This window comes from Arachis hypogaea, chromosome 1 (genome assembly GCF_003086295.3).
Source record: "Arachis hypogaea cultivar Tifrunner chromosome 1, arahy.Tifrunner.gnm2.J5K5, whole genome shotgun sequence".
NCBI lineage: Eukaryota > Viridiplantae > Streptophyta > Magnoliopsida > Fabales > Fabaceae > Arachis > Arachis hypogaea.
The window spans coordinates 11,225,059-11,338,115 of record NC_092036.1 but is presented as its reverse complement, the minus strand read 5'-3'; the positions used below and the strand labels follow the sequence as shown (position 1 = coordinate 11,338,115).

Sequence of the window (113,057 nt, the reverse complement as noted above, 5' to 3'; positions counted from 1 at the left end):
GGAGACTGGATGTAGGCTGCATTGCACTTTGCAGCTAAATTAGGATATATCTTGGTATAATTTTCTCTCTCTTCTACTCCATTTTTGATTCTGTTGCACAGGAGATAAAATTGAAAAATATCTCCTAGCTGGTCACGAGACAAAACGAAAAAATCTTGTGGCTAGGCACGAGACAAAAATAAGAAATATCTCCTCAAGTGTTCTAAAGAACAGCAAGAATTACTAAGCAAAAAGGGATTAAGATTCAACTCCCTTCTCTTAGCCACTGATAAATCATCACATATCAAAATCTATTACTTAAGATAATCAACCAATAATACAATAGATTTTCTATGCACATGGACATGAGCAATAAGAAATTAATTAACAAGGAATTTTTCTGTTATTAATGGTTGTTCCCATTAATATAGTCCTTGAAGATTACAATTGCATTACAAGTTTACAAGATATAGTTGCATTTCTTATGATTAAGCATAATATATATACATACATACTATAGCTAGTGAGAACAATGAAAGTAGTTAACATGGATATTGATACAGCAAATATCAAAACCATTATTCAGATGAAACTAATGGAATTATGATTCTATTATTGATTAGATATCATTTTTCACTTTTGGTGCTTTCACTGGAAATTCATTCTTTATCCAGTCCAAATAACCTCCTCCCATGTTATTCACATCCTTATAACCCTGCCAAATTAAATTTGACAACAAAATCCAATCAATATAAACAAGTTAATTAATTTCCTCATCCACATTGGTTGGTTGTTGATACAATATGACAAAGCTAAGAGAATAAAAGAAAAATAAAGAAAAGCCAGAAACTACTTTTACTTTGATCTTTTAAGCATTATTCATGTTATTGATAGAGGACATCAACAAGGTCCTTAATTCATCATTTTTCTAAAAACTACCCTTTTAGAGATTTAAGTCGGATTGAGTCCAATTAATCGAGTTTCTAGTAATAAAATTAAGATATCTAAAAAATATTAAACGAACAAATCGTAAAAGTTTAAACAAAGTCGATATATAAAATTCGTTTGGATTTTCAATTTCATAATCTCAATTCAAAGAACTACTTTTCATCTAATTAAGCCTTCTTAATAATATTATTATATGAGATAAAATCACCTTAATTAGGCCTTTATCTCTATCTATTGTCCATTCAGATAAATAATTATGCATATATTAAAAAATACAAGATGAATTTTTATTTTTTTTTTATATTTTTTATTTAGAATTTTGATTGAAGAATGTGTTGAAGTAATTGTTGACATGAACTTTCAAGTTACCTCAGCAAGAAGATCAGCAGTTGCATAAAGAGACCTCACCCCACTCTGGCAACCCTAAAAAAAAGAAGAAACAAACACACATAGAATATCATAGCAATATGTATTAAGAAACCAAAAAAAAAAAAAAGAAAAACTATTGACAATGAAAATATATTTCAAATAAATTTACCACAATGATGTGTTCTTCTTTCTTACAAGCAAATGAAACCTCCTTCAGAAACTCCAGGTTCTTCACCCTTCCTGTCCTCAAAGTCACATTACTTAAAACATTCTAACCATAACAAGCACGAAAAATAGTTATTTTTACTAACGTATTATGATCTTTGACTGTTTTTCGAATTTTGTTATCAAGAATTTGACTAATTCGACTTGAAGAACTATGACAATCTCTCTTAACACAAAACGGAAGATTAATTACTGCAGATTTTAATGTTATTAGTTATTTTTATTAACGTGACAGTATATGATTAGATTTATCACATCATTGAAAAATACTTTTAGATTGATAGTGTTTAAGTATAATTTAAAATAAAAAATTCAGCATACCCTGTGGTGTATTAAACATGTATGGAATGTTGATAATCTTCTCTGCATCCACATGTCCTTTCTGGAACTCTTCCACAGTCCTAACAATTTGCAATATCAAAGAAATACCATCATGAAATCTTAAAATAAATCCAAAAAATTCAAAGAGACCCAGAGATATAAAGAAAAATATAAATCTTACCTAACATCTAGATAAACATGGCCATTCTGGATAAGACCCCTAGTTGAAATTACATCAACTGTGGCTACCTCAACTTTTGGGCTAAAATCAAGAACAATAGCTAAGAATAATCAGCAACTCAAGTACTCAACCAAATGAAATTATTTCAGAAAAAACTATTGGAATAATGATGAATTTATAAGCTAATTAAGCAAATATATGTTACCCTTCGGTTCCAATTGAACCCATAGTAGAGATAAGCAATATCTATCTACAACATAGAAAGAAAAACTGGTGAATGAAGATATATATAATATAAGAATTTAATTTTGATGTACTATCAGTGTAATTTTATACGTATATCGAATTACACGATGTTACATCAATAAAAATAACTATCTTTTAACCGTATGATTCAAAAAAACGGATATGATTACACAATTGTATAAACACTATCAGTGTATTTAGATTAAACTCATAATATAATATATAAATCCAATTAATATATGTTACACATCTCATCATCCAATGATAGAAAAAAGTGAATTGATTCGGTATATAAATTACTTGGAACATAAATGATAAACGGAAAGAGAGATTATGCTTATGCTTATGCACCTAGACGGGTTAATTGCAAAAGAGTGTGCTTGAGTGTGAGATTGGAATTGAGAAAGGATCCATTATTTGTGGAAAGGTTAGTTAAGTGGGGTGTGATTACACAAATATGATAAGAAAAAAAAAAGCCAATGATTTGGTAGTGAAAATGAAATAAAATAAAATAAAATAAAATGTAGAGATGAATAGATTGGTAGATAAAGAAATGAAATAATAAATGGCAATTGAATTGCGTGACGCGTCAGCTTGATTTGTTGCGGAGTGTGTGTAGGATTCCAGTTAAGTTGGTGATTCTTGCATGGAAGGGAATCACACAAAGAGATATTGCTAGATTCTCTTCTTCTTCTCCCTTTTCTTTAATGTAGTTATTAGTATAAACGAAGGTATAAATTGAAAAATAATACATATAGGGACACAAAAAATAAATCATCGAATAAGTTATAAGGTAGCATTTGAAAGAGAGATCCAGACGGAGAGATTGAGATTAAGAAAAGAGAATAAAATAAATCTTAGTATTGTATTTGGTATAAAGTGTGAGTAAGATAAAAACTGAAATAAGAATGAAGTTATAATTTAATTTGCACAAATAATAAAGTTGAAATTAATTAATTGAAATTAAAGTATTTTAGGTATAAAATGTTATTAAAGTTTCAGTTTCTTTTCTCAAAAATTTTAGTCTCCTATGGAGGTATTGAAATTTTGATATAGAAACTGAAATTTTAGTACCAATCTCTATACTAATAAATATGATACTTATTCCCAATATCTCAATCTCTGTCACAATACTTCAAAACAAACGTTACCTAATGTATTTATGTATAAATATATATTGTTTAATTCATTTTTAATGTATATTTTATAGAATAATATTACATATCTAAATTTTTTTAACCAAGTCCAATTAAGTTGGTTATTGTCTATCGTTGGCCTCTATGGTAGAATCAGTCGGGCCTGAGAGGCGGTGGTTTATCCTATGGCAGATGTCAGTGGTTCGAGTCCGCTTATCTCCAACTCGTGAACTTAGTCGATACAAAGCTATGCTATATGATAGCACCTAATTTTTCCGATTCGGCAGTTTGATCTTCGTATCTTAATGCATGTATTTAATTTATTCGGAGCTATTAGAGCGGGATCCACTTTTTGGGAAATATGAGTCGAAGCAATAACAAGAATATTTCTAGTGGAACATCTTTCACAATCCCTGGAGAGATAGTTCACTAAGGTAGTGTTTGTTTTACAGTACTGGGACAGAGACTGAGACGACTAAGAGACTGAGACACAGTATCATGTTTGTTGGCTCAGAGACTGGTACTAAAGTTTCTGTCTCTGTCCCCAAAATTTCAGTATTTCAGTGCCTCCAAAATGTAGGGACACAGGGGACTGATATTTTTAGAAACAAAGACCGAAACTTTAATAACATTTTATACCTAAAATATTCTCATTTTAATTAATTAATTCCAATTTTATCCTTTGTGTAAATTAAATTAGAATTTTATTCTTGTTTCAATTTTTGTCTCTCACTTGGCACCAAACAGAATACTAAAACTTATTTCAGTCTCTGTCTCTTAGTCTCTGTCTCTCAGTCACAGTCTTTCAGTATCTGTCTCTCCACCAAACGCTACCTTAGGATAAGTAATTCGACTCATTCACATCCAGATCATGAATGTTTGGAATCCATATTATGCAAGGAGACATTGCTTTTGCTAATTCAATATAAAAAAAATTAATTATGACTAATATTATTCAAAATCTTATTATTTAACTTGGTTAGATTTGATTCGTAAAAAAAATTGAATGCGTAATATTACTCTAATATATATTTTATATGAATTACTGATTTAGTAATTATTTTTTAATGTACAGTTAGAATAATTAAACTTTATACTCTTTGACATTAACTGTTATACCCACAAAGGAAAAAAAAAGAAACAGAAGCGCATAGTCACGTGGGGGCACATGCCCCACTTAAACCCCTTCCCCCTTCTTATTCTCTCGAGCCTTCTGTGATACCTTCCTCTCTCTTTTATTTTCATTTTCTTCGTACAAATCAAAACCAAACCCTCTCTTCTCCTTCATCTCCTCTTCCATTCCATCTTCTTTATTTCAAAATCTTCATTCAACCACACACACACCAGATTTTATTTTACCATTTTATTTTATCTCTATATTAATATATCATCTATATCCAGAGTAAATTTCTATTTTTCACAATCCCAAATCAAGAAGTTCATACCAATGAGTAAAGGGAGCATTCAACTTCTGAGTTTCTATTATTATTGAGGTTTCAAGGTAACTCTTTGACTCAATAATTAGTCATATCTCCAATTTTTGTCATCTCTATATTTATGGGTATATATAAATCCGAATTAGGGTTGTTAGGGGTTAGAAAATTTGGGACTTTTGTCAAGGTGAGTAAGACTATATTAATTGACAATATTAGTAGCTGACAAATATCATTATTGTCATATTTCTAGAGTTGTAGAATTATTGGACATCATTTGGTAGCTCGTTGATGCGCTCAGAGTTGCTTCCGGTTCTTTGGAATCAAGTTGGGAGTGGATATTATATCTATAATTGTTTTTAAATATATTATTATCAATATCTATGTTGAATAATTAATTTTGGAGTTTGAAAATATTTTATTATTTTGATTTCTAAATTTTTGAAAATAAATATTAATTTGTGAAACTTACAATTTTATAAAAATACACACGAGACGATATTTATATATTTTGTAAAGTATAAATGTTTTCTTATTTGACCTTATTTAAATTTTAATTAAATTTTAGTATGCAATCCTATATATATTTATTTGCTATGGAATTTAGTAGTATGTTACAAGCACTAGAGATTTTTATAAGTGATTTGGTTTGGATTGGTTTGGGAGACTCTGACTAGAAAACCGTAGTTAACGGCAGTTATGACGTTAACCTAGATGCATCTGGCTCAGACCTCAGCTAGCAGGGGCGTTGCTAGCCTAACGTGTAGGCCACACGTTGGATCTGTTATACCGTACGGGCACACTAGAGGAAAGGGCTACCCTTAGAGGTGGAGCCGCCCTAAGTGTGTAATATTTGATTTGATTTGACTTTTGGAATGAGAACTCCCATTTCAGTTCACCCGCTTAACTAATTATCTATTGTTTGTATAATTAATTAATATGAATTTCTCATCTCTGAAAAGAAATATAATTTTCAAGGTAAACTCTGTATTGTCTCGTGTGGGTTATAGATGTAATGTTTGTTCACTAAGTTACAAAATTCACCCTATTATATTCCCATATTTTTCAGATACAGGAGTCATTCCAGGTTCCATTCCACCAGCCCTCAGTAGATCTTAGTCATTTTGGTGAGCCCTTCTTCTTTCCAAGGGCTAAGTAATTATGTAATGGAACCTTTGCTCAAAATCTAGATTATGTCAATGCTCCATATGTCACAGGCAGGATCCTCATGTGGGTTATGTTATTTTGAATCTTAAACTGTTTAGGTAGTGATTATAATTTGGTTATGTAAGACTTATGGTTTTAACTATATACTCTAGTTATCAACTTGATATATATATATGATGCGTATTTTGGATATATTTGGTTGTAGATATAATTTGGAGTACGTTGTTGTTGTTGTCTTTGAAAATGGAGGTTTATTATTAATACAGGGAGTTAATATTTATGTTGGTAAGGTCTTAGAAACAGAAGATATTCTGTCCGTTTTTTTCTAAAAATTTAATCGTTTGGCTTGCTGAGGGACTTGTCCCTTAAGTGCCAGTCATAGCTTGGTTCGGGTCATGACATTAACTAAAATGAATTTCTACTATTAGTAAAGTTATAAAAATGTTTTATGTATTTTAAAAATCAATCATTGATGAGCAAGTATTTACCTATATTTATAGACGTATTAGTTCATATTTTTTAAATTAAATAATTAATTAATCATAAAAATAATTTTTCTTAATAGAATAATTAAATTTGTAATAGACTAATAATAATCAAATTTATTTAAATAAAAATGTTTCATATAATACTAAATATATAATTTTATACGTGAAGATTTATTAGTGGTTGATTTTGAATTTAAGAGTAAAATGATTGGTAAAACTAATATACCAAGATGGCATTCCAATATTCATAAGCAGCGAGAAAGTGAAAAATTAAAAACAAAATTTAAATTCAATGCTTATTTTTTATTTTGTTTTTATAACTCCCAAAGCTACCTTAATCACAATACATAAGTGTAAGTAGTACTACTTATTTCCTTGTGGAAATAAGAATTGAGACAAAAAGTCTATTTCAATGGCTATGAATACATCAACAAGGATGGGCAAAAGATCACTTTTGAATTGTGAGAATAATCTTTCATCATCATAGAAAATTAAATATGGATGGAGATGAGGTATGGAACAAATTAAACAATGGGAAAACTATTCATTGTCTACCTCACTACCCATTATATTATTCTTATCACTTTATCATGCATAATTTTAAACTTTTTTAAATAATCTTCATTTACTTTTTTATTGTTATGTTTTTTGTTTTTATGAACATCACATTAAATAATGAGTGCATTGAAAATCACTTTTTCTTTTGGGGATTATATGCTTCTGTTTCTTAAAATTACTTATTGTGTAATTAAAAGTAATAAAAGAGAAATATTATTGTCTCTCTATCCTTGAAAGTTGAAACAAAATTTTTCCTTTATCTTCAATTACTATCTAAATAGAAACTAATAAAAATATAGGTAAATGAATCTTATTTAAAAATATCTATAAATTTTATTTTATCTTAGAATTTTTATTTGCTTCAAATACATCTTTAATAACTAAATTTTCAAAAAATTTATAATTAATCTAACAATAATACTTAATAACTAAGAGCTAATAATAATAAAATTTTTTGTTTGACATACTTATGTTAAAGATTATCCTTATAAAATTATTGTTAAATTGGTTATAAATTTTTTTCATAATTTAGTTGATAGGGATATATTTGTTGCAAATTAAAATTTTTGCGATAAAACTAAAATAAAATTAAATTTAAAAATATTTTTTAAATAACAATGCTACATGACCAACAAATATTATTACTTCAACCAATATTTGGCTAGAAATAATTTTTACCTTTATTTATTAGAATGTATACACATGAATCAAACTTCAAGGATAAAAGATATATTTTATCACATATATATATATATATATATATATATATATATATATATATATATATATATATATAACTTAATATGTAAATAAATTTTACTAATTTCACTAAAATTGTTTTGAAAAAAATTATAAAACTTTATTTCATTTTAGATTATAATATAATTATTTTACATATACATATTTCAAATATATATTGTTTCTTACTCTGTTGGTTCCTATAGTTTCGCAAAATTTTCAATTAGGTTCCTATACTTTTTTCTCTTTTAATTGGGTCTCTACACCAATTTTTTTCAATTAGGTCACTATTGACAGTAAATGTTACAAAAAAACATTAAGAATGTTAATTTGACTATTATACCCCTCGTCTACCCCTTACAAATCATTGAGAATCAGTAGGGTTTTGAGTTCTCACTCTCTTTGTCTCTTCCTCAAACTTCTCCTCCTCTATTTGTTTCTCTCACTATGTGAATACTTATGGATCAAAGTCACTTATCTTCAGGAGTCTCTAGTTCGAAAACCCTCGTCAAAAAGAGATATCTTTGTTTTGTGGTGAGACAGTTGTCGTTTAATGTCTTCTTCGACAGTAGCAAGCCATGGAAGAAGGTATGTTGGTTGCGGGAGAATGATAAAATGCAAGTTCTTCGAGTGGATTGATGATGAAGAAGATGAGAAGAGTGGACGGTTGAAGCAAAAGGAAAGGAGGGTTCGTTACTTTTGTGGAGACACTCTGATTCTTCGGAGTTCAAGTACATCAAAAAATCCAAACAGAAGGTTCATTTCTTACACTAACAGGAGATGCAAGGATTTTTAGTAGGTTGATGAAAAAGAAAAAAAATATCTGAGGAAGATGGAGTAATCGATTCACAGCAAGAATTTGGAAGGGTTAGAGAATTGGAGGCACAAAAAAGGAAGATAGATAGATTAAGTGTGGATCTAGAGAGATTAATTACAGAGGTTGGAGAAATAGATGCTCGTGTAGAAAGGTTGTGTGGTGAGCTGAGTTCAGTCGAAGAGCAATTTGCTAAAATGAAAAATACTATGAAAAAGCAAAACAAGATGCTAATTATGCTGATTTTGATATTTGGTGTTTTGATTATTGCAATGTTATATGTAAAGATGTAAAAAGTATGGCTGTGATGATAATGTAATAGTCTATATAAGTCAAAAGTGTACTGTTTGTTTTAAATGCAATGAATATATATGAAATGTTGTTTAAGTTTTCTAAATGAAAGTTGTTCCTTTACTATTTAATATGTATAGAAATGTGATATAGAGAAAAAAAGTAGCTAAAAAAAAAGATGCATTGAATTAAAATAGACACCATTGGTTTTTGCATTATATATTGTAGGACACCTAGATAGCCACAAAATAAATGTTTCACCCTCTCATAACAGTTTTTTACCCACATAATAAAAGTGGTTCACACCATATAATAAAAGTGGTCCAAACCATAAAAAAAGCAGAGTCATAGGTGAACACTAAAAATCTTACATAACACAATACATATCAAAAGGAAATCCTAAAGAGTTTTCAACCTCAATCAAGTGTGAGGTCAACATGTTCAGGTGGCTGACTTGTTGCCTTCCTTACTCTTATCTTGAGTCTTTCACTTTTTCTCACACCAAAGACTTTGGTCTTAGACAAAGATTGAGATGCTGGTGCAGTGGGCAGTAATGCTGGTATAGGCAAGGTGGTGGACAGTGATGTTGGTGTCGGCAAGGTGGCCGGCTATGATGGTGGTGCAGGGGTGTTTGGAGGTTGTGATAGTGGTGCAGTCATAGGTGCAGCCTTCCCTCTACCCCTTCCTCTGCCCATCTCTACTGCTACTCTTCCTCTACCTCTCCCTCTAATCACTCTGGATCTAGCAGTAGTAGCAGTTTCAGATCCATTTGCTTCAACAGCGACACCAGGTTCATTAGCAGCAGCATCACCTCCTCCAGTTCCAATAGTAGCATCAGATCCTTGTGTGCCTTCAAAAGCTACAACATGAAATAGCAATTAGTAATAGTTCTTCAACACATGAACAAAATAAAGGAGCAACCAATACCTGTCACTATAGGGTTTGGATAGTGTCTCTTGTTGTGTCCATATTGGCCACAATTGTTGTAGGTAATAGAAGTTCCAGTTTTTCTATATTTTGTTTGTGTTTTATTTTCATCGGGTTCCCTTATCCTAACCATCCTTGGCCTTCTTGGTTTAACTCTAAAAATTAATGGGACGATGGTATCACATTTTATATTTGACCACATGTTTTCTCCATTGATTGGTGATATTGACTGTCCATATGTAGCAAGGTATGCTACCTTGATGTAGTAGTTACTACAATAGTCTTTCGGATTGTCACCCTTCTCAAAAATAGCACAGTAAGCATGTGGACATGGCATACCACACAAGCCCCAAAACCTACAACTACACTTTTCAGCCATCAAATCGACAACAAATCTTTCCATGATCATCCTGTTCTTATGGTGCACTTCAAACTTGAGGTCTCCTGCCCATTTAGCTTGCCACTCTATAACTCTAACCACAATGACATTTAGCTGTTTCTTGGGTTTTGGCAAAACAGAGCCCTCATACCTCTCTTCCTTCTTCTTTTTTTCTGCAAAACTTGTCATTAAGTAGCACCTACTCCATTCAAACATAGTAAGAATTGGCTTGTCTCTTGCCTCTAGAATTCTTCCATTGAATACCTCTGAGATATTGTTTATCAACATGTCACTCTTAGCCAAGAATGTGAAGTGACTCTTTGTCTACAATTTTGGATCCAGTGCAAACAACTTATCATAACAATTTCTGTTGAACTCCTTAAGTTGATTCATCCTTCTTTTCCATTTTTCCACATAGGTAGCTTTGACAATAGATAGAATTAGGTCCCTTAGTACAGTACCACCCCTATATGCCTTTTTACAGTTGGCATATAAATGTCTCTAACAAAAGCCTATGCTCCATTGTTGGCAATAACTCTTGAAACACTTGTATCAACCCCTGATTTATAGTTTAAGTGCAGAACACGATAAATTCATACAGCAAATTAATAGAACATCTAAACATAGCAGATTTATGTTCACAAACATAGCAAATTCATATAGCAGATTAATATTCACAAACATAGAATTGCAAACAATATTTAAGTTCAACCATATATTTAATTGCAAACAATGTTTAATTGCAAATATAACAAATTATTTATTATAGTTCGTAACCATATTTAAGTGCAAACAAATTAATTAATATATTTGTTATACCTTTTGTTGGTTACTCATGAAAACCCAATTTTTTGATTCTCCAATGTCATTTAACAGCATCTCCAGGAACCACCCACAGTTGTCCTTAGTCTCTGCCTTTACTACAGCCACGGCAATCGGAAAGTAATTGTCATTCGGATCTCTGCCAACAGCAACTACTAGCTGCTGTCCATGGTCACCCTTCAAGTGACAACCATCCACGCCAATAATAGGTCTATAACCTGCCAAAAAGCCTTTCTTGACTGCATCAATGCACATAGACATTCTCATAAATCGGAGCTGGTGCGTAAGAGAAGGCCTATTAACCAATATGCTCACACTAGATCCTGGATTTGCCCTAAGTATTCCTGCACAGTAATCCCTTAGCTTAGCATACTGTTGGATTGTCCGCCCATGTACCTCTTCTCTTGCCTTCCTCGTTGCCCAATAAGCCTTACCAACAGTGATATTCGCCATATATTTGTCTTGGATGGTCTGAATAACTGTCGCAAGCTTCATTTCCTCGCCTCTGCTGATGTTGTTGACAATCTTCTTTGAGATCTAACTGCTTGATGCAAGTCTTCCGCTATAGTTCCTTCCACAAGTATGCTTTCCATTCAAAGTCTTGATCCTGAAATAGTCAGAACCACCAACTTTACTTTCAAAATAAACCCACTTGCACTTTTCTTTTCTTCCTTTGCAAACAACTCTGCACCTCACCTTATCTTTTTTTCGAAACCTAATGTCCCGACCGTTCAATAGGGCATGCTCCTTAATAGCATCTTTAAATTGATTTAGTGATTTAAATTCCAGCCCCACCTGAAATTCATACTCTCTGTTCATCTCTACCTCATTGTGTTTGGGAAACCTCCTCTTTTTTATCATGTCATCAGAGTCTCCCTCATAACTGTCTATATCTTCAGTCTCATATCCATCAAATATGCCCCCAACTTGCTCATCACCCTCCGTTAAACCTTTATCACCTTGAGCTATTCCAGCTGCTGCAGGTCCCTCATCATTCAGTGGGCTAGTGAATCCCCCAAACGCATTTGATTATGGATTATTGTCCTCCACCTCAAACCCAAAGTGATCCTCATGGTCACCATCATCAGCACTGTCATTAAATACCTCTTCATCAGTAGAAGGCTCTAACTCAGCATCCACTTCAACCTCTATCAACCCAGAGCCACTGTCTACACCTTCCTCTGGCACATAATCAACATCACTAGAAGTGATTTCAATCATTCTCTGACTCCATCGACAACGTATACGTTGCAATGTTTGTAGGAACTTGACACCAGTAACCTAGCCATTCTCATCGCATCCCCATTGGACTTCATATCTCTAAGACCTGATTTCAAATCCATCCCAAGTTCCTTGTACCATATCCTAGCATATTCCTTATACCCTAGTTGTTTTAGCTCACTCACAATCTCTTGCAATGACCATTCATCAACGTCAAAATGTAAATCCTCCATAACCATTCCTCCTAAATACTCTAATGCGTGTCTACTGTCAACAAATTTGCCACCATGGTGGACCTCAATGGTGAAATCTGAATCACCCATAACTGCATACCAAAAATAAGAAAATACAATACCATGAATCCGTATTCAACAATTTTCAGAAACAAAAGGAAGCTCTAATAAACAATGTGGCAGATTTTTTCAGGAGAAAAAAAGAAAAACCTTTCAATGACTGACAAGGTTAAGCATTGTCTTACCTAGAAGCAGCAACAACGCCTACAACGACAGCGGTGACACCGGAGAAGCGAAACCCTCCAGCAATGTTCCAGTGGAGTTAACTTGGCAGATGACAGAGTGTGCAACCAACGAACGAAGAAGGGGAAGAACGTGAAGAGATTTTTCTCTAAGTTTTGGAGAATGAACAGTTTTCGTTTAAATCTGGGAGGGTTATTTTGGTCTTTAAGGAAATAAGAGTGAAAGAGAATTAGGGATTTAGAAAAAATTAGAGAATCATTAATTTAGGAACTGAATATTCTGTTAAATCAAACTGTTTGGTCACGGTAGGGACCTAATTGAAAAAAAAAATTGGTGCAGGAACCAATTAAAAGGAAAAAAAATATAGAAACATTATTAAAAGTTTTGCGAAACTATATGGACAATAAAGTAATTAAACCTATTCTCTTACTAATAATTTTAACTTTTGATTTTAGAATTCAACTAATATGTACCTTTAACTTATTATTGGTAAAAATATTTAAATTTTTTATTTAATAAATATAAAATAAATACATTAGAATTTAATTTTTTTAATTTTTAATATATTTTTTTAATTTTTAATTTAACATGTGCCTAACAACATGGTTAAACCCTTGATTTTATTATACTAACTACTAATTAATATTTACCCGCCACTTTTACATGTCGTTTACTCCATAGACGACAAAACCTAACAAGCGTTCGCTCTCGTCGAGCTTCCATGGAAGAAGACGCTCCAACGCTGCCATTGCCAGAACCTTTCCTTCAATTCCTCGAAGCCAATGACCTCGACCCTTCGATTTACACTGCAATCGATTCCACCCCCCGATTCATTCGGTAATCCCAATTTTCCCTTTCTTTCACATTGTTTTTTCAATTTTGCTACTTTCTATTAAAAACAATTGTAACTTTTGGGTTGGAAAGGTTGAAACCCGGATTTGATGCTTGTGTTGAAGAGGTTGAAAAAGAGGTGAAGTGCAAACTTGAGAAAGTGCAATGGTTGCAAGGGTTTTACTCTCTTCCACCGCATGTTCAAATTGCTGGTTCTAGGGCATATCAAGAAGGGAAAGTAAGTGAAGAACGATTTTATTTAATACTGTTTAAACTCTTTGTCTTTATATTCAAAATTTTGCAATTTTTGTTGTTAACTTTTTGTATAGTTTATTACTTTATTTGTAGCTTGAGCCATTTTCGGAGCTTTTTTCTATAATGTTATTTTTATCTTTAGGGAATGAATTGGTATTTTTTTATTATTTGTTTTTCTAGATATATGGAATTGATGCATCTTCAGGAGCTGCTGTTATGGCTTTGAATGTATCACCTGGGGATCATGTCCTTGATCTATGTGCTGCTCCTGGTAAAAATTTTCTTCCTCTTAAACTGTGCTAAGTCTTCACTTTCATTTATTTATATAATGTTAAAATCTTAGAAAAAGTACTATAAAAAGATTGTAAAAAGAAATATTATATGAGGGGGAACTTTTAAATGTGATTTAGTAATTTGCCAGATAAAATTATGATGGTACTCCTTCAAAATTGATTTTTTTTAGGGGCTAAACTTTGTATGATACTTGACCTGCTTGGGGACCTGGGCTCTGTGACCGGTGTAGATGTTGCAAGGCATCGTTTGGCTGCATGTAGAACAATGCTGCAGAAATATGCATTGGGTGATCGATGTCGGCTTTTTGTTGCTGATGGAACAACATTTTCAGTTATTCCTGTGGGATCTCGTTCTGATTGCAAATCATGTAATTGAAATTTAAGTTGGAATAGAGATAGTCAATATTGGAATACTACTATGCTACAAATTTAGTATCATATTCTTTCTCATTATCATACGTTCCTGAAATGTTTTCATTCTGTCTAGTATCAAACAGTTGAATCTGGATTGGAAGAGAAAGATGATGTGTTCAAGGAGTGGACCTCAAGAAGACCATGGAAAGAGAGGAGAAAAGCAAATAGAAGTGGTATTCCACAGTCACTGTCGAAGTCTCAGCCTCCTGAGCTCATATATTATGGTCGGCATTCGGGAGTAATTGGTCTTGCTAAAGGAGAGCTATATAAGACTGTATCTGATGTTGAGATGGGAAGTCATGGATATGACAAGGTAACTGGTACTTCATTCGAGTTAATGTTTCTTAGTTATTTGCTTTATTCTACCACGATAATATGTTGGATTTGGTGTAGGTCCTTGTGGATGCAGAGTGTACTCATGACGGCTCAGTTAAACATATTCAGAAGTTTGAAAATTGGGGATGGGGGACTTTTCAACGTCGGGTACTAGATGCAGAGAGGACTGATAACTTGCATGTTCTGCAGGCAAATGATTCATCCTTATTCCCTTGATCCATAATGCATCTTTTCTATTGTAGAACGTTTTACTGGAATCGTTAACCTTGATTTCTTTTAATTGCTCACTAGTTATGACAGATTATATCATGATTGATAGCCCTCTATGCTCTATTAAGTTAATCACGGTGGAACTTATCATTGCTGAACTGAGGCTCCTTCACTTGAATATCTGACCCTAAATGATCAAGCATTGAGCTTAAGCTTCCAAGCTAACTCTTTTAACATTTCCAGACTTCATAAAATAATGTAACAGAGATAACATGGGATTTTACACATGGTGACTAACATATATTACCATTAAAACTCACATACCTTTTCGTTCCTTTCTGCAGTTGAATCTTCTTCGTAATGGTTTCAGACTACTAAAAGTTGGAGGCTCACTTGTTTACAGCACTTGCAGGTACCTTGTAAATTTTTAAATTCTTTGGTATTTCGAATGAAGTAAAAAATACATGATAGAAACACACACTATCATGCAATTTATTCTCACAAATACCTTCTTTGTTTATTAGCTTAACATTGACTCAGAATGAAGATGTGGTGGAACATTTCTTGAAGGAAAATGTAAATGCTGGTAGGATTCTCATGCCTCTATGTGTGAAGCATCAGCCATATATTACTAATAATCTAATGATATTTTTAGCAGCTTTAACATGCTTTTTGTTTTTGTTATTTGGTCTAGTGTTATAAACATGGTTTATGATACTATACTATATTGTCGTCCCAATCAAACCAACTCCAAAGGAGAGTGCTTGGAGTTGGTGGTGGTTCTTCACTTATGCTATATATAATATATTTGCTTTCATGTCTTTCAAAAATCAAAATAGTTATCACACCACATACATATTGTTGAGGTTTTTCTTTTCTGTTGTTTGACAAATTATTATGCAGAGTTGGCAGAGATAGATGGTGCCAGAAATTGGCCTTGCAAAAGTGGTGGGATACCAAAGACATGGCGATTTGATCCCTTAACATCTCAAACTAGTGGACTTTTTGTTGCCAAGTTCACAAAAGTAGCCATTTGATCTCTTCAGCCGTCCCCAAAGAATTTTATCTATTTTGAGTTGGCAAATAGTTTTAATATGCACCAGATGCATTAGAAAGATTCATTCGGAAAAGTTTTTGTTTGAGTATTATCAAGATCTAGTCAATTTATTTAAAGGAATTTAAAAATATTGTTATTCAATCGAATGTTTGTGCTTTTAAAATTATTAATAGAGTGAAAAGTTGAATTAAAGACTTTTGGTGTTGATATGATAAAAACATATTTGCATGTGAAAATTCTTATACTTTTGGTGTATACAGATTAAGTCAAAATAGGTTTTAATCATTATGATGGGAAAGAAAACTGTTGCACAAGTATAGAAGAGTCTCTCCATGAAGACAAACCAACCTAGCAATTCAGCTGAGTCTCACTGGAATGATTGGATTATGAATGTTGGGCCACTTGCAAGTTGCAAAATTTAAAATTGAAATTCGATCAAACTACTTTGCTCTAAAATGTTTGAACTAGTTTATGCATATAAAATCACATTTATACAAACTCAACAAAATAAAAATCTAGTAACAGGAATACAATTGAAAAAATAAAAATAAAAAAGAATAGGGTAAACCACAAAAAATGTACCCGAATAACTTTGTGGTTGGCAAAATTATACTAAAATTTTGTTATCTGACAAAAATACGCTCAAATAATTTAAAAAGGAGACAAAAATGCCCAACATTAATTATGTATGATAAAAAATACTTTAGTGATTGAATTTTGATACAATTTTTTGCAAACATGATTAAAAAAATGAGATATTTTTATCTTTAAAATTTGGTGATTTTTCACTATATATATATATATATATATATATATATATATATATATATATATATATATGGTGATTTTTTATCAACAATCAATAATACATTTAAAAAATCACAAAAGAATATATACTCAGCGAAAAAATATCAAATTTTAAAAATAAAAATATCTCATTTTTTTAATTATGCTTGCAAAAAATTGTATCAAAATTTAATTTCTAAAATAATTTTTAAGAAATACATATTTAATGTTGAATATTTTTGTTGTATTTTTAAATTATTTGAAGATATTTTTGTAAATAATAAAATTCAGTTACTTTTTGCCAGCTACAAAATTATTCAAATGTATTTTTGATATTTTGATCATACAAGGCATGGATTTGCAAGGGGGGCGACTAAGTTGAAAGTTACCAAGGATAGTCGAATTGTATGAGTGGAATGTGAGCAATCTTGGGCCACTCTTTCCCTTTCTTTCTCTCACAACTTGCTTTTAACATTGGGCATCTCCAAATATGTAGACGTGAAATTGAGGAAGGCAGCCCTTCTGTTGGCAATGACTTGAGCTTGTCACATTCACTCAACTCGATATCTTCAAGAGAGGTGAGATGCTGAAGCCACTTGCCATCCAAATGTTGTATTTCACGTGCTCCTTCTATATCCAGCATCCCAAGAGAATTGGGCAACAGGGGCACTTGTATTTCCATCAGCTTCTTAACCAGATACTCACCTTTAATCCACAAACGTGAAAGAGAAGTGAGTCGGTCCAAGCCCCACTTGGTGATAGCTGTATTGCTGTAAACCCCTTCTTCATTGCCGACACCTAGTGTCGTTAAATTGATAGGCAAACCCTCTTCTGCAATGGATTCCAAATTTGGAACATCACAAATATATAATGAATGTAGGCCAGTGAGATTATTAATAGGTTCTGGTAATGAAGTAATCTTGTCGCAATTCTTTACCGAAAAATAACTCAGGTTAGGAGTGGACGAAATCGACTCCAGTTCAGGACATCCATATACTTCGAGATGTTCAAGAAACATGAGAGACTGGATTGCTGCTGCTTCTTCCAAAATTGAAATTGATTTCAATTTTTTACAACCCCAAAGCTTAAGACTCTTGAGCACAGGGAGAGAACCTAAGGGAAATGACGTCAGCGAGCAACAGCTACTCGATATGTAGAGATCCTCAAGTGCCTTGCAACTATGAAGGAACTCATGAGTTGGGAATTCAAGGCTCTCACAATATTCGATAGAAAGTGTCTTTAACGCTTTAGGCAAACCATTGTTGGGGAAGGACATCAGAAAAGGAATATGATAGAGAGATAATTGTTGAAGAGAGTTAAAATTGAATACATTCAATGGTCTCATTATGTTTCTGTTATCCACTTCTCCTGAAAACTCTGATTCAAGTACACAACAATCCTTTACATCAAGTGTAACCAAGCAAGGAAGATTGCTGGGTAAATTTCCTTTCAGCTTCGGACACCTTCTCAGAGATAGCTTTGATAGACGGGGAAACTCAGTAATTATACCATCTATCATGTTCCATTCCTCCCATTCTTCCATCGACCCAAAACTCAAAGTCTCCAAGGAGGGAAACGGTTGGAATGAAGGGGAATTACCTCCGTAAAATTCAGACCCAATAGTCTTCACTGATCTCGTACCCGAAATGAAGAGTTCTTTTAGACTATGTAGTCTTCCAAGAGGTGGCAATGAAGAACAATGATGACATTCTTCAATCCTCAAACTTACAATGTTGCCAAATGAGGAATCACCCAGCCAACTTGGGAAAGTAGATCCACCGTAGCATTCAACACTCAGTTTCTTCACATTTGTTGAGGGCTGCAGATGTTCAAGTACAACTTGATGGGAGTCGTCTTCCAAAATGGAATAACTCCATTCCAATGATAACTCCTCAATTTGGTTTTTCTCCTTCAAATTGGCTTGACAAGCATCAGACGGATCAATAACATTTTCTAGTTTTGAGATGCAGAGTTGACCTTGTAAATGGGGAAATTTTCTCATTTCTGCAAGCTTCAGTCCATGTTGTTGTTTGCTGACAATAAAATCACTCAGAGTTTGCAGATTTTCTAGTTTGGCTATTTCTACGGACATCTCCTGCAATTTAGTACCTTCAATATCAAGGCAGCGTAGATTCACCAATTTTCCCATCTCTTCAGGCAACTTAGTAAGAGCCCAACAATAATCAATAGCAAGGTGGCGTAGATTCACCAATTTTCCCATCTCCTCAGGCAACTCAGTAAGATCTTTACAACAAGTTAACAACAAGGTCTGTAGATTGTAGAGCTTGCATATTGCAGAAGGCAACCTTTCAATTCGAGTGCAAGATAGATCTAGGTATCGCAAATGCTTTAAATCGCCAATAGAATTCGGCAAAACAGTGATATTCCTGTAGTCTTACAGTGATAACACCCGCAACTGTTTCAATGCTACTAACAACTCATGCAATACTCCATTTGCTAAGTGATGGCCCCATACCAGTAAGTTAAATTCAAACGGTAATGCTGTGAGTGTACGGAAGCCTTTCAATCCATGAAGGGAATCAAGTTCGCCAAAATGGTTAAACATACTTTTATCATAAGATAAATGACGAATTTTGTTTAGATTTCTGAGTTGCATTTCATTGTCATGCCTCTTACAATATGGGGAAGAAACCATGGTTGCCAAATCGTTGATGAGGTCATGCATTTCAAAGTGTTCCCCACCCGCAGAACGTAGTATCAATGACCTTGCCACTAGTTCATCAAAGTATTCACCGCCTACTTCTTCAATGCTTTTCTCATTTTGGGACACAAAAACAAATCCCTGTGCCATCCATAGCTGAACTAACTTCTCTTTTTGCAGCTTCGAGTTCTTTGGGAAAATTGCACAATAAGCAAAGCATTGTTTCAAAGAAGCTGGAAGGAAATGATAGCTCAATAAAAGAGCTGGTTGCACCTCGTCCCCTGTCAGATGCCAAATGTTGCTGTTTAACACTTTGCTCCACTGCTCGGTTGATAACTTTGTGCTAAGAAGACTCCCCACAGCAACCGCAGCTAATGGCAAGCCACCACACTTTTGGGCAATTTTTCTACCAATTTCTTCAAGGTTGGATGACAGTTCAGTGCATTTGGGTGTTCTAAATGCATGTTTGGAAAGTAAAGTCCAACAATCTTCATTTGCCAGTGGTTCCAGATTGCAAGTCCGCATAGCTTTTACAATATCCACAATATTCTGATGTCGTGTTGTAACAATGATTTTGCTTCCCATTTGACCAACATTAAAAATGTGCATCAAATTGGTCCAATCAACATACCGTGCATTCCATATATCATCCAACACAAGCAGAAATCTTTTATCCGACAACTTCTTTTGCAATTCTGCTCGCAAGGTATCGAAGTTATCCAAAGTTGTTGCTGCAGATGTGACAGATTCAAGAAGAGATTTTGCCAACTTGACAACATCAAAATCTTTTGAGACAGATGCCCACGCTTTCACATCAAACTTTTCATTAACTTGAGCATCATTGTATAAGAGTTTAGCCAGGGTCGTTTTCCCGAGCCCTCCCATGCCAACAATGGCAAGCACTCCTATTTTATTGCCACCATCATCAGCGGCATCTTCTGATATTAAATACTCTTTAAGATTCTGTTTTTCATCATTTCTTCCACAAATAGCAGAATCATCAAAAGCAGAATTTGTAGGTGTTGCACGCCAAACATTGCCAGAAACACCTTTTTCCAATGGAAGGTTGTGTGCTCTCTGTGCAAAATGCTCTAGTCTTTCAAACAACTTCTGCATCTTGGAATTAATCTCTCGGTAAGGCCACTTGAAAGGAGAGGAGAGGACCTTTCGCACCTAAATCGCACAAAAATATGATATTGAATATCATGCATTAATTTTATCATAGAAGACTTTGTTGAATAACATTTTGTGAATTCTACCCAACCTGTCTAAAATAACATGTAAGATATCCTTCATGATATATCGCAATTTAACTGGTCATTATATTAATCATAGCTGAGTTATTTTGTAATTTATTATTTGAGATGGGTAATGATGTAATTTCTTAAAATATTTCGCTGACGGCAAAATTACGGACAGCGGAAATTCAGCGATGTCGTTAAGGGATGATACACTCAAGAAAGAGAAATTGCGTGAGAGGACAATAGATGACGACAATGTCGGCGTTTCTTGTCATGACGGCAACGGCTATATTTGGAAGGATCCAAGCTATATAACGAAAATAGAATAGAGGAGTGGAAATGTACTTCAATTAACGGGAGTGGAATTTTGATATTTTATGAAATTATATCATTACCATCTCAAATAATAAATTACAAAATAACTCAATTATGATTAAGATAATAACCAATTAAATTATGACACATTATGAAGAATAATTTAAATGTTATTTTAGAGGAGTTGAGTAGAATTCATCATTTATTTATTATATTACTCTTATTACATTGAATGAATTTCTTTTCTTGTAGCGTATAAGTCGTACCTTAGAACTGACAGTTTGATGATAGCGGGCTTCCACTTTGCGACGGAGAGCTTCGGTGGCGATGTCATCGATCAAGTCATCGGCGTCGAAAAGAGCTTGAGTGAGTTCATCAAGCCATGCCTTCACGGAAGCAATCTTGATCTGCTTTTCCTCAGCATCATCCAGAAAAGCATGAAGACTAAGCAGCGTCAATTTAAGCTTCTCAAGCAGCGATTCATCAAGTTTCTTGCTCTGATAGAACTCCGAAATCTCAGTCGAGATCTTGCCAACTAAAGCTTCCACAGCAGCTGAGAGCAACGCTTCTCCCACAATTGCAGCAGCCATTTCTCTTTCCTTAGCTTAGATTCGATTCAGCTTCAGCTCACACTCGAATTGAGGATGGAAGTTAGCAACAAAAGCAGCGTGGTAGAGGAGCTGTATTATATATGGTAGTCTTTACGATCAACTGTTAACTACTCAACTATGGTTAAATTATGAAGTGGAAGTCTATTTTGGAAGTCTATTTTGGACGGCGGTAGTGCTAGATAACAAAAAACAATCAGTTTAAATTTGTGGCCAAAAGTTTTTTATCTGGACTTTTTTTGGTGGAATTATGCTTTAGAAATTAGAATGGGACCGAATGAAGATATACCTTGATGTTGAGGTTGAGAAATGAGAATTTTATTTTTGTTTTTTTTTTTTAAATAAAAGAAACTCGCTTATAACAAGAAGGTTTTATTTTATTTTATTTTTAATTTTATTATTTATTAAAATGTATCTTGTAAAGAGCGAAAAAAGTTTTTTTTTTTTTTTCTAAAAGTTACATCTTGGGAAAGAGCGAAAAGAGTTACTATTTTTTATTGAAAAAATTAAATTCGTAACATGCCAAAAATTAAAACAAACATTTTTTCTATTTTAATCATCAATACTCAGGAGGATTCAAACTTTTGAGGTGAAGAAAAAATTTATATTTGAAATTTCAATTCCCAGTAAGTTATTGTTCAAACTTCAAAGATACTGTAGATTGTAGAGCTTGCATATTGCACAAGGTAGCGTTTTAATTCTAGTGAAAGATAGATGGAGATGTCGCAAATTCTTTAAATTGCTACAGTCGAATCATCTTCTAACTAATGGTTTTAAACTACTGAAAGGTGGAGAGACACTTGCTTACAGCACTTGCAGCTACCTTACCATTTTTAAGCTTCTTGTGAAAACTAAATCACAAAAACACACACTATAACATATATATATATATATATATATATATATATATATATATATATATATATATGTGTGTGTGTGTGATTTATTCTCACAAAGACCTTATTTCTTGAATAGCTTGACTCTGGCTCAGAATGAAAATGTGGTGTAACATTTCTTGAAGAAAAATTTATCTGCTGGTAAGATTCTCATGCTTCTATTTTTTTTTGCAGCAGAAAAGTTATGTCTGAAGCATCAACCATATATTATATTACCAATCATCTTTAATATATATGATGCATATTTATTTTTTGAACACTTGATCTTTTTTTTTTTTTTTCCTTTTCTGTTGTTTGACAAATTATTGTTTATTATGCAGAGTTGGCAGAGATAGATGGTGCCAGAAATTGGCCTTGCAAAAGTGGTGGGATACCAAAAACATGGAGATTTGATCCCTTAACATCTCAAACTAGTGGACTTTTTGTTGCCAAGTTCACAAAAGTAGCCATTTGATCTCTTCGGCTGTCCCCAAAGAAGTTTTAAATATGCACCAGATGCATTAGAAAGAGTGATTCAAAAAAGTTTTAGTTTGAGTATTATCAAGATCTAGCCAATTTAGTTAAAGGAATTTAAAAATATTGTTATTCAATCGGATGTTTGTGCTTTTAAAATTATTTATAGAGTGAAAAGTTGAATTAAACACCTTTGGTGTTGATATGATAAGAACATATTTGAATGTGAAACTTCTTATACTTATGGTGTATACAGATTAAGTCAAAATAGCTTTTAATTATTATGATGCGAAAAGAAAGCGTTACACAAGTATAGAAGAGACTCTTCATGAAGACAAACCAAACTAGCAATTCTACTCAGTCTCATAGAGTGGCAATGTCATTCCAAACTCGTTGAATAATTGGATTATGAATGTTGGGCCACTTGCAAGTTGCAACATAAGTGTGTAGCAGGAATCAGATTAAACTGAAACCTTTCTCATCCAAATCAAATTTAAAAGTGAAATCAGATCAAACTACTTTGCTAAAAAATGTTTGAACTAGTTTATGCAGGGTCAGTCTAAAATCAGCACAGGTTATTTGGGCTTATTTGATGCGCTATTGAATTTGAAGCATTAGATCAGATTGACAAATAATCCAACGGCCTATATTTAATTTATAAATAACTTATTAAAAATTATAATAAAAGTAACAAATGTTTTAATATTTTAAAATTGCCCCATTATAAAATAAAAGAGAATCAGCAATGAAGCCCTCCTTTTAGTGGGAGATTGCCGCTGGAAGGCTTTCCCAGCAAAGAAACCCTTCGACAACGATAGAGAAGATCTCCGGCAACGATTCTTCCTCTCTCGTCCTTGCTTGTATGATTGTCGACGACGAAGAAATCGATTAGTCAGTACCTATTAGCTTCTTCTCTCATTTTCTTCCGCTCCTTCCACTTCCTCTCTCAAATTCCATGATTTTTCATTTTCTTTTTGGTTAAATTATGATTATGATGGCTCTGTAATCTAGAAAGATGAACAATTTCGGATTACTATACCAGGTTTTTTGTTTCAAGCACTTGCTCAAGTGTTTCATCAAAATAAAGAGGCCCCTATTCATGATACAGGATTTTTAGTTTTTCAAACCTTTCCCCAATGCCCCATCCTTTTGTTTTTCAATTCATAATTTACTGGCTTTTGTTCATCCTTTTTTAACTTATCAAGGTTTGAGATTTGAGTGAACTGAAAACACAGTCTCTAGAAAAATGATATTTTCTATTTTTGTTTTTTTATGTAACTATATGATTGTAGCTTTCAAATGCAAATTTGACTTCTTCTTTGGCCTCCAATTTTTACCGGTGAGATTTAACTATAGTGAATGCATGATTGTTGAGTTGCGATAGATATGAACAAAGCGAGTGACTTTTATTTATAATTAGAAGTAATACACCTTAGCATACATGTATCTATTTCTTCCATTGCGGTGGTTGTTCACTGTGATTGGATTGGACAATTGGGGTTGGAAGTATAGTTATTGAAGTTGTGGGGATAATTTAAGAATGATGAGACGAGTATGGATCTGAATTTTTTATTTTAGTTTGGCAATTTTACTATTCAAACATCTAAAGGTTAGTTTCATTGGTATAGCATTACTGAATGATCTTGAGAAAAAGTTTATGTGACAATATATTTCCTGCATATATATATATATATATTTGAATGCTTTTTAAATCTAAAAGTTCTTACAAATTTTTGTGATTGGAATGTGATAACTGATTTTTTATGTTGGTGAACAGGTTAGTTGAAGCCTATATATTCTCTTTTGTTGTTGGAAGATCATTTACATCAGATATAGAAAAGCTAAAAGTCAGCAGGAGAAAAAGATCTCTAGATATTACTCCAAGTTTTTAAAGATGAAGACAATTTGAAATCAAATTCTTTGAATTAATGGCTTGAGATCAATCGATCATGCATAGAATATGCATCACTGGATATAATTCTATTTGAAGGTCTCTTGACATTTCCAATGATTAGTTCTCAATTTTGCATAATCATCACGCATTCAAGAAGCCGGTAAAAGCCTTAAACAGTTGCTTACTGGTTATTGAATCTCATTCCCTTAGGTTCTCATCTTGTTGGTGATTCCTTTGTATTTTAGTATATAAGATTTTGGATTTGGCTGTGTATAGAAGTTATAGGGATTACTCAGATGTCTTCCATGTCTGTTTCTATTCTGGCTCTCTATTGGCTTTCCTTGGAGAGACTAGAAAGTTAGGATTTTGTATATGCTTTTGCAGGGTCTTCCATGTAATTTAATTTCATGACTGGTTTTAATTTTCAATAGAAGCATATTATTGATTTCACTTTAATAGTAATATTAGTTTGCTCTCAGTTGGGTTCTCATCTACACGTTGCTGTTTTAGTATTTTTAGTGGTGGTGTTTATTATTGGAAAAATTGTTATAAAAAACTTGTCAAAATATTTAATTATTAAAAAGAAAATTTAATAAAAATAAAATTCAAAAATCTTTAATATTAACAAGGACTGACTGCCTACAATTACAAATCAATAAAACCAAATTCCAAGGAGTGGCTACAACAAATATAGGATCACACTGATGCTCTAAGAACATCAGAATTGGACATGAAGAATATGACATGAAGAATATCTATCTATAGGATCACACGGATACTCTAAGAACATCATAATTAGACATGAAGAATATCTATCTGTCAATCAGTATCATACAAATGTTCAAGAGAACTAATATTTTCAATGGATTGATCCCTTTAGAAGGCAATGCCGCAGTCGTCTACTCAGAGCCTCTAACTTCTCAAACCTGTCACCCTTTCCCTTTTTGTCAGCTGTCTCGCCTTTCTTCTTTTTCTTCTTCTTGATCTTGTTCTTGTTCTTCTTGAGCTTCTGTTCATCTTCTTTTGGCTCTGAACACTTTTCTTTCATGCTTCTCAAAGATGTTGCAAATACATCTACTATAGTCTGAAAGTGTTAACATCAATGATATTATTACGTACTCAAACTTTACAAATAAGCATGAGAAGCAACTACAACAGACCACATTGATATATACTAACATTCAAATTAGAATCTCATTTTACTTACACATCATTTTCAATATCACCCTTTAGTTTAATCAATAAAACCAAGAACAAGAGAAACATATAAACATTGTGAGTGCATGCACGTGTGCACATGTCTGTATGCAATATACGTATACCTGAGGGAGGTTATCGACCCTTAAATCTGCACAAGGTCTTCATCATTGCCTCCTAAAGAAGAACATTTACCCCAACTTTCTCTGTTTGAGCTTGTACATGAGAAACAATCTTCAATTTGATTATTTATCTTATCCTGTAAAATCATAAAGTATGGGGATATAAGAGTCGCATTTCTTAGCAAAACTGCTAAAAACATCATCACACCCATAATTATGATCTCTGCATCATAAAATTATGTCCTACATGGAGTGTTTTTAAAAAACATGAATAAACATATGAGTGTTTCCATCACACCCATAATGTAGCTGAATGACTGAATCATACTAGCGTATAAATATAACTATATAAGATCCTAAAAGCTAATCACCTCATTCTGGAACCATAAAAACAGAATTCAAAATTTTTTAAACCTCATAAACAGAACCAAAAAAAATTGAACAAACACGTAAACAGAACAAAAAAACAATTGAATGAAAGCAATGAAGTGAATTCATACAAAAAAAAAATGAACAAAAACATAAATAGAACAAAAAATTGAATGAAATCAATGAAGCAAATTCATACCTGAGGCTGAGGCTCTATTGAAACTCTAGAAGTGCAGCGATGAAGGGATGACACGATGCTGAACGACGACGCTGACTCGCTGAGAATGACGATGCTAAACGAAATGACGCGGGTGCCACGACGACAGCAGAGAGAACGATGGCGCTCTGAGGCGAATGACGCGAAGAGAGAAGAGAGATACTGAGAATAAACGAGGGATGGAGAGAGGCTAAGAATGACGCCGGGAGATGCGCTGAGACCGGCAGCAAGGGCTGGGCTGGACGGCAACGGCAGAGACCAGATAAGACAGAAGAGTGGAGAAGGGGGTCGTGGTTCTGACTTCTGTGGATAGAACGCAGAGTGCAGTGAGTTTACAGGGTAAAGAAATTAGGGTTACACTAGATGAATTTTAAAAATATTTGTGGTAAATATAAAAACTTAATTATTATTATTAACCCCTATATGGGTTATATTTGTAAATTATTGATTGAGCACATCTGAAAAGCTTAAAAGACTTAGCTTATTAAAGACAGATATAAAATCACATTTATACAAAAACTCAACAAAATATAAATCTAGTAACAGGAATACAATTGAAAAAATAAAAATAAAAAAAGAATATCATAGGGCATGGATTTGCAAGGGGCAGGTTATGTTGAAAGTTACCAATCAGTGATGGTTATGAGTGGGATGTGAGCAATCTTTGGCCACTCTTTCCCTTTCTTTCTCTCACAACTTGCTTTTAACATTGGGCATCTCCAAATGTCTAGACGTGAAATTGAGGAAGGCAGCCCTTCTTTTGGCAATGACTTGAGCTTTTCACATTCATACAACGCGAGATTTTTGAGAGAAGTGAGATGCTGAAGCCACTTCCCATTCAAATGTTGTATTTCACGTGCACTCCATATGATTAGGATCTTGAGAGAATTGGGCAACAGAGGCACTTGTATTTCCATCAGCTTCTTAACCTGATACTCACCTTTAATACTCAAATATGAAAGAGAAGTGAGTCGGTCCAAGCCCCACTTGGTGATAGCTGTATTGCTGCAAACCCCTTCTTCATTGCCGACACCAAGTGTCCTTAAATTGATAGGCAAACCCTCTTCGGCAATGGATTCCAAATTCGGAACATCATAAAGATATAATGTTTGGAGGCCAGTGAGATTATTAATTGGTTCTGGTAATGAATTAATCTTGTCGCATCTCACTACTGCAAAATAACTCAGGTTAGGAGTGGACAAATCGAGTAGGGAAATCGACTCCACTTCAGGACACTCTTCTACTTGGAGATGTTCAAGAAACTTGAGAGATTGGCTTGCTGCTTCTTCTTCCAAAATTGAAATTGATTTCAAATTTTTACAGTCCCGAAGCTTAAGATGCTTGAGCAGAGGGAGAGAACCTAAGGGAAATGACGTCAGCGAGCAACAGCTACGCATTATATCCAGATCCTCAAGTGCCTTGCAACTCTGAAGGAACTCATGACTTTGGAATTCAAGGTTCTCACAATTTGTGATAAAAAGTGTCTTTAACGCTTTGGGCAGACCGTTGCTCGGGAAGGACGTCAGAGAAGGAATATCAAAGAGATATAATTGTCGAAGAGAGTTAAAATTGAATACATTCATTGGTCTCATTATGTTTCTATTATCTACTTCTCCTGAAAACTCTGATTCAAGTAGACAACAATCTTCTACAACAAGTGTAACCAAGCAAGGAAGATTGCTGGGTAAATTTCCTTTCAGCTTCGGACACCTACTCAGAGATAGCTTTGATAGACGGGGAAACTCACTAGTTATACCATCTATCATGTTCCATTCCTCCCACTCTGCCATCGAAGCAAAAATCAAAGTCTCCAGGGAGGGAAACGGTTGGAATGAAGGGGAATTACTTCCGTAAAATTCAGACCCAATACGCTTCACTGATCTCATACCTGAAATGAATAGTTCTTTTAGACTTTGTAGTCGTCCAAGAGGTGGCAATGAAGAACAATGACGACAATCTTCAATACTCAAACTCACTATGTTGCCAAACGAGGAATCACCCAACCAGCTTGGGAAAGTAGATCCACCGTAGCATTTAACACTCAGATTCTTCAGACTAGTTGAGGGCTGCAGATGTTCAAGTACAACTTGATGGGAGTCTTCCAAAATGGAATCACTCCATTCCAATGATAACTCCTCAATTTTCTTTTTCTCCTTCAAATTGGCTTGACAAGCATCAGACGGATCAATAACATTTTCGAGTTTTGATATGCAGAGTTTACCTTGTAAATGGGGAAATTTTCTCATTTCTGCAAGCTTCAGTCCATGTTGTTGTTTGCTGACAATAAAACCACTCAGACTTTGCAGATTTTCTAGTATGGCTATTTCTACGGGCATCTCCTGCAAATTACTACCATCAATATCAAGGCAGCGTAGATTCACCAATTTTCCCATCCCCTCAGGCAACTTAGTAAGAGCCCCACAATTATCAATAGCAAGGTGGCGTAGATTCACAAATTTTCCCATCTCCTCAGGCAACTCAGTAAGATACCTACAATCAGATAACAACAAGGTCTGTAGATTGTAGAGCTTGCATATTGCAGGAGGCAACCTTTCAATTCCAGTGCAAGATAGATCTAGATGTCGCAAGTGCTTTAAATCGCCAATAGAATTCGGCAAAAGAGTGATACTCCTGTAGTTTGACAGGGATAACACCCGCAACTGTTTCAATGCTAGCAACTCCTGCAATACCCCGTTCGCTAGGTAATGGCTCCGGTACGGAGCATAAAATGGTAATGCTATGAGTGTACGTAAGCCTTTCAATCCATGAAAGGAATCAAGTTCGCCAAAGTGGTTAAACATATCTTTATCATAAGATAAATGGCGAATTTTGTTTAGATTTCCAAGTTGCATTTCATTGTCATGCCTCTTACAATATGGGGAAGAAACCATGGTTGCCAAATCGTTGATGAGGTCATGCATTTCAAAGTGTTGCCCTTCCACAGAAGGTTGTATCAAAGACCTTGCTACTAGTTCATCAAAGTATTCACCTCCTACTTCTTCAATGCTCTTCTCATTTTGGGACACACAAACAAAGCCTTGCGCCATCCATAGCCGAACTAATGCCTCTTTTTGCAGCTTCGAGTTTTTTGAGAAAATTGCACAATAAGCAAAGCATTGTTTCAAAGAAGCTGGAAGGAAATGATAGCTCAAAAGCAGAGCTGGCTGCACGTCTTTCACTGTAAGATTCCAAATGTTGCTGTTTAAGACTTTAGTCCAGTGCTCGGTTGATACCTTTGTGCCAAGAAGACCTCCCACAGCCACCGCAGCTAATGGCAAGCCACCACAATTTTCGGCAATTTTTCTTCCAATTTCTTCAAGGTTGGATGACAGTTCATTGCATTTGTGTGCTCCAAATGCATGTTTGGAAAGTAAACCCCAACAATCATCATTGGCAAGTGGTTTCAGAAAACAGATCTGCGAAGCTTTAACAACAGCCACAACACTTTGATGTCGTGTTGTAACAATGATTTTGCTTCCCATTTGTCCAACATTAAAAATGGGCATCAAATTGGTCCAAGCAACATACCCTGCATTCCATATATCATCCAACACAAGCAGAAATCTTTTACCCGACAAGTTCTTTTGCAATTCTGCTCGCAACGCATCGAAGTTATCCAAATTTGTTGCTGCAGATGTGACAGATTCAAGAAGAGATTTTGCCAACTTGACAACATCAAAATCTTTGGAGACAGATGTCCATGCTTTCACATCAAACTTTCCTTTAACGTGAGGATCATTGTATAGGAGTTTAGCAAGAGTTGTTTTTCCGAGGCCTCCCATGCCAACAATGGCAAGCACTCCTATTTTACCGCCACCATCAGCAACAGCATCTTCTGACAGCAAATACTCTTTCAGATTCTTTCTTTCATCATCTCTCCCACAAATGGCAGAATCATCCACCGCAGAATTTGTAGGTGTTGTGCGCCAATCACTACCAGAGACACCTTTCTCTAGTGGAAGCATGTGTGCTCTTTCTGCAAAGCCATTTAATCTTTCAATTAATTTCTGCATCTGAGAATTGATCTCTCCATAAGGCCGCTTAAATGGATAGCAAAGGACCTTCCTCACCTAAATTACAAGAACATGGATATTGAATAAGATACAACAATAATGTGTTTTGCAAAAAGAGCACACATGCTTATTATATACGAATGATTATTTTTAATAGATTATCTAAAGATTATAAAAACTGATACTTGCAAATTAATACCTTCAATTAGTCATCATCCGAAAGCAAGTATATTATCTATGTCAGTATTTACTTTTTATTTATTTTTTAAAATAAATTTTATGTAATATGTAAACCTGATAAATTAGTAGATAATTAGTTAATAAATTAGTTTTTAATAAAAGAGATTAGAAATGTGAATATTATATTAAATTAGGATAGAACTCATCGAAACGAAAATTTTGACACTAATTTTAAAGAAATCAGTCCAAGATTAGACCGAACAAATCAAATCGGTTAAACTGGACCCAAATCGGGCTGTGGACCCAACCGGGCCAACCTTTAAATAAACCCAAGGCCCATCTTTTCCCCATTTTTGGCTGAAGTAGCGTAGCAAGCGTACAGGGAGAAGAAGGAAGACCCCCCCCCAAATGCTTATGGTGATTTTAATCCCGTAACTCTTCCGTCCGAGTTCCGATCGCCACACTGTTTGTGGTCACGCGTCCATTGCATCGAGCTCTACATTTCTACCGGAACAATTTCATAGGTAAGCCCTTAAATATTCTCAGCCCCTTTTCCCCCAATTTTTGAATTATGAATAGGAGGGTGAATTTCTTTGATTTCTGATGTTTTAGGATCCAATTAATTTGAAGAAAACGTTCACTCTTACTTATGTGAAGCTTGGGTAAGGTGATGATATGATAATTCTATTTTAATTTTATTGAATTTGAGTTTTGAGTATTAAATTGGATATATATGTGTTATAAATATGTATTAGGTTGTGAATAAATAATTGGAGCTTAAAATTGTGAATACTGGAACTTGGAGGAAGCTGATTAGTTAAGGTTTTGAGGGCTGTGTTCTTTAGGAACATTGTCTTGGAATAATACTTGGGAATCGGCTAAGGTATGATTTAGGTTTCTTGCATTTAATATATAATGTTCTGTGAAAACTTAGACTAGATGACTATAGGATAAGTTGGAATGCAGGTGTATATTTAATGTTTAGTAATGGGTTGATGAATATGCTTGATTTGGTTTGGTGATTTGTTTGTTAGATGATATTGGTTACTAGTTGGATCTTTGAAAGGATATGTGATTGAATTGTTGATTATATGGCTATATTTTGGTTTAGTTGAATGATGATTGATTAAAAAAGATATGGAGCTTGTTGAGGATTATTGTTGGCAATTTGGATTGGTGATAATAGGTTTGAAAATAATTGGAATGAAAATTTCGAATGAAAAATGAGGTATTTTGTGTTAAAAGCCTAGGACTTGTGAACTATGATTCTTAGTTGAATTTTGATCGTTGAATTTGAATATTGTATGAGTATAATTGTTGATGTGAGGTAGATTTATTGTGGTGATTGTTATGATGATGAGGAAGGGTATGTTGAATTGAAAAGAATGCAGGTTTGGACCCGAAAAAGGGTGGCAAAATCCGAGTTTTAGAGGAGATGCTGACGAAATTTTATAAAAGTTAGAGATTTTGTTTATATGATTATTTAAAAAGATTTAGATTTAAATGTTATATGATTTGATTTTGAGTTATTAAGAAAATGAGCATGTTTTAAGTTTGATTCATTTAGAAAATAATGAATTATGTTTTGAATTGGAACTATTGATGGACAGAATGGGAGGTGTGATAATGAAGGGTAAGGATTGAATATGATTGATGTATGATGATGAATGAGATGCGATTGAGAATGATGTGGATGTTGATGAATTATAATTGAATTATTTATATGGCTTATGAATTTGAATAATTTGAGATACAAGATTCCCTGGATAAAGTGCCGTGGCTTGCCACCACCTGTACCAGGTTGAAAACTCGATATTCTGTTGACCCTACGATGTAAGTGTGACTGGACACTATATAAATTCCCGAGAATGTTACCCCTATTGAGCAATATTGATTATTTGAGAAAAAACTATGCATAGACTCTTGGGGATGCACGTCGAGGGACAGTCTAAGGACAATTTAGACTTGTCAGGTTGGCTGGATAACCAACAGATGAGTCTTATCAGCGATAAAACAAGCATGCATCATATGCATATTACTTGAATTACTTGCTTGTGCTTTAATTGGGTGTGTCTAAATGTACTTGCCATGTTAAATGTGTATTTGTTACCTGCAGTATTTGTAACCTTCTTGTACTTGCCTTTATCTGTTTATCTGTCTGTGAAATGCATGATGGAGTTGGAGGTATGGAAGAATGGCAGAATAAGATTTAGATTTAAGGTTAAGTTAAGTTAGGTTTAAATATCCTTAGAAAACCACCTTTTATGGCTCTTGTTTAATACTTTAATCTCTATAATCTGAGTGTCAGCGTTCTAGGATTGCCTTTGGCATTCCCAAGACCTTATATATTATGTGTGTGGGACCTTTACCATACTGAGAACCTCCGATTCTCATTACATACTATGTTGTTGTTTTTCAGATGCAGGTCGAGAGGCATCTCGTTAGGCGTCTGGACTCTTGAAGTGGAGTGGTTACAGGGTTATTTTGTTATGCTATGATATATATATATATATATATATATATATATATATATATATATATATATATATATATATATATATATATATATATTCGGTTTTCTCTCCGCATAAATTGTTCTTTTGATCCTCTTAGAGGTTTATGGAGAGGTAGGATTGTGTAGATGTACTTTTGGGTTTTGGATATGTATGTATATATGTGTAAATATTTTCCGGCCAATCTTGACTTCGCAGACTAAGTTAGGAGCTTGTTATTTTGTATCTTTGGCACTCTACTCCTATTTCTGTCATCTTATGTTTAGTAGTTATAGTTTTCTTAGTACGCAAGTTAACTCGTTCCTTGAGCGTTGCGTTTTTATTTCGCGATTTTTATTTTCTCTATTTTTCTAGACTCCTAGCATATTATAATTCTTCTGCTATTATATATACTCATTTTATTTTAGAAGTCGTAATACTACACCACTTCCGTTTTACGACTTAAGTGTAAAACTTTGTGTGGTAGGGTGTTACATAATATACTAAAAAGCCATTATTATTAATTATGAAATGAATAAAATGTCTTTTTGACCAATTTCATAAAAAAAAACTAATTTTGATAAAAAAAATTCAGTTCATTTTATAAAAGTATAAAAATACTCTCAATTAATTTTTCTTTTAAAATAATATTATTTAATTAGATTGTAAATTATAAATTTAATTTTAAAATAACTAATATACCTTTCAGTTAATTATAAGACTAAAATACCTCCTTTAAACATTAAGTTTAAAAAGACTGAAATACCTTTTTAAGGATTAACTTAAAAACTAAAATAACTTTTTAGAATTAATTTTGTTTATTTTTATTATAAATAGATTTTATTTTGATTTTGAAAAGACTAATATATTTTTTTTGTTAATTTAAAAAGACTAAAATTTCTCTTTTAAGATTAATATTCTTTAATTGTATTAAAAATTAAAATTTGATTGCAAAAATACTAAAATAACCTCTTTTTATTTTAAAAAGATAAAAAAATTCTTAGTATTAATTATAAAAAGATTAAAACACTCTTTTAGAATTAATATTATTTAACAATTAAAACGAGTGTAACAGCAATAAATTCATATTTACTTTTATAATCTCTATGTTTTTTCCCCTTTAATTTTCAAAGAATATATTTGGATTTAATCCTTGCAAATTTTTTCTTAGCAAATTAAGTGGTATAAATCACATTATGATGATATCAAATGGAACTCCTGATACAATATTTCGATTAGAGTGATCTGCTATATCGTGATTATATTATGTCTACACAAAAAATTAATTATTAAATAAATTATTTATAAAAATATATATTAAAATATAAAATATATATTAAAAAAAATTAAAAATATATTTATATATAAATATAAATATAGAATAGTTGATTTTTAACATACATATAATATTTTTGACTAAAATACTATCACAATTTTAATTTTTCATTGATATTTAATGTATAAAAAAATCATAAGTTTAAAAATATTGTGTTTTATATATATATTCTTGCAAAATTCTTATTTTACAGTAAAAATACTACATGCAGCTTAAAAAATTAGTGAATAAATTAATTATTATATATTTATATATAAATATAATTATTATTTAATTTATTTTTAAATTGTATATACTTAGATCTAATTCTTGCATATCTTTTCTTAGTAAATTAAGGGGTATAAATCACATTATAATGATATCAAATGAAACTACTAATACAATATTTCAATTAGAGTAATCTGCTATAATATGATTATATTATGTCTATACAAAAAATTAACTACTAAATAAGTTATTCATAAAAAAATATATATTAAAATATAAAATATATATATATTAAAAATGAGTTAAACAAAATATATATATATATATATATATATATATATATATATAAAATAACTGATTCTTGGTATATATGAAATAATTTTTTACTAAAATGTTATCATAGTTTTAATTTTTTTTCATATTTACTGTATAAGAAATCATAAATTTAAAAATATTATGTGTTTTATATATATTCTTGCAAAATCCTTAATCTTATAATAAAATACTACATGTAACATAAAAAAAATCAATCAATAAATTTATTATAATATTTATATATAGATACAAATATTATTTAATTTATTTTAATTTATATTTTAATATATATATATATATTTTATATAAATAATTAATTTAACAATTAATATTTTATGTGCACATAGTATAATATAATTAATTTATAGTACACAAAAATCATCATCAAATGAATCGATTGCGATCAAGCAAGTAGAATAAAAGAGTGTTAGGGACAGTAAATTTTATAATTTATAGATATTAATTAACTATTATTAATGTTTTTAATGGTGTGAGATTATATTTTGAATAATATAAACAACCATTAATCAAATAAAAATACACTATACTTTAATTTAATGCTACTAATTAAATTTATTCTTTTAATCTTATTAATTTATATTATTTATACATTGTTCAAAATTTTGTTGGTTATTTATACTTTTCTTTTTTAATTAAGTGTGGGTTAGATTTTAATAAAAGTGGTTGTATCTGAACTTTCTCGTGTAAGATATGCGGTAAAAATGAGTTATTTGCGCACGCACCTTCACGGCAAGGGAACGGCGGGGAACATAGCGGGCTTCCACTTTGCGACGGAGAGCCTCGGTGGCAACGTCGTCGAGCAAGTCGTCAGCATCAAAGAGAGCTTGAGTGAGGTCATCAAGCCATGCCTTCACAGCAGCGTTCTTGATCTGCTTTTCCTCAGCATCACTCAGAAAAGCTTGAAGAATTCGCATCGTCGATTCCAGCTTCTCCAGCAGTGACTCATCCAGATTCTTGCTGCGATAGAACTCCGATATCTCAGTTGTGATCTTCCCAATCATTGCTTCCACAGCAGCCGAGAGCAACGCTTCTCCCACAGCAGCAGCAGCCATGTTTTTCTCCTTAGCTTCGAATTCCGATTCAACTCACAGTATTTGGAAACAAATGCAATGTGGGAACGTAGCAAAGAGAATGTGATTTTTTTATCGTTAGATTAGAAGCTTTATTCCGTTAAAAGTAAGCATGGAATCCCCAACCAATAACTAACTTCGCCACTGGTTTTATTCTTGAAGTAACATTTTTTTTGAAGATGAAGTTCTTATATTCTTTCTTTTATCTTCATACACCTTAAATTCAGGTGCACTCAACTTGTGAAATTGTTGGCGACTTGGCGTATATAATAAGAAGAAGAAAGAAAAAAGTTCGGAGATCATTTCTTTGGCAAAGCATTTTGTAAGATTATTGGCGTAGAATAAGAGTTAAGAAGAAAAGTTCGGAGCATAACATTCTTTGTTAAAGTGGGCAACCTGCGAATTCGTTGAGAAAAAGAAAATCTTCATTTAGTCACAAAAGACCTTATAACTGATGGTAGGATTCTCTGCTAAAATGTATTTTTGCTGCACAAAAATAATGTCCCAATGGAATCATCAACCATATGATTTTGCCACAAAAAACAAGGCTCAAGAATAACAATCTGTGCCGCCCTCTGAAATAAGATGCGATAATGTTTGTCCCACTTCACATGGTGCTTATTTTCACTCTGCATGCAAATGACTCATCATTTTTCCCTTCATCCATAATTGTGTCTTCTCTGCTATACAACATTGACAACAGATTATGCCTTGATTTTGGTCTACAGCTATAAAATTGGTTTATGATCCGATACAGTATTGTCAACCCAATCATGTGGTTGTGTTTTTAAAATTACTAATGTAGTGAATAATTTTGGGATTTTAGTTGAATGTGAAAATTTTTATACTGATGAAGTGTATCTAGCATTTTGGGAAGACCATTGTTGGGGAAGGAAGTTAGAGAAGGAAATTTGTGATCTCATGGTGTTTCTGCCATCCACTTCACCTGAAATTTGTGATCCCAGTAGTGAACAATCAATTACCACAAGTCTAATAAAAAAAGATTGCTGGGTAAATTTCCTTCTCAGACATAGGCCTCATAGACCAATCAGAGAATATGAATGGGATATGAGGAATGTTAGAGTTGAACATCAAACCAATCTAATTGTCGTCAAATTAAAATATGTCTCCTGTAATTTGTATACAAGTAATAGTTTTTATTCATTAAATTGAAATCACATCAAACTACTTTACTCTACAATGTTTTCAACTAAGTTATGAATATATAAAATCAAATTTCTCCAGGACTTAATAGTTGGTAATATATAGAATCTAGTAACAAGAACATAATAAAAAGAACAAAAATCTTGAAGGCATGGATATGCAAGGGGAAGGGTATGTTGAAACCAGAAAGTTAATTTTCTTCATAAATTATTCTTGAGATGTGAGAAATCTTAAGCTACTCTTTGCCTCTATTTCTCTGACAACTTTGTTTCAAAATCTTAAGGGAAATGATGTCAGGGAAAGACAGCTACTCAATATTCCCAATTCCTCAAGTGCATTGCAACTCTGATGGAACTCATGAGTTGGGAATTCAAGGTTCTCACACTGTCTGAGATAAAGTGTCTTTAACGCTTTGGGAAGATCATTGCTTGGGAAGGACGTTAAAGAAGGAATTCTAGTTATATATAGTTGTTGAAGATAGTTAAAATGAAGAATAAATTCAATGATGTCATCATGTTTCTTCCATTCACTTCACTTGAAAAATGTGATTCCAGTAGTAAGATGTTCAAGAATGACTTGTCGGGAGTCTTCTCCATTCCAATGATAACTCTTCAATTTGCTCTTTCTCCTTCAAATTGGCTTGACATGCATCAAAGGGATCAATAACATTTTTCCAATCTTGAGATGCAGAGTTTCCCTTGTAAATAGGGAAATTTTCTCATTTCTGCAAGCTTCAGTCCATTGTGCTGTTTGCTAACAATAAAGAGAATTATGTTTTATGTTTTTTTTTTAAATTATTTACATGAAGTTGTTTTAACTGAATAGTTTCTCACCTAATGTATGTAAGTATTTGTCCATCAAAGTATAGTACCTTAGCGGTGACAGTATTTCTTATTAGGAAGTAAGACAATATTAGAGCCAGTTATGTTAGTTAAGCTTTATTTGTTAGATGATTGGTTAGTAGTCAGTTGGATGGTGAATTAGTGCTCTCTTGTGTATATAAAAGCTGCACTAAGTGCAGAATCAGATTGATTCCATGCAAGTCACAATTCATTTTCACTCGTACTCTTTCTCATCTCCTCTGGTCTCTCCTTCTTAATGCTCCCTAGAGAGAGAGGTTTGCAATAAAGCTCAATGCTGTGCTTCTCTTTCTTTCTTCATTGCTTCCTTTTGATGATGATGGTTTATCAGTGGCTAAGAAAATGAGGGGTTGAATCTTAGCCCATTTCACTTAGTAACCCTTGCTGTCCTTTAGAACACTTGAGGAGATATTTCTTGTTTTTGTCTCGTGCCCAGTCAAGAGACTTTTTCGTTTTGTCTCGTGACCAGCCACGAGATATTTTTCGGTTTTATCTCCTAGGCAGCAGAAGCAGAAATGGAGTAGAAGAGAGAGAGAAATTACACCAAGATATATCCTGGTTCAGCTGCTAAGTGCAGTGCAGCCTACATCCAGTCTCCATCACAACAATGATGAAATTTCACTATAATCATCTTTGATTACAAACACCGATTCTCCCTAGGAACTACCCTTCCTATCTGGGACAAGTCCAGAATCTAAAACTCAATCCTGAACTTGACTTGGTTACTGCCAAGCTTTCAACTGCTAAGTGCTAACCCAACTTGTAAGGGGATTCCCACAGAATCATGAAACACAACACAGATATACAAAGGACCTCTAAGGACATCTATGACTTTTTCTTTTAATTTTGTGCACTCTGCCTTTTTTCGCTCTATGGCTTTTTCTTACAAACCTCACTATTTGCCTTTTTTCCATGAGACTCAAGACAGACAAAATTAAACAGAAAAATTACAAAATGAAAACATTGAAGGAGAAGAACTTCTGTTAGCTTGGGTAGCTATAGGAACACTCTGCTTTCACTCTTTTCCTTACTTCAAGCCCTGACTGTTCTCCCTTATATAGAGGGGGAAGCCTCCACAGTTGAAACCAAATGAACCAAGCTAAACTTCTTCTTCTTCATGCAAAACCGGTTCGGCCAGAGAGAGAGGAGAGAAAACCGAATGATAAAACCAACATGCAATTACCTCTGAGTCTTCCTTTTACACCAAGCTTGATCAATCCGAGCCATCCATCTTGACTTGCACTCCAAGAGGATTCCTAGCCCTTGATGCTTCTTGCTGCATGACAGCTCTTCCTGCTCCACTTTTGCTTCCTCCTTCACGTAGCCACCCTAGCTACCTTCTGTGATGAGTGAACATATAAAACTTCTAATTGGTTGATACAATTAATTTTGCAAGTTTCCTTCTTCCTCATTTTTCAATTTGGATCAAGTTAGTGGATCTCTTCTTCAAAATGATTTGGGCTAATGATGGTTAAGTCAATAATAATTCAGCCACAATAATAAAAAAATTCTGTATCTATGCTGAAAAAATTTTAATGAACTTGTAGTATATTTCTTTTTCTTTTCGCCTCAATCAAAACCTGTGTAGCAAAATCATTTTACTCAACATATATGAATTGAAATTAAATTAATAATTTTGTAATTAATCACATTAATAATGTTTGATCATCATTAATTTAAATTAGAGTTTCTAAACTCGTCACATGATTATTTTCAGCTATGGCTATCAGCAATTGCATTAAAAAATTATTAACTATAACTGCGGTTTTTACACTATGGTTATCAAATAGACTATGGTTTTGTTTAGTGCTTTCTTTATAATGCAGTGCTTCTGTATTATTGCCAACTTACTCACCAATTATACATATTTTAAGACTTGATAATTAAAATTTTAGAATTTTAATTTATTCCTTAAAATAATATACATCTCGAAAATATATCCAAATTATTGTATCAACCAATTAGAAGTTTTATTGAAAAGAGATTCTAATTTCCTTAAAAACTGTATTTCGATTCAGTCAATTGTAGTTAATTAAGTTTATGATAAAAAAAAAATTAAATAACAAAATATTATATAAACATATCAGAAATAATTTTGCCTCTTCTCTGTCTTCTTAATTTTCTTCATTTGCTCTGTGTTTCGCTTTTTGTTTCTTTTAGTTTGTTAGCACCAAAAAAAAGTGCATTTTCTGCAGACAAATGGCTCATCATTGTTCCCTTCATCCATAAAAAGTTAACTGGCATTTTTAACTTTGACTTCTAGTTATGATTGCTGACCTGAGGCTCCCTTTGAATTTTCACAAAGTTTATTGCCTGTAAATTTTTGAATATATGAGCTTGAATGATCAAGCATTGAGCTTAAGCTTACAAGCTAACTCTTTTTACATTTCCAGATTATATAAAGAATGTAATAGAAATAACAAGGAATGACTAGGAGGGAACTGGGAAGACTTTAATTTAAATTAAAGCTGTTCAGTTGAATTTCTACTGTGTTTCCGGTAGTATATATTATGTTTTCAACTTCTCATTCTATGGTTAAGTGGTTTGGCCTTGTAATTTTCAAGTTCTTTGTTGTTTCAAATGAATTGAAACTCATGCACACAAACACACACTATCACGCGATTCATTCTCACAAGTACCTTCTTTGTTTATTAGCCTAACATTTCTTTGTTTATTGGCGATTCATTCAGTACCTTCAGAATGAGGATGTTGTGGAACATTTCTTCAAGGAAAATGTAAATGCTGGAAGGATACCAAAAAACATGGCGATTTGACCCCTTAAAAATCACAAGGACTTTTTGTTGCCAAGTTCACAAAAGTAGTTATTTGATCTCTTGGGCTGTCCCCAGAGAATTTTATTTATTTTGAGTTGCCAAATAGTTTTACATATGCACCAGATGTATTACAAAGATTCATTAACAAAAGTTTTCGTTTGAGTATTATCAAGATTTAGCCAATTTAATTAAAGGAATTTAAAAATCTTGTTAGTCATTTGGATGTTTGTGCTCTTAAAATTATTAATAGAGTGAAAAGTTGAATCAAACACTTTTGTTGTTGATATGATAAAAACATATTTGAATATGAAAATTCTAGTACTTATGGTATATACAGATTAAGTCAAAATAGGTTTTAATTATTATGACGAAAAATAAAGCGTTACACAAGTATAGAAGAGTTTCTCAATGAAGACAAACCAAACTAGCAATTCAGCTCAGTTTTGTAAACTGGCAATGTCATTCCAAACTCGTTGGAATAATTGGATTATGAATGTTGGGCCACTTGCAAGTTGCAACAGAAGTGTACAGCAGGAATCAGATCAAACTAAAACCTTTCTCATCCTCATCAAATTTAAAATTGAAATCAGATCGAACTACTTTGCTCTAAAATGTTTGGACTAGTTTATGCATATAAAATCACATTTATACAAACTCAACAAAATAAAAATCTAGTAACAGGAATACAATTGAAAAAAGAAAATAAAAAAGAATATATTAAGGCATGGATTTGCAAGGGGCAAGGCAAAGTTGAAAGTTATCAATCAAATATTATGAGTGGGATGTGAGCAATGTTGGGCCACTCTTTCCCTTTCTTTCTCTCATAACTTGCTTTTAACATTGGGCATCCACTCATTTGTAGACGTGAAATTGAGGAAGGCAGCCCTTCTCTTGGCAATGACTTGAGCTTGTCACATGCTACCAACTCAAGAGTTTTGAGAGAGGTGAGATGCTGAAGCCACTTCCCATCCAAATCTTGTATTCCACGTGCACCTTGTATTTCCATCATCACAAGAGAATTGGGCAACAAGGGCAATTGTATTTCCATCAGCTTCTTAACCAGATAGTCCCCTTTAATACTCAATTTTGAAAGAGAAGTGAGTCGGTCCAAGCCCCACTTGGTGATATCTGTATTGCTGTAAACCCCTTCATTGCCGACACCAAGTGTCCTTAAATTGATAGGCAATCCCTCTTCTGCAATGGATTCCAAATTCGGAACATCACGAATCCATAATGTTTGGAGGCCAGTAAGATTATTAATTGGTTCTGGTAATGAATTAATCTTGTCGCATCTCCTTACCCAAAAAGAACTCAGGTTAGGAGTGCACAAATCGGGTAGGGAAATCGACTCCAGTTCAGGACATCTATGTATACTGAGACGTTCAAGAAACATGAGAGACTGGCTTGCTGCTGCTTCTTCCAAAATTGAAATTGATTTCAATTTTTTACAACCTGAAAGCTCAAGACGCTTGAGCACAGGGAGAGAACCTAAGGGAAATAACGTCAGCGACCAACAGCTAAACCATATCTTCAGTTCCTCAAGTTCCTTGCAACTATGCAGGAACTCATGACTTGGGAATTCAAGGTTCTCACAAAATCGGATAGAAAGTGTCTTTAACGTTTTGGGCAGACCATTGCTCGGGAAGGACATCAGAGAAGGAATTCCAAAGAAAGATAATTGTTGAAGAGAGTTAAAATTGAATAGATTCAATGGTCTCATTATGTTTCTGTTATCCACTTCTCCTGAAAACTCTGATTCCAGTAGACAACAATCCTCTACATCAAGTGTAACCAAGCAAGGAAGATTGCTGGGTAAATTTCCTTTCAGCTTCGGACACCTTCTCAGAGATAGCTTTGATAGACAGGGAAACTCAGTAGTTATACCATCTATCATGTTCCATTCCTCCCACTCTTCCATCCACTCAAAACTCAAAGTCTCCAAGGAGGGAAACGGTTGGAATGAAGGGGAATTACCTCCGTAAAATTCAGATCCAACACTCTTCACTGATCTCGTACCTGAAATGAATAGTTCTTTTAGACTTTGTAGTTGTCCAAGAGGTGGCAATGAAGAACAATGATGACAATCTTCAATCCTCAAACTTACAATGTTGACAAATGAGGAATCACCCAACCAACTTGGGAAAGTAGATCCACCGTAGTATTTAACACTCAGTTTCTTCAGACTAGTTGAGGGCTGCAGATGTTCAAGTACAACTTGTTGGGAGTCTTCCAAAATGGAATCACTCCATTCCAACAATATCTCTTCAATTTGGTTTTTCTCCTTCAAATTGGCTTGACAAGCATCAGACGGATCAAAAACATTTTCTAGTTTTGAGATGCAGAGTTTACCTTGTAAATTGGGAAATTTTCTCATTTCTGCAAGCTTCAGTCCATGTTGTTGTTTGCTGACAATAAAACGAGTCAGACTTTGCAGATATTCTAGTTTGGCTATTTCTACGGGCATCTCCTGCAAATTAGTACCATCAATATCAAGGCGCCGTAGATTCACCAATTTTCCCATCCCCTCCGGCAACTCAGTAAGACCTCTACAATCAGACAACAACAAGGTCTGTAGATTGTAGAGCTTGCATATTGCAGGAGGCAACCTTTCAATTCCAGTGCAAGATAGATCTAGGTATCGCAAATGCTTTAAATCGCCAATAGAATTTGGCAAAACAGTGATATTCCTGTAGTCTGACAGGGATAACACCCGCAACTGTTTCAATGCTACCAACAACTCATGCAATACCCCATTCGCTAGGTAATGGCCGCGGATCCAGAACTCAAATTCAAACGGTAATGCTGTGAGTGTACGTAAGCATTTCAATCCATGAAGGGAATCAAGTTCGCCAAAATGGTTAAACATACTTTTATCATAAGATAAATGACGAATTTTGTTTAGATTTCCGAGTTGCATTTCATTGTCATGCCTCTTACAATATGGGGAAGAAACCATGGTTGCCAAATCGTTGATGAGGTCATGCATTTCAAAGTGTTGCCCATCAACAGATCGTCGTATCAACGACCTTGCTACTAGTTCATCAAAGTATTCACCGCCTTCTTCTTCAATGCTCTTCTCATTTTGGGACACATTGACAAAGCCTTGCGCCATCCATAGCTCAACTAACGCCTCTTTTTGCAGCTTCGAGTTTTTTGAGAAAATTGCACAGTAAGCAAAGCATTGTTTCAAAGAAGCTGGGAGGAAATGATAGCTCAATAGAAGAGCTGGTTGCACGTCTTTCACTGTAAGATGCCAAATGTTGCTGTTTAACACCTTAGTCCAGTCCTCGCTTGATAACTTTGTGCCAAGAAGACCCCCCAATGCAACCGCAGCTAATGGCAAGCCACCACACTTTTCGGCAATTTTTCTACCAATTTCTTCAAGGTTGGATGACAGTTCATTGCATTTGTGTGCTCCAAATGCATGTTTGGAAAGTAAACTCCAACAATCTTCATTGGCCAATGGTTCCAGACGGCAGGTCCGCATAGCTTTTACAATATCCACAACATCTTGATGTCGTGTTGTAACAATGATTTTGCTCCCCATTTGCCCAACATTAAAAATGTGCATTAAATTGGTCCAATCAACATATCCTGCATTCCATATATCATCCAACACAAGCAGGAATCTTTTACCAGACAAGTTCTTTTGCAATTCTGCTCGCAAAGCATCGAAGTTATCCAAATTTGTTGCTGCAGATGTGATAGATTCAAGAAGAGATTTTGCCAGCTTGAAAACATCAAAATCTTTGGAAACAGATGCCCATGCTTTCACATCAAACTTTTCTTTAACTTGAGCATCATTGTATAGGAGTTTAGCAAGGGTTGTTTTTCCAAGTCCTCCCATGCCAACAATGGCAAGCACTCCTATTTTACTGCCACCATCAGTAACAGCGTCTTCTGACAGTAAATACTCTTTCAGATTCTTTCTTTCATCATCTCTCCCACAAATAGCAGAATCATCCACCGCAGAATTTGTAGGTGTTGTGCGCCAATCACTACCAGAAACACCTTTTTTCAATGGAAGGTTGTGTGCTCTCTCTGCAAAGTGCTCTAATTCTTCAAACAATTTCTGCATCTTAGAATTAATCTCTCGGTAAGACCACTTGAAAGCAGAGGAGAGGACCTTCCGCACCTAAGTTGCACAAAAACATGATCATTTAAAATAATTGATATACAGTGAAAGAATGTAAAAAAAAAAAAGTATCTTTTAATTTATATTAAATAAGTGAAATGTACACTTAATGATATATTAAAGAGTGGTACAAATATAATTTCTCATCATAACTCATTTAGTCGCTATAATCCTTGATAAACAAATTCATGGAAGAACTCATATCTATCAAACCAAACCAATATAATATAATATTGATGAATAACAGTGTCTGAAAACTATCAGTCTATGAGATCAATTCAACCTAGAGAACTGAATACTATAACGTGTGTACAAAACTTTTTGAGGGAGTATACGGAGCCAATACATGTGCCGTACAATATATATAATGGGATTAATTTCAAATTAAAATTAAAGTATCTAATGTTTATTTAAATTTGTTCACATATACCTATTTTAGAATAGTAAAGATGTATTTGTGTGATCAGTTTTAAGTATTTTAAATTTGTGTTTGATAAATTAGTAGTATTTGACCCTAGATGTTTATCTTTTAATTCATATTGGGCCAAATAAACAGCCCATTATACACGTTATACAGATAATCTATTGGCTTCCTAGCGGGATTCAAACTCTTTTATCCACACCAAATTTCAAAAATGTTGTTTATGATACCAAAAGAAATTTCTCACCTTTTTTCTTTTAAAGTCTTTGTAAACAAATGTCTCATTCAAATACAAAAATAAAAAATTTTAATTATATTTACAATTTATTTGATGCACTAATAATATAATTTACATATTAGTCCAATACTCCAATTTCATCTATTTTTTAGATAATCATTCATATAATTAATATAAAAAGTAGTTATTTTTACTTACATGACCTTATGTAATTAGATACATATATAATAGTATTTTATAGTAACAGTGCCTCAAAATTAACTTTTATATTTGATAAAAAAATTAAGGGAAATAGATAAGTCACCATCAAATTGATAAAACTATCCCTTCTTATTTACACTTTCATATCTTATCCAAAATTATCCTCAAGGCTTATTTTCTTATTTAAATATATAAAAAAAAACTAATGGTTTAAAAGTTTGAGGACTAACCAAATCAAAGTTACACTTTTTCTTTTTTTTCTTTTTCTATGATAAGATCACTACACATCACTAAAGAAAACTATATATCAAAATCTAGTGCCATAAGCATATGTATTTTATACTAGAAGTTTGTGTTATGATACATGAGAGTAGTTTTAGAAAAAGGAATGAATCTTTTTAATCTGTTTTATGAAGTATGATTTTTTACTCTACCACGTATTTTTTTTATACGACTATGCTACATCTACACTATAGTCTACACTAAAATCAGTCACCAAAGATACGCACTAGTATAAAATATATGTTAGAAAATAAATATACATTGAAAATAAATTGAATCACACATATATTTATACACAAATACATTGGTAGCTGATTTTAGTAACTAATTTTTATGTATCGATAGTATTTTTGTTAGTCTCTCTCAAAAATATATGATGAGAAATAACATTTTATAACATCAACTAAAAAAATTAAAATGATCGATTTTTGTTTTAGAAGAAGATATATGTAACTTGATATGGTCATTATTATCTCCTAATAATGGTCGTCATTATTATACATTATAACTTGGCCCCATAACCATTAGCAACATATGATGTACCTCGTCGTTTTCCGTTACTATTCGGAATTATGAGCTATAACTCGGCGAGGTTAATGTTTCCATCATAACCGACGTTCCAACGACAAAATAAGGTCGGTTACGATATCACTTACTCAAACGTTAGTGCCGAAAATGTAACAGCTGAGGAACTCATCACATATAAAAGGGAAGTAGAACATCTCTAAAGACCTAAGTTTTTAAAAGTAAGCTAGAATACACACTGACTTAAGCTTCGGAGTGCCTTTACAGGTACATTCCACCCTCTTTTTATTGCTCGTGCTCTCATACCAACAACGAACACAAGAAACTCGGATTCTAAGAGACGGACGTTCAACCTTGCAGCGCATAGCTCGGCTGATCTCGAGGAGTTGAAGCCGATCTATTTCCCAGGCAAGATCAATTGGCGCCCACCGTGGGGCCGAGAAAATCATATTTTTTCTTTTGGTCCCATCACCTCCATCTGCATCTATGACTGACGTACCGCCTCCTTCACTGTCCGAACTCATGCGAATGGTAGCTGAGTTACAACAAGCCAATCAACGAATGGCCGACGAGAACCAAATAATGGCTGCCCAAATTGCTGAACTAAATCATGCTTGGATTGAGCACAACGATGCTCATCACCAGCAAGCAGAAGACGAGGAACATCAGTCCCAACCCTCTCATGTTTCGGAGATCGCTCGAGGCGAAGAGCAGCAGCCCGAAGATAAAAAAGAAGAGTCCGACGACCTTGTAGGTCCCTTCACAGAAGAAGTGATGAACTTCGAACTGCCGAAAAGGTTTACTCTGCCGCTAACCCTCACGCCTTATGATGGACTCGGAGTCCCAAGGAAGTTTCTAAAGAAGTTCCGATCAATAATGATCGTCAATGGTGCATCAGATACAGTTTTATGTCGTTGTTTTCTGAATTATTTAGAGGCCCTGCACTTGATTGGTTGTGTGCTTTGCCTGTAGGTTCCATTTCGCAGTTTCACCAGTTGGCAAAGCTATTTGAAGAGCATTTCGCCGGATCTGCAATATACTTGCACGATTCCGATTACTTGAACACTATCAAGCAAGCACCAAACGAAAGCTTAAAGGACTACATGACCCGCTTCACCAAGGTCGCGATCAGCATACCAGACCTCCACCTCGAGGTCTATCTACACGTAATTAAAAGCGGTCTCCGACCCGGAAAGTTCCAGGAGACAATCGCAGTAGCCAAGCCGAAGACTCTAGCAGAATTTCGGAAGAAGGCAAAAGGACAAATTGATATCGAGGAGCTCAGACAAGCTCGGAAGTCCGACAAGTCACACTTCCGCGAAGATGATAAGAGCTCAACCATTAAGAAAAATTTTAAACTAACACCTCGATTTGATTCTTACACGCAGTTTAACACTAAGAGAGAAGACATAATCAAAGAGATCTTGAACTCAAAACTAATCAAGCCACCGAGAAAGGCCGGTACCTACCAAGATGCAAAGAACGTGGACAAATCAAAGTATTGTGCTTTCCACTAGAAACACGGCCACAATACTGATGACTGCGTGGTCGCCAAAGACCTTTTAGAACGACTAGCAAGGCAAGAACACCTCGACAAATACATTGGTGGTCACATCCAAAAGCGCGGCCCTAGCTCCACAACAAGCGACCTCTCTGAACAAAACCGAGGAAAAGAGAAGGCATCTTCAAGTCAATATGAAAGACCACGAGGTATAATCAACTGTATTTCAGGAGAATACGCCAGTGGCGGACACTCAAATTCGGCAAGGAAAAGATCGTTTAGAGCAATATGCTCGGTAAACGGACCACAGCAAGATATAGCAATCACTAATCCACAACCAGAAGTCACTTTCACACACGCTGACTTCAACTCCAGTATACAAAATTTGGACGACCCCGTGGTAGTCACCCTTCAGCTAGGGGATCTGTTAGTAAAAAAAGTGCTCTTGGATCCCGGGAGCAGTGCCGATGTTCTGTTCTACTCCACCTTTCAAAAGATGAAGCTAAGCGACAACATGCTACAATCCACAGGAGGAGACTTGGTCGGCTTCTCAGAAGAACGAGTTCCAATACTCGGATCAGTGTGGTTACAAACCACACTGGGTGAGCATCCTCTTTCAAAAACTAATGATATTCAATATTTAGTAGTTGATTGTTTCAGTCCATATAACCTCATTCTTGGCCGACCTTTTTTGAACAAGTTCAGCGCCATTGTCTCTACCGTTCATCTCTGTGTAAAGTTTCCACTGCAGGACGATCAGGTTGTAACAATCCATGGAGATCATAAAGAGGCACGACAATGTTACAACATCAGCATGAAATTCCAAAACCGCTCAACACAACAAGTCAACAATGTCGACCTCAAACAAAAGGAACACACACTGGCCGACCTTGACCCAAGAGCTGATTTCCTCGAGCGCCCAAAACCATCCGATGACCTACAAAAAGTATATTTTAATAATGACCCTAACAAATTTACTTATGTAGGAACATCAATCAACACATCTGAGTTACAGGCCATAATGACCTTCCTGCAAGAACACGCCGACCTTTTTGCATGGACACCTTCAGACATGCCCGGCATCGACCCACAAATTATCAGTCATAAACTAGCGATAAACTGGCAGTCCAACCAGTGCAGCAGAAGAAACGAAAACTCGGAGAAGAGAAAAAGAGAGCATCACTAGAAGAAACCCAAAAGCTCATCAACACCGAATTTATCAAAGAAATCAGATTTACTACCTGGTTAGCCAATGTGGTAATGGTAAGAAAACAAAACGGTAAGTGGCGCATGTGCGTCGACTTCACTGATTTAAACAAAGCATGCCCAAAGGATTCTTACCCTCTACCATCCATAGACTCTCTAGTAGACAAGGCATCAGGTTACGCTACTTTAAGTTTTATGGATGCGTATTCAGGGTATAATCAAATACTCATGCACCCCTCCGATCAAAATAAAACAGCTTTTATCACTGATTTCGGTAACTATTGTTATAAAGTTATGCCATTTGGATTAAAGAACGCAGGTGCAACTTACCAACGCCTTATGGACAAAGTGTTCGCCAAACAGATCGGCAGAAACATCAAGGTCTACGTCGATGATATGGTCGCCAAAACACAAATCGGACATGATCACATCAGCGACCTTACAGAAATATTCGGCCAGATCCGCCAGTACAACATGCGCCTCAACCCCGAGAAATGTGCATTCGCAGTTCAAGGGGGTAAGTTTTTAGGGTTTCTACTAACATGCAGGGGAATAGAGGCAAATCCAGAAAAATGCCGAGCAGTGCTGGACATGGCCAGCCCTAAAACAGTCAAAGAAGTTTAGCGACTCACAGGACGACTTGCCGCACTTTCCAGATTTTTTCCTTGCCTAGCATCAACTTCTATTCCTTTTTTCCAAACAATAAAAAAGAAAAACAGATTTGAGTGGAACGACGATTGTGAGAAAGCCTTTTCAAAATTAAAAACAACTCTCTCACAACCGCCGATTTTACAAAAGCCCCTACAAGGGGAGGATTTATTTCTATATCTGTCAGTTACTGATTGGGCGATAAGTTCGGCCCTTGTTACAGAGAGAAACAAGGTTCAGCATCCGATATATTTTGTCAGTAAGACTCTCCAGCAGGCCGAGCTCAATTACCCAAGGATTGAGAAGCTCGCACTAGCACTAGTATTCTCGGCCCGGCGCCTCCGACCTTACTTCCAAAGTCACGTTATACACGTCAGAAGCGATCACCTACTAGGACAAGTGTTACACAAACCAGAAATCGCAGGACGACTTATAAAATGGGCAGTCGAATTATCTGAGTTCGACATCAGATACCAATCAAGGGGACCGATCAAGTCTCAATTTCTGGCAGATTTCATCTCCGACCTTACAATGCCATCAAAAGAAGATCATACAAAACAATGGACCTTATATGTCGACGGATCTTCAAATAATGGGGGCTGTGGAGCAGGAATCCGTCTGGAGGCCGACGACGGATTCATACTGGAACATTCAATACACCTAGCTTTCAAAGCCAGCAACAACCAATCCGAATACGAAGCACTGATCGCCGGACTCCGACTTTGTCTAGATCCCAAAATCTCGGCAATCAAGGTATATTGTGATTCACTATTAGTGGTACAGCAGGTAAATGACCTTTTCCAGGTAAAAGATGCTCTCCTCTCTAAATATCTACTATTAGTAAAGAAACTATCAACAAAATTTGCCAAATTTGATATACAACATATACCACGCGAACAAAATCAAAGAGCCGACATCTTATCCAAACTTGGCAGTACACAGTCCAAGTTATCTACACTACAACAGTTTATCATAACATCACCCACTGTTACTCTGACAAATGTGTTAAGTGTTACACAGGGAAAAGATTGGAGAGACGACTTTATACATTATCTACAAACAGGTGATATACCAGAAGGGGTTGAGAACAATAAGAAGTTCCGACGACAAGCATCGTCCTTCACCATATTCAATGAAACGCTATATCGACGAGGTTATACTCGCCCTCTACTCAAATGCCTTAACAAGCCAGAAGCTGATATAGCATTGGCCGAGGCACATGAAGGAATCTGTGGCACACATACAGGAGCTCGGAGCTTAGCATCCAAGATCCTCCAAGCTGGATTCTTCCGGCCTACTTTGAGACAGGACAGCCAACAGAAAATTCGGTCCTGCAACAATTGCCAAAGACACACACCACTGATACACATACCAGCCGAGCAACTGCATCATTCAGACATCAGTTGGCCTTTTAACCAATGGGGTTTAGATATACTCAGTCCGTTCCCCACGGCACCGGGTCAGGTAAAATTTCTCATTGTCGGCATTGATTATTTCTCCAAATGGGTGGAAGCCCAACCTTTGGCAAAAATAACATCGCAGCAAATGATTTCATTCGTTTAGAAAAACATTATCTGCCATTTCGGCATCCCTCAACATATCATAACTGACAATGGTCGCCAGTTCGCCGATCAGAAATTTCAATCTTTTTTGCAGAATCTAAAAATAAAGCAACATTTCGCCTCTGTCGAGCATCCTCAAACAAACGGACTAGCTGAGGCCGCAAATAAGGTAATTCTACATGCACTAAAGAAGAAGCTAGACGACGCCAAAGGACTCTGGGCCGAGCTAATACCTGAAGTCCTCTGGGGGTACAACACTACCCCACAAACATCAACAAAAGAAACACCATTCAGGCTAGTATATGGCTCGGAAGCTATGGTACCACTGGAAATATCACAAAGCTCATTCAGAACACAACTCGGCACTCAGGACGAAGCTCGGAGGGCCGAGCTCGATACCATAGAAGAAATACGAGACCTTGCTACACTACGTCAAAGAGCGGCACAACACGCACTAGCTCGCCAATTCAACAGGACGGTCAAACACAGATCATTTTCAAAAGGAGACTTGATACTTCGAAAAACAGAAACTGCTCGGAAACCACCAGCACATGGAAAGCTCGCAGCTAACTGGGACGGTCCATACCGAGTATCAGAAGTACTCGGCCAAGGAGCATACAAGCTAGAATCACTAGATGGTAAACTCTTACCTAATACATGGAATGTGTCTTCCCTAAAGAAATTTTATAGTTAAAAAAGCAGGGACAGGCTTGTACTCTTTTTCCTACTACCAAGATTTTATCCCAAGGGGGTTTTGCTTTGAGAGGTTTTAACGAGGCTAGCTTACCTGCACCTTTGTATTTAAAGGTTCAAAAAAGACTCCGAATATATAGGAGACGAATATCATTTTACTCTCTATCAAATAACTATGTGCATGATCTTATCAATCAAATATAACTCTATCCATACAGCTCAGACAAACGCCAAATACTCGTCTAAGCTACAAACTACCAATATCAGATAATATCATCAACTGCAACGCCAATAAACTCGGAACACTTTCCGAACAACCACAAACAGCTTTTTCTTAAATAAAAAACATCACATTCAAAATTCAAACAAGTCAATTCAAAAAGTTCAACACAAGAACTAACTATTACATATGCAAAACAAATTCAAAAAGTTTCTAACAAAACACATTAAGCATTATCCGCTTCATCTTCTGCGTCACCATCATCCTCGATCAGCTGACCATCTCGCACTATCTTTCCGGGGTCCATACCAGAGAGATCGGCATCCGGTACCAAAAACTTTACCTGCAACCTTGCCCTTTCAAAACCTTCAACAAAAGAATCCAATATCTCATCCGCCTTTTTCTTCTCCATATCCTTATACTGAGCAGTAACCTCAATAAGCCGAGATTGCATGCTCGCCAGATCACTCTCCTTCTTCTTCAAATCTTCCACATCTCTAACATAACTTTCCTTTGTCTCTTTTAATAATTTCTCTGTCTCACTCAACCGATTCTCAAGCCCAGAAGAAGCAGCTTTCGCCTTGGTAAGCTCTTCCTTTAACAAAGAAATTTCACTCTTCTCCAGTGAAGCCTTCTTATACTTCAACTCTTGGCTCCGTCCAAGACTAGCAAGACGAAGTCCAACAACCTAAGACAGAGTAAAAAACATCAATCTTACAAGAACTCAGTACATAAATGAAAACAGAAACAAATTCGGCAATTACCTGCATATACTCCCCAATAGCCATATCACCAACTTCCTTGGCAAGCGAAACATCACCAGAAGACTGGCAATATTCGTCAACCACAGCCATATATGGATACTCCTTTCCCCACACAGAAAAGTACTCACTATGCTCGGATATCTCATGAAGTTTTTTATGGTTACCCATAAAAGCTTGTATCTCTTCCAAAGGAACTACATGTTCCTTCTCATCAGAATTCTCAGAAAGCTCTACAACATCCGACTTCCTCTTTTTTACAATTACCTTAGTCCGACCACGGGGAGGCTGAGTAACCTCGCCAATTCCAGCTCCTTTATCAGCATTAGAAGAAGACACTTCTTTGTCCAAATTTTTGGTCTTAAAACGCGACCTTAAAGATGCAGCCGAGACGCCAGGATACTTCCCACCTACAAAAAAAATTTTTTTTCATGTTAGAGATTTTTAAGAGAATAACACAGACATCGGCATAAGCCCTAACACTCACCCAAATACTCTACAACAGCACCTTTATCCTCCTCCTACTTCAGCAACTCATACATCGATATTAAATTTTTACGATCAACATTTTCCATCAAAAACTCTATCAGACATTCGTTCCTCGGAGATATCACCTCTGGGCCGAGTATATTTTGAGGCTTCGAACACCAAAACAGTGGAAACTTCTCAGCAAGATTTTCATCAATAAAAAATGGGAAGTCCTTCTCCGAACCTCTGACTTTAAAATACATCTCCTTAAAGTCTTTAAATGAGGACTTGTAGAGCTTGAAAATTCCAAAACCTGGAGTACTGTTAAAGTTCACCCAACCCCCCTTCCACACCCCTTTAGCTTGAAATAACGAAAAGAACAGATCAACAGATGGCACCACCTCAAGGAATTCCATCAGAACCTCAAAGGATCGTAGGAAAGCCCACCCATTTGAATGAAGCCGTGATGGAGTGCAGTTTAACTGCCTCAGAATCTGGCACTCAAACTCCGTAAATGGTAGCCTGACCCGCAATTCTTCAAGCACACAACTATGCATGTAGAAAAAACCAAACCCCCACTCACGGTGATATACTCTATCGTCAACACTACATGGTAACAACTCCACTTTAACACCAGAACCCACCCTCACTATTTTAGTCACATCAACCTCCCTCACTGCCGCTTCATCAGAGAACAGTGACACCCGCGATTTAACATCCTCCCCTACCCAATCATAAGAACAATCCACCTTATCCTTTTTCTCTTTCTCAAAACCCATCAGCTCATCAAACAGAATGATAACAAAAAGAAGAAAGAGGGAAGAAGATGAAGAAATAGATCAGAAATGGAGAAGCAGAATCATACCTCTCTTACTCATTCTTCAAAGAAGCAAGCATATAACCAAACGCCAACAACAGCCAACAAAAATCTCCAAAGATTAAAGCTATTAAAGCAACAAAACGTTCCAAATGATAACTCACACTCCCAAAGCCACATCAAACAGCGAACCCAACATTGGGAACCAGAAAAATTAAATAAAACCATTACTCTTTCTCTCTCATCAGAAACTAACGGACACGACTCCCCACAAAAAAAATAAAATATAAAACAAAACACCCTCTTTTAATGAAGTAAGTTGATCTGGGGGCTCATCCACTAACCCACGCAAGCCGAGTTATAACTCATCCAAAAGCTCAACCTGCTTCATTAAAATTCTCCTCAGGCTAAGCTTGGGGCTGTGATATGGTCATCATTATCTCCTAATAATGGTCGTCATTATTGTACGTTATAACTCGGCCCCATAACCATTAGCAACATATGATGTACCTCGTCGTTTTCCGTTACTATTCGGATTTATGAGCTATAACTCGGCGACGTTAATGTTTCCATCATAACCGACGTTCCAACGACAAAATAAGGTCGGTTACAATATCACTTACTCGAACGTTAGTGCCGAAAATGTAACAGATGAGGAACTCATCACATATAAAAGGGAAGTAGAACATCTCTAAAGACCTAAGTTTTTAAAAGTAAGCTAGAATACACACTGACTTAAGCTTCGGAGTGCCTTTGCAAGTACATTCCACCCTCTTTGTATTGCTCGTGCTCTCATACCAACAACGAACACAAGAAACTCAGATTCTAAGAGACGGACGTTCAACCTTGCAGTGCATAGCTCGGCTGATCTCGAGGAGTTGAAGCCGATCTATTTCCCAGGCAAGATCATAACTAATAGGGAGTGGGCAGAGGCTACACTCCCAAAATTAAGAAATAATACTCTATTTTTCGTATTCTTAATTAGTAATTTTTTAAATAAAGTTATACTTACACTAAAAATCAATAACTATATTATTTACTTGTATAAAATATATTGAATTATAAAATATATATTAAAAATAAATTAAAAAATTTAATTATCATGTGTTTTAAATTAAATAATATATAATAATTAATTTAATATTTTTTATTTAATTTATATATTTAGTATTTTTGTTTTTTAATAAATACTTAATGATGAATATAGGCTTTAAGTTGAGACTTAGAAATTAGAAATTATAATTTTTAAGAAAAAATATAAAAAATTAATTTTTAATTAATATTAATTATTTTTACTGTTTAAATTTAAAATTTAAAATTTAAGATAAGTAAAATACTTTTAAAAAAAATTTGTTCATATTGATTGAGAAAAAGTTTTACCTAGCATTATTTAGTTGTTAGTTGTTACAGCAAATTAAATAGGTGTGTAATTAATTATATTGAATGAATCTCTTTTGTGTATGATATAAGTCGTACCTTATCAGTGGCACTTTGATGATAGCGGGCTTCCACTTTGCGACGGAGAGCTTCGGTGGCGATGTCGTCGATCAAGTCATCGGCGTCAAAGAGAGCTTGAGTGAGTTCATCCATCCATAGCTTCACAGCGGGGTTGCTGATCTGCTTCTCCTCAGCATCATTTAGAAAAGCATGAAGGCTTAGCAGCGTCACATTCAGCTTCTTCAGCAGTGATTCATCAAGTTTCTTGCTCCGATAGAACTCCGATATCTCAGTGGTGATCTTGCCTACTAAAGCTTCCACAGCAGCTGAGAGCAACGCTTCTCCCACAATTGCAGCAGCCATTTCTCTTTCTTTAGCTTTGCTTCTATTCAACACAGACTAGAAGATAGAGGAGCCAATAATGCACTGCAAGACTACGGTGCTTTCTTTTTAGTCTTTATGGTCATCAGTCAACTACTAAACTATGGTTATATTATGAGCTGTATTCCATGTAGAAAAAGTCTAAATAACTAGTATTTTTATAAAAATTAGTTAATACTTAACTAATAAAAAAAATTGAATAATTTTAAATATAATTTTATATTATTAAAAATTTTAATAATAATTAATTAATAATTATAAATTATAAAACTTGCTGACTTTCTAATACTCTTCTTCAATAAAATGTAACCACGTAGTTGTTGATATGAAAATCAGGAAGTGGAACCCCCCAACCGGACTAGAAGATAGAGGAGCCAATAATGCAATGCAAGACTACCGTGCTTTCTTTTTGGTCTTTATGGTCATCAGTCAACTACTAAACTATGGTTACATTATGAGCTGTATTCATGAAGAAAAAAAGTCTAAATAACTAGTACTTTTATAAAAATTTAGGCAATACTTAACTAATAAAAAAATAAATAATTTTAAATATAATTTTATACTATTAAAAATATTAATAATTATAAATTATAAAATTTGTTGACTTTCTAATACTCCTCTTCAATTAAAATGTAACCATGTGGTTATTGACATGGAAATCACGAAGTGGAACCCCCAACCGGTAAGTCAGTTACTATGTAGGCAAAGTATTTAGAATTTCGGATCAATGAGGTTGGGTTGGGAAACCTCATTGAGGTGGCGAACAAAACTAATTACAAGTCCCCGGTAAAACTGTCTTATATTTTGCATAATAAACGTAAATTTTGCATAATAAACGTAAATAAACTCTATTTGAGAAGTACCAGTAAAACTCTATTTGATGTCATATTCACAGCACGATAACAGAAATTAGCGATTGCGGGGACAATCTTTTTCATGTGCTACGGAATGGTATTGTAAATAACGTAATTTATGTTGTTCATAGTTATGTCAGAGATAATATAAAAATTATTATATTTGTATTTTTCTTAGTTTTGTCTTACAATACTCCACTTGAGTGTTGTGTTTTTACTTTTAAAAATAAAAAGTAAAGATAAATAAATTAAATTAAATTAAGATCTTTTATTTTAATTGTAAGGATTAATTTTAGATAATTTTATTAATATTCTTTTAAAGATTAATCTATTTATTTAAAGAATAAATTCTCATAAATTTATTTGTTATTTTAGTCTATTTTGTAAATTCACTAAATTGCAATCTATCTTATGCATGCTACACGGTGTATGGTTATATTATGGCCACTGAATATATAATTTTAATAATACTTAAAAATAATATTTTTATACTATTTAATAATATTTTTAATTTAAAAATTTAAAATAAAAATAATATAAAATATAGAAAAATATAATTTCAATTTTAATAATATTTGTAAGTATTACTAAAATTCTTTAGCCATCAATATGGATTAAAAAGCACATAATAAAGTTATTTTTGGGGTTTCTCCTCTGTCGTAATAAGCTGATGTCCTTGTGATTATAAACCTGTAAATGAAGTGCTTGAAGAGGTTAAGTGGTAGCTTTTGAAATTTTTAGTTGTAAGAAGACATCCACTATTTAAATATTGTTAATTCACACTTCGAAGTAGGGCTGGCAATGGGTAGGGTAGGGTAGGGTTTGGACCCTACTCTAACCCTACCTGCGGGTTGAAAATTCTATTAAAACTCTACTCTACCCTATCTGTAGGTTGAGAATCTCTCGACCCTAATCCTATCCGCATCCTAAAGTTCTAAACCCTACTCTATCCTATCCTACTCGCAGAAATATCAAATTTTTTCAAAGTAAATATAAAATTCAATCATTTCAAATTTTATACATATTAATAACATAAAAATAACAAACTAATGCTCTAAATTACTAAATTAACTAACTAGTTTAGTGGTTGTTCACTTATTGTAAGTCATTACATAAAAGAGATTGTAGGTTCAACTTTCCCTTCTGTCACTATATACCTAATTTTTATAAAATATGTGTTATATATATTTAAGGTGCGGGTAAAGTAGGGTATGATACACCCTAAATCCGTATTCTACCCTACCCGCAGGCATACCCAGACCGTATCCTACCCTACCCTACCCATAGCGGATAAGGTAGTCTATCCTACCCAAACAAGTTGGACCAGATTAAATACCTGCAGATAGGGTATAAATTGTCAGCCCTACTCCGAAGACTTTCCTTGCTCTCAAATAATATTAAGAATATTGCTTCCATTCTATGTTGAACATTGAAAAGAGCAACTCCCGGTTTACAAAATAAGATATTTTTTACTTGTGGCCTCTCCGCAATTTTTCTGAGACCTAATTCACGAGGCTAATACTTTACTGGTACAATGTCCTATTACTGGCTTTTTTGTCATGCATGAAATTCACGTGTTAAATTATCGAAGTATAATTAAAATTTGTTTGAATGTTGTTAAATTGTCAAAATTATTTATATTTTTTAATAAAAAAGTTATTTTTCAGTATATTTGACAAAGTTTTAATAATAAAAATTGATGGTAATCAGTCGTTAAGAGATGGGGTTGAATCTTAACCTATTATTTTTAATATTATTTTCTGCCTTTTAAGATAGCTTCAGGAGATATTTATGTTTTTTGTCTCATAACAAGTCAAGAGACATTTTCTTTTTGTCTCGTAACTGGTTAGAAGATATTTTTCAATTTTGTTCCTGCGCAACAGAAACAGAAATAGAGTAGAAGAGAAAGAGATAATCACACCAAAAAATATCCTGGTTCAGCTGCTAAGTGCAATGCAGCGTACATTCAGTCTTCATTACAACAGTGACGGAATTTCACTATAATCAACAATTTACATACATCAATTCTTCCCTAGGAACTACCCATTCCTATCCGGGACAAGTCCAGATTCTATCCCCAAAACTGAATTTGACTTGGCCAACTACCAAGCTTTCAGTCGCAAAGTGCTAACCCAACTTGCAAGGGAATCATCACAGGATCATGAAACACAACACAGATGTACAAAGAAACTCTTAGACATCTATGACTTTCTTTAATTTTGCATTCTCTGCCCTTTTTCTCTCACTGAATTTTTCTTATAAACCTCACTCTATTTGCCTTTTTCACCATGAGATTCAGACAGACAAAACTAAAGAAAATAAAACAAAATATAACACATTGAAGGAAAAGAATTTCTGTTAGTTTAGAGTAGCTATGAGAACTCTATGCTAACTCTCCTTGATCTCAACCCTTGACCGTTCGCCCTTATTATAGAAGGGAAAGCTTCCAAGATTAAAACCGGTTCAACCAAACCACCATCTTCTTCTCTAACACAAAACCGGTTCGGACAGAAAAATAGAGAAAGGGAAAACCGAAAACAAATCAACATACATGTACCTCTCTCTCTCTCATTCTTTTTCATCAAGCTTCATCAATCTGAGCCTTTCATCTTGACTTTGGCCCCAAGAATGAATTCTTACCCTTGATGAATCTCTGATCCTTGACAACTCCTTCCTTTCCATATTTGCTTCTTCCTCAACGTAGCTCCAGAAGCTACCTCCTATCTTGGATGAACAAAAATGGAAACGAGCTTTAGCCACAGAGATCTTCCTCTCTGACCGAGACCGATCCTTTACATCTTTGGCATGAAGATCTTGAAGCTTCTGCTTGAAATCTTTCCTTCAAAGGCAAAGATTTTAGCCACGCCATGCTTTAGATCTTCCTTTTACAAAGGCCATCATTGACCTAGCCTTTTGCTTCTTCATAGCTTCACTGTAATTTCTCTATGACTTCTATCTTCTTCTTTTCTATTTGACATGACCGAAACAAAGAGAGAGAAAAAAGAGAAGATACAAAGCTTTTAAAGTACAATGAAATAAAATTGAAATTCCACTCACATTCCACAAGGAATGGAATAACGTGTGGAGCATTCAATGCTTGTTAAATCAATTTTAATTTACTCTTTCAGTTATCAATGCAAGTAATTAATCCAATTGAATTTTGAATTCCATTCCACAATGGGAGAGTAGGTAACGGAAAAAAGCATACCCCATTTCTTTTCTTTCTTCTTCAATTTCGGACCAACAAATTGTTGGATCAAAAGAAAGCATTGTTTTGGGCTATTCACATATTTCATGGCCCAATTCATTTTGTTATCCAATTAAATATTTCAGTTACAAAGTGTGAAATATTTTTGCACAAGGACTAATCACAATTTTATCATATTGGGCTTATATTACCTTTTGGCCCAACATAAAATTTATTTATTTGTCCTGCACACTAATAAATTCATTAAACAAACAATTGGAATAAAAAATCAAATAAACAATTTTTATAATTAATATTTTTTAACAATGTTTGATAATCACAATAATTTTAAAATTTTCAAACTCATCAAAAATAAAAATAAAAATACTAAAAAATAAAAATATCCTTTTTAAAAAATTATAATTCATAACTTTTTCAAAACAGTTTTTGTATGTAAAAATATTTCTGTTTTAATCATATTTTAGTTCTTGAAAGATTGAATAAATAGTTAAATACACATACTTTTTAGTCCGTAGAAAGATTTTGTTTTAACACTTCAATCAAAAAAGTATTAAATATAGATACTTTAGTCCTTGAAACATTTTAGTCTCAATATTTTATTTCTTAACAAAATTAAGGTATATATACATTTTAGTTCTCGGGAGGCTTAATTTAGTCTTTTAATAAATGAAATATTAAAGTTAAACATTATACATATATATAGCTAGTATTAAAACTAAACAATACTTCGGACTAATATATGTATGTTTAATAATTTAGCAACAGAATTGTTGAAACAAAAGTCTTTTACCTCTTTTAATAATTAAGAACTATATATAGAAAAATGTATATCTACATTTAACCTTTTAGAGGCTAAAGTGTTAAATTTTGTGAGCTATTAAATTGCTTCAGTTAAATAAAGATATGTATTATAATTGACGCAGGGAAATATTGCAGCTAAGTAAGTCTGCCTTTCAAGAGAAGAAAATAGATATACATACTAAGCTCATGAGGAAATACTATAAACCAGTACCTGAGTGGTGGTTTATTTGCATTCTTGGCATCAACATATTCTCAGAAGTGTTTATAGATTGGATTTAATATGTATATTTACAAATTCGATTTGCATACTAATAAAATTAGATTCGATCTACACATAAATAGAATTGAATTACAAATTTTATATAATCACAAAAAAAAAACTACAAATTTTATATAAGTATCTGTATATTTGTAGATCCATAAAATTAAACTAAATAAATAAATAAATATTTTTTTATATTTTATTTTAATTAATAATTATTATATATATTATATTATTTTATTTTTATTATTTAATAAAAATATGTTTAATAATATTTTAAACATAAATATATTTAAAAAAATAAAAAAATTATTGATATTTTTAATAAAAATAAACTTTTTAAAATATTTGTTATTTTATAAATATATCTAATATCCGATCACAAATGTACAGAACATATCAAATCGGATTTAATACGATAATTTTAATATAAATCAAATTAAAATTTTAACCATATTCAATCCGATACGAAATGCGCTCATCCCAAAATATTATTGTCACTATATTTGTATGTGAATATTACAGTGATCAACTCCAGTCTCCAGCTGCCATATGGTGGGGTGTGGTGTTCGCTTGTGTTGTTGCCATATCATTCACACTTCTAGTTGGAGTCATTAGAGCCACAACAAATTAGGTCTGCCCTTAGCTTATTCTATATTTTTGTTGGATAAAACATTTATATAAATCAAAGATAATTTAATATTATATAAATTTTCCAAAATAAATAACGTTAGGTGTATGTCTTCATTTATATATAATTCTATATAAATTAAATTAATTAAATTCGAATTACACATACATCAATTAATTTGAATTTATATAAAACTAAACATGAAGGCATATACGTAACATTATTTATTTTAAAAAATTCATATAATATTAGATTATCTTTGGTTTATATATATAAGTATTTTACCCATATCTTTACCTCATACATATCATTATTGTATTTCATTATTCTACATTTCTTTGCTAGCTTTGTTACTTTTTGTCATTTTATATTGTGAATATGTTTTCAAAGAACCATATATATACTTAGTTGCTTGAAATTCAATCTATTGGTCATTATTAATGTGAAGCATTCAACAGATTAATAATGGTTTTTACTCCTTATTTAATTTCCATATATAGTTATGTTATGAACAAGAAATAGGATGATTGATATATTATTGTATGACTGTATGTCTATTTTATTGTGCATAATTCATGCCATAAATTTTAAGAAAATGTACAGAAACTTTACTTTTAATTCAGTGAATATCACTCAATTTTTTATTATTAATTTTTTTAACTTTTATTTTTCGAGAGTTTAAAATTTAGATTTTTTTAATTTAATTTAGAATTTAGAATAATAACCAGCAACGATATCGAAGGATAACCAACAAAGGATGAAATTGCAATAGTATCAATAGTATTATTAAGGGGAAAAAGAAGAAAGATGACAAGAATTAGTTTGAAGGCTTGAAGTTATCAAAAATTAATTAGTTAGCAGCCTAGACTACTCAAATTTTAATAATCATCATTTTAGAAATATCAATAAAAAGAGTTGTAATCATTTTGAGTTGGTGAAATAATTAATTTATGAAAAAATTTCACTTCTTTTTTCTGCGAAATATTAAAATGACATTCATCTCTCCTCTATTTTATAAATGTACATTCTCATCCCTTTTAACTTTTAAAAAAACTTCTCTTTAATCCATTTTAAACTTTTTGTGTTAACTAATGTTAACTTTATTCATTTTTTAAGAAAAAATAAATTATTTTTAAAAAAATACTCATTAGCAAAAATTTTATTTTTTATCATTAAAATTTTCTTACCAAAATATCTTTTAATAAATTATTCTTTTATTGATTAAATTGTATTTTAAGAAAATTAATAATTATATTATTTTTTTCTAAAATACCTTTCAATAATTTTTTAATTATTAAATTATAATTTTATCAAAATTTTTGTTAACAATTTTTTTATATTTTACTATTAATTTTTTGATATCTATATATTATTTTAATATTAAATAAAAAATTTTAGTAAAATTATTTTTCAATATCAATATATATTAATTGTTATACATATTAACAGTGGTAAGATTTTTTTATTTAATGTTAAAATAATATATATTAATATCAAAAAATTAATAATAAATATAAAAATAATTGTTAACAAAAATTTTAGTAAAATCACAATTTAATAATTAAAAATTTATTGAAAAGTAGGTATCTTAGAAACAAAATTTAATTATTAATTTTTTTAAAAATATTTTGGTAAAAATATAATTTAATCAATAAAAAAATAATTTATTAAAGAGTATTTTGGTAAGTAAAATTTAATGATGAAAAATAAAATTTTTGTTCATAGGTATTTTTTCAAAAAATAATTTATTTTTTCTTAAAAAATGTATAAAGTTAATATTAGTTAACACAAAAAATTTAAAATGGATTAAAGATAAGATTTTTTAAAAGTTAAAAAGGAGGAGAATGAACATTTATAAAATAAAAAAGAGAAAAGTGTAATTTTAACATTTCATAGAAGAAAAGAGTAAAATTTTCTCTTAATTTATTTATCCATTTAAATAAGTATTAGAATTTAGATTTTGACTTTGCAACAAATTAATTTTTTATCTGCACGGCGAGTTAGCGGATACTTCGAAAAATTATGATAAATGATTATGATTTCTCTATCTCAATTATTATCGATCTTTATATATCATATATCATTATTATTAAATTGTTTTTCTACACATAGCTAATTGAATTTTTTGCTCCAAATTCTTTTTCATTTTTAAGCATAAGACTAGAAGAGTATGTATTAAGATTCTTACAAATGTTAATATTCATACACAAAATTATTAGCCATTAAAATAAATTTATTTAATATATATTTTAATATATACTTTATATGAATAATTAATTTAATAGCTAATTTTTTTTTATATACGTAATATAACTGAAAATCTTGCATCACCTAAGAAATAAGATATTGATACTCTTATAATTTTGCTTTTAAATTTAATTATTGCATTAATTAAAATCTTATCATCTCTTATTTAATAAATTGAAACGATTATTAAAGGAGAATATAATAACAAACGGAGTGTTCAATTTTTTTTTTTAACAAAAGCAATAAAAAAACACACCAGCTAATATTCAAATAAAATAAGAAAATGTAATTATAGATTGTAGGCTAAACCATAACCGTAATATTCAAATAAATATTTTTTCCCCTTTGTGCGAGTGAATAAATAATACTATACTACTAGTATTTATTATCATGTTTGGAGAATACATAGATTATCTTATTTAGGCTGCAGTTGGAAGGAAAATTAAAACTGAAATTAAAAAATAGAGATTAAATTAAATTTTTATATTATATTTGATATAAAATATATAAAATTAAATTATATTTTAGTATTATATTAAATTTAAAATAAATATAAAAAATAAATAATAAATTTAGATCAAATTTAAAATTAAATCATAGTATTTAAAAATATATATTATTAAAATTTTAGTTTTTATTTCTAAAATTTTCAGTCATTTCTACTTTCTAAAAATATTAAAAAAATTAAAATTTTATATTTTAAAATTAACATTTTAATTTCAATCTCTAATAATCAAACAAGAGAACATATAAAAATATCTTCTCATGCAATATAATGTATCCTGCCCATAAACCAGTCCAAATGCGATGAATTGCCCCCTACGGCCTACCATATGGAAATGAATTTTCCTTTATTCTCCATCAAGATTCAAACTGATACACACATATTAAAATAAAAAATATACAACATATAATAAGATTTATATATCTCATTAATTTACTAAAATTACTCGTTATTATGAATGAATAATATAAGAGGTCTGCTACACATACAAATCTTTTTGACTTACAAGTCTTACAAGTTGTTACATATACGAGCCTTTTAATGCGTTATTCAACCGTTTTCTGTTTTCAAAGTGCTACACTCACCATGTACTATGAACGACTCTTCTTCTTCCTCTTATTCCTCTTTCTCTTCTTCCTCCTCCTCCTCCTCCTCTTCTTCTTCGTTTTTTTTTTCGATTTTCATGGTTTCTGAAATCAAGCTTTGAAATCGTTTTGAAGATAATAGAACTTCAGAAATACACCCAAAGGATTACAGAAATACATCCAAAAGATTACAGAAACTACACCTAAAGGATTTAAGAAATACACCTAAAATTCGTTGAAGTACACCTTATGCATAATTCAGAACTCTTTCTCCTCCTCATCTTCTGCTACTTCTTCTTCTTCAAAAACGAATTTAGAGTTTGATGTCAAAAAATAATGGAAATCGAAAATAACGAAAAAAGAAAACATAGAGAAAAGCACGTAAATGAAGAAGGAGAAAGAGAAGACAAGCAACGAAAGAAAAGAAGAAGAAGAGGAAGAAGAACATGCAGCAAGAAGAAGAAGAATGTGCAGTAAAAACATGCAGTAACGATTGAAGAAGGAGAAAGAGAAGGCAAGAAACGAAAGAAAAGAAGAAGATGAAGTGGAAGAAGAACGTATAGCAAAAAAAAGAAAGAGGTGCAGTGAAAACAGTTTGAAGCGTGTTAATATAGATAACTTATAAAGACTTGTATAAAAAAACGTGAAGAATTTCTCATATAATTAGCATGGCCAACAAGCAGATAACGTCATCAGTGTCCCAACCATTTTGTGTTCTATCTCATGTCTTATCTACCAATCATGCAAACATATATATATATATATATAAACAAAAGATTCATAATTAATATAAACAAAAAAAGCATCCCACCATTAACAAAATCAGATCCCTTGTTAGTTTTCAAACTCCATGACTCCATGCCCCTAGTTCCTACTTCCTAGTTCCTACCAAATAAAGAGACACAAAAAACACTATGGCTAGTAGTGAATATCAGGAAATCAACGAGCCTCTTAGTATGCACCTTAGCTCAATAACTCTATTTCCAAATTCTTCTCTTAATTTTGTTTTTTTTTTCCTTTAATTTAGTTATAAAACTTCTGCTGAGTTTATTATTGGTCAGTCCATTGTCCACTAAGACTAAGAAATGTATCTCTAAATTTAATGATTTCTTCGAGAGCTTTTTAAATTGCATTTTTATGTATTTATCATTTGTAACCTTTTTTAATTATTTTTTTAAAACACTTTAAAGTTTAATCAGAGTGTATATATATAGAAGCTCCTTATGTTCTAAATATTAGCAATTCGTTCTCAATTATTTTATTTTATTTTATTTTATTATTATTTCTTTTTTCAGTTCAGAAACAGAAGCTGAGTTACCATGGCGGCTCCGGTTCCTCATGGCCGGAAATATCACCGGATACTTCGCCAGACGGAGAGAATTCTCCAATCGAACAGGTGGCGCTGACGGTTCCAATCACAGACAATCCCTCCCTACCAGTCTTCACGTTCCGTACATGGATCCTCGGAACTCTAGCGTGCGTTCTCCTCTCGTTCCTGAACCAGTTCTTCGGTTACAGAAAAGAACCGCTATCGGTGACGGCTATTTCAGCGCAGATCGCGGTGGTTCCGGCGGGGCACTTAATGGCGGCAACGTTGACGGATCGGAAGTTCTGGAAGGGAACCAGATTCGAGTTCACGATGAATCCAGGGAAGTTCAACGTGAAAGAGCACGTGCTAATCACGATCTTCGCGAGTTCTGGAGCTGCGAGCGTTTATGCGATTCATATGGTGAGTTCGACGATCGTGTTCTACAAGAAAGAGGTCTCGGTGGTGGTGGCGATGATGGTGGTTTTGACGACGCAGGTATTGGGCTTCGGTTGGGCCGGGCTTTTTAGAAGGTACCTGGTTGAGCCCGCTGCTATGTGGTGGCCGCAGAACCTCGTTCAGGTATCGCTCTTCAGGTGCGTTTACTTGCTTCACTCGCACACCTACCACGTTAACGGAAAATTAAAATAAAATAAATTAAAATGAATTCAATTATTGATTTTCCAACCATGCACATTGGATATTCAATATTCCATTCCCGCTTAGGTAGCTACTCCAATGAAGATTTAATGATTATCATCATGTGAAGATACATCATTTTGACCATTAGATGATAGATTGTAAGGCTTGATTTTATTTGAAATAAAAGTGTTATCTTTATTTAAAGTGTTGCTAAATAAATAAGTTATATTTTTTAAACAAGGATCATCATGAAAAGATGTTTTTGGCATCTTCATGAGAGTAGTTGCCTCCCGCTTATATGATCATTTTACTTCCACGCAATTCTTTTTTTTTTTTTTGTGAAATATCACTATTATGCCAGCTATTCTGAAATACTTCATTTTCACATTTTAATACCTGGCTAATAAAAATAAATCATATGTATACCATATATAGTTTTGTATCTAACATGGTCAATTATTTTGAATTTAGCTCGTTTTTTTTAAAAAAGAAAAAATAATTCAACCAATGAAAATGTAATTATTAATTATATATGCTAGCTAAAATACTATTGACCACCTAAATTTGCTCTATAAAAATAAAAAAGCAATTGAGAGTATGGAGTCGACTTTAATCTGTCTCTACTTACTGCTTTTGGTAAAACAAAATGCAAGATTTATATTTATTTATCCATATAACTATATTTTCCATGCATGTTATAAATTGCTTACTGGATATATAGTTTAATGAAAGTTTTAACACGTGTTTGAATGTTATTGCAATTAAACATTCAAGTATTTCAACAATCATATTTATTCAATGATTAATTAGTAAAATTGTATTTTTTTATTTTTATGGTTTCTTAAAATATTTAAGACTTGTTTTTATATACTATCATTGTTAATGCCATAGTAATAATAGATTATTGTATTATTACATCATTATTATAATTTATCATAATATAATCAGGATAATTATAAGCAACTTAATTTATAAAAAAGTAAAACAAATTCTATTATTAATAGCGAGCAACCTTTTTTCATAGTGTAAATATATTTACCAAATATCCAATATATATATAATGTTTTTTAATATGTATTTTATATTTCGATATGTATTTATTTTATAGGATTTTTTTTTACATTTAACGTGCTTTTTTTTTGGTACTGGATTCACCAAGGTAATGAATGTTACCAGCTAAGAAATTTCAGCTCAAGTAATAATCATATCAAATGCATATGTAATATGTATCATTTGAATAATTCTTATTACATCTTACTTGATCAATAATGAAATACTACAATTGACTAGTGCATAACCTTATTGGTTTTCACTTTTCAGGGCGCTGCATGAGAAAGAAGAGAGACCGAAAGGCGGTTTAACCCGGAACCAGTTCTTCCTCATAGCATTTATTTGCAGTTTTGCTTATTATGTCTTACCAGGCTACTTATTCCCAATGTTAACTTCACTTTCATGGATGTGTTGGATTTTTCCCAACTCCATTGTAGCACAACAAATAGGTTCAGGGTTACATGGTCTTGGACTTGGTGCCATTGGTTTTGATTGGTCCAGCATATGTGCTTATCTTGGTAGCCCTCTGGCTAGTCCATGGTTTGCAACTGCCAATGTTGCTTTTGGTTTTGCCACCTTCGTTTATGGCATTGTGCCCATTGCTTATTGGATGGATCTTTACAATGCAAGAAGGTTTCCTATATTTTCTGATGGTTTGTTCATGTCTAATGGTCAAGAATATCACATCTCAACTATTATTGACTCCAATTTTCATCTTGATATGGAGGCTTATGAGAGTGAGGGTCCTCTTTATCTTAGCACCCTTTTTGCCATGTCATATGGAATTGGTTTTGCTTGCCTTAGTGCAACTCTTGTTCATGTGTTGCTCTTCCATGGGAGGTACGTATTAAATCATGCATGTGCTAATAAATAGTTTCACAATTTTATTTTGTTTAAAATTACTACACTTAGTTATTATGAAAGATTTCTGTTTTAATCATATTTTAGTTCTTGAAAGATTGAATAAATAAATACACTTTTTAGTCCGTAAAGATTTTGTTTTAATACTTGAGTCAATAAAATATTAAATACAAATGAATACTTTAGTCGTTGAAACATTTTATTAGTAATTACTGAAACAAGTGTCTTTTTACTCATTTAAATAAAGATATGCATTATAATTGATGCAGGGAAATATTGCAGCTAAGTAAGTCTGCCTTTCAAGAGAAGAAGATAGATATACATACTAAGCTCATGAGGAAATACTATAAACCAGTACCTGAGTGGTGGTTTATTTGCATTCTTGTCATCAACATTGTTGCCACTATATTTATATGTGAGTATTACAATGATCAACTCCAGCTGCCATGGTGGGGTGTGGTGTTAGCCTGTGTTGTTGCCATATCATTCACACTTCCAGTTGGAGTCATTAGAGCCACAACAAATCAGGTACACCCTTAGCTTATTCTACACTTTTTTTTCCTACTTACCTCGTACACATTTCACTATTGTATTTCGTTATTCTATAATTCTTTGCTTTGTTGCTTGAAATTCAATCTATTGGTCATTATTAATGTGAAGCATTCAACAGATTAATAATAGTTTCTATCCCTTATTTAACTTCCATATATAGTAATATTATGAACAAGAAATAGGATGAAGTTATTTTCTATTGTATTGTGCATTTCATTCCCTAATAACAACTACCTTTTCTTTTTGCTGAGAAGGCACCTGCTTTGAATGTGATAACAGAGTACATAATTGGATACATTTACCCAGGATATCCTATTGCTAACATGTTGTTTAAAGTGTATGGCAATGTTAGTATGAAGCAAGCAATTTTCTTCCTCCAAGACTTTAAGCTTGGTCATTACATGAAGATTCCTCCTAGAGCTATGTTTTTTGCACAGGTTTGCACACCCAATCTTCTTCAACCTAAACAAAATAGACAACTAATTACTCTGATATTGAATAACTGAATAACTGCATTTTTTTTCTATTAACAAAAGTTTTTGTTGAAATTACACTTATTCAATATAACGAGTGAGTTTTCAACCTCATAAGAAATTTGGCTTATATATTTTTAACAAAGCAGAATGCATTATTTGTCCACTTTTGCTGAAAATGCAAGCCATATTTCTTACAATATTACCCTTCAATTCTAATAATCTTTTCATGTAATTCTGATCCCTATTCTGTGATTGCCTTATATGTCTTTCTTAGGTACTTGGCACCATCATAGCAGCATTGGTGCACTTAGTAACAGCATGGTGGCTTATGAACTCTGTTCCAAACATTTGCAACAGAGAGCTTCTTCCATCAGGCAATCCATGGACATGCCCCAGTGATCACGTATTCTACGACGCGTCCGTGATCTGGGGCTTAATAGGACCTCGGAGAATCTTTGGAGATCTTGGACACTACTCAGCCATAAACTGGTTCTTCTTGTTTGGTGCAATCGCTCCTTTCTTAGTTTGGTTATCACACAAGGCATTCCCAAGTAAACAATGGATTAGACTCATAACTGTGCCAGTGATTTTAGGATCACTAAATGAAATGCCACCTGCTACAACAGTGAATTATTCTAGTTGGGTTCTTGTTGGATTTGCATCTGGGTTTGTTGCATATAGGTATCACCGTGGTTGGTGGATCAAACATAATTATGTGTTGTCTGGTGCACTTGATGCTGGGTTAGCATTCATGGGGGTTTTGTTGTATTTGTGTTTGGGAATGGAAGATATAAGCTTGAATTGGTGGGGTGGTAATTCTGATGGATGTTCATTAGCTTCATGCCCAACTGCTCAAGGTGTTCAAATTAAAGGGTGTCCTCTTTACTAAGTGTTGTAGCAGTAATCAAATCTATTTGCTGCAATTTATCTGTAATGAAAACATGATGTAAAGATTAATATTTCTAAATAGAGACAGAAAAAGAATTGAATATTTTTTAATTTTTTGAGTGTGAAAAATCCTAAAAAAAATGTCAATACTATTAAATTAAGGTTTGAACTTTATTATGTCATCACGTTATATAGAAAGTGACGGATATATGTCAAATAATATATTTTTGTCCAAAGTTATGTTTTAAAACAATAAGCTCTATTTAAGCCAACCAAACTTGTTTTTCCAACATTATTTTCATTAATTAAAATGGAAGGCAAAAAGCTATTGTTATTTATATAGAACTTGATACAAGGTGAATTCGTCTTAGGGTTTTAGTATTTCAAGTTTTTTTTTTTTTTTATGTAAAAATAATCATTTGTCATATATTTGTATAAATTCTATAAAATTATTAAATAACAAATTTCAATGTTTCCCAGAAAGCTAAACAAAATAGCTTATGTTTTCATCTTCTTTTACTATATACTAAAAGACAATAATTTTTCTTCCATTTCTAAAGCTTGAACTCATGTGAATTGATTAAGAACTAAATTATTACACTTTTGTAAGCCATTTTCCCCCCAACTTTTTTCTATATCTACCTATATATCTATAGAGTACATATATTGATATATAACAATTTTCGTTAGGATTCAAACTTGATACAAGTTTACTTGTTTAACCATTAAATTATAATTATTTTTTGTTTAATATTGTATATTTGTATCATCTAGAATATAATGGTCTAACAAACACGAATTCTAGTTACTATTAGATTAAGAACTTTTATTGTAAATTCATCTTATTAATTACAAATCCAAAAATAATTAAATGTGATCAAACTTCTTGTAAATTTAACCCGGCTCAACTTTTTTCTGACTTTTATATTAAGAACCCAATCTCCTATGTTAGCGGGTCGGGCCCACAATCTTTTTTGTGTAAAAAAAAAAAACAGAAGAAATGATTTCGAATCTCGTTCTCGCCCCCAATGCGAAATAGCTGAAACCTGAGAAACAGTCTCAGCTTTTTTGTTTCGAAGCATCGAAAGATCGAAACCCTAAGGTCCCCAAATTCTCAAATTCACAATTCAAATCTCATTCTCGCCCATCATCAGGTTCTCGGTTGATATTCCATCGCTGATTCACCGTTGCCGTCACCTCGCCATTGTCGTACTAGCCGGGATTCTGTTTCAGGAGTTCGTTTTCCCATTTTCCCTTTCTTCTGTTGTATTATTAGGATTATTCTACCATATGATTGATTGTTTTAAAGTATATATAGTGCAACGAAATGTAGCCAAATAAAAAACTAAAAATAAAAAAAAAAACGAAGAAAAATTTCTTGTGTTTCAAGGCACTAGGGTTTTTAATTATATGTACTGAATATCTCTAGCTGTTACATTTTTAATGCATAAGTTCAAAGTTGGATCTGATTCAGTAGCTTGCATCATGTTACTTGAATACTTGATAATGTTTCATGGCTAGTGATAGATTTCTTTGCTTTCGAGGGACCTTGAGATTATGATACTAGCTGAATATTTTGATATAACTATCTGCATACAATTTGTATTCGTTCTATTAAGAACACTGTTATTTTTTCTATGCCAAAGATGATGGTGTATCCATAACTTGAATATTTGAAATTCTACATGCAGATTTTTCTCTCTTTTTTCTTTTTAATTACGAAGTTATTTACTTATGTAGAGTATGATGGCATAAGGTAAAAATCAAGACCGAAGTTTTGACTATAAGAGATGTAGAAACCAGAATATGCACATTACTTCTTCAATTCTCAAGCCCCTAAATTGATTTGGTTGCTTGAAAATGGAATCCGAAGGTAACCCTTCATATTTCCCTTTACCCTTGATTTTTTGTTTTGAGTTCTTAAAGTTGCAACAATGTTGTTTTTTTTTTTTGCCTGAACTTATGTTATAGCACAAAAGGGTACTGTAAACCCATCTGCAATGCTGGCCTCGCTGCTTAGTAGGAGAGCCAAGCTCCACGATGAGCTTCGCAGCATTGAAAAACAGGTAAAATTTTCAATGGTTGCTTCTGGGGTTTTTTTGTTGCTTCAAAACACGGGTAAAGGAAACTATTTCTCAAGATATATGGTCGCTTTGTTATTTGAAGTGTATATCAAAGTTCTATGATATCAATTGGAAAAAATGGCATCTATCCTAAAATTGGATACTTACGCTGGCTAAGGTTCCTCGCTAATGCAGCATCATAACAAGAGAAGAAGACACAAAATTTGTTGTAATATGATCCGCCATCATTTATATGCAGCACCCTGTCTTTATTCTCATGATAGACACTAGTGCTAGCAGGATACTTTACAGAATATTAATCCCATCACTTGTCCAGCAATTTCTTGTTCACGCTGTGCAGTTAATTCCAATTTTATTGTAAGTTTCTTGTTGAGTTGGCATGCAATGATGCACTCAGGTGCAGTATCTTAGATCATTGGCTGCTCAAATTGGATGCTTGTCTTCACTAACATGAAATGATTTAATGAAGTTAAGCTCTTTGAAGGACCTTTTACATGGTTTCTAGCCATAACGGGCTAACGTTTTGCCATTAACATAGGTTTATGATATGGAGACAAGTTACTTACAGGATCCTGGGCAGTGTGGAAATGTATTGAAAGGATTTGAGGGATTCTTGTCTTCCTCAAAGAACACTGCACTGTACGAAGTTTCTTCTATTTGGCTTTCCTATTAAATTTTGTTTTGAAATAGTCAATGTAATATCAAGAAACCCATTCTTCAGTCTCTTACCTTGTGAAGTTTATTTCATTTCTTCTGAGCAGTAGTAGCTTCTATATTTTATATTACAATCTTTGATTCTAATAATCCGTAGGAAAATAGGATGGGTAATGTGTGTTCTAGAGTGAACGATCTTTTATGCATAATTAATAGTTGTGTCTATCAGGAACCTATTAGAAAGACTAACTCATGAATTCTGTTACTAACTGCTAAAAATCCCGCCTTGAACAAGGTTTATTTTCCATGTTTGTATATTGAATGCTAAAATTACACGCAATGGGGTTTCATTCATAGGTGTTGTCTAATATATCTGAGTTCTATGTAGTAATGAATTTTATTGAGGGATCTGTTGCGCATCTCCATCTGTATCCTGTAGTATATGGCATGCCATTTTTAATTCAGGATTATACTCTTTTGACCAAAGTCTGTGGCTGTGCATTTAGAACTTTTTATCATGGATGAGTTAATGTGTACACTTGCATGTTCTCCTATTCTTTTTTCATTTTCCCTTCTTTTTGAGATATAAAAGTAATTGTATCTTGGCTTATGCTTGTTGATGTAATGATGTTTGTATGACATTGTTGAATCTATTTTTCTTCATTACAGCTTGAAGCGGTCTAGAAAGTTTCATCCTGAAGATAGGCTCTTTTCATTGTCCTCAGTTACCTCACAAGCGGTGTGTTTCTGATATTTAGTGATTAGCAATTCACGAATAGAGAAAAAGGATTCTACCTTGCTCTAGTCTACATTAAACCTATGTCATATATGATTAAGAAGTTTAGCTAATGAGCCTAATCTTATGGTACCATTCTTATCAATTTGAGACCCAAAAAAACTATCTCAGAGGCAATATTTATGGAAACAATAAATGAATTTGAAGCTTGGTTCATTTTTTTTTCTTTTCAAGTGTCGGCAAACTTTTACAAATAGGTTATTTTCTGAGGTGAATTCTATTTTCACTTGGTGTATTATAGGCAGAAGAGCTTGCAGCTGGACGAGATGGTGAGTTCATATAAATGTTCATCTCAATAACTTCGCAGCATGAATTTTATTTCCTATTCACTGTATTCTGTTGGTGTCAGATGGGAGATCTGATTTTGGTCCTGGTCGTTCAAAAGGCGGAGGAATTTATGCACATGGACCGTAAGCACTTAACCAGATTATCTTTGATCTCGATCCTATTGAATTAAGCATGTTGCTATTTTCTTTTAGAATTATAGAAAATTTGTTGCAAGTCCTGGCAAATAGTTATATGTTGGATGAGCTAATATATGTGTATGTAATCCATAGGGGTAAACCAAAGAGGGGAAGAGGCGGACCAAGAGATGCAAAGAGACTAAGGCATTCAAGTGATCAAGACTTTGATTATGAAGATGATCCAGATTTGATATTTTGACTGAGAATGTTCGTGTTAAGTTTTCTATTAATCTTAATGGGAAGATTCTGTTCTGATAGGTAGCGTTTAGTTTCTACGAGAGACAATGGGGATAGAAATAAGGTATTAAGATTCAAGATAGAAATCAAAGACTCTATCATATTTAATGGATGTGTAGTTGGTGCTCTCTAGTTGTGCGCATATGAACTATTGATAGTTCTTTTGGCAAGTTTATGACAATGTTCTTTCTAGTGTTATTTGTACAAGGGGGAAATATTTTGCAAAGACATTTTATTCAGTAAAATATCCATGCTCTAATATGAACTGATTCAGATCTGATTTCTATGAATTGAGTGATTTAATTGTTTAATTCATAGATCCGCCAAAAAATGTTTAATTAACACTTCAATGATGGTATATTTATGGTTCCCGATTATAATAAACAAGTTAAAATAGACGTGCATACGAAGCTCATGAGAATATATATTTATAAACAAGTTCCTCAATGGTGATTTATTTGCATTATTTTGATAAACATTATTATCTTTATATGGAACCTCACTATATTCATATGTGACAATGTGAGTATTCTAATGAGTAATGATCAACTCCAGCTACCATATCATCCGTGATTTTTTCTCCACATATGCGACTAGGGTTGAAAGTGAGTCAAGCCAGCTCATGAGCTAGCTCAAGCTCGACTCGTTAATAGTTCGATAAGCTAAGTTCGTGAGCTAAGCGCTTAGAATTGAGCTCATAAATTAAATAAGTCGAGGTTAAGCTTGGATAAGCTCAGCTCATTAGCTCGTGAGCTGACTCAATTATATATATATATATATATATATATATATATATATATATATATATATATATATATATATTAATACACATATCCTATATGCATTTAATCTATACTTTTAATATTATATATATACATATGAAATAGTAATATATAATTATATATATATATATATATAATATATTAAAAGTAATATTATATATTATTATTTCATATGTATATATATAATATTAAAAGTATAGATTAAATACATATAGAATATGTGTATTAATAATTATATATATATATATATTAATAATCTTAATTATTTAAAAATTTAAATTTATTTTTTACGTATAATTTTGATGTAAGACATAAATAAAAAATTTATAATTTATTGATAGATAACAATATATAAAATTGATTTTTTAAATATTTTTTAAAATATATAAGTTATAATTTATTGAACTTAAGAAATAAGCTCGATTATTAATGAGTCGAGCCGTGAGTCAAGCTCAATTTTTACGAATCGAGCTTAAGCTTGGTCTAGCTCGGCTCACTTTCAGCCCTATATGCGACAAAGAAAGGCATGAAGAAGACGATTGCATAACATATTAATTAACTGGCTACCGTACAGCGATCAATAGTGTTGTGTTCCCTGTTGACTATGATTGATTATGAGTTTTATGACACGTTCCTACTCTTTTGTTTTTCCTTTTCCTTTCTTCAGAAACAATTAATTATCCAGTTCTATGATTTCATATAGTTGCAACTTGTAACACAATCCAGTTGCAACCGTTGAACTCCACACAGTCCTCACATGTCGTTCTCCCTGGATCCTCATCTTTTCAATCTCATGATTTAATCCAAAGAAAAGCTTTCCCCAAACCGGATAATAAATTCACTAGTAACAATAATAAATTAATAATACAAACAATATTCCACTCGAATATTCAAAAATTCAAAGTCACACAACAATGAATAATCTCAATATTAGTGAGTGAAGTTAGTTTAGTCCTTTAAAAAAATTGTAAAGAAAAAAAAAAAAAAACAGAAAAATCTGGTTTCAGTTTCATACCTTCTCCAACTTCGCCGGAGCTCTATGGCTAACCACCACGAAATCCACGCGCCACTCCGTAACGCACAGTTTCACACTTTCTCTTCTACTATAGTATGGTTTTCAGCTACACTAAAACGCTGTGTTTTCCTGTCTCTTTTGTTTCAGTTCACATAGAACCACCATTGATTGTGCCGGAAAACTCGCCGGCGGAGGAGGACTACGAAGACTCTCCGATTGAGCAAGTTTCGCTGACAGTCCCGGTCACCGACGATCCCTTCGTACCGGTATTCACCTTCAGGACATGGATACTAGGAACCCTAGCATGCGTGCTTCTCTCGTTCCTGAACCAGTTCTTCTGGTACCGGAGGGAGCCGCTATCCCTGACGGCGATATCGGCGCAGATAGCGGTGGTTCCGGCGGGGCACCTGCTGGCGGCGACGGTGACGGATCGAAGGTTCTGGAAGGGAACGAGGTTTGAGTTCACGATGAATCCGGGGAAGTTCAGCGTGAAGGAGCACGTGCTTATCACGATTTTCGCGAACTCCGGCGCGGCGAGTGTTTATGCGATTCATTTTGTGAGTGCCGTTAAGGTGTTTTACCGGAAAGAGGTTACTGTATTGATGGGCTTTTTGGTGGTTATAACGACTCACTTGTTGGGCTTTTGTTGGGCCGGGCTTCTAAGGAGGTACTTGGTTGAGCCTGCTGGTATGTGGTGGCCACAAAATCTTGTCCAGGTCTCTCTTTTCAGGTACTCACTGTTTCTTTCAAGTTTCACCATACTTTGTCTCAAAACAATGACGTTGGACAATGACAAAAAAATAAAATAGAGTCAACAAATGACCCAAAAAAAATTTCAAAAAATAAAAATAAAAATAAAGTTTCGTTATTTAGACCAATTCTGAGAGTTTTTAAGATTAAGCTTTATGGGTTGATAATATAAAATCATTTTAAGCTTTGAATTTTAATAAATCTAAAACATTTATAATACTTAGCAGAATTTGAGGAACTAAAAAATAATAGTATAATACTGAATTTATCAATCATAGTTTAGTAATTTTTTCTTCTTCAAATTATATAAATTGAATACACAAATCAAATTCTAAAAATATAACATGAGTGTAATCTTAAGCAAAGTAAATATTTGTGTAATATGACAATATATGCTATATATTTGTAAAAAAAAAAATAAACAATTTATATTGACTATCAATTAAATTTAGATCTATATTACTATTTATAACGACAAAAATATTTTTTTTTTGTTAAATGAAAATAATTTGATGCATAAATAAAGGACTCACTGTGGAGAACAGAGAAACCAAAACAACAATCAAGTCAAGAAGAAAAAGAAAAGGAAAATGTACAACTAAAATGGCGAACATGATTAGCTTGCACCAAAATTGAATTTGGAGAAAGAATAGTGATCAGTGTCACTGTCACATGTACCCATTTTCAGCCATAAGCATTTAGAATTTCCAACACAACTGTGAATCGAAATCATCAAAATGTTCATAGCAAGTATATTCACTGATAAATAGGAAAAGATCACTCTTCTAACTACTAAGTTGATGTAATAATCGTTTTCAGGGCACTGCATGAGAAGGAGGAGAGGCCAAAAGGAGGGTTAACTCGGAATCAGTTCTTCTTCATGGCATTTGTTTGCAGTTTTGCTTATTATGTCTTACCAGGCTACCTATTCCCAATGTTAACTTCACTTTCTTGGATGTGTTGGATGTTTCCCAACTCCATTGTAGCACAACAAATAGGTTCAGGATTACATGGTCTTGGACTTGGTGTTGTTGGTTTTGACTGGTCTAGCATATGTGCTTATCTTGGTAGCCCTTTGGCTAGTCCTTGGTTTGCTACTGCTAATGTTGCTGCTGGTTTTGCCATTTTTGTCTATGTCCTCATTCCCTCTGCTTATTGGCTGAATATCTACAATGCAAGAAAATTTCCCATACTTTCAGATGAACTATTCATGTCCAATGGCCAGAAATACAACATATCAGATATTATAGACCCTAACTTTCGCCTCGACCTAGAGGCATACGAGCGCGATGGCCCTCTTTATCTTAGCATAAGCTTTGCAATGGCATATGGCTTTGCTTTTGCTTGCCTTTCTGCAACCCTTGTTCATGTACTCCTCTTCCATGGAAGGTACAAGCTTTACAAGTTTTTCTTTGGAAAGTAATATTAGTATGCTATGCATGATACCATTTCATTTATGAATAAGACTCTAACCATTTGATTTACCTTTTATTTTTCATTAACTTTTGTAACTATGGGTCTGTCAATGTGATTGATGTATGTCTTTCAATGGAGCAGGGACATATTACAACTAAGCAAGTCTGCGTTCCAAGAGAAGAAGATTGATATACACACTAAGCTGATGAGAAAAAATTATAAACAAGTTCCTGAATGGTGGTTTATTTGCATTCTATTGTTCAACATCACTGCAATTATGTTCATATGCAGATATTATAACGATCAACTCCAGCTTCCATGGTGGGGTGTGGTGTTAGCATGTGTTGTTGCTCTGTCATTCACTCTTCCAATTGGAATCATTAGAGCTACAACAAATCAGGTATAAGAGCATTGCATTTATGATCATTTCTGACAATTCCCTATGCTATCATAATGCTGAATTGAGAAAACTTGTGGCACAAAATTGCAGTTATGCTACAATTAGATGACAATATAACCTGCTAAATAATTGAATTTAAAATGATTTAATTTGAAAACTTAAAGTATAGGTGCTGTCTCATAATCTTTTTACCTTGTAATATCAAATGGATAACAATTCTGTTTTGGTTCCTGATGAAGGCACCGGCTTTGAATGTTATCACAGAATACATAATTGGATACATCTATCCAGGATATCCCATTGCAAACATTTTGTTTAAGACATATGGAAATGGAAGTATGAAACTGGGGATTTCATTTTTGCAAGACTTCAAGCTTGGCCATTACATGAAGATCCCTCCTAGATCAATGTTCGTTGCACAGGTTTGCACACACAATCTACCCCATTATTCATAGAAGTTGAGAGAAAGATCAGTGTGACTTCTTATATTTATGCTTGTACATGGAAAATGATTCTTGAATATTCAATTCTTCGTATACTCTTGAATTTTGATCTGGCCCTACAATATCATACAAATTCTTTTTATTCATCCTTGCTTTATAATGTTTTAAGTAATATCACACTACAAATTTGAAATTTACACTCACATCACCCACTCTCATGCATATCCACTTACCTTACGAGAAATTCTTACATGAACACAAGTCTAAGAATTAAACACATTTGCAAAAAAAGTACACGAGACCCAAAAATAAGTGAGTATATGTTGCATGAAACCCACTTTTATTGTAAATTTGCCTTAACATGATATTTTATAAATTTGTTCCTATGTAAGAATATCTTAGTCCATACATTAGGTGCAGATTTTATGCAACTATTTCTTCTTTTTTTCTTCCAATTCTGAATAGTTTTGGGCGGTGTTGCATTACTCTGTTAGATACTTGGCACTACTATATCCGCTTTGATCCATTTAACAACAGCATGGTGGCTCATGAGCACTATTCCAGACATATGTGATAGAGAATTGCTTCCAGCAAGTAGTCCATGGACTTGCCCCACTGATCATGTATTCTATGATGCATCTGTCATATGGGGTTTGATAGGTCCTCACAGAATCTTTGGAGATCTTGGACACTACTCAGCCATAAACTGGTTCTTCTTGGCTGGTGCTATTGCTCCTTTATTAGTATGGCTAGCACACAAAACCTTCCCAAACAAACATTGGATTAGACTTATAACCATGCCAGTTATCTTGGCCGCGGTAGCCGAAATGCCTCCGGGCACACCAGTGAACTACACTAGTTGGATTCTTGTTGGATTCCTCTCAGGATTTGTGGCCTACCGATACTATCGCGGGTGGTGGAGCCGACACAATTATGCCTTGTCCGGAGGACTTGATGCCGGATTAGCATTCATGGGAGTGCTGCTTTACTTGTGTTTAGGGATGGAAAATGTTAACTTAAACTGGTGGGGGAGTGAAGTGGATGGTTGCCCTTTAGCTTCATGTCCAACTGCTCAAGGTGTCACAGCTCAAGGGTGTCCTCTATACTAAGTTTGTAAATTACACCATTGTTGTAATTTGTTGTTACTAGGTTCAAGGTTGTATATAGCTGTTTACATATCATTCTTGATGCTTCAACCAATGTTGTATGACTTTTGTAATAGTTTCATTTGAATGAAATGAAAAAAAAAATGTTGGATTATTATGAACATTCATGTAAATTTCAATTCTATTATCAAATATGTCCAGCAATTCATGTCCCTTTGGATTTTAAAGTTGTTTGACTTTTGTTGTCAATGCATGTAAATTAACCTACATTAGAAATCAAAATCTTATGATAAAAATTAAAAAAATACAAAAAATGTGCACTTATTATTATTATTATTATTATTATTATTATTATTATTATTATTATTATTATTATTATTATTATTATTGATACTTAATTTTCTTTTATCCAAAAAGGTTTTAATTAGTAATTAATACAAAACTAGTTCAGTATTTCACACTTCAGTTTCAGTTAACCAGCCCACCTTACTCTTCATCGTCGTTTTGGTACTCTGCCTCAAAACGACGCGTTGTGAAACCAAAACGACATTCTTTGGTTCCCACTTCGATGGAAAATAGCAGAACAAAGGAGAAAGCTTCCTCTTTGAGATGGCAGATCCTCCGCCACGCTCTTCTCCCTCGCAATTCTCATCCTAAGACACGTAATTCAACTCTTCCGACTTACTTCACTAATTCCATTTTTACTCTTTCCCCCTTTCGTTTCCAAAATGCTTCAATTTTTTTTTCTTCAATTCCTGGCAGATGAGGAATCTGAAACGCGTATTAAGAGAATTTCGAGAAGAACAACGCATGGATTCAATTTGATACACTGTCATGAAGTGAAAGTGAATGCTGATGATGAATGTGACTCCAATAAAAGCAACGGTTCCACCATGGATATGCGAGTTTGTTACACTCTTCCTGTCCCTGGCTCTCCGCAACTGTTTTTGACGTGAGTTCTTAGTGTTGTTGTTTGCTGGAAAATTTGTTAATTTAGTTATGTTCACAATGTAGTAATATTTAGTTTAGTTGAGCTCATATGTATCAGGCTTTAGTTTCAATTAGTGAGATTGCTTGCTTTCTGTGAATCATAGAAAATTGTTTTTTAAAAGCTAAATTGTGTCAAGGATTCGTTTGTTTGAATTGATTCTTCATTGTGGTGTGTATGTTGTTTCTATAGAAGTCAATGACAATCTCATTCACATGTGACTTTCTTAGTTGAATATTTAATTTGCTTGAATGAAAATGCGGCACATTTTGGTTGTGCAGACAAAGAGTGGAAAATCATGCACAGCTCAGTGATTTTGAGATATGCAACAGATACAACATTGACAACACTGGCCTTGTCTGTAGGTTCCTTTTATATCATCCTCAAAATACTTAGTGTGTGTTTGAATTCGCTAGACAACTAATTACTTTTGAATAATTATAAAACATGATCTTGGTCTTTTATTGATACAGTTTGTACCTATAAATCATGATGTCTTCTGCAGGTAATTGGCCTTCGGAAGATGTTCTTGCTCACTTTTGCTTGTCGCAAGCAGATATATTCAGGTTCAAAAAACTATACTTCTTTCTTGAAGATTTTATTCAAGTTTACTTTGAATTTTGTTGCTCTATTTACTAGCATCTTTTTCTCACTTTGCTCTGTTATGATGTTTATGTATGAATTTAAATTATCTTAGGTCTAAAAAAGTTATTGAACTTGGTTCTGGCTATGGCTTGGCTGGGTTTGTTATTGCAGCTGTTACTGAGGCATCAGAGGTTGTAATCTCAGATGGAAATCCCCAAGTGGTTTATTGTATCCTTTTGGTTTTGTTATATATAATGATAAAAGTTCCGCTACTTCTTATATTTTGAAAAGATTGTATTTTTCCGAAGTCAATACGTTTTCACTTTAAGCTTATCTAAATAAGGGATACCATGGTGCGTTGAGGATATGGATAACAGGGCTTTCTTCTGGTGATCTTGTTTTAAAATTTTGTTTGTAAAGGAGAGTAACTATCTTATATACATCAAATCAAAATTGATAATAGCTATGTTGCCATGGTTAGTTGATATCTTTTTTCTCTAATAAATGTTGGCTGAACTCATTAACAGTTGTGGTATTAACTGCAACATGTTCAGTGATTCCTGAACTTAGTGAGAACTTATTCAAGAGTAGAAGTTGACTACTGAGACGAGTTGCAGCATGTTTGGGACATTTTGTTGTGCTTTGTAGAAGTGTAGATGTGTAGACTTACTTTTTACAATGTGAAAGTAATCAAATGTGTGAATAATTATGACTCATTTTTGGGCATCCCTTTGTTGCTCTTCGCATGTTCTGTTTCATGGTGTTTCTTTATCCACCGTACAAAGAAATAGGAATAGTTGAAACATGGTTTATCAGCATAGAATGCATGAGGATTTCTGATCCTCTTTGCAATCTCTTTCTTTTCTAATGAAATTTCTTTAAATAAGCACTCAAATTAGTCCCAACGAATTTCAGATTCGACATTGTGATTTCTAATAAATTTTTATTACTCTGGAAGCCCCCAAAAATCACTTCCATCAGATAGATTAGACTCTCTATTGCTTTCAATAAAATTTTTAATATGCGTATTAGACAAATAAATTCCTAATAAGTTTCATTATAAGACAATTAGGTTTAAAGAAAACATTATTGTAAGACAAATTAGTCTCTTTTATAGAGTTACCAATCTGTTTTGAGAACTTCTAGAGTAATAAAAATGTATTGAAGACCAAAGTGACCCAATCAGAAATTCCTTAGAGACCAATTTGGGTGGTTACTCTTTACTTCGGGAAATAAAAAGTTTTACAATTAGTCTACATCTCAGTTCTTTGTTCTCTTTCCAGAAATACAGTCGTCATTTAATACTTTCTTGAATGTAATTGCTTGTCCATGACAATCAGATACTCAGCGTAACATTGAAGCCAACTCTAGAGCATTTGGGGATACAGTTGTGAAGTCTATGCGGCTCCATTGGGATCAGGAAGATAATATTGCAGACACTTTCGATATCATTGTTGCAAGTGATTGGTGAGACTTTCTTCTTTTGAGTTGTTCTCCGCTGTATAGCTGGTTTCTGTGCCTCTTTTTTCCATTTATACTTAAACGTCTTATTTACAGTTGTAGTGATACCATTGGAAGCGTTTAGCTTATTACTTAATGGGAAATGTTATTTCATGACTATAGCATTTGTTTTGTCATATTGGATAAGGATAACAGTTAAACAATAGATCAGCATGAGTTGGTAGTCATAAGGCTCCAAATCTCTTGTTTTTATGATGGAAGATTTGTTCTTTTCTGATGAATGAAATTTTACATTAATGTAATGGTTGGCTGGCAAATGGGGTTGCTTTTCTTTGTTTCTTTTGTTAACTTTTCTATCAGTTTCAATTTTTAAACTTGGAGATATGCAGATATTCAAATTTATTCTCCAGTGGGATGAAAGGCATTACGTGTCTCACGCGTAATGCCAAAACAGATTCACATACATGTAGCTTGACTTGCTTTTTGTTTCCATCTTTATGCTACTCTTATCTTATATTTACGGCTTAATTTGTTCTTTTCTAAAGCACTTTCTTTAAGGATTTCCACGGAGGCCTTGTTCGAATTGTCAAACGGCTATTGTCCAAATCAGCATCTTCAGAGGCTATATTTTTAAGTCCTAAAAGAGGCAACTCATTGGACCTGTTCTTGGGGGTGGTTGAAGAAAATGGTTTGAATTTCAGTGTCACAGAGAAATATGATACAGAAGTATGGAAACGCCATGAGGGGTTCTTGAACGGTGAAAATAGAACCTCTTGGCCAAGTTATGAGAAAGATCACTGCTATCCACTATTAATCAGAATTACCCTATGAACTTAAACTTCCAAATGTTTCAAATGGGGACTCACTCCATTGTTGGTTGACTCTTATTAAGTCATGGATAAGGTACAAATCTATTCTTCCAACACAGTAAATATGCTGTTGATGCATGCTTCAATTTGTTGGGGTCATATCTTCAATATACAGTACTACTCTCAAATGAAATATGAAGCATATTCGGTGGCTCATCTTTAAAGTGAAGAATATTAAAATTTGGGGCCTCAGAAGCAGTAGATATATCAAAATATGGTTTCCTTGAATCTTATTAGTCTTTGCAACACAAAAAAAGGGGGAAAAGAAGAAACTTATCAAAAGTTCTGTATTTGATAGATAATATTTGCTATTTAGTGATTGAATATTTGCACTATTGTTGTCTCCCATTTATGATATAAACATACAATGGAAAATACTACTTGTACAATAAAATTCAGCCTTTACTTAGCCTTTAAATCTAATATTTTATTATTTTAATTTTTTAATTAATCATATTTTCTATTTTTAAGGAACCACTTTCAATTTAAACTTTATCAACTAAAAAATCTCTAACTTCTTATCACTATAATAAAATATTTCCTTTATTTTCTCCCTCTCTCATAACATCATCTTCACCAATCTCTTTACACTCTTTTTCTTTCTCTTTCGTGGAGACCATATTATTCTCTCATATAGTAAAGTTTTTCTGCTTCATATAAAAAAACTCATTAGTATTTTATCTACACATCTAAAACTAGAATATCATTATAAGCTCAGCTAGTCCAATTAAATACAAACACATTCAAAATTATATTGCCTTTAATTAATCAGAAAAAAACAGTTATGTTACCTTTAATTAATCAGAAAAAAAATAAAACAAGAACAACATAAACACATCTAAAATTATGTTACCTTTCATTAATAGAGAAAAAAATAAAAAATAACATAAACAAACTTCAAAACTCATGTCAAAAACACATCTAAAATTAAATAAGCAACATAAACATATTTAAAATTATGTATTAACACATCTAAATTATTGTGATTGTAGTTCTAAATTATATATTAAAAACAGAAACAAATTGAATTTAAATACACATCTAAAATTATAAGAATGCACTCTAAATATTTTATAACACATCCAAAATTCATGTAAAAAAAGCTTATATATACATAAGAACATAATAAACAACGTAAACACATCCAAAATTAAAATATAAATTTATATATGTACATAAAAACATAATAAATAATATAAACACATATAAAATTATAAGAATGCATTTTAAAAGTGATGAAAAAATAGAAAAATAACAGAATAAAGCTCAAAATGACAAAGAAAAAAAATGAAGAAAGAGAAAAATAGAATAAAATATCTATGAGAAGAAAAAAAGTAAAAAGCATTGTAAACGCAAAAAAAAGAGAGGGGTTAAAGAGAAGAGAAATCAAGGAATTGATACCCAGGCTGCCTGCTTCCATTTATAGACCAAGAAATAGCAGTGTCAACACGAGTTTATGAGTATTTCACAACATAGAAAAATGAATTTTGATTTTAACTAATTTGATTTTTATATGTATATTTAAATCGTAATATATTAATAATTAAATATATTAAATTTAAAACAGAAATTTAAAATTTAAATTTAAATTTTAAATTTCAGTTTTATTTAGTTTGTATTTTAAATGTATATTTAATTTTAAAAAGACAATAAATTTATTTATAATTTTTAGATGTGTTTATTTTATTTATTTTTTAAATTATTATAATAAAAGACTGAATATTGTACCACTTTTAAAAGATACCTAATTGAATTGATATACAAATTAAATTAGATGAATCATGTGTGGATTTGTTAATATTTTATTGGGATATATACACTTGGGGTGTGTGAGACGATGTTGACTCACATCCTGTTCATATTCATTGTTGAGACGTGGATCTCATATTAGTCCAAGTCTCATTAATGATAAGAAAAGGTGTGAATCAGCATAATATTTAATACTATAGTTTACGGATGTATATGGAATTAATTAATTTTATAAATGATTTGATTTGATTTCAAATGAATAAAATGAAAATTCGATCATTGTTTTTAGCATGAATCGTTCAAAATAGGAATTGTGTTAGTATTTAAAGTGAGTTAAATCAATTTATGAACTAGTTTAAACTTGACTTGTTAACAGTTCGATAAATTGAGTTGATGAGGTTGTGAGTAAAATTTGAGCTTAAATTTGAATTCTTATATATATATATAACTTGCTATAATTATTTATATTAATATATATTTTGTCTTTTATACACATATATGCATATATAAATTTTATATATAATTATGATAGAGGACATAAATTATAATCGATAGAAATATAAGTTTTTATTCATATAAAATTATATTTGTTAGTTGAGCAATTTCGTAAGTTTTTTGTGAGTCGAATTTAAAATTAAAAAATATTTTTTATTTTTAACCTATTAAATCATTTGAATTCCACTCAAATCATCTAAAAGATAAAAGATATTTTATATCAATTATAACAAAGCAAATTAATTTTCATATCTCATATATTCAAAACAAAGAATTTTAATTTGAAAATCATACCAAATATACCATATATGAATACATAAAATTTTTTTCGTTCCCACATACTAATTTCAAGAATCATATTAAACGAGTAAGAAGCTTTTAGAAGATCTGTCCAGAGTGTAAACAAAGCAACTCCACCATTTTGATGAAGCTGCAGTGTGTCAAAAGCTATATCAACGGGTTCAATTAAACTAGAATTTAGATTTTAGACCAAGTGGGGAATTCATGCTTTCCTTTTCCTATATTATTGTACATTAACAGAATCATGATAATATGATATGCTTTGTCTTTGAGATTATATTGTTAATAACATGACCTAGGATACTTAGCTCTTACGGAAGCGACTAGTAGTATTAAATTAATTTCTTTTTTGTTTGTTTGGTTTATTTGTGGAGTGGACTTTTATGCATTTTTTAAAAAAAATATTATTTGTACACTAAAATCAGCTATTAAAATTAGTTACCAATATATTTGTATATAAATATGTGTGATTTAATTTATTTTTAACGTATAATTATATTCCAACATATATTCTATACTGATAATTGAATTTAATGATTGATTTTAGTGTACACGTAGTATAATCTATTTTTTTTTACCCTTTGTCCAAACTTCCTCCAACTTTCTAAAATAAGGATGATTTTGCTGATGGTAAGTGTCTTTGCCAGAAAAAGGAGTGGGGGCTATATTTATTAGAGACAAGCCTATGACATTTGTTATATTTGCATTTTCATTTTGTGCACTCTGTCCCACTTTAATTAATCTTAATGTACATCTAAAGTTCTAAACAGCTAATTAAGATTGTGGAAAATACCTTTGAGTTCATACTTTTTTTCACACCGTTATTTGGTTTATTATTAGGTTTGGTTTTTGTTTCTTGTGTGATTGAGATACTGTGAAGAAATCAATAAATAAAAATAACAAATGAGAAAATAATATTTTATTTAATTTTCAGTTATGGTTATATGAATTGGAGGGGTTTTTTTTTCTTAATTCCGAAAATCAAAATGACAAGTATTTTTCTATTTTATATAAAGTTTCTATAAAAAAATTATCTATTATCGACAAAATTTATCGGTGAAAATGATTTGTCAAAATTACTAACAAAATTTATCTGTCAAAATTATCAACGAAATTTACGATAAATTTTAAGTCAAAATGTCAAATAATAAACGAGCATGATTTTTATAAAATTTACGGATGAATATGATAATTAACAATAATTTCATCAAATTTATCGATAACCCAGAGAAATAAGTGATTCTACTCAAGGCAAGTAGGATTAACATGAAAAAAAAATTCCTTCTAAATTTAATTGCAATTAATATTCAAAACTCGAAAAAATAATACATATATTATTTTTGCTAACACTATCTCTGCTTTTAGGTTGTTTTATATATTTTCCACTTACTTTTTCTCATAGTAATATTATTTAGTACGAAGAATGGAGTACAATAATGTAACAACCAATCAAGCAATGATTTGTTTTAAAAGTAGAAAGAAAACGGGAAAAACAAACCCTTTACAAAACCCTACTTTTATTTTTGCTATCCACTTCTTGTACACTATTTTTATGACTACTTTACATACCATTAAGCGATTTTCACTTCCTTTATAGGCTGGTTTGATTTCAATACAATTCATGTTCCATTTTTATTGTACATTTTTTCTATCTATCTAACCAACGGTGGGTATTGCGTTAAATTATATGTACATTTCCAATTCCCATTGCCTTATTAGCTTGTTGTGTAGAAACAAGGAAAAAGTTCTAGTTGCAAAGTAATAAACCATTGAGAAAAGGTCTTAGCTTCAAGTTGTTATCTTATCTTGAGGCCAAAAGTGGGTTGTTTCATTTCTTTGTACTAAATTGTGATCATGTTCTTCTTTCTCCAAAACCCCCTCAACTTGGTGAAAGAATCAATTGTACATGTTCTCTTTGTGTCTTCTCAATTGGAATCTCATTAGGGTAAAGCTTCTTTTTTAACTTTCTCACGTTTTATATATAGGCTACTTTCATTTGATTTAATTTTGATTTTTGCATTGGGTTGTATATATATTGAAACCTTTCTAACTAAAATGAATTTAGCTATCCTACTTAACTAAGCTTGAATTAGTTGTTTATTGAAAATTTAAAGTTTAATATGGTAAAATGTGCCTATTTATTGTTACTTTTAATTATCTCATATATAATGCCCCTAATTTATATATTTGACATTTAAAAATAGAAAATGCTATTTGTACACCCAAATCAGCCATCAATGTATTTGTGTATAAATACATCTGTAATTTAATTTATTTTCAATGTGTATTTATATTCTAGCATATATTATTGTACACTTAGCATAACCCTTTAAAAATATATCATTTTTAAAATTTGACAAATTCATAACTCCTTGCATTGAGATCTTCTAAAATGTATCTAAATTCCTAAATATATTGAAATATAAATATGTTAAATTACTCTCCAACTTAGATTAGTCACTCAAGTAGTTAGTTTATTTGTTCATAAAAAATTGATAGATTCTTTCAATTTTTTTAATAATCGAGGAAATAAAATGTAAAATGTATCTAAATTCCTAAATATATTGAAATATAAATATCTTAAATTACTCTCCAACTTAAATTGGTCACTCAAGTGGTTAGTTTATTTGTTTATAAAAAAATTGATAGATTCTTTCAATTTTTTTAATAATCAAGAAAATAAAATATAATCTCTCACTGTTAATTTTATAAGTAAGAACAAAAAAAATATTAAAGAATTAGAAATCACACTTTACTCTTTTAATTGTTTAAAAATTTGAGAGGATCCTTTCCGCTTAATTAATTAAGTATCTTTGATTTAAATTTTATGTTACGAATTAGTCCTGAAATTAGATATACCGTAAAAAATTAAATAAATATATTAAATTATTAAAATGACAAGTGTGATTGTGTGGACATAAATAAGCAGGCAAAAGTTTTGTCTAATTGTTAAAGCTGTATTAATCACAATCACATACACCCAAATACTACTCACCATGCATGATTCACTCCCAATAAATGGGGAATAATGTGAGAGCATTGTATTTTATATTCACTCAAAGGATTGGGTTTATCCATCATAAGCACTTTATTAAAAATAGTAATAATAATAATAATTTAACCTAGCTGGCTCATTTACGCATATATATAATACTACTACCAAATTGCATTACCTTATTCGTATGCTGCGTTCACAATAGGAAAGTAGAGTGATTAAATTATATGTTAGACTTTTTCAGACCCTATCCTTTGATGTGATGAGATGAGATGATGAAAGTAATTGAAGATTATGTTACAATATCTTAGCATACAAAAGTAGAACGGCTTAATATAAATAAGTGTTTTTCTATATGTCATCACACGCATGCCTTTTTCTTTTTTGCTTTGGAAGATACTCATATGTATTGATGAAGAAATCTTACAATATGCCTGTTTCTCGTTTTTTTTTTTTTTTAATTGGTATTTGATCATTATTAGGAGAAGCCGAGAAGGCGTAAAAGGCTATATGGTAAACTATTTTTTAATCAATATATTTTTTAAAATTTCTCCTTCTTTCTTTACCATAAAAATCTATACCCTTAGTTTTTAGTTACTTATTTTCCATTTTGTGGATTGTTGGTTAAAAAAGAATTAATTTCCGAAGGACACAAATTATATAAAAAGAGTATTTAATTAAATATATTTTATGGATATTAAAATTGACACTGTTTGTTAAATATTAAGGTGTTAATATTTTTTATTAATATTAGCCAATATTTTAGACCAGTATCTTATTCTTATACTATTAAAATTTATGATTTAAAATTTTATTTTTAATATTTAAAATAGATTAAATATTAACTAAAAATAATAAATTTTATTAGTAATGTATCATTGTACGAATAATTTTTGTTGTAGTGTAATAAGTTTTACGCGGCACATTAATAAAGACCATGTCACGTAACAAGGTTTGCTTACCAAATTAATATATTATTAATTCTAACTAATAGGTTTTTTTTAACTAATTTAAAATGGTCGAATATTTAGTTAATTCGTCAGTTTAAGTAAGTATTGGTGTTCGAATTCTGCCTTGCACATGTAGCAATCTATTGACTAACGACAAATTCTTAAATACATCTCTAATCTACGACGATAATTAATCATTGATTTGTTGAGGTAGGAGTTATCATGAACATTTTTTTTCATAATTTAATAAAAGAATCCACTTGACTTATTTTTCGTATTTACTTTTTAGAGATCAAATTGATTTATAAACAATTTTTTAGAAACCATATTTAATTCGAGCATTGACCCCTTATTATTGTCCCTTGAGCTAACTAACAAAATAATAAGTTAAATAAATATGATGCAATTAAAGTATGCCCGATGTTTCAGTTATGATGTAATATAATAATTTGATTTATTTATTCTGGGATTCATACTTGCATTGTCACTAATAATTAAAGCTAGTATTATTATTTTACATCTTTAATATGATTTTGGAGGCATGTGACGATAATAATTAAACAGAAGGTGCAATTTGATCACAATATAGATGGATGACTCATATGATGTCAATGTCGATAATAACATTTCATCAAAGCTTTAACATCTTAAATTGTCATTTTTATGTTCTTTCATCTCATCAATTTTATCATCATCACTTTTTTCCTTTCATTAATTAGAAACCAATCTCTCTCTTATGGATTCCACTTAAAAGAATATATATATATATATATATATATATATATATATATATATATATATATATATATATGAGGACAACATTTCACAAAAGTGTTTGAAAATACATTTAAGCATTATTCCAATTTGTTTGTAATTATAACATATCTTTCCCTGCCAATTAGGCCATGTTTGCTTTATTTTCATGTGGACTATCAATCCAACATTGTATTCATCCCAAAGTTGAAAGCCATTATTCAAGCAATATTCTCTAAAAATATCTATAAATAAATAAATATCTTTTAAATACTGGTGACTTGATAGTTAATAGATTTATTCATCACGTAACTCAAGTCTAATTTAAGGATATATAATATTTTCTTATTGATACACTAATACTTATCTAGTATTATTAATTAGTAATAACATTGTTACTCTCTTTAAATATCATAGCTAGTTTGAAAAGAAGGTTAGCTAGTAATATTAGAAAAACAAAAAATAATCGATCTAAACAATTTAAACTTATTTTATTTAATATTTATTTATTATAAAATATATTAAATAAAGTTAAAAATAATAAATTTTGATCATTTTTAATTCATATTTTTTGTTATAAAATATTTCTAAAACTTTATATATCTAATGTTAGAGAGGTACAATGTGTGAGTAGATGATGATAATAATAATAATAATAATAATAATAATAATAATAATAATAATAATAATAATAATAATAATAATAATAATAATAATAATAATAATAATAATAATAATAATAATAATAATAATAATAATAATAATAATAATAATAATAATAATAATAATAATAATAATAGTTAACCTTAGTAATTAACACTCTATATACACAGAGGAAATAGATGTGTTTAAGTAGTATTTAACCACATTGAGCATCATATCATATATAGTTGATGATTTTTTAGTCCACATATAAGACTAGTCACTTTCATTGATCAATAATTTGTAATTGTTAAGTGCTTTAACATGTGTGAGTCATAACATAGAGCCTTAAAATTGCAGGATCTCATCACTCAAATTCTTTTTAATGTTAAAAAATCTTAGCAAGCCAAACATGGCCTCTACTTTATCATAATTTTTTCCCTTTTTTTTTGGAATAATCCTTTGACATTTATGGGGTTACATTATTACATTACATTACATGTATAGTCTTTAATTTCTTGCAATTTAATTTGTTAATAAGATCAAGTAAGCCAAAAAGGTAATATAAGATAATATATACCATTATTGTTAAATGATTAAACTGCTTACTAGTATTATAAATAATTTACATTGAATTCAACAATAATAACAATACTATCTATATATATAATTTAACAACAAACAAATGTTGTTAATCCTATTTCTATATATGTTGGAAATTAAAAAGGGTGAGAGGATGATGCAAGTCAATGCAATTGAGATGTTACTTCCTAAAGGGACATCACATACACATGTAGGTAGAGAAGCTAAGAGATTAAATTAGAAAGAATAATGAAAGTAAGAGCTACAAAAAATGCAGAAATGAAAGGTGCAAAATGTTGAGTTCTTGTGGAAGCTCCTGTTGCTAAATTTGCTATCCATGATTTTGTAGCTACGGCTGCTTGCTCAACTGATGATCCTGCCCCAGAATCCATCAATGATTTCAAACTGCAAATTCAATCACATAATATCAGCCAATTTTTTTAAAATTATTTTATTTATATTAAATTCTTATTTCCTAAATCATACGCTCTTAATTTTATATTCTAAATTACGAATCTAAACGTTAAAATTAGTTAATATATATTAACTAATTAAAAATTAATTTCTTATTATTTTTTAAAAATTACAAATCAAACTCATCTTTATTTTTTGCTTTTCTTCTATGTTTCCTTAAACTCAATATTAGTATTTTAGATACCTTTAGAAAAAGTTATTATAACATGTAATATACTAATATTATTTTTAAGAAAAAGAAAAATATATTTACCTTGGTAAAGAAGTAGGACAAAATGTGATAGTGTAATCAGCACCAGAACACGTAAACGTGCTCGTTGCGTCATCAAAAGCGTAGCTATACGCTTTCGGACACGCCGATTTGAATATCTCCGAATACACCGACGGTTTACACGCCGCCGGCGAACCAAACTCTCCGTCGCAGCAATACTCCGCTTTCCCAAACGCTCGGCACGCGCTGTTACACGCGTCTCCTCCATCCACCCTCAGTTCCTCCGGGCATCGCCGGTTCAGATCCGCGCCGCACCCCGTCGCGGCGCACGCGCCGGTTCCGCCACTCACCTCCACCACCATCGGCACGTTGTAGCCATCGACAAGGCTTACGTCGTAGTAGTCCTGGGCGCCGCCGGCGCCGCCGTCAAGTGTGAACTCGGCAAGAGTAGCTGGCGGTGCGGCGCCATTGCCGTTGCAGTTGACCTCTCCGGAGCCACAGTCACCCGTGGAACACGCGCCGTGTCCTGAATCGTCAAACTTACAGCCTGTTCGGGCCCAGAACCGGCCCGACCAGGCTGGAGGCGCGTCAAAGGAGCGCGTGTCTCCACTCCTGAGCTCGAAGCCTGTGGCTCCGAGATCAGGCTTTCCAAGAATGCCGGGCCAAACTGTGTGTTCACATTTGTTCTGAAATGTGAATGTCGTTGCTGACACCCATAACCCTACATTGAAATTATAGAGAAATTAACATTAATTAGTTTAACAATCAAATAATATTAAAAAAGTCAACATTAAATGTGTTATGAATTAGGACTAATGAAAGTCAGTTATAATAATGTAATGTAGATATAGTCATTATATATTATATTATAAAGTAAAAACTTAGTTGGAGTAGATTTATTTGAAAGTCGTTAAATGATTTAATTGATTTGGCTAAATTTTTATCTACCAACTCTTAGATATCAATTCCACGTAAAATTGGCTTCACGTGAGTTTTCACCGTATTATAATGTTATATGAACCAAAATTAAAAGCATTGTTTTACAAAAGTAAAAAGTTGCATGCATAAATGTATGTAGCCTCTTTGGACTCCACCATAATAAAGGTTTCTGGTGCATCTGAACTACTTTTTTTATTAATGAACATACATGATAAACCTTGGAAATGCTTATTAGTTTCTTTGACAATAAGGAGTTTAGAAGAGCCATGTTCAATAATTATATTATATGGTGGCTACTTACATGATAAAAATATTCTTACGTAAAATTAATAGTAAAAAATTATTAAATATAATTTAATATATATTTGATTAAATTACTAACATAACAACGTATTATGTTACTATATATGTGTATAATATGTACCTGTGGAAGCAAGTAGATGTAGGAAAATGAAGAGTGATTTAGAAGAATAATAATGTTGTTGGTGATAATAATGATGTGAGAGTAGCAGAGACATATTAATTAATAGTAGTACTACTACTTGGTTATAGATTGAAATTGAAATCTTGTTTAATTTCAAGTTCAAAATAAAGAAGAAAATGAAAGGAATAATGTATATATGTATGTTGTTTTCTAGACTTAATTTTGGAGAAGAATGAAATGAAGAGAAATAGAGAGTAGTGGTGGGGGGAGTTTGAATGCTAAGACATTCATTGCTATTTATAAGGGGAAAATGCCACAAAAATTAAACAGTTGGTGTTCGGTTTTGTGATGATTTGATAAGAGTGAGAGAAAAAAAAAAGGTGAAGTTTCCACCCCACCTCCTATGCCCATTGTTTTTTAATATTTTTTTTATTATAACTTTATCTGCTAATGGTTTATTATAACTTTATCAGCTCAAAATAAAGCTAAGCTACACACAAAAAGTTATAAAACCGGAAATATACTTTGACATAATATTATATGATATCGGTTCATATTAAATAATAAATAAAGTGGAAATGTAATTTAACTAGTTTGAGTGAGTTCAATATTTTATTTTATTGGTCAATTTTAAATATATAAACGAAACAATATCTTACATACATATTCAATATATATAATATTTCCAATTTTATCTATTTTATGTTTTTCTATATATTTATAATTAATTAGTGATTAATATGAAATTACTTATTTTAAAAATTTAAACTTATATAAATTTATCTACTAAAATGATTGGTGTGTGTTTTATAATAACTCGGTTGGTGATGTATGTTAAGACCAAACTCCAATTTAAAAGAAAAAAATTGAATTTTAAAACAGAAGAAATCATACTTAAAAAATTAATTAATCATAATTAATATTAACAATAATAAAATAATATATTAGTAGTGTATAAAAGAAAAAATATATATTAAATAAATATTTTTCAACTGAAGATAAAAATTTAGGTGTGAAATTTATTAAGGAAAATCTTGTGTGGTGGCCATGGTGGGTTAATAATTTTGTCTCAAGTGATGAGTGATGAGATGGCAAAATGTTGTGAGTTCATTAATCGACAGATGCATTGATTTCACCATTATAGCGTGGACTCATCCGATGCATTCTCCCCCATATCTTTTCAACTCTCTACTATATATAATATATAAAAAAAACAATATTAAACTACTCTTTTTTTAACATAAAAACAAACATTTCATTCATAAACTAGTTGTGACCACTCAGATAAAGACGTCTATTTCATCTTTTGTTAAAAGTATTTTTATATTGTGTTTTAATTGATTTTTGTATAATTTATTCGGTGTTCCTCATCACATATTATTAAATTTTTTAAAAAATTTTCTTTTCAAAAATAATAAAAAATATTTAATTTGAACTAAAACCAAAAAAATAATATATTAACTATTAATTTTTTTAAAAATTATTTATATAAAAAAATATCACATTCATCAAAATATATATATATATATATATATATATATATAAAACAAGTTCAAATTTCTTAAAATTTTTACAAAAAAAAATAATTAATTTATATTCATACAATATATAAAATAATTACTATATTATTATTATATTATAGATTAAAATTCACTAATTTATTTTTTTTCATTTTTAATATAAGCATTGGAAATAAATAAAATTTTTATAATTAAATATAGTGTAACAAAGTATATATAATATTAATTAGTTCTTTAAAAATTTTTAAAAAATAGTTTCTTTCATTTTAGTAAAATAACTATTTATTAAAATAAATAAATTAATTATTTTTTCTAATATACAATTTTTTTAAGATATAAAAATAATTAATTAGGACATTGGTTAAGATAATTAAAATTACTATTTCATTAAATTTTTAATTTAAAGAGAAATTCTAGTTAATTTTGGTAGAGAAATTTCGAATTTGAAAACATTGATAAAAATTATGTTGAATTTTGATTTATTTTATTCTCATTTAAATTGATCACTATATAAGTTAAAGTTCTGTTTTGAAGTTATATTCGAGCTTTAATCTAAATTTTAAAATTTCAATTTACTTAGTTTGATTTTTTAACTTAGGTATCTGTGACTCATATTTTGGTTTTAAGTGTTTAGTTGAAAAAAAATTAAGGTAAAAAAAATTCAATTGTCACATCAAATAGTTGCTAGAACGTATAATGTAGCAGTCGTTAGTCCATCTCAGCATGTCATTAATGATTTTGTGAGACTGTGACAAAAAACCAATGTGAGTCATAACTATTAAGTTGGGAGACTAAATTGAGTAAATCGAAATTTTTGAAATTAGATTAAAATACGAACATAATTTCAGAGACCAATAAGTATTAGCTCTTTGTTGATAATTAAGTTGTTTTAATGGTAATTAAGATCTAATAATAATTTATAATAAAAAAAGCATTCTTTTGCAACGATGAACCTATAGTAATAGTTAGGGGTGTTCATAGATTAGATCATATCCATAAATCCACCGTATTTATCCATATCTGATCTGTAATTTGTGGATATGATCTGATATGTAAGATGATCGGATTGGGTCGAATCAGATCCACACTCTAATCAGATAGAAGTAAATATGTTTAAAAAAGTAAACAAAAAAATTATTGACTTTTTTTATAAAAATAAATTTTTTTAATATTTTTTATTTTATGGATATATTTGATATCTGATCCAAACATAAAAAGTGCAAATATCGAATTTGATCTAATAAGTTTAGTGCGAATTGGATCAAAATTTCAGCCATATCCAATCTGTGAACAACCCTAACAATAATAACTAAAAAATTATAATGATTATATTTTTAACTAAGAGGAAGTGACAAAAAAAAGTACCAAATACAAGAACATTTAATCAAATATTAAAAGAAAATTTTACTTTAAAACAGTTGGACTTTAATAATAATATGATAATTGTTTTATATATCACACAAATATAAACGTTTTTTCTGTGAGTCTAAGAAAGGTTTTGTAAGTCCCTAACCTTGTTATCGATTTTTGTAGTGCTAGCCCTCATATTATCAATTTGATTCATATATAATTCGGATGATAAATTATTTGGTGACGTGCTTCCTTTTTTACTGTGATATACTTGTTTATTATTATTATTATTATTATTATTATTATTATTATTATTATTATTATTATTATTTTGTACATTAAAAAATAACAGGCCAAATTATTACCATAACATAATAGAAATATGGAAGTTTATCATTCTCCTCTAATAGAGAAAACAAAATTCTTTTCAATAATTTATTTAACGTTTAGTAGAATAAAAATAAATTTTATTAGAATAAATTTTAGTACGAGTTTAATATTTTTATTCATCATAAAATATTTATAGAATTACACATAGATAAATTTTAATAGAAAAAAGAAAAAAATCATGATTTTTAATTTTATTTTTAAATAAACTTTATTTTTAATTTTAAAATAAATTTTAAATTTATCTTTAAATAATATTAATTTTTTACCATATATAATTATTCAATTATTTTTTAATCATATATAAAAAAATTACCCTTAATAAGACTTTTTTGTGTTATTCAATTATCTTTTTTCTTAAAATAATTAATTATTAAAATAATTAAACTTTTCACAACCAAAATAATAAAAAAATTATAAACAAAAAAATTAACCATCATGATAATTTTTTGTATTTTTATTCATATTTTAATTATAAACATAAATATAATTTGATTATATTATTTATGAAATGTGACTATAGATGTAGATAAAATTTAGTTATATTACTTATATATAATTTTATTGTATTGTATTACTTATAAAGTTAGATTATAACTATGACAATAGAATTGTTCAGGTATTTTTATATGTGTGACTAATTGGTGGTGTTAAAACATTACTCTTAATTATAAATAAAGTTTATAATTTAAAAAATTAAAGACTCAATTAAAAAGATACAAAAAAGATGACGTTAAAATATTCTAACTCTTTAAAATAAAAATATTGGAAATTTAATTAAAAATTATTTAAAATTTAAACTCAATAAAAATTTATATTCAATGTGTTTTGTATTAAATATATTTAATAACCTATTATATCATATTAGTTGAAATTAGCTTTTATAATGTTAATTTTCTAATAACACTTTATTAGAAAAAACCATTCTTTTTCAGAATTTTTTAAAAACTAATTAATATTATATATATTTTGTTACACTATATCTTGTTATAAAAAAATTATTTATTTCTAATGCTTATATTAAAAATGAAAACAAAATTTAAATTAATAAATTTTAATCTATAATATAATAATAATATAGTAATTATTTTATATATTGTACGAATATAAATTAATTATTTTTTTATTTGTAAAAATTTTAAGAACTTGTTATATATATATATATATATATATATATATATATATATATATATATATATATATATATGTGATAAATGTGATATATTTTTTTATATAAATAATTTAAAAAAATCTAATAGTTAATCTATTACCTTTTTTATTTTAGTCCAAATTAAATATTTTTTATTATTTTTGGAAAGAAAATTTTTGAAAAATTTAATAATATGTGATGAAAAATACCGAATAAATTATACATAAATCAATTAAAACATAATATGAAAACATCTTTAGCAAAAGATGAAATATGCGTCTTTATGTGAGTGGTCACCAAAATAGTTATATGACTTTTTTGAGAATAAAAAAAGTATTAAATCTAAATCTAAATTAAGAAATTTTATATATTTTTTATGTCGAATTAAAATAAGAAAACAAATTTAATATTTGATCTTGTAGAATTTTAATATATAGAAATAAAAATAGATTCTAATCTTATTTGTTTCTAAAACTACACAAAAAAATACTATAATATTATAAAATATTATTTTTCTTTTTTCAATCTAAAAATATTTCAATAAGCAAAATATTTTCTCTAATATATTTGTCTAGATTTAAACACTAAGCTAGTATGATAATGAGAGTCTTTCAAAGATTTTTCTTCCTTTAGTTTAGAGAAAGATCAAGCACAAAGAGATTTTCCTTAATAAGGGAAAGTCCCTATAAAATTACCATTACACTATTTTCATTTTGGAGTGTACTAAAATAATTATTTGGAGAATAATTTTAAATTAGTTTCTAAATTTTTTTAGTAAACGACTTTAGTTTTTATTTGTTATTAATCATTAGACTTTGAATTTTTTAAATAGTGAACGGGTCTTTTATGTATTTATTAAAGTTTTTTATGTATACAAAATGTGAATTTAGCTAAAACATGATATGTTACAATAACAGTTTCTGTTAACCAATATGTTATTTGATTCACTACACCAAATTAGATGAATAGTTACACTTATTTTATGACCCATATTTAAATAGTTGCTATTAAATAAAATTGTGACACTTATTTATATAATTTTTTTAGCGTCATTAAAATTTTAAGTGTCCCATTAATAAGAAACATATCAATCTATTCCTTTCCCTCCTTTCTTTTTTTATTTTCTATTTCTCATAGTCATTTTTATTTTTCAAAACCCTAACTAATTCAATTGGTACCGTAGTAATTGGCGTTGAGATTAGAAGAGAAAAGATGAAAAGGTAATAACGGTGTTTGCATTCTTCGCCATTTGTGCTCTTCGCAGTTTGCGTTTTTCGCGGTTCAGCTTTCTTCGCCATTCAGTACTACTATTGTAGAGATAAGATGAAAGATGGCGTTCGCAGATTTGAATCTGAATCTCTAGGAAGTTAGCATTTGTTATTCGCATCACAGTTTGCAGTTTAAAGTTCGAGTGGTTCCTTATCTTTCCCTCAAAGACCTTCATCAAGTCATCACATTGAATTATACTATTGATTATATATGTATGTTCCACGAAACTCAATAGAGTATGAGCGAGGGGTTAGGAGGTTTATTGATTTTTTCTTCGAAAATAGTTTAGCTGAAGCAATTGTATGCCCTTGTTTGAAGTGCGGTTTTAGAAAAAAAATTTGACAAAGGGTGAGATGTACGATCACTTGATATGTACTCAATTCTCGAAAGAATATACATTTTGGTTTTATCACGGAAAGACTGAAGTAGGAGATCCCAGTAGTAATGTCTCAAATAGTGATGCTTCAAATGTTTTTGATGATTTGTTTAATCAAGATTCTATTCATGACATGCTTGGAGATGCTCTTGGGACTGATATGCACTGGACAAATGAAGTCTCATTAGAGTCAGATGAAGACATTGATGGAGTTGAAAGAGTGATGTCAGATATAGCTGATGCAACGGAGTTTGGAGAATTAGTAAGTCATGCAGAACTATCTTTGTATGAAGGGTGTACAAGATTTTTAAGATTGTCCTTTTTGGTGAAGATGTATCATATTAAGTGTATATGTGGGATGATTGGCAAGGCAATGTCGATGATATTTGAACTCTTACATCATGCATTTGAACAAGCAGAGATCTCGAGTTCATTTTATGAAGCAAAGAAAACTATCTTGAAACTTAGTATGAATTATGAGAAGATACATGCATGCCCGACATGTTGTATTGGGGTGAATACAAGGAGAAAGAAATGTGTAAAGTTTGCAACAGGTCTAAATGGAAACTAGATACAAAGGGTGGTAAAATTCAAGAATCAAATGATGGGAATATTAAGAAGAATGTGCCTGCTAAAGTTCTTCGTTACTTTCCACTAAAACCTCATTTCCAAAGGTTATTTTTGTCTTCAAAGACAGCCGAGGCCATAAGATGGCATGATGTTGCTCCTAAGGAAGATGGTGTAATGACACATCCTAGAGATGCAAAAGCTTGGAAGATGTTTGATTTAAATAACACTTCATTCGCAGAAGATCCACGAAATATACGTTTGGCATTAACTACTGATGGTATTAATCCCTATCGTAGTATGAATGAAAATTCTAGTACCTGGCCAGTTATTCTCATTCCTTACAACACTCCTCCATGGATTTGTATGAATTGGACGTATTTTATTCTTTCAATGATAATTTCTGGAAAAAAGATGCCAGAAAACAATATAGATGTCTACTTACAACCGTTGATCAAAGAGCTAAAAGAGTTATGAAATGAGGGCATGGATGCATATGATTCTTTTGAGAAAAAGGCATGCGACGTTGATGTGGACTATAAGTGACTTTCCTGGGTTAGAAATTCTCTTCGGTGGAACACATACACTGGACTTGCTTGTCCATCTTGTAACTTTGACTCTATTCCTTTTCAACTTTCTCATAGTAGAAAATCATGTTTCATAGGACATTGTCGTTTTCTTAATCAAAGGCATCGGTTTAGATTGAATAGGGTTCGATTTAATGGAGAGCAAGAATTTCACAATCCACTGAAGAGGTTATCTGGTCTTGATATACTTGAGCAAGTCAAGGACATCAATGTCACATTTGGTAGAAAAGAAGAGGCAAAAGTTAGGGAGAAAAGAAGACGTGATGAGCGTGCTACAGAAGGTGCTAACAGTGGAGGAAGAAAAGCATTTTTTTAACTTTCCTATTGGAAGTATAACCTATTGCGTCACAATCTTGATGTGATGCATATAGAAAAAAATGTATGTGATAATGTGATATACACGTTGCTAAATGACAGCACCAAGTCAAAAGACCACCTCAATGCTCGAAAAGATCTTAAAGCTTTAGGCTGTAAACAAGATCTTTGGCCAGATGAGAATGAAAAGTACGCTCCAGATATCTTTACACTGACTAATAAAAGGCAAGAAGGCTTTTCTGTCAACTTTAAAAAATATTAGTGTGCTAGACGGGTATTCAAGTAACATATCTAAGTGCATTGATGTTGACAACCTTAAGATCAATGGGATGCTAAAAAACCATGATAATCACATATTGATGCAACAATTGCTATCATTAACCATGCAAACGAGTTTGCCTAGTGAAGTTTCAGCAATCTTGATTGAATTGTGCTCGTTCTTTAGGAAGTTATGTGATAAAAGATTGATTATTAAGGATTTAGATAAGTTGCAAGATTAAATTGTGCTCACTTTATGCCATATGGAGATGTTATTTCCTCCATCATTTTTTACAGTTATGATTCATTTGGTGGTTCACCTTGTTGAAGAAGTTAAGCTTGGAAGTCTTGCACACTACCGGTGGATGTATCCGATAGAAAGGTAACAAAGAATAATTTTTTTACCTTAATTTTAAAATAATGTATAAGTTTTCTATTAATATTAATAGTTTTGGCTTAATTAATAGGTACTTGGGACAAATAAAATCTTATGTGCGTAATAAAGCACAACTAAAGGGCTATATTACTGAAGGTTATCTTATGCAAGAAATCCTTACATTTTGTTCAAGATACCTGGACAATATTGAGACAATATGGAATCGACGTAAGCGTGTTAGTAATGAGCCTACCCAGATAGATCCCAATTCACGAATATCTAAGCTGTTTTCTCAAGTTGGAGAATCAAATACTGGTTTCACATATTTTACTTTATCACCAATTGAGAAGAGGCAGGCTCATAGGCATGTTTTGACAAATTGTCGTGCAGTTGATAACTATTTTAGGGATTATAGAGATATTGTGAAGAAAAGATTAAGAAGCCAAACAAGGGATACTACTAAGATAGACAAAAAGGTTCATAGAAAATTTGTTGATTGGTTATCTAATCATGTAAGAGAAATTTCACTTATTTTATTTTTTATTTTTGCAATATGTCTATGACTAACACAAATATGTTAATGTGCTTTTAGATTTGTACTAATCTCAACAAACTTCCTGATGTGGATAAAGACATTCTTATCAGTCTTTCTCAAAGACCATATGACCAAGCAAGAAAGTTCTTTTCATATGATGTTAACGGATATAAATTTCAAACTTTGGCAAGGGATAATGGATTAAAAACTCAGAATAGCGGAGTCTTCGGTACATTTGGAACAAGAAGTTACTCAAGTAGTAAAGATACCCGAATAAATTTTGGTGCGGTACCTTATTGTGAAAAGTTAGTAGACATCATTGAGCTTTTCTACAATGGCTTTATAGTTCTCTTCTTTAAATGTCAGTGGGCAAAGACAACTAGTCCTAGAGGAATCAAAAAGGACAATTTGAGTTTTTTATCTGTGAACTTTACAAAGCTCATACATACTGGTGAACATGAAGATGATGAGCCATATATTAAAGCTTCTAAAACCCAGATAGTATATTATGTAGATGATGAGAAGAAAAAAGGATGGTGCATACCAATTCACTTGAAGGCATGAGATTTGTATAACATGGGTGGAGATAATATGGGTGAAGATGACAAAATTATAGTATCCAATGATAATTATCCACCACAAGACTTAGAGTCTCTTTTTTTAGATGAAAATACAAATATAAAATTGGCGAGGATAGTTGTAGATGATGATCTTCCAATAATCAATGAAAACTATTATGAGAATGGGGATATGTTTGTGTAAAATACATTGAAATTTTTCAGAAGTTACTAAATATATTTTCAGAGCATTCAAATATTTTTTCTTGTTTGGCAATTATGAGGATTGTTGGGAGAATTTTTTAGGAGGATCTAGAATTATTCTTGTATTTTAGATGACATTGCTTCATTTGAATGCCTAGATTCCTCGTTTGTTTGAATTAAATTGCCTTTATCTTGTAAGAAAGAGAAAGAGCTTTCAAAGAGCTCCTTGTTCTTCTCTGTTTTGTTTATAATATAGTGGACAACTGGGCCTGCACTTTTACAGAATTTATTCTAGATTGCAGGTGATTCCGAGAAGTTGATAAAGGTGCTATTTGAGCTTGCAAGACACCATGCCCCCTCAACCATATTTCTTGATGAAATTGATGCAATCATTAGTCAACGCGGTAAAGCACGCAGTGAACATGAAGTAAGTAGACGACTAAAAACTGAACTACTCATACAGGTGATGCTTTCTTCTTAAACTAAATATATTTCATAATCACCAGCTTAATGATAATAACATGATTTGTATTGAGAACACTTTATATGTTAGTTGTCCTTGGATAAAAATCAACTATGATAGAATTCGAAGTTATCGCATATATAGGACTTGTTTCTTGCCTCCTATATCTGGTCAGCAAAAAGAGAATGTACTGGTTGAGAGTGTTTTGGGAGTTATGGGAGTCCATGAGTAATGACAATGGTAGCTGGGTCAATAAATTGTAAAGAAAAAATTAAACATATATTTAATGATGTATATGTAGATCTGTGTGGTTTTATATCCCGGTGATGTCATGGAAGATGAAAAATTTTTACAACTGAAGCAGCAGTTTTTTCTCTGCAGTGCTTCACTCCAAGTAAGTTAAAAAATTTTCTTTTTCCTTTTTCAAGTTTTCTTTAATATATTTGTGCTACCTTCTAGTAGAAAGTTAGGATTAAACCCTTTGATGGTGTCACTGTTAGTGGGAGCCACAGGATCATATATTCATATTTTCTTAATTTAAAGCCTCAGATCATTTTCGTCGAGTCTAAGAGATATATCAGTTGATTTCCAATTCACAATCCCCCTGATTTGATGGATGCAAGAAACAAAAATGTCCTAATTTCTATTGTGGTTTTTCTTTATGCCTTAGCTAACTACCATATTTATATTTTAAGAATGCATTTCTGATTTCTTTACCTTGTTCATTTGACATGTCAGTCTTACTATTTCCATTCCTATTTTGGACATATTACAGGACATAATTGCCTTTTTTAAGGAGCAAAGACAAGGAAAGGGACCATGGAACTGGGCCGAATTCCCAACAAAGGTTGCTGTACAATTGAATGATACTCACCCTACCCTTGCAATACCTGAGCTGATGCGATTACTTGTAGATGATGAAGGACTTGAATGGGATGAAGCATGGGATCTGACATCAAAGTCAGTAAATTATAAAATTTCTTGCATGAAATGATGTGTAACTTTTTCTTTCATCCATGATCTGTTAATGCCTGTAGTGTATTCCTCACTAGTAAAATATGTAATAGTTATATTTCAATGTGGAAATGATAAAATGCTTTCAATTCATAACTTTCACACGGTTCAACCTTGAGAGTGAGCTTTCCAACATGCGCATATTGGATAATAATTCCCAGAAGCCAGTAATTCGGATGGCTAATTTGTGTGTGGTTTCTTCTCATGCAGTAAGTGGTTTACTCATTTGAAGAAAATGCCTCATAATTTTTAATAAATCCTTGTCTTCGGTCTTTTCATTGATACCCTATCTTTTCATTTACATTCTACAGGACTCTCCAATTTTTATTTTCTGTGACATTTTTTTCATACTTGTGCATTTTATTTCATTTGAAATCTGTTTGCTACTTGGTGCCCGAATGTTGTTAGGTGAATGGTGTTGCCCAGTTGACTCCTTTAGACTACTATTTATCAACAATGATTTATGAACAAAGTTGGCCAGAGAAAGAACTTGGCCACAATATTTTCCTTCTAGTTGCAGATACTCAAGCAGGAAGTCTGATTGGGAAGCAGGGTTCCACCATAAAATCCATTCAAGATGGCTATGGTTGTATTATATGTGTTCTTGGATCAGGTTTGTTTCCAGCTATTTTTTATTATATTAGGATACCTTGCTATACCTTGCTAGGTTTGTTCCCATCTATTTTCTATTATATTAGGATACCTTGCTTATATTTGGAAACTAGTACACTTAACTTTTTTAGAATTATTTATCAAGTGGTATTTTAGTTGATCTTATATATTCTCCCAATTTACATTCAGTCTCCCCTTTTTTCTCCCTTTCTCTACTGCATTAGTGATCAGATTGCTGTAACATAATTGTTTAGAGAGTTCACTCTTGTTAGAAATGGCAATTATATGTTACCTTCACTTGATAAAAAATATGCAAGAACTATTTATGATATTTAATCTTAAAAGATTTTGGTTACTGAGTTTTAATTTTCTTGAATAATGTACTATTTAAAATAGAAAACCTGCCTGTGTTTGCTTTTAAAGACGATAATGTTGTTGAAGTACAAGGTGATCCTGCTGGAGTTCATAAGGCAGTTGAAGTTATTGCAGTTCATTTGCGTAAGTTATTGGTTGACCGTAGCATAGCTGGAGTATTTGAAACAAAGACAAGTCCTTTTACCTCCCCTTCCTTTTCTTTCCATGAAGCTAAAAGGTGCGAATGCGAAGACCAAAAAGTGGCTATGAAGTTTCTTTTATAATTTTACAATGTCTTGGACCTTTTCTAAATGTATATTGTTTGTGATGTAGCAATTTTATATGTTGTTTCGAAGTTATACATGCACCAACCATCTTTGCTAACAATTCTGTTGTCTTTTTTTTCATTATCAGATGCAAATGCCAGATGTTCGAGTCAACCACAATGCACCCCCACACCAACCTTGGGTTCCTCTTCCTCAAAGGTTTTCAGCTCCTGGTGGCGATGGACCTGCTTTTGTACCCCCTAGTCAGCAATATATGCCACCATCACATCCCTATGATAATTATTACCCAACAACCGACCTGCCTCCTATGGACAAACAATTCCATCAGGCTCCACTATATGCTTATGGTAGGGATCCTTCCGCTGAAACTCATCCACCAAGTGCACAACCATAACAATCTGCTGCAACTAAGGTGTCTTCTTTTGCCTAACTTGAGAATTTTTGTGGAGAGTGATATTCATTTGATGAAGCATCGTATCTTGATTTTATGTAATTTCGTTTCTGCTGCATAGGTTACGCAGCACATGCAAATTCTTCTATCATATGCAAATGCGGTTATTGGAGCATCAGGTTCAAATAACAGTTACATTCGTCGTGCTAGTGGAGCAAGTGTTACGGTTTAGGAGACAAGGGGCATGCCAGGGAAGATGACTTTTGAAATAAGTGGGACTATATCAGAGATACAAGCAGCCCAACATTGTTGTTATTTTTTGTAAAACTTGTGGGATTGAATTTGGATTTGTTGAAATACAATGTCATTTTTGGAGAATTCAACTTTTGATAATAAAAACTTTTATGTTTGAAAGATTATAACAGTTTAAAACAGTCACTAAATACAGGAAAAATTTGTCACAGGAATAAGTAACTTAGTAACGGTTTTAAATAAAAAAACTGTTACTAAAAATATTGTGACGGTTTAAATAGTCACTAAATATGCTTAAAAACTGTCATAAGAACAAGTAATTTAGTGACGGTTCAAATCGTTGCTAAATATCGTGACGGTTTAAAATAGCCATGAAATATAAGGAAAAGCTGTCACAGGACTTAGTAATTTAACGACAGTTTCAAAACGTCGCGAAATACAGTATAAAAAACACCTTTACAACTGTTACAAATTAGTGACGCTTTTATATTTTAAAAACTGTCACAAATAATTTAGCGACACTCCTTACCAACGGTGGTCCAAAATCGTCACTATGTCAGCTGGCGATCCTCAAATATGTGACACTTCTTTTAATCGTTGCAAAATCATTTAGTGACAGTTAAAACCGTCACCAAACATTAAAAAAACCGTCGCCAAAATGCTATTTTATTGTAGTGATCATTAAGTTATTAGTACTCTATTATTTGAAAACTAACATTATACAACATAGTATTATATATGATCGGTTTTATTAAGGAACTAATTTTTGCTTAAATCAATAATCACTCAGTAAAGTAATGAATAAATAAAAAAAATATTAAGGAAAAAGAAGAAGTTTTATAAAAAAAAAAATTAACATTGTTAGTTGAAAAAAATTAGTTGTCAGTCTTTTCCTATTACAAAATCAGATTGAGTATTTATCAGAATTTCTCCTATCATTCACTTTAAATAATCACAATATAGTATCATAGTATGTTTCAGTTACAAAATTAATAATATCGTTATTGTTAACTTAACTGTAAGGCTATGGCTAATAATATTATTATTTATTTATTTATTGATATAATCTATTTGAAATATTTTCGCAACTAAGATGAAAAATTGAAACCAGAGACTTAAGCTTATATTTCATGAAAAGAAATGAGATATATAGTTGTGTATGTGAACAAATTACCTTAGAAGTTGAAAGGTTATATATATAACTTTTATTTTTATTGGAGTGTCTTCTATTAGATTTTTTTAGAACTTGGACAAATATTTAGGAGTAAACCTTAATTTTTCTCAAATTACATGCATAACTTTTAACGATATTTTGGACAAAATTTGAGGAAGACTAACTAGTTGAAAAGAGAGATTACTTACTAATAACGCGGATAAATTTTGTTTGCTTAATTTGATAGTGATTGCAATTTTTACTTATCGTATGCAGGTATTTCTCTTAACTTTCTTAAAGAGGTAACTAATAAGATAGAATTCATGATGCAGAATTTTCTATGAAAGGGTTAAGCTGATGGTAGAGGTCTGAATCTAGTTAACTGGAAGGTGTTGGTCATCCCTAAGAAATTTGGGCGTCTGAAAATTAGAAAATTTTTTTGTACTAATATTGCTCTTCTTGAAAAGCTAGTTTGGCAACTTTTTCACCATCCTGATAAGCTATGAGTTCAACTGTTGACGAAAAAATACTATTCCTCTAAGGACGATGATTATTTCAGTCAGTCTCGAGACAAAAGATTTTATATTTGGAAGAGAATATGTCGAGTTTGGGATATCTTAAAAGAATGTTTTATTTAATGCATTGGGATTTGGAACAGAACTTTTATTTTTCTAAATGGAGAAGAGAAGGGCGATTGTGTCATGAGATGAATTATGTTCACATTTCTAATTTTGATCTCCGGATCTTGGACCTTTGATCATCTAGATAGTGAAACTTTGAGAATATCTATTCTCCTCTAAATCAATCTCTGCAGAACAACATTAACTCTTACAACCCAGATGTTCAAATTGGTTCAGAGATCGGTTGGTGTTGGATTGGTGCGACTTTAAAGGTTTATGACACTCGTAGTGGTTATTTGTGATTCAGTAAGAAGATGTTTAGTTGGGTGGATAGGGAGAATTGGCTTTGGCTTTGGCATCAACATGTTTTGAAAAAGCACAAATTCTTGGCCTGGCTATGTCTTCATGAGCCTCTTCCTACTGCTACATTTCGTTTTAGGAGGGGCATTTTACACACAGATAACTGTCCACCATATTTCTCATGTCAGGAATCAATTTTACATTGCATTTGGGATTGTCCAAAAGTCCAGCTAGTTTGGCAAATTTTGGGATCTCTGGTCAACCACTGGATTTGATGAGTTGGTTCTTACATAATAGCAAATAATGCCCCTTTAAATTCTTTTACGGTCTCTGGTGGATTTTGCGTTCGAGGAATAACGAGATCTTTCATCTCCACGAGCCTTGGACCACGGACAAAGTAACTAGTATATCTTTATTCTTAGAAAAGGACCTTCGAAATATTTTTGAGTTGCAACGAGTGTCTATCCCCTCCACCATTAGTGACTCTTAGATTCTTTTCTCGATGGGTACCTTTAAGATTAATTGTGATGCTAGCTATCTTGGCAATAGTGCTCGGGTTGGTTTTGCCTGTATTAGTAGAGATTGGAAGGAAATGTGGCAATGAGATTGTCGGGGAACAATTGAGAGTCATAGTATTCTGCAAGGAGAGTTGTTTGCTATTTGGAGAGACTTTTTTTTAGCTTGGATTGGGCCAAAGAGATATTATATGTGAGTTAGACTGTGTGGAGACCTTTATTATTGTCAATAATTTACAAGATTGCTCTGGTTTAATTTTATTGATTCTTTAGTGTTTAAAATTTGAAATATCATGTCTTGAAAATGGCGTGCTGATTTTCGATTGATCTTGAGAGATATAAATACAGTAGCAGATATTATGGCAAAAACTGCTTTTTCCCAAGTAGGACTTCCGTTGTCTTAAAAAGAGTTTGAGAATAGTATTTAGCAGATCGAAACTGTCTTTCTTAAACAATTTTTTTTGTTTTTTTATTCTTGGTTGTTGTTTGTTTTTTCTCTCCGTCACAAAAAAATAACCAATTTAAAATAGTTAAATAGTCAACTTACTCGTCAACTTAAATAAATATAAAACATTTTAATTTTATTTAATTTATATATATAATAACTTATTAATTAATCCACGACAACTTTTAAATAAAACTTAAATTATAATAAATTAGTCATTATTTTATCGAATTTAAAATAAAACTTGTTGTTCTCTTGGGCTAATTTAAATCAAAAGGATTCTAATCAATTGATTAAGTTACAAACAATAATAAAAGAGGATCTATATCTCTTTCCTATTAGAGTCTATCCTTTCCTAAAAAACACACAACCTTTTTTTTCGGGGGGATTAATTTTCCTTTTCTGAAAAACACGTAACATCACTTTAATTTTTCATTATGAGAACATAAAGGGATTAATAATGAACTAAAAAGGGATAAATATTTTGTTTTCAATGCCCAAAATAAAGAAGGAAAAATGTGTTGGAGAAAAACCATTGCATGAGAAGGAATTAAAACTAAATGGTGTTCACATATAATTGGAGCAACGGCATGAAAAGGCTCCACGTGTCTGCCAATTAAGAAAGCTATCTTCTTCCATGCAAAAACACATCATCTACGTGTGCTTTCTTCCTTCACTATGTAAATTATACAAAAATATAATCGAATATAGATTTAGTTGTTCATTTATTTTTGTTTTAAAAAACAAAAGTTTGCATAATTATTGATGAACTCAATTACATACGATGGAAACTAATAATAAAGACATTATAATTTTAAAGACAATCATATTACTCTAGCTAAGAAAAGAAACTAATTGAAAAAGCAAATTTGATTATATGTACTCGAAAGGAGATTATTAATTTGATGAGAATCAAAAATAAAAACTCAGTCGGTGATATTACATAACCAATTTATTTTGGTAACT

General features: G+C 32.0%; 12 protein-coding genes, 4 long non-coding RNA genes and 1 pseudogene across 21 annotated transcripts; 9 read left to right on the top strand and 8 right to left on the bottom strand.

The window, feature by feature from the left end:
- Positions 1 to 345: 345 nt before the first annotated feature.
- Positions 346 to 2,737, bottom strand: LOC112796619 (thiosulfate sulfurtransferase 18). The gene is made up of 7 exons (XM_025839168.3): positions 2,621 to 2,737; positions 2,229 to 2,273; positions 2,024 to 2,104; positions 1,843 to 1,922; positions 1,466 to 1,536; positions 1,297 to 1,350; positions 346 to 694 (listed from the first exon to the last, which is right to left on the bottom strand). Exons 2-7 carry the CDS (start codon positions 2,249 to 2,251, stop codon positions 599 to 601), a joined length of 405 nt encoding a protein of 134 aa, XP_025694953.1. The 5' UTR covers positions 2,252 to 2,273; positions 2,621 to 2,737; the 3' UTR covers positions 346 to 598.
- Positions 2,738 to 4,548: 1,811 nt separating this feature from the next.
- Positions 4,549 to 6,197, top strand: LOC112796612 (uncharacterized). The gene is made up of 2 exons (XR_003199302.3): positions 4,549 to 4,906; positions 5,908 to 6,197. It is a non-coding gene; the product is annotated as an uncharacterized lncRNA (long non-coding RNA).
- A 3,305-nt stretch (positions 6,198 to 9,502) lies between these two features.
- On the bottom strand, positions 9,503 to 11,517 carry LOC140179607 (uncharacterized). Its single transcript, XM_072218660.1, has 3 exons — positions 11,020 to 11,517; positions 9,822 to 10,524; positions 9,503 to 9,753 (listed from the first exon to the last, which is right to left on the bottom strand). Exons 1-3 carry the CDS (start codon positions 11,515 to 11,517, stop codon positions 9,503 to 9,505), a joined length of 1,452 nt encoding a protein of 483 aa, XP_072074761.1.
- Positions 11,518 to 13,361: 1,844 nt separating this feature from the next.
- LOC112796598 (uncharacterized) lies at positions 13,362 to 16,307 on the top strand. Of its 3 annotated transcripts, none has more exons than XM_025839137.2 (9): positions 13,362 to 13,556; positions 13,644 to 13,788; positions 13,986 to 14,076; positions 14,269 to 14,466; positions 14,596 to 14,825; positions 14,906 to 15,037; positions 15,403 to 15,470; positions 15,583 to 15,644; positions 15,962 to 16,307. In XM_025839137.2, the coding sequence occupies exons 1-9, from the start codon at positions 13,441 to 13,443 to the stop codon at positions 16,093 to 16,095; spliced, it is 1,176 nt and encodes a 391-aa protein (XP_025694922.1). In that variant the 5' UTR covers positions 13,362 to 13,440; the 3' UTR covers positions 16,096 to 16,307. The 3 variants fall into 3 exon arrangements, with proteins under 3 accessions (XP_025694922.1, XP_025694937.1, XP_025694926.1); XM_025839152.3 differs by having other exon boundaries at positions 13,368 to 13,556; positions 13,676 to 13,788; XM_025839141.3 differs by having other exon boundaries at positions 13,368 to 13,556; positions 14,269 to 14,438; positions 14,586 to 14,825.
- Positions 16,308 to 17,169: 862 nt separating this feature from the next.
- LOC112796580 (putative disease resistance RPP13-like protein 1) lies at positions 17,170 to 22,037 on the bottom strand. The gene is given in 2 exon segments (XM_025839112.3): positions 17,170 to 20,736; positions 21,386 to 22,037. Coding segments are annotated over 2 exon segments (3,774 nt in total). The 5' UTR covers positions 21,710 to 22,037; the 3' UTR covers positions 17,170 to 17,286.
- Positions 22,038 to 23,778: 1,741 nt separating this feature from the next.
- Positions 23,779 to 25,420, top strand: LOC112796585 (uncharacterized). Its single transcript, XR_003199283.2, has 2 exons — positions 23,779 to 23,967; positions 24,854 to 25,420. It is a non-coding gene; the product is annotated as an uncharacterized lncRNA (long non-coding RNA).
- Positions 25,421 to 25,558: 138 nt separating this feature from the next.
- LOC112796570 (putative disease resistance RPP13-like protein 1) lies at positions 25,559 to 36,632 on the bottom strand. The gene is made up of 5 exons (XM_025839090.3): positions 36,162 to 36,632; positions 27,503 to 30,945; positions 26,858 to 27,178; positions 26,293 to 26,426; positions 25,559 to 26,054 (listed from the first exon to the last, which is right to left on the bottom strand). Coding segments are annotated over exons 1-3 (3,774 nt in total). The 5' UTR covers positions 36,492 to 36,632; the 3' UTR covers positions 25,559 to 26,054; positions 26,293 to 26,426; positions 26,858 to 27,177.
- On the top strand, positions 31,419 to 33,835 carry LOC112796588 (uncharacterized). 2 transcript variants are annotated; one of them, XR_003199285.3, is made up of 4 exons: positions 31,419 to 31,592; positions 31,681 to 31,735; positions 31,824 to 31,951; positions 33,488 to 33,835. It is a non-coding gene; the product is annotated as an uncharacterized lncRNA (long non-coding RNA). The 2 variants fall into 2 exon arrangements; XR_003199288.3 differs by having other exon boundaries at positions 31,420 to 31,592; positions 31,681 to 31,730.
- Positions 36,633 to 41,716: 5,084 nt separating the features above from the next.
- On the bottom strand, positions 41,717 to 56,954 carry LOC112796565 (putative disease resistance RPP13-like protein 1). Of its 2 annotated transcripts, XM_029297547.2 has the most exons (3): positions 56,462 to 56,911; positions 43,412 to 45,442; positions 41,717 to 43,323 (listed from the first exon to the last, which is right to left on the bottom strand). In XM_029297547.2, the coding sequence occupies exons 1-3, from the start codon at positions 56,783 to 56,785 to the stop codon at positions 43,309 to 43,311; spliced, it is 2,370 nt and encodes a 789-aa protein (XP_029153380.1). In that variant the 5' UTR covers positions 56,786 to 56,911; the 3' UTR covers positions 41,717 to 43,308. The 2 variants fall into 2 exon arrangements, with proteins under 2 accessions (XP_029153380.1, XP_025694865.1); XM_025839080.3 differs by having other exon boundaries at positions 41,717 to 45,442; positions 56,462 to 56,954.
- Positions 53,015 to 54,384, bottom strand: LOC114927539 (uncharacterized). Its single transcript, XM_072232740.1, has 3 exons — positions 54,188 to 54,384; positions 53,704 to 54,110; positions 53,015 to 53,627 (listed from the first exon to the last, which is right to left on the bottom strand). Exons 2-3 carry the CDS (start codon positions 53,869 to 53,871, stop codon positions 53,166 to 53,168), a joined length of 630 nt encoding a protein of 209 aa, XP_072088841.1. The 5' UTR covers positions 53,872 to 54,110; positions 54,188 to 54,384; the 3' UTR covers positions 53,015 to 53,165.
- Positions 56,955 to 65,731: 8,777 nt separating the features above from the next.
- LOC140183749 (uncharacterized) lies at positions 65,732 to 67,899 on the bottom strand. Its single transcript, XR_011879657.1, has 2 exons — positions 67,214 to 67,899; positions 65,732 to 66,194 (listed from the first exon to the last, which is right to left on the bottom strand). It is a non-coding gene; the product is annotated as an uncharacterized lncRNA (long non-coding RNA).
- Positions 66,581 to 71,781, top strand: LOC112796561 (oligopeptide transporter 7). The gene is made up of 6 exons (XM_025839070.3): positions 66,581 to 66,849; positions 67,191 to 67,797; positions 69,164 to 69,733; positions 70,024 to 70,282; positions 70,561 to 70,743; positions 71,057 to 71,781. Exons 1-6 carry the CDS (start codon positions 66,810 to 66,812, stop codon positions 71,669 to 71,671), a joined length of 2,274 nt encoding a protein of 757 aa, XP_025694855.1. The 5' UTR covers positions 66,581 to 66,809; the 3' UTR covers positions 71,672 to 71,781.
- Positions 71,782 to 72,623: 842 nt separating this feature from the next.
- LOC112796553 (uncharacterized) lies at positions 72,624 to 76,164 on the top strand. Its single transcript, XM_025839057.3, has 8 exons — positions 72,624 to 72,905; positions 73,411 to 73,543; positions 73,642 to 73,736; positions 74,293 to 74,393; positions 75,078 to 75,147; positions 75,446 to 75,473; positions 75,554 to 75,614; positions 75,762 to 76,164. Exons 2-8 carry the CDS (start codon positions 73,531 to 73,533, stop codon positions 75,865 to 75,867), a joined length of 474 nt encoding a protein of 157 aa, XP_025694842.1. The 5' UTR covers positions 72,624 to 72,905; positions 73,411 to 73,530; the 3' UTR covers positions 75,868 to 76,164.
- A 1,080-nt stretch (positions 76,165 to 77,244) lies between these two features.
- On the top strand, positions 77,245 to 81,990 carry LOC112796544 (oligopeptide transporter 7). Of its 2 annotated transcripts, XM_025839045.3 has the most exons (6): positions 77,245 to 77,760; positions 77,850 to 78,432; positions 79,272 to 79,841; positions 80,010 to 80,268; positions 80,508 to 80,690; positions 81,206 to 81,990. In XM_025839045.3, the coding sequence occupies exons 1-6, from the start codon at positions 77,727 to 77,729 to the stop codon at positions 81,818 to 81,820; spliced, it is 2,244 nt and encodes a 747-aa protein (XP_025694830.1). In that variant the 5' UTR covers positions 77,245 to 77,726; the 3' UTR covers positions 81,821 to 81,990. The 2 variants fall into 2 exon arrangements, with proteins under 2 accessions (XP_025694830.1, XP_025694821.1); XM_025839036.3 differs by lacking the exon at positions 77,245 to 77,760 and having other exon boundaries at positions 77,767 to 78,432.
- Positions 81,991 to 82,272: 282 nt separating this feature from the next.
- LOC112796539 (calmodulin-lysine N-methyltransferase) lies at positions 82,273 to 86,129 on the top strand. The gene is made up of 7 exons (XM_025839030.3): positions 82,273 to 82,479; positions 82,580 to 82,769; positions 83,087 to 83,166; positions 83,311 to 83,371; positions 83,503 to 83,618; positions 84,731 to 84,857; positions 85,397 to 86,129. Exons 1-7 carry the CDS (start codon positions 82,386 to 82,388, stop codon positions 85,680 to 85,682), a joined length of 954 nt encoding a protein of 317 aa, XP_025694815.1. The 5' UTR covers positions 82,273 to 82,385; the 3' UTR covers positions 85,683 to 86,129.
- An 8,022-nt stretch (positions 86,130 to 94,151) lies between these two features.
- LOC112796532 (thaumatin-like protein 1) lies at positions 94,152 to 96,519 on the bottom strand. Its single transcript, XM_025839021.3, has 3 exons — positions 96,235 to 96,519; positions 94,914 to 95,592; positions 94,152 to 94,591 (listed from the first exon to the last, which is right to left on the bottom strand). Exons 1-3 carry the CDS (start codon positions 96,326 to 96,328, stop codon positions 94,411 to 94,413), a joined length of 954 nt encoding a protein of 317 aa, XP_025694806.1. The 5' UTR covers positions 96,329 to 96,519; the 3' UTR covers positions 94,152 to 94,410.
- An 11,035-nt stretch (positions 96,520 to 107,554) lies between these two features.
- Positions 107,555 to 109,131, top strand: LOC140179595 (flowering locus K homology domain-like; annotated as a pseudogene).
- Positions 109,132 to 113,057: the final 3,926 nt, after the last annotated feature.

Bases quoted from the DNA above. Each gene is read 5' to 3' on its own strand.
- LOC112796619 (XM_025839168.3), bottom strand. From the start codon at position 2,251: ATGGGTTCAATTGGAACCGAAGG. The intron at 1,351-1,465 runs GTAAATTTATTT...TCTTTTTTTTAG, and splicing joins AAGAAGAACACATCATTGTG to GGTTGCCAGAGTGGGGTGAG. The intron at 695-1,296 runs GTAACTTGAAAG...TTAATTTGGCAG, and splicing joins CTGCTGATCTTCTTGCTGAG to GGTTATAAGGATGTGAATAA.
- LOC140179607 (XM_072218660.1), bottom strand. From the start codon at position 11,517: ATGAAGCTTGCGACAGTTATTCAGACCATCCAAGACAAATATATGGCG. The intron at 10,525-11,019 runs GTATAACAAATA...CCAAAATTGTAG, and splicing joins TCATGAGTAACCAACAAAAG to ACAAAGAGTCACTTCACATT. The intron at 9,754-9,821 runs GTATTGGTTGCT...TTCATGTTGTAG, and splicing joins TCCAAACCCTATAGTGACAG to CTTTTGAAGGCACACAAGGA.
- LOC112796598 (XM_025839137.2), top strand. From the start codon at position 13,441: ATGGAAGAAGACGCTCCAACGCTGCCATTGCCAGAACCTTTCCTTCAA. The intron at 14,077-14,268 runs GTAAAAATTTTC...GATTTTTTTTAG, and splicing joins TGATCTATGTGCTGCTCCTG to GGGCTAAACTTTGTATGATA. The intron at 15,038-15,402 runs GCAAATGATTCA...TCCTTTCTGCAG, and splicing joins ATAACTTGCATGTTCTGCAG to TTGAATCTTCTTCGTAATGG.
- LOC112796570 (XM_025839090.3), bottom strand. From the start codon at position 36,491: ATGGCTGCTGCTGCTGTGGGAGAAGCGTTGCTCTCGGCTGCTGTGGAA. The intron at 30,946-36,161 runs GTGCGTGCGCAA...CTTGTAATTTAG, and splicing joins GCCGTTCCCTTGCCGTGAAG to GTGAGGAAGGTCCTTTGCTA.
- LOC114927539 (XM_072232740.1), bottom strand. From the start codon at position 53,871: ATGGGTAACCATAAAAAACTTCATGAGATATCCGAGCATAGTGAGTAC. The intron at 53,628-53,703 runs GTAATTGCCGAA...ACTCTGTCTTAG, and splicing joins CTATTGGGGAGTATATGCAG to GTTGTTGGACTTCGTCTTGC.
- LOC112796565 (XM_025839080.3), bottom strand. From the start codon at position 56,785: ATGGCTGCTGCAATTGTGGGAGAAGCGTTGCTCTCAGCTGCTGTGGAA. The intron at 45,443-56,461 runs GTACGACTTATA...TGTGCAACTTAG, and splicing joins ATCAAAGTGCCACTGATAAG to GTGCGGAAGGTCCTCTCCTC.
- LOC112796561 (XM_025839070.3), top strand. From the start codon at position 66,810: ATGGCTAGTAGTGAATATCAGGAAATCAACGAGCCTCTTA. The intron at 69,734-70,023 runs GTACGTATTAAA...TAATTGATGCAG, and splicing joins GTGTTGCTCTTCCATGGGAG to GGAAATATTGCAGCTAAGTA. The intron at 70,744-71,056 runs GTTTGCACACCC...TGTCTTTCTTAG, and splicing joins GAGCTATGTTTTTTGCACAG to GTACTTGGCACCATCATAGC.
- LOC112796553 (XM_025839057.3), top strand. The intron at 75,148-75,445 runs GTGTGTTTCTGA...GGTGTATTATAG, and splicing joins CCTCAGTTACCTCACAAGCG to GCAGAAGAGCTTGCAGCTGG. The intron at 75,474-75,553 runs GTGAGTTCATAT...TGTTGGTGTCAG, and splicing joins GCTTGCAGCTGGACGAGATG to ATGGGAGATCTGATTTTGGT.
- LOC112796544 (XM_025839036.3), top strand. From the start codon at position 77,798: ATGGTTTTCAGCTACACTAAAACGCTGTGTTTTCCTGTCTCTTTTGTT. The intron at 79,842-80,009 runs GTACAAGCTTTA...TCAATGGAGCAG, and splicing joins GTACTCCTCTTCCATGGAAG to GGACATATTACAACTAAGCA. The intron at 80,691-81,205 runs GTTTGCACACAC...TTACTCTGTTAG, and splicing joins GATCAATGTTCGTTGCACAG to ATACTTGGCACTACTATATC.
- LOC112796539 (XM_025839030.3), top strand. From the start codon at position 82,386: ATGGAAAATAGCAGAACAAAGGAGAAAGCTTCCTCTTTGAGATGGCAG. The intron at 83,167-83,310 runs GTAGGTTCCTTT...TGTCTTCTGCAG, and splicing joins TGACAACACTGGCCTTGTCT to GTAATTGGCCTTCGGAAGAT. The intron at 83,372-83,502 runs GTTCAAAAAACT...AAATTATCTTAG, and splicing joins TCGCAAGCAGATATATTCAG to GTCTAAAAAAGTTATTGAAC.
- LOC112796532 (XM_025839021.3), bottom strand. From the start codon at position 96,328: ATGTCTCTGCTACTCTCACATCATTATTATCACCAACAACATTATTAT. The intron at 95,593-96,234 runs GTACATATTATA...ATTTCAATGTAG, and splicing joins ACATCTACTTGCTTCCACAG to GGTTATGGGTGTCAGCAACG. The intron at 94,592-94,913 runs GTAAATATATTT...TTGAATTTGCAG, and splicing joins TGTCCTACTTCTTTACCAAG to TTTGAAATCATTGATGGATT.